Genomic DNA, 144,179 nt, shown 5'->3' with positions numbered 1-144,179 from the left:
GAGGGATGAACAATGGAACACAGGATTTTTAGGGCAAACTACTCTGTGATGCCATAATGGCCACAATGGGGAAACACACGTCATGATACATTTGTGCAAACCCACACCATGTCCAACACCAAGAATGTCCAACCCGAATGTGAACTACAGACTCCGGGTGATGACGACGTGTCAGAGTGGGGTCACCGTTGTAACAAATGTCCCCCCGGGGTGGGGGGGACATTGACGGTGCTGAGCCTGTGCACCTGTGAGTCTCCGGGGACCACGGGAAATCTCCGTAGCTTCTTCCCATCATTGCCGCAAACCTAAAACTGCTCTGAAGAAATAAAGTCTTAATAAACTATCAGTTGGCTACATAGAATTGTTAAAGAAGGATACTGTACATTTTACAGTTATTTACAAGTTACGTGCTATACGGTCTTTATGTCAGTATAGTTTATAGTAAACTCTGGAGAGTCTGTTGTTGAATTGTTTATAGTTCACAACAAGTGAAGGTGTTATTTTGGGCATTTATAATCCAAATACCCGTATTCAGGTTTATTTTAAAAATCTTGGTAGACCGGTGCCTGGGTGGCTCAGTGGGTTAAGCCTCTTTCTGCCTTCGGCTCAGGTCATGGTCTCAGGGTCCTGGGATCGAGCCCCATATCGGGCTCCCTGCTTAGCAGGGAGCCTGCTTCCCGCTCTCTTTCTGCCTGCCTCTCTGCCTACTTGTGACCTCTGTCTGTCAAATAAATAAATAAAATCTTTAAAAAAAATAAATTAAAAAACCAAAAATCTTGGTAGAGCAAAAGCACTAGCCCTCAATTCGTATGTGTTCCCAACAAATATTTGAGGAATGAATTTATAAGTAAAGGAAAAGCTAAGTCATGGTGCGTTTGATCAGCCTGGGCACCCGGGCCCTCTCAGCCACACGGCTCCCAGCTACGCGTCCTCGCCGTCCGCAAGGCAAAGCCACAGTTTCAGCCTGACGAGCCAGGCGGACAAAGAAATCAGTAGAGACTCGTAGACTAAAGCTCCTCTTCTGCGATAGAATTCTCTGGAATGCTTTGACGCATCCCTGGTCCTTTCATGACTTAAGCCCAGATGGCTTTTATGTAAATGGTCCCCGTTCTTCTGAAAGGAAATACTCCCCAGTGCCTCACACAAAAAGGTGCGGCTTCGTCCCCACGGGTCTGCGGTCCGTCCTAGCCCAGGGCGTCCGGCGTCGGAAGGGACTGGGTATCACTGAGTCCAGCCCGACCCAGGGGATGGAGGCAGATGCAGGTCACACTCGGATGTGACGTGAGCCCCGTGATGGAGGCTGTCGCCTTTATAGTTATTCTAATCTTCTGGACCACACTCGGGGTGGCTCGCAGCCTGGAATGGTCACGTCCTGACTGTCTTGCTCCACCTCCCGGGAGCCTCCCTGCTCACGGAGGGCAGCTTCCAGCTTTGAGCCTTTCCCAAGAGAGGGGTTGAGGTATGTCCGGGAGGTCACCTCGACCGGCCCTGGCTCGTGGCAGAGGTGATGGCTCCCCTCCACGTGGCTCGTCTCACACCACCCTCTTCTTCAAAGCCCAGGGACTCTCCTGCTCTTGACCCTGGGAGCCCCCAGCCAGCCTCAGCCATGTCGTTACCTCCCAGTTCCTGAGCTGTTCCTGGGTCTTGCTGCCCCACGGTGCTGGCATCTGTACCTTTGGAAACGTGCTTCCTTCTGATTCCCCTGACTGGAGAATTCTGGTAGACACCCACGCTATGGCCGCTGGGTATCACTTTAGGCTTGCTTTCCCCTTCCTTTGACCCTGTTAACAAACCTGGTATTTGTTCCCAAAGTTATTGGAGGAGACTTTCCTTATTTCAAGGAGAAATGCTTAGTTGACTCACTGCAGTAACTTTTGCTCTGAAAATTGAATTATGGGGACTGCTCACCACGTACGCTGTTTGGGAACTATAGTCCAGTTACCCTGTAATTGTTGCTTTGTCTGCCAAATGATGCCATGAAGCAGCATTATTATACAATTTTATACAATTATATATATTGTATAATATTGTATAATATTATACAATTATATAATATAAAATGATGGGGAAAGACTGATATGTATACCATTATAGGAATTATAATAACTCCTCTCTCTATATTCATAGCAATATATATTGTACAGTGATATATAATAAATTATATATAAGACTAATCTATAAGATAGTTGTGGTATCTCTGTAATATTTATATTATATTTCATACTAATATAAAGGATGGTAGCGATATCATACGTGTGATATTTGTAAACGCACGTATGCATTAGCAAGCTCGCCCTACCAGGTGCAACCTTAGCATTGAATGTCCATGCTAGAGAAAGCCACATCCAGCCCAGGGACCGTGGAGGGAAAGCCTGCCCCGCAAGGGTACACCGGCTGCCAACTGTTCCAGGCTGGATATGGAAGGCAGGTGACGGTCAGGGCAGCCTGAAGGAGACCCAGGCAGTGGCAGCCCAGCATCCTGGAGGTGGGGAGTCTGCCACCACGGCTCGCTGCTCAGCATGTCCTCCCCCTGCACGTGTTCTGTGCTGGTTAAAGGTCCCATGAAGGACAGAGGGAATGCTTGTGAAGGTGGCGGGGGACAGGCTTTTCATGAAGCAATGTTCTTTCGATTTCTAAGGGCCAAGATTTTTGCACCATGTTTTGGGGGAGGGGTCTAAGGGCTGTGAATTTTCCCCATTGGGGGCATGACTTCTAGCCAGCTGACTTCGGGACAGTTCGAGTTCTCCAGGTGATGCCCCTGTCCCTGGAACTCTCCTGGGGTCCTGGCTGTCTGTAGCTCATTCTCCAGGTGACAGCAGAGATGTTGGGACGGAAGGGACTGGAGGGTCCCAGGGAGAACAGAGGGCCCTGGGACGCTCACAAGACTGTGTTCAGGGGCCCCAGCCTCCTGCAACTCTGTCCCCTGCCAGGTGGAAGAAGGAAGCAGCAGGGGACCCTCCCTGTGTTAGCGACTCGCACCCTGTTCCCTCCCTCCCTGGGGCTCTTTGTCATGAAAAGCCCCTTAAACCCTGGTATAAAGGACCAGTTCTTATGGTGGGAAGGTGTGACGGGGACGAGGAATACAGCTTCTGCACACGGGTGTATCACGTGAGGAAGTGGTATCAGGAGATCGTGATCTGTTCGGAGATCCCTCCCCCTCCCCATTCTGAGCTCTTTACGACAAATTTTTTTTTTAAAGATTTTATTTATTTATTTGACAGAGAGAGATCACAAGTAGGCAGAGAGGCAGGCAGAGAGAGACAGGGGGAAGCAGGCTCCCTGCTGAGCAGAGAGCCTGATGGGGGGCTCGATCCCAGGACCCTGGGATCATGACCTGAACCAAAGACAGAGGTTTAACCCACTGAGACACCCAGGCACCCCAGATTTCTATCTATTTTGCAGAGAGACAACTGTGTTCTTAGATGAAATCATTCAAATCCAAATTTGAATTTGTTCATTTGTTTAACTTCTTGTTTTGTTTTTTAAGTCAAGTGTCAAGAGGTCTAGGTCACTGCACACTTTCACATCCTCCTCGACTGAGGGGACCACCCCAGCTCTCTATCTTGAAGCCCTTTCCCTCATTATAATTCCCAGCCCCATCACCTCCTCCCCACCTGAGGCCCCTTTCTGATGGATTTTTCAGGAATACCTTCCACTATCTACTTGGAGAGAATGCAGTGAGGTTCTTTGGGTAGTGTTCACCCCACGTCATGTTGTGATTCCATTTTCATACTCAGGACTCTGTTCTGAAGAGCCCCCCAGACTCCTATCACCATCTTGAATTCATTTCTTTTGCCTGTTTCAACTGATGAGTCCTGGCCCACCAAACATGTCCCTACCCAAACAACACAAAATGCCTGGTTTTTTGTTAATGGTTCAGGACGCTGAGTTTCTGATGCTATAAAGGTTTCCTCTGTGCAGAGGGAAGACTATGCATAGCTACTTGTTTTATTTTTGTTCTTTTTAATATTCTACTTATTAAAGTAAACACGGCAAAAACTGTATTTTGCAAAAGCCTTGAAGTTCAACTGAAAATTTTTAATATCCTATTTATAAATCTCTAGTATCTTATAACATTTTAAGAGGAAGTTTTAATAAGTTAGTAAATTAAATTCCTTTAAATATTTCAAAATATGTTCATAAATTTAAGGTAGTTGGCTTCTTTTTAAGCAATGTATATGCTTCATTAATATGGAAAGCTCTCTTAAATACTTAAACAGCCCCAGTAAATCTAATAAATAAACTTACAGAGAAAGCTCAAGTTCTCTTAGACAGTCCAATCTTGTCTGTGCTTAGGTAAATTATCTTATACTTTTCAACTTAAAATTGCAATTCTAAAATTAATTTCCAAACTCCTTGTTTTAGTTGGGATCACAAGGCTAACCTCTTATGTAATGTGACAAGTTATCTTAAATATCATAAGCACTTTGCATACAAAATAATTCTCATTAATATTTACCCTGAACACAAAAGTATTAGTAAATAGGCCCAATTTCCTTTATCATCACTATTTTAAATTATTAACCTTTATGGATTTTACCCTCTCCTGCAAATTGAGGTTACAGTCCCAAACAAATGAAGTTTTATCATCTCATAATAATTCGGATTTTCTTCCCAGTGGGCCAAAATTGCTTATTGACAAATATTTTGGCTGGCACAGTAGGTGTGGAGCCCCCAAAACACCTGGATGATTGCTCTGACCACCCAGATAACTTGTCCAGAATTTGTCTAGAATATCCATGAGAGTGAGGGTCTCCACGTCTGCCCTCCCCCAAATGGAGGTCTTCTCTTATTCCATATGAGTCTGAGCACTCCGTCCAGGTTGATTCATGATGTTGATTGAATTCAACTGATGTATTTATTCTTCCAACCTGTTCTGAATTCTTGCCTTATTCTTCCTGCCTGGCAGGGTCAATACTCTTCAATATTGAGTTGCTTTCCCCTTGGATTCTGCTGCTTCTCCCATTCCTCTTTGTTTCACTTCTCCTTAAATGTCAGAGGCAATCCCAAAGACATGTGTGCTTGAAGCTTCTTCCACCCATGCCTACCTCCCTGGGGACCAAGATGCTCTTATGCAATGTCCCCCTTTATAAACCATATTTGTTATTCCTCAACGTAGGTGCCACCTCTGGATGGGAAGGGTTTCCAAAGATTTGTGGACTCAGCTTCCACTGGCCCAGTTGTGATCATCTCCAGCACTGCAGAGGTTCAGAATGAGTGGACTCAAGATGGGCCACTTTGGCATGTAGATTATTTGGAACTGAAAACAATCAAGGCCCAAAGACTCAGAAAGAAACCTTTCCCTCTCACCACCCAAAAGAATTTAGAGAGAGAACCTGCTCCAGAAAAAGAGCTAGTACCAGTATATTTGATATAGAATATAAACCAGGGAGGAACTTAGCAGAGTCTGTTAAAATTCCTCTATCTCATTATCTCTGAGTGGCAAGCAAATGTTTATTTACCGAGCATGTAATCTTTCTCATCTTCCTGCAAATAATTTTCCTTTCTTTTCCTTTGAAAACCCAGACCTGTACTCTCTTCTCCTTAGTTTAGGATGACACATGTACCTCATTTTGCCTGACTGTTTTTGGAACCTCTCATGTATATGGGATTCCTGTAAGTATGTATTTAAATTTGATTTTTCCTCTTAACCTGTCTCCTGTCAATTTAATCCTTAGACTAGGCAAAAGAAACTTGAAGGGTAGAGGAAATTTTTTCTTCCCCGGCAGTCCCAATGGTTTCATCTGCCATAACTCTAGTACCACTTCAAACCAGGAAGTGACAGAAGTCTAACAGGTGTACCTCATTGCAGTCCATTTCTGGGTTAAATTTTCTGTCCTCAAAACATAGTCTATACTGAGAACTAACAGAGGAAGATACTCTCTGTTGCTCATTCTAATCCCCTGCTCCCTGGAATTCCCACCCACGCCAAGCCTCTCTCTCTCCCTTCACCTGAATCTGTCTGAGCACAGCTGTACCCAGCTGAAGATGGGCCCCTCCTTTGCATTTCCATGGCACCTTGAGTATATTTTATCCTGTCTTCACACACTGTGCGATCACTACGTCCCTGTGTCTCTGTAATGTCATGTATGGTGATATAATATTAGAGGAATGCGCGGGCATGGATGGCTCCTATTCACCTCTGAGCCCTTATCTTCTACCTGACATAACTATGTAGCATAGAATAAGCATCTGGCAGATCTCTATCTATTTTGCAGAGAGACAGCTGGGGTCTTAGATGAAATCATTCAAATCAAAATATCCCCCTTAATAGGCTTTGAAGGAACAGCATCCTTAACAAGATATAGAGCTTGGGAAAAAAGGCTGTGTTCTTGAATAAAATCTCCCACAAATAGCTAGCCTTTCAGCAACTGGCGTGTTTAGGTCAAAGGGACCAAGAAAAAGAATACATGATTTTACATTTGCCAAAAACCAAAAGGGGGGGCGGTGTTTCACATACCATGGCAATAAGTGTTTAGGATTCAGAACTGATTCAGAAGACTACACTAGGCTCTCTTTTCAGACATGATTAGTTATTCATCCCAAGTGATATTTATTCTCTAGCTGCCTAGACATTTAGAATGATATTTTTGACAAGTAGAAAAATATGTTCCATCTTTCCATCCAAATAGGCAAAATATCAACTTGAAAGAAATTATTTGTTTCTACGACCCAAGGGGAACAGAAAACAGGAATGAGAAGGCTGTGAAGACAGAAACTCCATCTGGCTCTGCCAAGTTACCTGCCTCTCTGTGGCTTAAACAAAGAAAAGGAGAAAGAAGAAGAGCCTGTTGGAAGGAAAGAAGGAAGGAAGCAGGGGGGGAAGGGGGAGGGGGAAAAGAGGAAGCTAAAGAAGAAAAATTCTTTGGTTGATCTATTAAGGGAATATTTTAGTGCCTTTAGCAGAGAGTAAAGATGAAAGCAACCGATGACTCTCTCCTGGGTATAGCAATTATATGGAACTCATTGTCTTTAATCGATGCCACTAAAATTAGAAATAGACCAGGAGGGGTCTAGATAAATATGTGGATAATAGCCAGGAAATTTAAATTATTTTAAATTAAATCACAGGTATTTCATGGGAGCTTCTTTAATACTTTCAAGTTCAAGGGTGTTGAAGACCCTTGAAGACACCCTACAAGAGCCTCTTGCTGGGGCCAGGGCTGTGACTCTGCATTATGTCATCGGTGTGCTGAGCGGAGCGGGGCTCCCCCAACATTCACGCCTCTGGGGATGTCAGAATGGGAGCCTGCTGGGAAACAGGGTCTTTGCTGATGCAAGGAATGAACCTGAGGTCATACTGGGTTCCGTGGGGGTCTAGATCCAGTGCTGGGGTCCTTGTAAGAAAGGGAGAGGATGCACAGGTGCAGACCTAGAGGGAGGATGGGCGTGTGATGGTGGAGGCAGAGGCTGGAGGGATGTGGCCACTAACCAGAGAATGACGGGGCCACAAGAGGCTAGAAAAGAAGGATTCTTCCCTAGATCTGTCAGAGAACGCGTGGCCTACCAGCATCTTGATTCGGGACTTTTGGCCTCCAGAACCAGGAGAGAGCACAGTTCTGCCGCTTTCAACCCCCCAGTTTGTGGTGGCCCCAGGAAGCTAACACAGGTGGATCAAGAGGTTTGTTAGAACATCTGAAGTGGGGCCATCATATTTAAATATCAATTAATATCCAACGGTCATGCCATCAGACACTAACTAGAAGGAGAGAAGTTCTTTCTCCTCCAAGAACACAGAAGGAGTTGCCCTCATTCTGTCTCAAAAAGCATCGATCCCCGAGGGCACCCGGGTTCTCAGCATCATTAGCTTCTTTGCTCTGGCTCTGCCTGCATTCGCGGAGAAGTTGGGTGGGACATGGGAGAAGCTGTTAGGGAGCCAGGTTTCCCTTCTCCTCACCCCTGACCACCTTTCCAGCCGCAGAAGCCCAGAGCCCAGAGATCCCCAGCCCCGGGGAGGAGCAGTTCCTCCTCAGCCAGCCAGGAGCCTGGTGGGAGTGAAGCCACCATAGCTCACTCCTCCCAGGTCTGTGGGCCCATATTTACAGGACGGCTCAAGATGTGCATGACCAGGTAGACATGGGGTGGTCAGGGGGACCACCAAAGCCCAGACATGAGTGAGTCTCTCATTGAAAGCCATAACAGAAAACAGAAGAGAAGAGGAAGGAGAAGGTGCTGGGTGAGGTCCTAGGGGGGCAGTGACAAAGATGGTCTGAAAAACAGACACCTATTCTCTCTCCTGTGCGAAAACCCAGAAGTAAAGCCTCAAGGCTTCCTGGAGTCGGAGGAAAGAGAAGTCCCAGACCGCCCTGCTGGCTTCTAGGAACTCACTTGCTAGTGACAGCTGAATCCCATCTTCCCACAGGCCCTCCTGGGGATGCACCTGTCCGTGCGACCCAACTCCCCTTCTTACAAGGACACCCGACATCCTGGGTAAGGCCCACCCTAACGACTCCATCTCAACTTGACCATCTAGTCACTCTCTTCCCAAATCAGGTCACTCACTTTCAGAGGCAATGGTGATGAGGACTTCAACACCTTTTCGTGGGGCGGGGGGGGGGGGGAGGGGGGAGGGGGGGGGGGGGGAGGGACACAACTCAACCCCCTAGGCATAGATCTCTTCTCTGCAAAGTTTTTTTCTCTAGGCAATCTTGAACATAGAGCGTCAGGGCATTAAGTTCAGTTACTTAAATAAGGGATTATGCTAATTAAAATTTTGGAATTTAGGAACACTCCGAAAAGTCTGAATATGCAGCATGAGAGATCTGATTGGGTTGAGTTGTTTCAGACCTTGGCTGCGCTACTTAAGATGCATGTGGCCTCGGGCACCTCAATCAACCTCAACCTCCCTTCCCTGGCTTGCAAAATGGAGATAAGGGGGGCCATTTCGGGCAGTTGCGAAGATTAAAAGGAATAATATGTTTAAGAACATCCGTGACATGGAAAACTTCCACAAGGCACCCCTACCGGTTGCAATAGATTAATAAAATATTCCTAATAGTTTTGATATTCCTCATAAGAATGGAACGAATACCAGGGAGGGCTGATCCTTCAAGCTCTGGGATGAAGGCATTGATCGCCACCTGGTGGCAGCGTACTGTACCATGGATGTTGGCTCTCTCCCAGGGAAACCAGCGTCATCATTGCTTCCATCCCCAATTATGAACTGAGGAGAGAGAGAGTCAGTGGATCGTCCTAGCACTCCACAATGAAAGTATTTATTTCATGGAAGGAAGGTTAGGATTCTCGGGCTAAGTGCCCAAGTTCAGAAGACCTCAGGAAGGGACTTTGACTTCTTCTTCCCTAAACCATCCCTCCAGATGCCCGTGGGAGGCGAAACCTGGGGCCAGGTAGCCTCAGTCGGAATAGATTGCCTTTTTTCTACCTCCTCTTCCTTACAGGGCTTGGGAATACGGTGAATGTTTAATGAACGATTGCTGAGTGAGATCGTAAAGGGTTTCCTATTAATAATAAAAAGGCCTTATATTTCCCCTATCTGTTCCAAGTGGGTTAGGTGTCTCTGTGGGTTCACGGAGCTGTCACAGGAACTGTGTGGCACATCACGAGGAGGGCTGCTGCTCAGACTATTTGTAGAAGCGTAGGAGCAACGAGTCAGGACTGAAGAGTCGGCAGTGGGGTCACCATGGGCCCTGCTGGCTTCCTTAGATGTCTAATTACCGCGTTGAGAAGGGGACTCCCCTTAAACAGGGGTAGCTGGTGAGAATGGCAAAAAATTCATAAACACAATTCGGGAGCGGAGTTTATCAAGCACACAAGACATTTACATTCTGGGTGAATTAGAGATACTGTAACTTGTGGCCTCAAAAATGAAATCCCCAGGGACACCTGGGTGGCTCAGTGGGTTAAGCCTCTGCCTTCAGCTCAGGTCATGATCCCAGGGTCCTGGGATCGAGCCCCGCATCGGGCTCTCTGCTCAGTAGGGAGCCTGCTTCCTCCTCTCTCTCTGCCTGCATCTCTGCCTACTTGTGATCTCTGTCTGTCAAATAAATAAAATCTTTAAAAACAATGAAATCTCCAGATTCTACGTCTCCAAGCTAACCACGATCTTGCCCCAACTGCCTCCTCCACCCTTCTCTTCTGCTGCTCTGACTTTCTGGTGTTGATGGCCTGGAATTTCTTCCAAACGTTGAGCTCCCCTTAGGGACACCTTGCCACTGGTCTCTTTCCCGTCTGACTCTCCCTCCATACTCTAGCCTTCACGAAGAGCCCAAGAATCCTTCAACATCGAGGGCTCCCATCAACGTCTATGAAACTGCCCGTCTCTGGACTTGTTCTCTCCTGAGCCCCAGCTAATCCCTGTTGCCTTGGCGTGCCGTCCCCTCCCCGAAAGACATGATATTGTTTCTTGCAATTTTGTTTGCAAAAATACATCTTGTCTTGCATATATATTCCTTGAGATTTGGAGATAATATAGGCCCGTCCTGAAACCCATGACTAATGACAGTTGGGAAGATACCCTGTGCAGGAACTTCAAGAAAGCCTCCCAAGTCCTGGAGGAAGAAGGGACCGGACTTGTCTCCCATCACCCAGGAAGCAGATCAGGCTTTAGACTGATCTGGGAATGTGTGAGACCTTCAGAACGTGGTTTTCTTGTGCAGAATAAAAGTGTGTGTGTGTGTGTGTGTGTGTGTGTGTGTGTGTGTGTCCCACTTTGCCTCCCAGCCCGCTTCCTTCTATTCTTGGCACTGGAAGGTTCTGGTGGGTTTGTCCCGCTTGGAGACCCCAAAAGCACCCATACATCACTGTCCTGTTGGGCTTCCTTGCTTCGATCGGCATCTAAAGCACCAGAGCATTTGGCACGTCGTGTGGCTTCTGTGGAGCCAGAGAGCTTGTCGCTAGCATGAACGAAGCCCCCTCCTCACCCCTGCCAATGAGCTTTGCTCAAAGAGACAGCACAAGGAGGGAAGATGTCTGTGAACGGAAAATGCGGCAGGGCAGAGGGAAGGAAAGAGAAGAGCAGACGAAAGGAGCTGCTATTTTTAAGTAGAACATTCTTTTCTCCTTAGAAACCACGTGTTGAATTGGGACAGAGGCAAACGCGTGCTGAAAATGGATTTTTATTGACAGTAAAGTACTTGTAAATGGGAATCTATTTTTGACTAGAGCTAAAAACAAAGTCCTGCTTTGGGGAAATAAGCCATGATTGGCACCGCGCTTTGTTTATCTGCTGCCATTGTCTCCGGCAGAACAAGAAGCATGTTGGTTTTGTTTATTTAATCAGGCAATTCTCTCCCTCCTTCCCTTTACAGGATTCGAGATGCAAACTTCAGCAGCACCCTCTGAATGATGATGGGAAGGAGACGCAGTCCCCGCTCTCAGAGCTCTGTGCTGGGTTCAGCCGGCAGGTCCGCCTTTCGGGACAGGGTCTGGAAGGTCATTGTTCACTATTACGAGTCACAGTTGAGCTCTTGGCTGTCGCAGGACACAGTGGGATGGTCCAGACCAGATGGGGTGAATCGATTTGGTTACATGGAGGGACTTAGGACTTAGGACTCCCCAAGAGGGATTAAGGTTGCTGAAGAGCTGACTTGACCGTACGGAGATCATCCTGGCTCCCCTCAGCGGTGGACATGGGTCCACCAGTACCCTCACGCGGAAAAGAGAGACAAGAGATGGTCTAGCAGGGAGGTGTGTCTGCGGGAGAAAGGCACAGAGGTGGGCAAATGCTCGCTTTGAGAGGGAGGAAGGGGCCACGAGGAATGGGAGCTACACTTGGCAGATGGAGCAGGGACCCCGGGATCGAGAGCACGTCCCCGTCCCGTGTCCCCAGCTCCACCTTCCCCGAAGCAGGTGCAGGACTTCAAGCCCCACTGGGAGGTGCATCGCTGACAATCCACTAAAGAGACATAAAGGCAGGAAATCTCTCCCTTTTAGGGAGTCAGGCAGATACGAGACATTACACATATGGTGACTGTCTTTATCCGAAGGAAATGTACAGCCACGGGGATTTTTGCAGGATTCCCCCCCGCCCCCGTGAAGTCTCCCACCGATGGGGGTGGGGGACAGAGAGGCCACAACCAACCTCCCTGACATTCACATTCCCAAGGGAGGACTCCCAGAAGGACATTACCGGGAGGAAGACCTAGCAACAGACCTGAGAAGATTTACTTCCAAATCTTTTTGAAGGGTTTATGCAAGTCTCCGAAGACGAGAAAGGGTGACAAATCCAAGCTTTCTGAAGGAAATATACAAAGGGGGTGTGTCCTTTCCCTTCCGGCATCAGGGGAAAGTTTGTTACTATTTTGTGTGTATTTACCCCGTCGGCAGCGACGGCGACGGCGTGCCAGGAGCTGCTGGCGGAAAGGGATTCGGCAAAGAGTCACGCACCGTGGGAGCCCTTAGCAAAGAGGAGCCAGCCATCATCCCTCCTCCCCGGCTCCTGTGCTGGACAAGCTCTGTGTGGTCCCAGAAGGTGGGGACTCAGGGTCCCTCCAACCACCCCCCGCCCCGACCACCACCACCACCAAACAGCCCTCCCTGACAGAGGAGTCAGCCAAGGAGAGAGGGGGCATCTGTCTAAAAACCCATGGTTCCACCAAAGGGAGGCTCATTAAAAATAATAATAATTCAGTAAACTTGGGAGGCTTCCCAGAGTCACCTATGCAGCATTTGGGGCGAGGTGTCCGGAGCTGGAGGAGACGCGCTCAGAAGCAGAAGGCTCTCCTGCGCCTGTGGGTATGCGCCGGGGACAGAGGATGGGGTCCACACCGGGGCGAGGGAACCTGGACCAAGGGAGGGTGAAGGCGGCGGCCAGGACAGGCTGGCGGGGTCCGCTGTAGCCTCCTCCTGCCTGCTCCGTGCACAGCAGCCCTGCAGGAGGTCTGGCCATGCGTCTAGTGCTCAGACTCCCTCCCTTGGCAGACCAAGGTTCCCTTCACAGCTAAGGTGGTCACGGGACCTAAGGGGACGGACTGCAAATTCTGCCAGGCGGCTTTGGGGAGCAACCCGACCACAGGAAAGTCTATGTTTTTCTTCTTCTCGCTGCTCTGTCTTGTTTGTGACACACTTGTGGGGACGTGGTGGGCGGGGACCCACATGCATCAGCCCCGAGGATGAGGAACCAGCACATGAAACATAAGAGAGTGGCCAAAAGCGAGAAGAACTGGAAGGCATAATACCCGCAGAGTTTCCTCCTCTGTTTCAACCGAATAACTCCTGCTTGTTGCCAAACCACTGAAAACCACAAAAACAAAGGGAGAATAAAACAATTCGTCACGTGCAACCTGGGGACGGGATGTTTGCTTTGCTTTGCTCTTGAACCTTCCGACTTCGCTTCTAACGTCCTTTCCTAGGGCAGAGCCCCAGAGGGCCTGAGTTTTGGGGGTCTCTCCCCCGCAACCCCTCCAGGCCTCCCAGCCCCAATTTAGAGAAATCAAACACTCGCAGTGACCTCAGATGCTTAACATCCCAAGCGACCTTCGGGGAGCTTGGCGGGTCACGTGGTGCTGTGTTCCTGGGGGTCCTGGGCGGTGAGCTCCAGCCGCTGCGGGCGTGATGAGCCCTCAGGTGCCTCGGGATGGAGCTGTGGTCAGAAGCCCCGCGTGCCCGCTTCCCTCACACTCACATAGCCGCTCGCTTGTTTACTGCCTGAGTTCCCAGCACAGCCTCTCTGGAGGGTGGGCAGGCTGCGGCGACACCGGTTTAACGCTGAGATAATCCAGCCACAGTGACAAGCAAACCCTCGGCCGGACGGAAGTGATTGTGCACGCGGAGCGTGGGTTCTGAATGCTGCTGGACGCCCCGGCAGGAGCCTTTTCAGGGACCCTCCCCGCCGCACAAAGAAAGCAGCCTCCGTGCTGATAAGGGAGACTTTCCAGTCCGTGCGGCTGGTAATTAAGTGGCCTTGTTGGAAGGTTTCCATGTTTACTGATGCAGTGGGAAGATTTGACTGAGGCAAATAAATGCGGAGAGCAAGAGAATATGAAGAATTGCCTTTCAAACTCCTTTGATGTCAACAAACTTAAAAACACAGCTAAAGTAGGGCCCCGCTCCTTCACTGAAAGCGGCATTATACAAATGTGGCTGAGCCTGACGAAAGCCTGAAGGCTACTTTTGTGAGCGTTCCAATGCTTCTGTATGTGCATTGTTGAATTTTTAGGTATGTAAATCTGGGCTTAGCCAGGAGGGAGGCTGCATATTTAGCAAACGCACAGACAGAGCTCTGATGCCCTCCGAATGCAGAGATCCTGGTCTGGCCAGGATGCTTCGAGGTCCCTAGCCAAAGCTCTCTGCCAGGAGTAGGCTGGCCACTGATGGACGAGCAGAGTGGGCGCCCACCCATCACCCTCGCCCACACAATAAAGTTAGGGGCAGTGCAGCGGCGAGGAGCTGAGATTTCAGCGCAGAACCACCTGGGTTCCGAGCCTAGCTAGCTGGGCAGCTCCTAACTTCACAAATAGGGACACCTGTATTCCCCTGCCTCTGTTCTATCTGCTCCCCAACCGGGGATGACGAGTGAGAGGCAGAACTTAAAAACAGACAACCGTGAGACCACAGATGCCGACAGAGCTCTGACCCGGCCTCCCTGCAAGGACCAGACCAGGACCCCAAACCCCGCAGGTGCAGCCATCAGCCTGGGACCATCAGGACAGGGCCATGAGGATCAGCCTCTCTTTTTTTCAATCCCTACATTCTGGGTGGCACTTTCAGGATACAGAGGACGCCCCGCTTCGCCCAGCAAACAGCGTCCCCTCCAATCTGATCACCCCAGGGTCTCCCTTTTCTCCACAACAAAGCGTCCCACTGGCCAGCCTGCCTTTGAGTCTCTAGCATATGTGAAGGGCAGCCACCGACACCCTTGGTAGAGAAAGCTCCTGGTTTATAGGCTGTGGTTGTCCCACCTGAAGGGGTCTCATGTACCCTCACATAATAATAGTACGTAATCATCAGGCTGGTGTGCGGATCTGGAGAGTCATAAAGGCAGGAGAGCTGTGCCCACATGCTCCATGGCAAGGCTCAGAGCCTCTAACAGGATCCAGCAAGAATTAGTTCCCCTGGGTTCCTCTCTGCCTCACGCTGTCCGAGGCAATGAACGGAGGACTGTCTCGGCTTGAAACGGGAGCAGGTAAAGAGAAAGCAAAGCACATGGAAACATCAGAGTACTGTTTCCATCACTCACAGCAAAGCCGCCTGAGGACGTGTCCACCCTCTGTGCACACACATCACCAAACAGCTTTTTTAGTTACGGAAACAGGAACACATTCCTGTTGGGAGTGTGTGTGGAGGGACTGGGCAGCCTGGGGCACCCTTTCACTGTGGTCCAGCGACCTTCCTCTCTGATCAGCCAGGCTCGGGAGCCAGTCTGCGTGCACAGTAAGAAATTTCCCCAAAGGGATTTTTTGGCCCAAGAGTCGATACCTTGTATTGCTCCCCTCCGTGCAAAATCAGAAGTTGAAACAGATGAAGCAATTCTTAAGAAAAGTCCCTGCAAATGAGTCCAGATGTCTTGAGGTGTGTCTAGGGGCTCTTGTGTGGCGGGGCGGGGAGGGGAGATGTGTCCTCAGTTCTTACAACAGAAGCAATGCTGGGCTTTGTATGTCTACGGGGTTGGAGCAGACATGGGGCGCTTCTTCCTAATACCCTCCTGATCACCTAATCCTGCCTTTTTAACTCATCGGCGAGCCCTTTGATTACAGTCTATCTTGCAACTGCAGTGAGACGTGATTAATCAAGCTCCTTCCACAGATGCCCTAACAGTAAGAGAAGGAAGACCTCTTCCTTAGGGAACACATCAAAAATTATTCTCAAAGGGTTGATGAGACGTTTCTGGACAATGTAGGTGCCCGATCACTTTTTGATGAGAATCCTGTCGAAATGCCAGGGTCAGACATGGAGAGAAGAGCCCCGCGAGGTAGCTCCCACTCACACCAACACTGTTCAATCTGTTCGCAGGGTCCGTAGCTGACGCGGACCAAGGTCTCCAGTGGTCGTGGTGTCCCTTCAAGATGTGGAACCAGGGGCACCTGGGTGGTTCAGTGGGTTAAGCCTCTGCCTTCGGCTCGGGTCATGATCTCAGGGTCCTGGGATCGAGTCCCGCATCGGGCTCTCTGCTCGGCGGGGAGCCTGCTTCCCTCTCTCTCTTTGCCTACTTGTGATTTCTCTCTGTCAAGTGAATACATAAAATCTTAAAAAAAAAAAAAAAGATGTGGAACCGCCTCTTTCTCTGGTTACTTGTTTCTCAGAATTGGTAGAAAGTGGGAACAAGTGATTGATGTGCTAGGTAAAAAACAAAAACAAACAAACAAACAAACAAAACCAGTCAGCGCCTGCTCTCAAGGACCTTTCAGTGCTGAGGACAAGGCTTGGTTGCCATTGTCTGTGCTTGGGGTCTTTCTAAAATCTAAGGCAGAATTTGACACTGTAGCCGACACCCCCGACTTGTATACACAACAGGTACACAGCAGTACCTATGTGTACGAAACACAATACACAGGGACCCCTATTGTTTTGAGAATTATGAGCCCAGTCACACCCCAGACCCCAGGCCACTCTGTCCACATCACTCTGGCTGCGAACAGCTCTTCCAGCCAGAAAGCAGGTGCCTCTTGCTTTTCTGGGGGAAACGGCTGATCAGCTCAGGGACAGGAGCTTCTGTCCCGTCCCTGTTGTGCACGTTGGTTCCCCAGAGCGAGGGCTGTGGATGACCATGGGGAGGTCACCCTGCTGGGCTGGACTGGGGCCCAGTTCTACCCTCCCAGGGTCGGGAGCCTCCTGCCGGCCACAGCTACATCCAGCCTCAACCCGAGGCGGAAGGACGGGCTCCTGCAGTGAGCGGTCGGCAGTCCCTCGGGGGACGGGTGTGATCAGACAGCAGCCAGGCAAACAGGAGGGCACAGAGCATGTGGCCACACGGACACGGATTGACTGAGGGACCAGGCTTCGCTGGTGACAAATGTCACTTCCGCGGTTTCTTTCTGAATTAAAGGAACTCATCTGTCCGACTGATCACCGGGCAGAGATGTGACACCAGGTTCTGGGGCTCCGTCTAGTCTGGTCCACTGGACACAACCAGGGACACTATCTAGGGAGGCATTTCCCGAGTCAGAGCTTTCTTTCCCCAGACTTGAGTCTGTAATTATTCTATTACTGAGTTTCCTTACTTTTGAATTGAGAAATTGTAATCTATTTAGAAACTCAAATGCACCTCATACGGTAAATTTCCCCACCTTGTAATTGTCAGAGGTCACGGGCACGAGGACCCCAGGCGTGAGGTGATGTTGCATGTGACGGGGAAGAAGCAGACCTGGAGCTCCTGGGGGCCAAGACCGTCCCGGGGGGCATCTCAGGCTGGCGGGGGCCCTGCAGGAGAGTGGTCCGAGGGGTCTGGGCCCCTGTCTTGAGGGACAGGGCTGTACTATTGGGGTTTCCTCCCTGCATCCCTCCTGTCTGCCCAACAAGGTGCTGGGCTTCGGGGGCCGCCAACAAGGCTGCCTGCGCTGACACTGGGGCTCAGCGGGGTGCACAGTCATGGTGGCCCACCAGGGCTATCCCCAGCCCTTCTCCTCACCTCCAAACCCTTCTCCCTCCTTGCACAGAGGCTGAACACGCCAGATGCACAACAGCTTCTTTTGGAGCCGGGACTCGGAAGCACCTCCACTTCTGGTGGGTGGGAGGGGGAGGAAGCCTCTGGGGAGCTCCTGGGAGTTACTGTCGTCCCCAGGAGAGAGAGACAGAAATGTGTGGCAGAGGTCCTCTCGCTTAGTTCTGCTCTGCATGATGCTGCTTGAAGACTAGATGGCTGGAGCTGTGGCAGCCCTCTTGGCACCATGAAAAAAGCCCTAGACCATCCCAGTGAGGCCCATCCAGAGCTCTGAGATCACGAGTCACCAAACCGACCCTGGAACCAAGTGCTTCCAGCTGGGTAAGAACAGTTGCCTCCTTTAGCCGGCCATTCTGTGGTCTGAAAACAAATGCTGGGTTTTGAGCCATTCCGCAGACTCTTCCGTGTGCTGCTGTCTGACCTTCTAATCAGTTTGGGAGACTCCTCTGAGCTACCACTTCTGCAGGCTTGAAGCCATCCCTCCTCCCCAGTGTCTGGGGCACCACAGGAAACCATCAACCTTTGCTCAGAGTCCCAGAAAGACTCACATTCTCTGACGTTCTGAACGCACGGCTTGGAATCTCTGGGGTCATGGCCTGGGTCTCCTTCTCCAGTGTCGACATCCTCAAGATCCTTCCAGAAGCCAGTGTGCAGAGAGCCATCCCTGGGGGAGGGGGAGGGCCAGATGAGCACGGGTGGAGGGTCTGCCTTCCTGCTCGTGGCGATGCGGGGGGGGGGGGGGGGACGCGCACGGTGACTCAGGCCGAAGCCAGCTTCTCAGACTAATTACCGTGTGTCCATAAATGTCAAGGTTCTTTAAAATCTCAGTCCAAGGGCGTATGTCAAAGACGGATTACTTGACATTCTGAACATGCTTGTCCACGCGGGAGGCTGTGGGAACGTCTCTCAGAGGCTCTTAATCAGGGCAGGCATTTAGGCAGTGAAAGTGAGGGCCGGCGGGGATGCAGGCCTCGGCCGTTGGACGGGGTGGCATCCGAGCGCACCGACCCCCTGAGTAAAACACCGCAGGGCACCTGGCCGGCCTCCCTGAGTGGGATTATTCTGTGCGGTTCCCTGCAGGACCCCTCAGCTCAGCGTCTAGTCTCCTCTTTCTTCTGGGCCCCAAGGGCTCTCAGAGACGCACCAGGTCCCCAGCCTGCTCAGCAGCTGAAGCGCGGGGGGGGGGGGGGCCTGCATGGGGGGCTGGGGACGCTCCCCGTTCGGCCAGGAGGCTGCCCCGCAAACCCTTCCTGGGTGGCGCCCTCAGCCTCACCTGGGCCTGGACACGGAGACCAGAGCCCCCGGTTCTCGGTCCCCAAGGAGTCAGCTCCAGTCCTGCACCAGGAGCCAGCGGGGACGCGGCCTGGCCCGGGGGCAGCAGGAGCAAGGGCCTCGGCGTCCAAGCCCTCAGGGGACACCCGTTTCAGGGCATTGTGCTCTGTGTTTTAGGGGCCCCGGGCCAGGCCGCGTGTCGGCTTGCTGGGGTGGGCCGCTGCTGCTCGCCCACTTCCCAGTTCCCCACATCCTAATGCTCGCATCTCCCGCCCCGTTGGCTCTGTCCTTGGGATTGGGGTCCCCGTCCCCACCCCCCTCTAGTCATCCCTGTAGGGTCCTCATTTGGGGGACGAGAGGAAGGAGTAAGGTAGTCACGTGTGCACACCTGACTTAACCTCACTTCTGGGTTACGTTGAGGGAGCTCACGGTAACAGGGGCTTTTCTCCCCAAATCTGGGCTCGACAGCCGCTCAAAGGGCAGCACCGGGAGCAGTTGGGGCCTCATCTCCAGAAACAGGACGTCTAGGTCAGAGCCTCCCTCCCCCCGCCCTGGCTGTGGGACGCTGGGTGCGTTTCTGACCCTCTCTGTGCCTGCGTGTCTCAGCTCTAAGAGGCAGGATGACGGAACCACTTCCCCACGGATCTCTCTGAGAATTAGAGCGTGAAGGCGGGACCCGGACACACGAGCCTCCTACTGTCCTTGCCCGCGGTTCGAAAGGTGCCTCTCCCTTGTCCATGAGCAGCAGCAAGCAGGTGGCAGACGTCTCGGAAGACCCAGCTGCTTTCTAGTTTCCTCCTTTTTCCTGCTTTTCTCAGCCACGGAGCCCTGCCCTCCAGCCACAGGAGGTAGGGGTGCGGCATCCTTATGTTTGTGGGCTGGTCTCCCTGCGGCGCTGTCCGGCTCTGACATCCAATGTGCATCCTGGCCTGGGGAACTCCACCCCGCGGACCTGGAACACCCCTGTGGATGGATGAGCAGACGGACCAGGTGAGCAGCCCCTTCCCAGCTGCTCCTGAGGAAGAAGACAGGAGCCCCTGACATCAGACTAAAGGGCCACGAGCATCTCCTTTCTTTTAGAGATAGGTCAGCTGCTCTGCTCCCCATGTGGGCATTTCGGGAGTGACATCACTTCCTGTCCTGCTGGCTTGTCTGAAACCCCACCGGGGAGTGACCAGGGAGGGCCCCTCAGCGGCTCCAAGGAAGAAGCCTTCCCGGGACTTTTGAGAGGCTCTGGGATTCTCCCCGAGGCGAGTCTGCTGCTGGGACCTGGGGTCGGAAGCTCGGATGTTTGCTGAAATTCGAGCCAACTGGTTACAGTTCAGAAAGTGTTCTGGGGAGACAGGACGGATCGCTCTCTCACACCCTCGGTGCAGCCTCCCCGAGTCCTCTCTCCCTCCACCGCTTCTGTCCCTGTTACTCGAGTCCGGACGGTCGCCTCCTCTTTCTGGGACGCGCCCTCTGACTGTGTGTGTTCAGCTGCGGCTGCGGCCGTGAACCAGGCATGGTCCCGCCTGCAGGAGCTCGGTGCGTGCAGGGCTGGGAGCGCAGAGGACGGCCCTCCTGCAGGGAAGCCGGGTGGAGATGGGTGTAACGGGTGCAAACGGGCAGCCGGAGGTGTGAACCCCAAGAGGAAGCCAGGACGTCCATTCAGGGGGGTCAGGGACCCCACTCTACGGCGTGAAGCAGGAGGAGAGGGGGTGCCCGCCCAGGAGGAGCAGGGAACTCGGGGGAAGGTGAGGTGATGGGGAAACGCAGCTGTGGTGCCCACGGGTGGGTCCCAGGATGACGGGACGGGGATGGAGGGAAGCCCTGCTGGAGGGGTGGGTCCCAACGACAGGCAGCCCCGGGGCAGCTCAGAGCCTCGCGGGCAGCAGGGCTACGCCTGTGCGGGATGACACTAGCGACCGAGGCTCACGGCTGTCTATCCGTCCCGTGTGAAGCTGGACACCGAGGTGGCAAAGCAGACACGTCCAGTGGGCCACTAGCTCATGGCTGCTTGGCACGTTCCCCTAGAGACCCAGCGGAGCCGGAGGAAACAAGACCCGGGGCCTCCCACATTCATGCTCTTGGGCTCCTTCTGTGTCCGGGACCAACACTGCGGCCCTGAAATGTGCGTCTGAACTTGACGTCCTACTAAACAATCACTGGGAGTCTCCACAGGCCTGATCTCTTCTGCAGTCGGGGTCCAGCAGCACCCTCCTGTCCCCTCCTGTCTCCTCCGGTCCCTGGACACTGTGTCATTGTTGGGAAAATAACCCAGTCCCCCTTCACTGTCGGGCGCAGGGTCGTCAGAATAAGGCCGTCGGCCCAGGATGCCCAAGTCCTAACCCCAGGAGCAGCCAGTGTGCTCTTAAGAGGCCGGAGGGGGTCTGCAGGTGTGAGTAATCGAGGGAGCGGCCATGGAGTGTTCTGGATGACGCAGGTGCAGCCACTGTAATCACTAGCGTCCTCAGAAGAGGGAGGGGGGCCGCTCGGGTCTAGGAGGAGCTGAGGGCCGGTGCTGGGAAGCCGGGAAGCTGGGAGTCTGGGTGCCTCTAGCAGCCGGAGGAGGTCGGGAAACAGCCTCTCCCGGGAAGCCAGAGGGACGCGGGCGTTGATTTTAACCTCCAAGACTTTCAACTTCCTGAATTTCAGAGCCTTAAGGTAAAAACTTGGGTTATTTGAAGCCGGGAAGTCCGGGGAGCTCCCAGCAGCCCCAGTGCCCTTGCCCGGGGACCGGGGTGGGCAGCGTCACCCCCGGGAGCTAAGGGCCCGCTCCTCCCGGAGAAGGAGCCGTTTGTCCCGCATCAGGACGCCGCTCCCCCAGTGCTGCAGAGATGACAGTTCCGCTTCAGAGCTTCTAGAAAACGTGACTCTGGAAGGGGAGCCTGATGCTGCCCTGACCCCTACATGGTGCCCACGCCGCTGTCCTGGCTGGTGGCCGCAGGGGACGGACACGGGCTGGGAGGATTCCGGCTGTGACGAGGGGACCTGCGTCTGGGGTCCAGAGGCGGGAGAGGGAGGAGGCCCCGCGGGCCGGGTGAGGGGCCGGCTGGAGGGGAGGCCCTGCCCGAAGGGACCCGCGACATGTCCCGGGGGTTGTTCCTGCTGCTTCGTCTGCACGTCTCTGCTGCGTGGCCTGGAGCCCCCAACGCCCACGGAGCTCCGTGTTTTGGAGAAGCTGCGGTTCTGGGGAGAACTGCGGATTTCCACTGGCCTGGCAGCCGGGGCAGAGAGGCCGGGGTGGGTCCTGAACGGGCTCTGGGGGTGGAATGCCTCATGTCCGCCACGAGGGTGACCCGGGCGTGTCCCCTAAACTGGGGCACAGACCCTTCTCCCCCAAGGGGAGTGGTCCGACCTGCCTGTCAGCATCTCCGGGCTCGCGGGGGGCTCCCGTGACGGGGAAAGTGCTGGGCGGGTGCGGGGTCGAGTGAGGGCTGAGCAGGTTGGCTCACGCCTGCCTGGGGCACCCGCTGGCCTCTGTGGGACTTGGGGCTCGATTCCCGAGGGTGCCTCTGGGTTCCCACCTGTGACGTTGGGCCAACAACCGTGTGCAGCAGCTGGGGGCGTGGGTGCTGACTGAGCGCGGGCAGAGCGGCGAGAGGGCGCGGGGCAGGGCCTGGGGGACGCTGCAGGAGGTCCCCGTCGTGTTAGCAGCACCGTCTGCAGACTTGGGGTTGGGGGAGCTGCTGTCGGGTTCCCTGAATGCTGACAGCTCTTACGTGTCCCAGAGACACTCCTGAGGGAGAGGGAGACGCGAACTGGGTAGTGGGTGACGCTGGATCCCAGCTGGACCCGTGTGGTGCCCTCGACTCCTCCTGTGGGACTCGGGGCAAGTTACTCGAATTCTCTGTGCCTCCACGTTCTGGGAAATGGGGACCCTAGGAGTCTCCGCAGCGACCCCAGGGGCTCTCAGAAAGCCCTCACATATGAAGGGAATAACGTGGTCTTCCTTGCTGTGGGCGAAGCCCCGAGACGCCGTGTGTGGGCTCCAAAGCCAGACAGTCTGGCTTCCCATCCCTGCCCTAAACCAGGCTTGCTGTGTGGACCCAGGCATCTGCAGAAGGAAGGACGGCCGTCCTGTCTCCCTGTAGTCCTCCTTCCTCCTTCGTGACCTGCCCCACGCTTGGGGGCCCAGACAGCCCTGTTGTCGCCAGTTCTGGGGGTGGGAGTCTTGGTGAGTGCGTGGCAGCAGGTCTGTGCAGCAGGTCCCAGGGGGGCAGGGATCACGGTGGCGGCTGCTGGATGTCCCCCTACTGGGGACGGAGGATGAACTGGCCTCAGAGGACGCGGCTCTCATCCTGCACTTGCAGACCTGAGCCCTGTCCCCGCACTAGTGTCAGCCTGGGGCTCCCTCTGCTTCCAGAGGCCCCTGAAATTAGCTGGCTGGCGGCTGCCTTGGACGCGGGCCCTGGGAAGGGCGGTCCCTCTGATGTCTAATCTGTGGGTCTCCTGGTAACTACGAATTCTTCAGAAGTTATCCCCCGAACCCCACACTCAGGGTCTCCTAGGACATAGCTGTGCAGCCATGCCCAGCTTAGTGCTGGAACATTCTTTCTATAATGACCCCGGAGCCCCCTGACGGGATTCCAGGGCTCGCCTGTGTCACCTTGTGGCTTATGTTCCTTACTGAGGAACGACTTCATGGGCAAGTCCCTTCCCAGTGGTCTAGGAGTCCTGGAATAATCAGGTGATGGGAGGGGGTCCGTATTGGGCCTCACCTGCCCCATAGGCACTGGGACCCCAACCGAGCTGGCGCACGGAGGACACGCAGAACCGGTGCCGTGCAGAATGCCCTGGTGCTGGCGAGCAACGTGCTGGGGAGAGGAGCCCCGGAGCCCTACACGGCGCTGAGCAGTGGACACCCCCTCATCTCTAACAGTCCAACCAGGTGGGGCTCCTACAGCTCATCCTACATCCTACAGAGCTCATCCACCCCGAGACCCACATGTCCACGAGGCAAACTTCACCTGCTTTGTCTTTGGCCTAATGCCCTCTAATTAGGACCCATCACGGGAGCCTGTTTGCAGAGTGCAAGCCCTCCCTGTCCTCAGCGGCTTGCACCTGCTGTGTGACTTCCTACAGCCCTTATGGGCGGGTAGCACGCGGGGGTTAGGTTACCTGTGTCTGTGGCTCTCCCTCCAGAACAAGGGCTGGCAAACGGGCAGCCACACTCCACAGACCATTATTTTTCAAGCTTCCTAAAGAACGTCCCTGTACTTTTAAACAGGATTGAGACACAGCTACAGGTGTGACTTGCTCAAAGCCTCAAGTATTTACGGTCCGACCCCCGAGAGCGAGAACTCGCTCTGTGGAAGAACACGGGCTGCGTGAGAGCCGACCAGTGTCCTCTCTCCTCCCAGAACTCTGAGTATACGGTCCCTGAGTGTGGAGGGATGCTGGGCACGGGCAGGCCTGGGTCTTGGGCCCAGAAAACACCGGGGTAAGGAAAGAGCATCATGCATTCATTTCACTGTGCCCGTGGTCTTCAAATGTGCGTGGGGACATGTGGAGAGCTGCAGAGCACAGGACCAACGTTCCTCCAACAGGAGCCGGGTCCTGTCCCCCATCTCGGGACTCATGACAAGCTACGCCTGCCCCATTCTGACCCCCTGGGCTCCGCAGGCCTGGGCAGTTCCTGTGATTGGCAGAATAATGGGAGGGCCTCGCCCTAATCCTTTGAACCTGGGACCTTGGCAATCAGGGTTTAAGGTCAAGATGAGGTGGCCCTTCAAACAGGGAGAGGATCCTGGGTCTCCAGGTGAGCCCTTGAAAGCAGACAGCACACACTGGTTGTAGGAGAAGCAGGCCAGAGCTGGAAAGACAGATCAGGAGGGGCACTTGGAGACCTGAAGCAGGATGGGGACCCAGTCCCCTGGGGCTGGGGGGGCACCGGGGGCTCCACGCACAACTGGAACTGCAACATGGGGTTGCAAAGGAGGCCCCTGGCAGGCAGCAGCTTTCACTCCTGGGACCATAAACAGCTGAACTCGGTCAACACCCTCCACCAGCGTGGACCTGGTGGACCCCCAGAGCCTGCAGGAAGGAACATAGCCCAGCGGAGGGGGCCTTCCTGAGACCGGGGACCCCGCCGAACCCCTAGACTTCTGGTTAAGGAATAGAGGTAGGACGTGGGTACTCCCCTGAGCATTGAGGTGTCATAGAGATAGAAATCCTACAGCCTAGAGAACCTAGAGATAAGGGGGAGAGATCGCTGCTGCACTGCCTCTCCTGGAACGGATGGGGCTGGGTGAGGCTGTGGGGGCCGCAGGGCTGGACAGGGGTGGAGGGAATGTTGGGCAGAGTGGTCACCGTGGAGCTTGGCCAGGGGTGGTGCTGGGGACGCAGCAGCCGGTGAGGCCATGCTGGGGGCTGATGGTGATGGTGGGGATGGTGGGGCTGGGGCCTCTTTCCCTCCTCTGTACTGAATGGTGCTCAGGCAGGGAATTCCTTCCATGGCCGGAGAACAGCAGGTGCGCTCGTCTCCGAGGGCACCTCGTCCTCCTTAGGTCTCAAGGTCAGGGCTTCTGGGGTGAGGGAGGAAGGGGCGTGAGCAAGCTGACCTGGGGGACTTTTTGAGGAGGAGCCTTCTCTGAATCAGAGCCCCCTGTTTCCTTTCCGTAAATGGGCGCAGTGGGGCCCAGCAGGGTGTAGTAGTTGTGTGACTAGGATTATATGGGGGGTAGTACAGCATCGGCATGGAAGCCATCAAAAACTGGGTCATGGGGGCTGGTTGGGAGCTTGTGGCTTCTGGCATCAGCCTTAGTTTCCGGTGGCCAGTAGCACCTGGAAGCAGACTTGGAAAACAGGGCTCCGGCGGACCCGGTCCCAGTGCAGTTCGGGGCAGAGACGCCCGGGCACCAAAGCAGCAGAACCAATGGGGGTGCGTGGACAGGTGCATCTTGGAGGCTGATGACAAGGAGCCGGCTCATGTGATTGTGGAGGCTGAGGGGTCCCAGGCTCTACATCCTGCCCGGGGAGACCCCGGGGAGCTAGAGCAGCTCCAAGCCTGGAGAGCTGGGGAGCAAGGGTGTCGGTTCCACTCTGTGTTCAAAGGTCTGACCCTGCGGGCAGGATGAGATCGGTGTCCCGGCTCAGCCAGGCAGGGGCTCTTTCCATCCCGTACCTTCTTGTTCTGTCCAGCCTCTGGCCCTACGAAAGGATGCCCACCCACCGCAGGGAGGGCATCTGCTTACTGGGCTCTCCAGTGCAAGTCTGAATTTCTTCCACAGACACACCCGGAGTTAAAGTCTAACTGTTAGTGGCCGCCCAGCGGTCCAGCCAAGTTGGCACAGAACACTGGCCATCCCGGGCTGTGTGTCAGGGACACCTGCCATGCCTTCCTCTCTGGTCCCCCGGGAGCCCTCCTGAGCAGACTGTGTTCCTTCCCCAGGACGCCTCCCCTCTGTATGAACGATGCCCAGAGTCTGTCCACACTGGTCTCCTGGGTGTCACAGAGCCGTCCTGATTGAGTTCTCAGCGCCATGCCTGGCAGGGAGCAGTGGAGGGACTTAGTCTCTGGAGGGGCTCGTGATCTCAGAGCAGAGGAGGAAGACAGGCTGCTGCTGGCTTAAACCCCCGCCCCCCCAGCCCAGGTTCCCAGGAGGAGTTCCAGACTTGGCCTGACCTTCACGATGCTGCTGATGGTTGGGCCCCTCCCCCCATGTTAATGCACCTGTTCCCCCAGGGTAGAGCTGGCATTTGCTAGGTGTGTGATGCCCTCCCGCCGTTCCTCTCCCGGGGTGATGGCACAGATGTACCCGGTTCTGAGTCTACAGAGGTGAGCTGCTTACAAGCCAATTTCCCTGGGCTTTGTTGAAGGTACAAACCAATCAGCCTTCTCTTCCGTGAGTGTTAACCTTCTGAAAGACCAGTTCCCCCTCACCTGACCCATGACAGAGACTAGACCCCTCCGGCTGCTCCTCACCTGTCCCCATGTGGGGCTGCACAAGAGGTTCGGGGAGACCAGAGAAGCAGGTCCGAATGCAGGGGTTCCTCGGTCTCTCCCACGGTGGGACAGAGCTGACGGTCCCTCACGTGGCAGGAACTGACTTCTAGAACACGAGGTCCTCCGCGGAGCTGAGCTCTGGTGTCTGCCCTCTCCTCCGTCGGAGGCACTGAAGGTGAAATCAGAAGAGCCCCGCCCCCGCCCCGCCAGGCTCTAGGTTTGGGGTCCTGGGAGACCACGTAGACCAATGTCTGTCTTAGGGGAATTCTGCGGCTTCCTGAACCCTCCCCTCCCCCACACCTATGCCTGAAATGACTGCAGGTTCAATGGTGTGACAGCTGGGCCTCCCTCCCTGCCCTTGGTGGGGATGGGGGCATTCTGCAGACTTGGACGCTCTAATCAACCAGCTTCATTTTTCCCTGGGCAAGAAGCCACGAACAACCCCGTCAGGTTGGGAATAAGCATGGAAAATGCCCTTTTCACCCTCCCCTGGCTCAGACTGGGGGTAAGAAGCCGCTGTGAGGGGAGCCCCAGCCGCGGCACTCACTGGGCAGGAATGTCCAGTTCCCCGTTTCTGGCCCTTCAGCGCTGCCCCGGGAGAAAGCCAGGAGCAGGGCAGTGTGCTGAGGCTCCCCCAGGACGCCTGCTGTTTCTGTGCAGGAATGAGGCTGATCTCCACGGGAGGCTAGATTCTTGGGGGTGTGGTTGACACAATGTTACCTTAGGGGGGCTGCATGGTTGTATACACTGTGCATGTTCGTCAGAAGCAGTGTGGGCTCCCGGTTCCACACCTTCCTGGGATCGCCTGTGTTCTGGGACTTAGAGCTGGAGGTTTGGACCTCTTGATGCTGGTCCAATTCTTGGTTTCTGCTCAGGTCCAGGGATTGAGCCCCGTGTTGGGCTCTGGGCATGGAGTCGACTTGGGATTCTCTCTCTCTCCTTTTCCCCTTCTCCTGCACCTGTGCTTTTTCTTAAAAAAAAAAAAAAAAAAAAGGAAAAAAAAAAAAGACAAAAAATTCTGTGGTACACATTATTTCTGATTGTTTTAACTTTTTTTTTTTTATCTAGTTAGGTATTAATCAATTTTGTTGACCTTTTCAAAGAACTAATTCCTGGTTTCATTGACCTATTTGTTTTCTATTTTATTTCTGCTCTAACATTTTTTCCTTCTACTGGTTTGGAGTCTTGTTCTTTTTTTCTAGCTCCTTCTGGTGTAATGTTATGGATTTACTTGAAATTTTTCTTGAGGTAGCCATGCATTGTTATAAACTTCCATCTTCGGATAGCATTTTCCTGAATTCCAGTAGTGTCGAGTTTTCATTTTCATTTGTCTCCATGTATTTTTTTAATTAAATTTAATTTAATTTAATTTAAAAAAAAAAAAAAGAAAGAACTAAGGGCCATACCCTAGAGAGAGGTCTACTGTAGACCTGTACTAACACAGACTAAAATTGAGCCTTATGTCTCCATGTATTTTTAAATTTCCTCTGATTTCTCGGTTGGCCCATTCATTCTTTAATAACATGTTACTTAACCTCCATGGATCTGGTCTTTCCAGATTTTTTTTCTTGTGGTTGATTTCCTTTTTCCCCGTGTTGTGGTCAGAAAAGATGTATATGGAATGACTCAGATCTTTGAATTTGTTGACTTGTTTTGTGGCTTCTGTGATTTTTTTTATGGAGAAAGTTCTGTGTACACGTGAAAAGAGTGTGTATTCTGTTTGAGGATGGAATGTGGTGACTATGTCTGAGTCCATCTGGTTCAGTGTCATTCAAGGTCCCTGTGCCCTTGTTGAGTTTGATTTTAAGGGGTCGGTCCATTGCTGTAAGTGGGATGTTAAAGTCCCCAACTGTTGTATTCTGTAGTAGTTTTTGTTATTAAAGGCTTTAAGTCTCAGTGCTCCCGTGTTGGTACATAAATATTTACCATTGTTAGGCTGTCCTCTTGATCGTCCCCTTAGTGATCATATAGTTCCTCCTTTCTCGTACTGCAGTCTGTTTTAAAACCTATTCTGTCCAATATTACTACCCCAGCTTTTCAGATCGATTTGCATGATAAATATTTCTCCATCCCGTCATCCCTGAATCTTCAGGTAGCTTTAGGTCTGAAATGAGTCTCCTGCAGGCAGCATAGAGATGGGTCTTTGGTGGTGGTGGTGGTGTTTTTTTTTTGTTTTATTTTTTAAATCTTTTTTTTTTTAAGATTTCACTTATCTATCAGAGAGAGGGGGGGGGGAGAGAGTGAGCACAGGCAGACAGAATGGTAGGCAGAGGCAGAGGGAGAAGCAGGCTCCCTGCTGAGCAAGGAGCCCGACGTGGGACTCGATCCCAGGACGCCTGGATCATGACCTGAGCGGAAGGCAGCTGCTTAACCAACTGAGCCATGCAGGCGTCCCGGTGGTGTTTTAATCTGCCACCCTTTGTCTTTAGATTGGAGCATTTAGTCCATTTACATTCAAAGTAATTATTAACACATGTATTGCCATTTTGGTTTATGGTTTTTTTTCTGTTCCTTTCTTGTTCTTTTGATTAGTTGGCTTTCTTTAATGATCTACTTGCATTTCCCTTATTTTGTGCATATATTTTAGTATGATTTGGTTTGTGATTACCCTGTGGTTTGTACATAACCTTTCCTGAATACAGCCATCAATATTTAGTTGACGGTCCTTAATTTGAACCCCTCTCCTGTCTGTTTTAGGTATAGGATGTTCTACTTTAAACCCTTTCATTTTGTGTGTCCCTCAACTATTTCTATTTGTTTACAGATCTTATATTTGTTGCTTTTGTGTCTCCTACTTTGAATGGAAAAGAAGGAATGTGAGAATAACAAAGACTCTCCCTTAACATGTTTTTGTAGGGCTTGTGTAGTAGTCCTAGAATTTCTTTGTCTGCGATGCTCTATCTTTCCTTACCTTGTGAATGATCAGCTTTTTGAGAAAAGTAATCTTGCTGCAGATTTTTTCCAGCACTTGGACTATATCCTGCCATTGCTTTTTGGCCTGTGCAGTTTCTGTTAAGAAATCAGCTTATGGGGTTCTCCTGTATGTAACTAGTTTCTTTTCTCTTGGTGCTTTTAAAATTCCCTGTCACTTCCTTTTTGCCGTCGTAATTACTGTGTGTTGTGCTGTCAGCCTTCTTAGGTTGAGTTGTGTGGGGAGCTCTTTGCCTTCTGGATCTGATCAGTTTCCTTCCCTGGACTAGGAAAGTTTACAGGTATTATGTAATTATTATGTGGGTAACATGTATGTATTCACATAACGTTTCTGTCCCCCTTTCTCTCCATATGTGACTGTTATTACACTTGGTGTTGCTGAGTTTCCTAAGTCTACTCTCATGTTGTAGGATACTTCTCACCTGCTTGACGTAGCTTCTATTACTCTGTCCTCTAGATCGGATTTCTTCCTCTGCTTCATCCATTCTAGCTAGTGTATTTTGAATTTCATTTGTGTGTGTGTGTATGTGTGTGTGTGTTTTCATCGCTGGTTTTTCTCTTCTAGGGTCTCACTGGGGTCCTCCACCCTTCTATAAAGTCTCGTGAGTGTCTTCATGACCATGACTTCTCATCCTTCAGCAGACGTATTCTATCCATTTCACTGATGTCTCTTGCTGAAATATTCATCTGTTCTTTCATTGGGGAAAGTTCTCCATCTCATTAACCCTCAGTTTCTCTGTGTTAGGAAATTAAGCTACTTCTCCTGCTCCTGCAGGTGGTGGCCTTATGAAGAAAAGGTCCTGCTATGCAGTGTCCCCTGTTCCCGGTGACTGGTGGTTCAAGGAGTATCTGTGTGTCATGTAAGTCTGGCTATCCTGTCCTGGCCACTTCTGTCTTCTATCCTTGGCAATGGCTCTCCTGGGCTATTGTGGGCAGGCTTTAGTCCCTGTGGTGTTAGTGGGCCAGTCTGGGGACACCTTGGGTTTCCCCTTGGGTTTCCCGCTGAATCCGTCCAGGCATTTGCGAGAGCTGCAGTAACACCAGACTACAGGGTGCATTCCCCGGGGTGTCTCCTGAGAAGCTTGGGGGTTAGGGTAGCAGTCAAGCAGTTGTCTGCCTCCAGCCCACTTCTGGGGCCTCTGTGTGTGTCTGTAGGGAGGGGGGTTATTCCTTCTTGGGCAAGAGTCCCTTTGGGGTGTGGCCAGTAAGCCTTGTGCATCCCCCCTATCTGGCCACTGCAGGAGGGGTCCTGCAGTGCCCAGAGTGGGGTGGGAGTCTGGAGGGGTAGATGGGTGGAAGTGTATCACGGGGGTTAGGGGAGGGCAGTGCTAGCAAGTTAGGGACCTAGTCCTGCAGATGGCCATGTATTGATGCTGGGGGCAAGTGAAGGAAAGGGATCCTGCCAGTTCCTTTGTTCCTGGAGGAGTTTCCCAGCAACTGCTGTCCCTCTAGGACCTGCTCTAAGGCTAGTAAAAACCCTCCCTCCCCTGTGCCTGAGGCTTCTCCCAAACTGCTGCTTCCAGCTCTATCTCCGGGGCTGGTGTGTGGTCCCTGCAAGGGCAGGGACCCAGTATCCTGGCCCAGCTGCTCTCCCAGAGTTAGGCCTGCTGATTTTTTTTTTTTTTTTAATTCCAGGTTTTAAAAAAAATTCTGCTGTTTGTAAGCACTCATGAAATTCTGCCTCTCTGCCTTTCAAAGTCAAATGTCAGTGGATCCGTCGTCCCCAGGCAGGTTCCCCAGTGTGAGGGTCTGCTTCTGTTCCCTCTCTGTGCCCACAGCCTCTCTCCCGCGGACACTGCCACAAGTCCTACTAGTTCCCAACCATGTCTCCCCTCTTCCTGGCCTCTTCCCCGTGGCCTCTTGTCTACGCTGAGGGATGGAGTTCATTCTGTCACTCTCTGGGTCATTTTCTAGGTCTTTACACTGATGTGGGTGTTACCGAGGTGTCGTCCTGGGATGAGGGGAGCCTAGGGTTCTCCTCCACCGTCTCCCCTGGAAGTCCTTGTTGTTATTCCTTAGACTGTATGTCAGTGACATTGTCCTTCCACTATTTCCCTCAGTAAGTTCACCCTCTAGGTCCACCCATGTTGTCCCAGACGGCAACCTTCCCTTCATGGCGGAGCAACACTCCATTGTGTACAGACCCCATTTTATCTGCTCGTCTGCCACGGACACTTGAGTTGCTCCCACATCCTGGCTATCGTAGATGCTGCAGTAAACCTCCGGCTGCGTATCTCATGTTTGGATTCGCGTTTCTGTTTTTCTTGGGCAAATACCCAGTAGTGGAATTACTGGGTCAATTGGCGTTTCTATTTTTAATTTCTGTTGAACTTCCTTGCTTTTCTCCACAGAGGCTACACCAGCTTAGATTCCCACCAACAGGGCTCCTGTTTCTCTGCATCCTCACCCAGACTTACCCTCCTTCTGATTGTAGCCATTGCCTGGTGTAAGGCGAATCAGCTCATTATGGTTTTAATTTGCATTTTCCTGATCAGTGAGTTGAGCACCTTTTCACCGGTCTGGCCATCTGTGTGTCCTCTTCGGAGAAATGTTCATTTCCCTGCCCAACTTTCTAATCAGACTTTTTGATGTTGTGGAAGTTCTCCATATATTTTGGATCTTAGTCGCTTATCGAATATGTCCTTTGTGAAGGTCTTCTCCCGTTCAGTGGGTGGTCTCTGTTGGTTTCCTTCATGAAAAATGCTTTTGTTCTGATGTAGTCTCAGCAAACTATTTTGCTTTGGGGTCTCTTGCGTAAGGAGAAACCTCTAGAAAAATGCTGCTAAGTCTGCTGTAAGAGCTTATTGCCTGCTGCCTAGGAGTTCTGTGGATTTAGGTATTCACTCCCTTTTGAGTTCAGTGTCGTGTAAGAGAGTGGTCTGCTTTCCTCCGTTCACACGTGGCTGTCTAATTCTCCCAACACCTTTCACTGAAGAGACAGCCTTTTCCCTGCTGGATATTCTTGCCTCCTCTGTGGGCTATTTCCCAGACACTCTATTCTCTTAGTTGGCATCTATTTTGGTCTCAGCACCACAGTGCCTTGATTACTACGGCTTCGTGTATCTTAATCTGGGATCGTGGTCACTCCAGCTTTGTCTTAAGATGACTTTGACTCTTTGGAAATTCTGTGGTTGCATAAAAATTTTGGTGTTCTAATTTGTGCATAATGCTATTTGGAAACGGATGCTGTGGATATTATGGACTTTTATACCGTGTTCTTCTACCCATATGCTTGGGCCGTCTTTCCATTTGCATCATTTTTAATGTCGTCAGTGTTCTGTTACAGGTCTTTTACCTCCATGGTGTGCATCCTCTGAGGTATTTTCGGTAAACTGCAAATGGATTTAATTATATTCATTACTAGTGTAAGGAAAAACAATGACTTCTGTGTGCTTTGTAGGCTGTAATTGTACTGCGTTCCTCTAGTCCGGTAGGTTTTGGTGGAGTTACCGTTTTTCCAAGTATAGTATCATATCACTTGTACATAAAATTTTAAGTTCTCCATTTGGATGTCTTTTATTCTGATTACTATGGCGCAGACTTCCAGTGTGATTTAAATAACAGTGGTGACGTGGACATCCTTGTCCTACTCCTGATCTCTGAAGAGAGAGCTCTGTTTCCACCGTGGAGTATGAGGTTAGCTGTGGGTTTTGTCACTTGGGGCATTTAGTATATTGAGTATATTCCCCTTAACCCATTTTGGTGCCAGTTTTCATCACGAACAGCTGCTGAATTTGGTCAAATCGTGCTTCTGCATCCAGGGATCCTAATTTTTAATCCTTCATTTTGTTAACGCATATTATGTTGATTTGCGAAGTCTGACCCATCCTCTCATCACTGGCATAAATCCCACTTGGTCGTGATGAATGATCATTTTAATGTGTTGTTGACTACAGTTTGCTAACATTTTCTTGAGTATTTTTGTATCTGGGTTCATCCGAGTATTGACCTTGGGTGGGTTGGTTTGTAATGCCTCTGATTTCGGTATCAGGATAATGCTGGCCTCACAGAATGCGACTGAAACACTCTTCCCTCTTCCATTACTTGGAATAGGTGATAACTCTTCTTTAAATGTTCGGTAGAATTCATTTGTGAATCCGTGTGTTCCTGGACTTTGGTTGGAGAGTTTTTTTTAAAACAGCAGTTTAGGGGTGCCTGGGTGGCTCAGTGGGTTAAAGCCTCTGCCTTCAGCTCAGGTCATGATCTCAGGGTGCTGGGATCGAGCCCCACATTGGGCTCTCTGTTCAGTGGGGCCTGCCTCACCACCTCTCTCTCTGCCTGCTTCTGTGCCTACTTGTGATCTCTCTCTCTCCCTCTCTGTCAAATAAATAAATAAAATCTTGAAAAAAATACTTTAAAATTTAAAAAATAAATAAATAAATAAAACACCAGTTTAACTTTGATACCTGTGGTTGGTCTGTTCTGACGTTGTTTCTTCCTGATTCCATCTTGGAAGACACGTTACTAGGAATTGACCCATTTCTTCTCGGCTGTTCAGTTTGCATAAACTGTTACCATCTCATAATCTTCGGTATCTCTCTGGTGTCTGCTCTTTTGATTTTGTTTGGGTTCTTTTTAATGACGGGTTAAAGGTTTATCAATTGTATCTTTCCAACGAACCAGCTGTGGGTTTCATCCCCCCCACTCCCCATTTTTAGTCTCTCTCATTTCTGTTCTGATCTTTATTTCCTTTTAGCTTTGTGTTTCGTTCATTTTTTTCTAGTTCCTATAGATGTAACATTGGATTCTTAGAGATTTTTGAGATTCGCCTGCTTTGCTGCTGACGCCCCTCTTGGGCCAGCTTTCTCTGTGTCCAGAGGATGGTCTGTAGACCATTGTTTTCCTTTTCCTTGGTGTCTTTCATATTTCATTCCCATGTATTTTCTCTCTGATTTCTCCAACCCATTGATTTAACAGTATGCTCCGCCTCTGTGTGTGGGGGGTTGTTTTTTGTTTTTGTTTTGTTTTGTTTACAATTTTCTTCCAGTTTCATACCGTGTATGGTGTCAAAAGACACTTGAAGTGGTTTTGGGCTTCCGGTGTTGACACTTGTTTTGTGGCCTGACATGATCCGTCCTAGAAAATGTCCCACGTGTCCTTGATACAATGACTTCTGGTTGGGGGTGGAATGTTCTGTGTTTATCTCTTCAATTCATTTGGTATCATGTCGAAGATCTTGACTTGTTGATCTTCTGCCAAAATGAACTCTCCGTTCATGTAAGTGGGTGCTGTGGTGTCCCTCCTTTCGTTACATCAGTGTCTCCCTTCAGAGGGGTCACTGTTCACTTTCTGCATCATGATGCTCTATCTTTTGGGTGCATAGATGTTTACAATTGTTATAAGGACGCTAACTTTTGTGGTATCTGAATGAAAATACAGAGGTGGTACGTTTTCTGTAGGATAGTTATTGAACTTCAGGTTACATGTCCATATTTCATAACGTTTCGTGTCTATTTTTATTTTTGCTCTTATTTCCTGGCTTCAGAAGACGTATCTAGAAGAACCCTGCTGCGGCCAACATCGGAGACATTGCTGCTTGTGCAGTCTTGGGGGATTTTTATGGTTCCAGGTCTCATTTAGAACTTCGTCCATTTTGAGATTATTTTTGTGTGCGGTGTAAGAAAGTGCTCCTGTTCCATTCTTTTGCATGTAGTTGTCCAGTTTTCCCAACACCATATGTTTGACCTGCTTCCTTTGGATATTCTTTCCTCCCTTCAAGGTGGCCATACAGTTGGTGGGTGGGCTTACTTCTGTTCTATTGGCTCTCTTCTGTTCCATTTGAGATGGTCTCCCAGTCGCAGAACATGGAATATCTTTCCATTTATATTGTCTTCAATTTTTTTTGTTGGTGTGTTGCAGTTTTTCAGAGTACAGGTCTTTAAAGTCTGTGGTTTACTTATTCCTACATATGTCTTTGGTTTAGGTACAATTGTAAGTAGGACTGATTTCTTAATGTCTTTCTGCTGCATTGTTAGTGTATAGATAAGCAATGGATTTCTGTATGGTGATCTGGAGTCCTGTGTGCTTACAGAATTCATCTGTCAGTTCTAGCAGTTTTTAGGTGGAGTCTTTAGGGTTTTCTATGTAGTATCCCATTAGCTGCATAAGCATTGTGCTTACCAATTTGGATGCCTTTGTTTTCCTGTCTGATTGCAGTGGGTCGGACTTCCAGGATTACGTTGAACAACGGTGGTTAGAACCGACATCGTTGTCTTGTGTCTGACCTTAAAGGAAAAGCTGTTTTCACCATTGTGTAGGATACGAGCTGTGGGTTTTTCATATATGGACTTCACTATATTCCCTATTCCCAACTATGTTGAGAGATTTTTATTGTGAATGGATGTTATACTCTTTCAAATGATTTTTCTTCCTCTATAGAAATGTTCATATGGCTTTTAGCCTTTCTCTTACTAATGCGATGTATCACATGGATTTTGTAGATATTAAACCACCCTTGCATCTGGGAATAAATCCCATGTGATTGTGGGGAACAGTTTTTTTTTTTTTTAATGTACTATTGGATTCAGTTTGGTAATATTTTGTTGAGGATTTTTGCTCTATGTTCATCAGAGATATTGGCTTGTAATTTTTTCTTTGCAGTGTCTTTCTCTGGTTTTGATGTCCAGGTAATGCTGGTCTCATAAAACGAATTTTCAAGTTTGCTGTACTCTATTTTTTTTAAATAGTTTGAGAATAGATATTCACTCTTCAAATGTTTGGTAGAATTCACCTGTGAAGTCATCTGTCCTGGGCTTTTGTTTGTTGGGAGTTTTTCCAATTACTGTTTCAATTTCATTGCTGGAGATTGGTCTGTTCAAACTTTACTTCTTCCTGATGCAATTTTGGGTAGTTATGCTTCTAGGAATTTATTCTCTTCTAGGTTGCTCAATTCCTTGACATGTTTCATAATCTTACAATCCTTTGTATTTGTGTTATTTCTTTCATTTCTGATTTTGCGTCCTTTTTTGAGTCTGGCCTAGAGGTTTATCAATTTGTTGAACTTCTTAGACAGCTGGATTCTGGTGTCATTGACCTATTTTTTAGTTTTTATTTATTTCTGCTCTAATCTTTATTTCCTAACACTGACCTTGGGGTTCTTTCTCTAGCTCCTTTAAATGTAAAATATTGTTCATTTGAGATTTTTCTTGCTTCTTGAGGTTGGCTGGTCTTGTTATAAACTTTCCTTTTAGAATAGTTTTTGGCTACAACCCAAAGATTTTGGACCATTGTGTTTTCATTTAAATTTGACTCCATGGATGTTATGTTACTCTTATTTTATTTGACTCCATGTATTTTATTTTATATTTTATTTTATTTTACTTATTTGACTCCATGTCTTTCATTTCCTCCATGTCTTTCATTTCCTCTTTCATTTCTCCTTTGACCCACTCGTGGCTTTGCAGCATGTTACTTAATATCTATGTATTTGTGGTCCTTCCAGATTTTTTTTTTTTTCCCCAGAAAAGATTCACGGTGTGACTGATCTTTTAGAATTTGTTGAGGCTTATTTTGTGACCTAATATGTGATCTACCCTGGAGAATGTTCTGCATTCACTTGAAAAGAATGTTTTTTAGGATGGAAAGTTCTGAATATGTTAAATCCATCTGATCCAATGGATCATAGTCCCTGTTGGCTTGTTTTTCTGTTTGGGTGATCTGTCATTGATGGGAGTGGCTGTTCAAGGCCCCTATTACTGTATTATATATTATGTATTACTGTATTATGTCTCTGTGTCTGTGTGTGTCTCTGTATGTGTCTATGTGTGTTTGTCTGCATGTGTGTTTATGTGTGTATCTGTGTGTTGTTGTGTCTGTGTGTCTGTGTCTGGAATGTCTTCTACCACCTGCTCTTGAAAGCATGGCCTTAGGAAAAAAAGGTCCCATAATGCCACATCCCAGTTCACCATAACCTGGTGCCCCAGGGCTATCTCCCATGTGTGTCTTGTGTGCCCTGGTCACTTTTTTCTTCAGTCCAGTTGTCTGTTATGGCTGTTGCTGGTTCAGGGCAATGGTTGGTCCGCATGGTGTTAGTAGGCCATTGCAGGGACCCCTCGGGGCTCAGTTGAGTCCAAGCAGGCATTTGACACAGAGGCAGAAACACCAACCTGGAGGGGACTTTGCCTGTGTGGTCTCCTGAGAAGCTTCGATTGGTGCACGGAAGCAGCAGTCAGACCCAGTTGTCTGCCCCCAGCCCACCGCTCTGGCCTCCCTCTGAGGGGGCATGGTTATCGTTCCCTCATTCCCGAGCAGGTGTCCTTGGGAAGTGGTGCTGGCCGCTGTAGAGATGGCGTGCAGACTGCCAGGTCTGAGGCACTGCTCTAGAAAGGCTCTGATCCAGAGGTTATTGGAGAGGGTGGATCCCCCAAAGCAGAGTGCATGAGGGAGAGCAGGGGGGCATTGACTCTAGCCAGCTCTGCACCCTCAGGGCCCTAGCAGGAGGGGGCTCTGCAGTGCCTGGGGGCACTGCACCCTGTGGGGGCAGGTGCATTTGTGGAAGCACAGTATGGGGGGGGGAGGTTAGGTAGGGGACCTGCAGGTGACCTTGTGTTAATGCTGGGGGCCAGTGAACAAAGGTCTCCTTCCAATTCCTTTGTTCCTGGAGGCGTTCTCAGCAACTGGTGTCCCTCTAGGACCCGCTCTGGGATCAGTAAAGACCCTCCCTCCCCTGTGCCTGAGGCTTCTTCCAAACTGCTGCTTTAGCTCTATCTCCAGGGGCTGGTGTGTGGTTCCTGCAAGGCAGGGACCTCGTGCTCTCCCAGAGCTGAACCCCGGATTTTTTTAAATGCAGGTTTGAAGTCTTGCTGGTTGTAAGCACTCAGGGGATTCTACCGCTCTGCCTCTGAAAGCCCCATGTTGAGAATTTGTCTTCCCCGTGCAGGCTCCCCAGGGCATGGGAGTCTGTTTCTCTCCCTCCCTGTGCCCGCAGCATCCCTCCCTCCCGACAGGGCCGTGAGTCCTTTCAGTTCCCAACCGTGTCTCCACCCTCCCTGCCCTCTTCCACGTGGCCGCTTGTCTACATTTAGTTGTGGAGTTCATTTCCCATTTTCCAGGTCATTTTCTGGGGTATTTACACTGATGTGGGTGTTACCTCGGTGTATGCCTGGGAATGAGCTGAGCCCAGGATCTACTCCCTCCATCTTCCCTACAAGTCCTTGTTTCTGTTCCTTAGATGCCGTGTCAATGAATGTCCCCTGGTTTTCACTGACCGCTTCCACTCAGCATATTTACCATCTAGGTCCGTCCATGCTGTGGCACACGTCAAGATCTCGTTCTTCTTTATGGCTGGAGAAGATTCCATTATTTATATATCCCTGTTGACCCATTCGTCTACCCGTGGACGCAGAGTTGCTCCCATGTCTTGGCAGTCAAATGCTGCGTAAACACACAGGTGCACACATCTTTCTGAACTGGTGTTTCTATTTTTGAGGGTGTATACACAATAGTGAAACTACTGGATCATACACTGTTTGTTTTTAATTTTTTTAATTTATGTTTTATTTATTTTCAGCATAACAGTATTCATTATTTTTTCACCACACTCAGTGCTCCATGCAATCTGTGCCCTCTATAATACCCACCACCTGGTACCCCAACCTCTCACCCCCCACCCCTTCAAAACTCTGATTGTTTTTCAGAGTCCATAGTCTCTCATGGTTCACCTCCCCTTCCAATTTCCCCCAAGTCCCTTCTCCTCTCTAACTCCCCATGTCCTCCATGCTATTTGTTATGCTCCACAAATAAGTGAAACCATATGATAATTGACTCTCTCTGCTTGACTTATTTCACTCAGCATCATCTCTTCCAGTCCCGTCCATGTTGCTACAAAAGTTGGGTATTCATCCTTTCTGATGGAGGCATCATACTCCATAGTGTATATGGACCACATCTTCCTTATCCAGTCGTCCGTTGAAGGGCATCTTGGCTCTTTCCACAGTTTGGCGACTGTGGCTATTGCTGCTATGAACATTGGGGTACAGATGGCCCTTCTTTTCACTCCATCTGTATCTTTGGGGTAAATACCCAGGAGTGCAATGGCAGGGCCATAGGGAAGTTCTATTTTTAATTTCTTGAGGAATCTCCACACTGTTCTCCAAAGTGGCTGCACCAACTGGCATTCCCACCAACAGTGTAAGAGGGTTCCCCTTTCTCCACATCCCCTCCAGCACATGTTGTTTCCTGTCTTGCTAATTTTGACCATTCTAACTGGTATAGGGTGATATCTCAATGTGGTTTTAATTTGAATCTCCCTGAGGGCAAGTGATGATGAACACTTTTTCATGTGTCTGATAGCCATTTGTATGTCTTCATTGGAGAAATGTCTGTTCATATCTTCTGCCCATTTTTTGATATGATTGTCTGTTTTGTGTGTGTTGAGTTTCAGGAGTTCTTTATAGATCCTGGATATCAACCTTTTGTCTGTACTGTCATTTGCAAATATCTTCTCCCATTCCGTGGGTTGCCTCTTTGTTTTCTTGACTGTTTCCTTTGCTGTGCAAAGGAAAATGATTTTGATGAAGTCCCAAAAGTTTATTTTCACTTTTATTTCCTTTGCCTTTGTAGACATATCTTGAAAGAAGTTGCTGTGTCTGATATCGAAGAGATTACTGCGTATGTTCTCCTCTAGGATTCTGATGGATTCCTGTCTCACGTTGAGGTCTTTTATCCATTTTGAGTTTATCTTTGTGTACGGTGTAAGAGAATGGTCAAGTTTCATTCTTCTACATAGAGCTGCCCAATTTTCCCAGCACCATTTATTAAAGAGACTATCTTTTTTCCACTGTATATTTTTTGCTGTTTTGTCAAAGATTATTTGTCGAAGAAGTCAAACTCTCTTTCTTCACAGATGATATGATTCTTTATATGGAAAACCCAAAAGACTTCACCCCCAAACTACTAGAACTCATACAGCAATTCAGCAACGTGGCAGGATACAAAGTCAATGTGCAGAAATCATAGGCTTTCTTATACACTAACAATGAAAATTAACAACGAAAATACAGAAAGGGAAATTAGAGAATCGATTCCATTTACTATAGCACCAAGAACCATAAGATACCTGGGAATAAACCTAACCAAAGAGGTAAAGGATCTGTACTCAAGGAACTACAGAACACTCATGAAAGAAATTGAAGAAGACACAAAAAGATGGAAGACCATTCCATGCTCTTGGATCGGAAGAATAAACATTGTTAAAATCTACACTGCCTAGAGCAATCTATACTTTTAATGCCATTCTGATCAAAATTCCACCAGTATTCTTCAAAGAGCTGGAGCAAATAATCCAAAAATTTTTATGGAACCAGAAGAGACCTCGAATCGCTAAGGAAATGTTGAAAAACAAAAATAAAACTGGGGACATCAGGCTACCTGATTTCCAGCTTTACTACAAAGCTGTGATCACCAAGACTGCATGGTACTGGCATAAAAACAGACACATAGACCAGTGGAACAGAGTAGAGAGCCCAGATATGGACCCTCAACTCTATGGGCAAATGTTTTTAATTTTTAAAGGAATCTGCACACTGTTTGCCACAGTGGCTACACCAGGTTATATTTCCACCAACTGCATGCAAGCATTCCTTTCTCTGCACATGCTCCCAGAGACGTGTGTTTCTGAACTTAGCTGTTCTCCCTGGTGTAAACTGATTACTCTGGTTTTAATCTGCATTTCTCTGATCAGTGAGGTTGAGTACCTTTTCACATGTTCATCAATATGCCTGTCATCTTTAGAAAAAATGTATATTCATGATCTCTGCCCATTTTCTAATCACATTTTTTTTTTCATTCTTGCTTTTGGTTCTCTTGTCTGAGGAGACCCATCTAGAAAAATGGTACGGCTGGTGTTAGAGAGCTTATTGCCTATTTCCTAGCAGTCTTATGGATTTAGCTGTTGAATCTATTTCCAGTTAAATTTTGCGTACGGTGTAGGAACGTCCTCCAGTCTCATTCTGTCACACGTAGCCGTCCGGTGTTCCCGGCACCATTTGTCAAACAGGCTGTCTTTTTCCCACTGCATATTCTTTCCTCCTCTGTGGGATCTTTTCTGGATTCTCTGTACCATTGGTCTGTGTCTGTTTCTGGAGCTCCACACTACTGTTTGATTCGAGCTTTGTGCAGTGTACCTTAAACTGGGATCGCTAGAACTCAGCTCTGCAGTTCTCACCATTATTCTGGTTAGTTAGGATCTTTTGTTGTTCCCTACAAATTTTAATATTGCAGATCATAAAAACAAAAACTATTATTTTGATGAGGATGCCTTGGGAATGGACTTTCAAACCATATTCTTGCAGCCCACGTGCATGGAATATCCTTTCCATGTGCTGTTTTCAATTTCTTCGGTGTTTCCTAGTGTTCAGTGTACAGGTCTTTCACCTTCTTGTTGGTCACCCTTGTTCCTAGGTCTTTTATTTTATTTTATTTTATTTTGGTTCATCGTAAATGGACTTAAGTTTTCTTATATTTCATTAGTGTATAGAAACAACTGGGGGCGCCTGGGTGGCTCAGTGGGTTAAAGCCTCTAATTTCGACTCAGGTCATGATCCCAGGGTCCTGGGATAGAGCCCCACATTGGGCTCTCTGCTCAGTGGGGAGCCTGCTTCCCCCTCTCTCTCTGCCTGCCTCTCTGCCTGCTTGTGATCTCACTCTGTCAAATAAATAAATAAAATCTTTAAAAGAAACAACTAATTTTTGTCTAAATTTTATAGCTTGTAACTGTATTGAATTCATCTATTTCCAATACTTTTTTTTTTTGGTAAGTACTTACTGTTTTCTATGTATAGAATCATGTCATCTGCAAATAGAAAGTTTTACTTTTCAATTTGGATGCCTTCTATTTCTTGTCTGATGACTGTAGCTAGGACTTCACTATGTTGAATAAAAGTGAGGAGAGTGGACTTCATTGTCCTATTCCTGATTTCTGAGAACACCGTGTGTGTGTGTGTGTGTGTGTGGTGTGTGTGTGTCACCATTGAGTATGATATTATCTGTGGGTTTGTCACACAGCCTTCATTATGTTAAGTATGTTCCTATTAAACTCATCTTGCTGAAGTTTGTATGAATGTCTGCCTTCGACAGATGCTTTTCCTGTGTATACTGATAATTTTTACCCTTCATTTTGTTACTGGGTATTATGTTGACTTGCAAATACTGATCCATCCTCTCATCCCTGGACTAGATCTCACTTGGTCATGAATGATTCTTTTAATATGGCGCTAAATGATGTTTGTTAGCATTGGCTTGTGGTTTTCTGCATCTATGCTCATCAAGGACGTTGACCTGTGTTTACTTGTTGGTTGGTTTCTTTTGTCGTGTCTTTGGTTTTGGAATCTGGGTGATGCTGGCCTCATAGAATGTATTTGAAAACATTCTTTCCTCTTCAGTTACTTGGAATATGTAAAACCTCTCCTTAAATGTTTGGTGTAATTCTTTTGTAAATATATCTGGTCTCTGGTTTTGGACTTCTGTTGAACAGTTTTTAAAATACTAAATCAAATTTGTTACTTGTATGAGATTGGCCTGTTCAGATTTTCTATTTCTGCCTGATTCCGTTTTGGAACATACTTTCTTGGGAATTGATTCATTTCCTCTAGGTTGTCCAGTTTCTTGTATAAATTATCATAATGTCTCATAATCTTTTTACTTCTGTGGTGTCAGTTCTAATTTTGGGGGCGTTCTCTTGAACGACTGGTTAAAGGTTTATCAATTGTATCTTTCCAAAGAACCAGCTCTTGGTTTCATTGATTTTTTTAAAAAAGTTTTTATTTATTTATTTGACAGAAATGACAGGCAGAGAAGCAGGCAGAGAGAGAGGGGGAAGCAGGCTCCCTGCTGAGCAGAGAGCCCGATGTGGGGCTCGATCCCAGGACCCTGGGATCATGACCTGAGCCGAAGGCAGAGGCTTTAACTCACTGAGCCACCAAGGCACCCCGGTTTCATTAGTCTTGTCTATTTTTAGTCTCTATCATTTCTGCTTCGGTCTTTGTTTCCTTTTAGCTTTGTGCTTTGGTTTTTCTAATTCCTGTAGGTACAACATTAGATTCCTTGAGATTTTTATTTCTTGAGATAGGCCTGCACTGCACTTGATTCCCTTCTCAGAACAGCTTTCACCAGGTCAGATTTTGGATCATTATTTTCATTTTCCTTTGTATCTTTCATATTACGTTTCTATGTATTTCCTTTTTGATTTCTCGAGTCCATTAGTTTAGCAGCATGGTTCGCCTCCATGTGTTTGATTTTTACAATCGTAATTTCTAGTTTCATACCATTGTGGTGGGAAAAGTGCTCGATACGGCTTCTGTCTTCAATTTATTGAGCCTTGAATTGTGGCCCAATGCGATCTCTCCTGGAAAATGTTCCCCATGCACTTGAAATGTGTCCTCTGGTTTTGGATGGAGTGTTCTGTATACATCTGTTAAGTCCATTTGGTCTAATGGGTTATTCAAAGGCACTGTTTCATTATTGCTTTCTTGCATAAATGGACTATCCATCGACGTTTGTGAGGTGCTCAGTTCCCCTACTATTATGGTCCATTTCTCCCTTTATGTCCCTTAATATTTGCTTTATACTGAAGGGTCTGTATTGGGTGCACGGATCTTTACAGCTGCTACAAGGACACTGAATTCTGTGGTATCTGAAGGAACATACAGTGGTATATTTTCTCAGAGGATCGTTACTGGCCTTAAGGTGACATGTCAACAGTTCCTAGTATTTCCTGCTTCGGGGATGTGAACATGCTTCCTGCGTCCAAAGACATTTACTCCTTTCAAGTTGAGTGGGCCTGCACGGATCTGTATTTGTCCTGTTGTATTCCTTGCATCTGGGGCTAGTAAAGTCGCTCAGAGAAGCGTGTGATGAAATGGAGAAGCCCCTGTCCCCGCCCGTGCCTCTACCCACACTTCTGAAGCATCGTCGTAAGTGTGGAGGACGTGGACCCGGCGGCTGCGTTCCCCCAGGACGCTCTGACCGCATCACACGTGTATTTCTGCACCTGTCAGCCGAAGCTCACGGTGCTCCTCTGTGAAGGAGAATCTCCCCACTCCCTGCTCCCCTCCAGCTCCGCCAGGTCCACCGGAAGACGGTCTCCGGAATGCTCCCTCTGTTCTCTGTACGTGTTCTGTCAAGTCCCGTCAGTGACTGGAGTTCCAGAAAGTCCGGCGTCCCAGCGGCTTCCTCCTTTCCATCGGCACGGGACCTCCTCCCGCCTCCTACCTGCCACGCTACCATCAAGACGACGAACGCCTCTGTTCCTTCCATACATAGAACCACAGCCTCGGCACCTTGTCCGTCCATGGACTCCCAGGGCAGGAAAACTTCCCAGTGTCCACGGAAGGAGCTTTGCTGTGCACCTTGCAGGGTCTCGAGGGCTAAGGGACACTGTGGGTCCGGAGTGCGGAGACCGCGTTCTCCCCGTACATCGTGCACACGCCTCAGGAGCCGCGTCCAGCCACACTGTCAGGCTGCAGACTGTGCCTGAGTAAGCTGGGGCTGAAGCAAACACACAACAGAAACGGCCTTTGTCTGCCAGAAGAAGGATGCAGGGACGCTTAGGGCTCTGGGGCCACAGACTGGACTGGACTTGCTGTACCCTCTCGGCTGCCCGAGTCAGGCCTTAGTTGGAGGCTGTGTAAGGAGATGGGGAAGACCGTATCTTCAGGCAGGTCCTAGAATCCCTCTGTAGGGGGAGTGAAACAGCACGTCGACCAACGGTGGGGGAAAGTAGAACCTTTATTTTCAAATAACTCAATGATGATTTTACGCAGCTAGTGTGCACAACGGTATGAATTTGGTAGTGAATGTAGACTTCCTATGTTCTCTACGTCAGCTTGTGTCTGTTTGTCCATCTTCCCCCGCGGACCGGTCACTGCCGAGGAGGAAACGTGCCCCAGGGGCCTTAAACGGGAGGACCTCACCCCCAGCTGCAGCATCTCTGCCAGTCCTGCTGCACAGGCCAGAGGCCACGTGGTCCCTACCTACCCGGCCACAGGGGACACAGGGATATGCCGTGGAGGAGCAGATCTGGGAACCACGGGGACCAGCTCTAGGGGCCCGTGGGCCATGCAGCTTCTCAGCCTTACCTGAAAGGCGGTGCAGGGTGACTGAGAGAGGCTGGCAGGTGAAGAGCAAGCAAATGACCGGGGCAGCGTCGTACAGTGACGGGAGCTGGCGCCGTGATCCACATTTGCAACACAGTCTCCCAAAAAAGACTCCGCATGATGTCAGATTAATTTTCTCGTGGCAGCCCGCAGCCAGGCTGAATTCGGCACCTGGATGACGTGGTCCCCGGCAACGGCAGCCCGCGGGGACACTGCTGCCGGCCTGGGCTCTCCTGCCGCTTCCCCGAAACTGCCTTTGCCTCTCTCAGAGCCACGATCATCGCACAGGTGGAGACGTGCTCCTGGGAGCTGCGGGAGGGGGTGGTCCTCGGCATCTTCCCATCCGTTCCAGCAGCTTCCTGCGCAGCCCGAGCAGACCCCACAGGTTCCCCAGACAAACCCAGCAGGGGCTCCTTCCTCAGACTCTTCTGGGGGGGGGGGTCCTCCACGGGGGCCCTACAGCTGCACGGACGTGTCTAACCGCACGGCGTCGGGAATCTGTCCCCAACCAACTCTTCCCGGCATCTGTGGTCGGTTTTCACCCATTGAAAGACACATGTGTTTTAGCTCAGGGACCCTTGGGATGGTGCACGGATGGGTCCCCACCAGAGGTTCTGGTCCTCTTGTTGGGGGAAGGGTGCTCCTTACCCCAGCGTGTGATCCCCTCCTGAGATGCTAAAGGGAAATGGTATTTGAGAAAAGACCGTTCCGTAGAGGCAAACCTCCAGGCCCAGGGAGAGGTTCATGGCATCAACACTGGGCCTGGAATAGATGGAAGCCAACCAGACCAACGTGTACTGGTCAGACTCTCAGAAGGAAAGGGTTGACCCGTGGAGAGACACTGTCAGTCGTCCTTGAACGGAAACCTTGGTGGAGAAGGCTCGAGGGGCTCGGGGAGAGCATGAAGCACCCGGGGCTTGCGCTGTGGACAGTCCTTCCCTCCCCTAGGCCAGGAGTAGCAGGTGGGGAGCAGGTGGGCCCCGGTGCCCTGGTGGGGGGAGGTACAGGTCTGGGAAGGGCAGCCTGGCAGCTCCGTGACCTTGTCTGGGACCCAGAACATGCCGAAGTATGGCATCTGAGGTGGACATTGGGCAGGAAGACGCTGACTTAGCTCTACCCTCTCTAATGTGCCCCTGCTGAGGTCAGAGACTCTTGGAGCCACGAGCTGAGAGGACAAGGGAGCCTTTGTGATCAGTGAAGCCACTTGGGGCATGGAGCATGTCACTGGCCTTGATGAAACTGGAGCACGAGCCCAGGCCTGAAGCATGAGGGAGTCGTATGGTAACATTGGAGGACCACTGTGTATGCCCCGGGTCCCGGGGCCTGCGGATGGTGGGCCCGGCCTGGGTTTCGGCTGGGTTTCTCTGCACAGACTTTATTCAGGAGCAAACCACTCTCCGGGGCTGCACGTTTTCCTTTAAGACCAACCGAACCTTCCTGGTCCTCTCTTGTCTTCTCCTGATGGAGATGGAGCTTAACCTTCACACCACGTACAGGATCTGTGGTCACCAACTCCTCTAGGCTCCCACACTGAAAACGAGCCAGTGTGTCTTGGTGGACCACACACCCAACTGGCCATGGAACATGGTTCTCGCTTCCACCATCTCCTCCTCCCTCACCCTTAGTATCTCCGGGATACGACAGTTCTCTAAAAGACCGTTTCATCTCTGCTCCCTGTGGCAATGTTGGCCCAGTGTGAGGTTCAATGGTGAGATCTGCTCCTGGGGCTGCTGGTCAAGCATTAGGACTCATTTACCCACAAACCAGCCCATATGGTCCACCACGTACCCTATGCCCCCCCCCCAATCTGCCCTGTGCCCCCTTTTGCAGAACCTCCCAGGACTGTGATTTTCTTAATGGTCTGGAGACTCACAAGCCTGTTTCTGGGCCGATAGTTCCACGCTATCCCAGCACTCTGGGATCCAGTGCCCAGTGTGGAATCCAAGCTCACCATGCTGGCCAGGTAATCAGAGTTCCTGAATCCTTCCCAGGCTGAGCTACTCCTCGGAAGAAGGGGCATCATGGGGCACAGTCACAGTGCTGCTGTGCGGATGAGTTGATGCAGTGTTGAGAGGGGGTTCAGGAAGCACTCGGTACGTGGGAGGTATTTAGGTGGGCATCACGTCTGCATTCTTAGAAATGCCCTTGGTGTTGGCTTCTGTGCAAATCCCTCCCCAATGCTGGAGTCCTGTCTCTGCTCCTGTGCTCCTGCCTCATCTCCCACTGACGCTGTCCTGACGGGTGGCTGGTAGACGAGGGCATCGGGTCTGTCCCTTTGGGAGACATCTGCTGGCTCTCTGAAGGCAGGTACTGAGTCATTCTCCTTTTGTCCCTGGGCGCCTGGGGAAGGACACGCCCACTGTAAATGTTAACATGTGGTGGCTCTGGACAGAGGTGGGTTGTGCTGAATCTCGTGACTGAAGGGTTTTGAGGGGTGGAAATAGCATGTGCTCGTTCAGCATCTTGGAACTCAGGAGATGGGCAGGAGCTTGGCCAGATGCTGACTTTGTAGGTAAATATACTGATCTTCAAGTCCCAGAGATGGAACATGGTGGTAGAGATGGGTGATCTAGCCTCAGGGTAGGATATCTTGGAGGCATTGAGGAAATCGGGATTTGGAATTCAGTCAGGCCTGGGTTGCCACCGGCACAACCCCCTGGTTTGCTTGGGACGCTGGGCAAGTGACTTGACCTCCAAGCTTCCTGCCTGCTTCAGGGGATAGTTGTGTTATGAGGTAAGGGTTCAGTCACGTGCTTGGCAAATGGAAAGTACTCAGTAGACATTGACTTTGTGAGCTGGAAGGAGGACCTCTTCTCTGGGAGGGAAAGGGAGTCAGGACCAGACAAGGCATGGAGAACCCTGTTCTGCAGCACCAGATGAGCAGTTTGGACCTCCGTCTTGGGGGGCTCACCCCAAGTGACCTGTACCAAAGCCTTGCCAGGTGCCTGTTCTGGATTCCTACACTGAACCTTGCAAACAGGAGCTTCTTGATGGGGCCACAGGACCTGGCAAACCTGATGCGCTTTCCTGGCCATTTTGGGGGGGGGGGTGTTGTAACTGAAGAGCCGTTGCTGAAAGCCTTGAACCTCACTGACCGTAGAAATGGAGGAAAGCACTAATGGGAATGGGCTGGGAACCCAGCCACGTGCTCTAGGTCTCAGAATGAACTTGGCCCTCAGGATGGACCAAACTCCTGATGGTGAAGCTGAAACCCGACTTCCAAGACTCTAGGGGAAGTGGGGCTGCTTCACATACCAGAGTGGCTGGGTCTCTTCCTGTCACCTTGGGTCCCACCTGCTCAGAGAGGTGTGTCCCGCACCTGACTCTTAATGAACAGCACCCTGCCTCCCCCCGCCCAGAGGTGCGACTAATCTGCAGAGAAGCCACCTCCGTCCAGCCACACTCCCTACACTCATGATCAGCCTCTGTCCCACTTTGTCTCTGCTTATCGTTCTCCATCCTTCATGATGACGGACTTGTGCCTCGTGTATTTGTCTGTAAGAGCGCTGGCTGGCTGGCCCGGAGCTCCTGGGATTTAAGAACTCCACGAGTATGTTCCTTCCTGCCTCCCTAGCACTCCAAGGTGAGAGCTACTGGAGGCCACTCCTGTAGCTCTAGGCTGAACTTCGCACATCACAGCGAGCTAGAAATTTGGGGACATGTGACTTCAAGGGAGCACTTTCTATAGAAAGCAAAGTCTCTCTGCTCTGTGAAACGTGTACATAAGTTAACTGTGTTGTGGTCCAAAATAAAGTTGGAATGATGAATTTCTGAGAATCTGAAACATCAGTAAATGACTGTCCAGAGCTTACATGATCTACCTTGACCATGCAATCGCCTTCGGTAAATCTAGTTCTTTCTTCTGATGTTGAAAGTTTGAGTAATTTTAGTCAATATAACAGTAAGATTGCTCTTGATTTACTTCAAAAAACCCTTTAAGGAGATATAAAGTGAGAAAACTCGAAGGCAGACAGGGCGTCCTGGAGCTTCTAACCAGGATGGGAAGCCACATATGTCAAAGACACGTGGGGAGGTCTGTGGTCGTGCAGCGGGCTAGAGGGGTGTCCAAATGAGTCTGAAACCCCAGGCAGGAGCAAGCAGCACTCGCGGTCTGACTCTGAAGGGGCTCCCGTCTTCAAATGCGGGGAAGTCTCCCTGCCCCAGGCGGGGTAGGCATGTGAGAACGGTGACCTATCCCGTAGGATCTGTACCTTGTGAATTCCAGCATGTTCTGTGTCCGCTGCGTCTCCCCGCTGCCTCCATGTCCCCCGAGTGGAGAGTCTCCTGTGACGATAGGGTTCCTATTTGGTGGGCGGGGACCTGCGTGTTTCTCCCTGAAGTTGGAGGGTCGGCATCCCCAGTGTAGGAACCCCAGGCTCAGAAGTCACCAGAAGGTGACGTATGAAGAACATGTACTTGTGGTGAAATTGTATTTTGATATATTGAGACATTTTTCTCTCTTACTCCCCACACCCACAAGCCACCGCATGGTCCTTTATTTATTTTTTTTTTTTAGAGAATTATTTTTCTGTGCTCTTTAATGTTTTTGAATTCTGGTTAAGCTACAGTGGTAGGTTAGTTCCAGGTGTATAATATAGTGACCGACACTGCCGGACATGCCCGGTGATTCTCATGACAAACATGCACCTTTTCCCTCCGTCTCCCGGCCCCCGTCCTCTGCTGACCATCAGCGCTGAACCATTGAGCGTCTGCTCCTTGCTCTCCCTCGTCCCCTACCCCCCGCCCCATTTGCTCCTTGTTTTATTAAATTCCACATGAGTGAAATCATAGGGTATTTGCCTTTTTTTTCTTCTTTTTGGCTTAGCATTCTCTTCTCTACGTGCACCCGTTTTGACAATGGCAGGATTCCCTTTCTTTCTATGGCTGATATTGTGTGTGCGTCTGTGTGACGCCCGTCTTCACCAATCAGCGGACACTTGGCCTGTTTTCCTAATTCGGCTCTTGTCTGTAGTGTTGCCATAAACAGGAGGGTACAGTCACGTCTTTGGTTTAGTATTTCTGCATTCATGAGGTTGTCGGACTGTAGGGTAGCTCTGTTTTTAACTGTCTGGAGAAACTCCAACCTGTTTCCCACGGTGGCTTTCCCGCCTATGGTGCAAGCGGGTCCCCTTCTCCGCATCCTCACCCACACCTGTTGTTTCTCGTGGTGTCGGTGTTAGCCGCTCTGACAGGTGGGAGGTGGTCTCTCGTGGCTCTGATTTGTGTTTCCCTCTTGATGAGTGACGTTGAGCATCCTCTCGCGTGTCTGTGGGACATCTGAAGTCATCTTTAGGAAAGTGTCGTTCATGACGTCTGCCAACGGAGTTATTCATCTGGTGATGCTTTATAAGGTCTTTATATAGTTTGGATATAAATCCGTGTCTGATAAATCATTTGAAAATATTTTCTCACATGCCCAGGTTGCCTTTTAGTTCGTTGATTATTTTCTTCACTGTGAGATTTTCAATTTTGATGTAGTCCCGAGAGTTTATTTCGTGTTTGCTTTGCCTCAGGAAAGGTCTAGGAAAATGCGGCTGTGGCTGATGTCAGAGAAATTCCCACCTGTGCTGTGTTCTGGGATTTTTATGGTTTTGGGTCCCAAGTTTGGGTCTTTCATCCATTCTGAGATTGTCTTTGTGGATGGTGTGAGAAAGTCGTCCCGTTTCATTCTTTTGCATGATCCTGTCCAGTTCTCCCAACACTGTTACATGAAGAGACCTGTTCCTCCATTGGATAGTCTTTCATCCCTTGTCTGAGATTAACTGAGCACCTATTACTGGGTTTTCTGTTCTGTCACCCGTGGGCCTGTTTTTGTGCCGGGACCACACCGTTGTGATGACGGCAGCTCTGTAACGTAGTCAAAAGTCCAGACCGAGTCCTCCAGCTTGGATTCTCTTCGTCATGGCCATTTGGATATCCGGGTCTTCTGTGGTTACAGACGCATGTTAGGACTGTTTGTTCCAGCTCTGAAAAATGCCGCTGGTATTTCGGCAGCGACTGCATTAAATCTGTAGATTGCTTCGGGAATGGCAGACAATTTCAGAACGTGCTTCCCACCCACGAGCATGGAAAGTCTTTCCTTTTCTGTGTGCCCTTTCAGCTTCCTTCATCACCGTCCTGTCGTTTCTGGAGGACAGAATTTTCACCTCCTCGGCTACGTTTATTCCTAGAAATTTTATTGCTTTTGGTGCAATTGCAACTGAGATTGATTCCTTCATATTTCCTTCTGCTGGGTTGTTTTTGGGGCATAGAAATGCAACAGATTTCTGTACACTGATTTTGTACCCTCTGATGTCACTGAATTCGTTTCCGTTCCCCCAGTTTTTTTTGGTCCATCTTTCGGGTTTTCTACATAGAGAACTGTATCATCCGCAGATAGTGCAAGTTTTACTTTGTCCTCACTGATTCGGATTCCTTTCATTTTTGTTGTCTTATTGCTGTGGCCAGGACTTCCAGTACTAGGTGAATAAAGGTGGTGACAGTGTGATCCCAGGCTCCTGGGATGGAGCCCCGTGTTGGGCTCCCACAGTGAGCCTGCTTCTCCCTCTCCCTGTGCCCCACCCCCGACTGGTGCACAGTAGCTCCCTCTCTCACTCTAATAAATCTGAAAAAAAAAAAGTGACAGGGACATCCCTCTTGTTTTTATGACTGTAGAGTAAAAAGTCTGGTTGTTGCCTCCTTTAGAGGAAAATTATTATGGTTTTTCATATACGGACTTTATTATGTAGAGGTGAGTTCCCTCTAAACCTACTTTCTTGAGGGTTTTATCATGAATGGAGGTTGGACTTCGTCCATGGGTTTTTCTCCATCCAGTGAGATGATCATGTGTGTCTTCCTTTCTCCTACGGATGTGACGTATCGTGTCGATTGCTTAGCAACTGTCCAACCACCCTTGCACCCCAGGAATAAATCCCACTCGACCATCGCGAATGAATACATTGGGAATGTACTATTGAGTTGGTTTGCTAATACGTTGGGAATTTTGCATCTGTGTTCATCAGGGATCTAGGCCTGTAGTTCCTTCTTAGTTCTGTCTTTATCTACTTTGGGTTTTAGGGTAGTTTTGGCCTCCTAGGATGAATTTGTAAATTTTCCCTTTTCTATTTTTTAGATGAGTTTGAGGAAAATACGTATTAACTCTTTTTAAATGTTTGGTAGAAGTCACCTGTGTTGGCATATGGTTCTGGACTTCTGTTTGTTGACCTTTTTAATTACTGGTTCAATTTCATTACTGGTAATTGGGCTGTTCAAATTTTCTATTTCTTCCTGGTTTAATTTTGGGAGATCCTATGTTTCTAGGAATTTATCCATTTCTCTTAGGTTGTCCAGTCTGTTGGCATATGGTTTTTCATGATGTTATAAACTTTTGTATTTCTTGGTGTTAGTAGTTGTAGATCTGATTTTTAGACCCCTCCTGCCCTTTTTAAAAAATCTGGCTAGATGGTTATTGATTTTCATCTTTTCTAAGAATGAGCACTGGGTTTCATTGACCTGCTCTATTGTTTTTTTTAAGTTACTGTATCATTTATTTCTGTGCTAATTTTTATTATTTCCTTCATTATCCTGGCTTTAGAGTCATTTTCTTTTCTTTTCTTTCTTTCTTTCTTTTTTTTTTTTTTTTTGCTTTTACATTTTTTTTTTGTTGTTGTTGTTTGTTTGTTTTTAGTTCAATTAGGTATAAGGTTAGGTTATTCCTTTGGGACTTTTCTCCCTGATGTTGGCCTGTATTACTACATATACTTCCTCTTAGGACTATTTTTTGCTGCATCCCCGAAATTTTGGACCATTTTGTTTTCATTTTCCCCTGTATTTTATTTTATTTTGTTAATTATTTACTTGAAAAAGAGCATGAGCAGGGTGAAAGGGAGAAGAAGACTCCCCAGCTGAGCAGGGATCCTGATGTGGGGCTTAATCCCAGACCCCTGGGATCATGGCTCGAGCCACTTAGGCACCCCTTCCACATGTCTTTAACTTTCTTCTTGGATTTCCTTGGTTGACCATTTTGTGTAGTAGCATGTTGTTTAACTTTCATGGACTTGTGATCTTTCCCGACTTTTTCCTGTGGTTAATTTCTACTTTCCTAGCCTTGTGGTCAGAAAAGGTACATGGTAGGACTTCAGGCTTTTGTATTTGCTGAGGCTTGTTTTGTGATCTCGTGTGTGGCCTATTCTGGAGAATGTCCCCTGTGCACTCGAATGTGTATCCTGCTGTTTTAGGGTGCAATGTTGTGAATATGTCAAGGCCGTCTGGTCCAGGGTGTCATTCAGTGTCACTGTTTCCTTGTTTATTTTCTGTTTGGTCCTTCCACTGATGTAAGTGGGGTGTTAGAAGCACCTAATATTCTTGCTTTCTCATCAGTTAGTTCCTTTACGTTTGTTACCATTGTTTTGTATGTTTGGGTGCTCCAAGGTTGGGTGCAAAGATATGTATAGTTGTTCTATCCTCTTGTTGGATTGTTTCTTGTCTCTTGCTATAGGCTTTGTTTCAAAGTCTAGTTTTTCAATACAAGTTTTAGTATTCTGGCTTTCTTTTGACCTCCGTTTGCATGATAAATTTTCCTCCATTGCCTGATATCACTGGGCAGGTGTCTTTAGGTCAAGAATGAGTGTCTTGTAGGCAGCATATGGATGTGTCTTGCTTCTTTAATTCATTCTGACTTCCTATGTCTCTTGATCAGAGTGTGTTTAGTCCATTAGCATTCAAAGTAATTATTGATATATATGCATTTATAGCCATTTTATTAAATGTTCTGTGGTGTTTTCTGTAGATTTTCTCTGGTTCATTCTGACTTTCATGTTTTACGGATTTTCTTTAGTGATACATTTGGATTTCTTTTAATTTTTTTTGCAGGTTTATTGGTGGTTTTGATATGTTTGCTTTTAGGTTTGTATATAACCTTTTCTAGAAATAGCCGTCTATATTTTATTGATGGCTATTCAAGTTTGAACCCATCTTTTCTTCTTCCCACATTTCAGGTACATGTTATTATATTTGTCCTTTTTGTGTTGGTGATTTCCTTGGCTGATTTTTACAGAAATATTCATTTTTACTGCATTTGTGTTCCCTGCCTTTATACTGTCACTTTTGATGTCCTCCATGTCCTCAGAGACCACTTTAATATTTCCTGCAGGGCTGGTTTAGTGGCCATGAGCTCCTTTAGTTTTTGTTTGGGGAGCTCTTTGTCTCTCCCTCGTATTCTGAATGACAGCTTGTTGGATAGAGCATTTTGGCTGCAGATTTTCCCCATTTAGCACTTTGAGTAGATCATGTCACTTGCTACTGGCCCACCAAGTTTCTGCTGAAGAATCTGCAGCTAACCATGTGGGGTTTCCCTTGTAAGTTAATGACTTCTTGCCTTGCTTCCCTTAAATTTTTCCTTTATCACTATACTCTGCAAATGTAATTATAATATGTTTTGGTGTTGGCCTCCTTTTGTTGATTTTGATGGGAATTCTCTGTTCCTCCTGGATCTGGATGTCTGTTTCCTTCCCCAGTTTCAGCTATTATTTCCTCAAAGAAATTTTCTGCTCCCTTTGATCTCTTCTCCTTCCAGAACTCCTAAAATAAAATAACAAAAAAATAATAATATATATAATAATAATATAATAACAAATGTTATTAGTTTTGAGGGAGTCACTGAGTTCCCTAAATCTAGTCTTACGGTACACGGTTCTTTATCTTGTTGAGCTTTTTCTTTCCCATACTTTGTCATTGATTCATTCCTCTGCTGCTTCCAGCCTAATGTTCATTTCATCAAGCCTGTTTCTAATCTCGTTTTTTGCATTCTTCACCTCTGATTCTTTTTTTTTTAAACTTTGCTTTCAATGGTTTTATATATTTGGGTGCTCTTATGTTGGGTGCATGAATATTTATAATTGTTCTATCTTGTTGGATTGTCCCCTTTATTACAGTGTTGTTACTTTTCTCTTGATACAGGCTTTGTTTTAAAGTGTATTTTTCCAAATTCAGTACTGCTACTCTGGCTTTCTTTTGGCCATCATTTTCATGACAAATATTTCTCCACCCCTGAGTATCACTGTGCAGGTGATTTTAGGTCTAAAATGAGTCTCTTGTAGGCAGCAGACAAACAGGTCTTCTTCATCTTCCTCCCCCCCCTTGGGCAACCTATGTCATTTGATGGCAATGTTTTGTCTATGTACAAAGGAATTATATTTATAGCCATTTTATTGTTTTGTGGTTGTTTCTGGAGCTTTTCTCTGGTCCTTTTTCTCTGTTTTGCTTATACTTTTTAGTGATATATTTTGATTTATTTATTCTTTGCATATCTATTAGAGGTTTTAGATAGACGGTTGCCATTAGGTTCATATGTAACCTCTTCTATAAATAACTGTCTATATTAAGTTGATGGTCATTCAGGTTTGAATCCATTCAAATGTGGGTAGAAAACGCCTCACCATGTTTAGGTGCACGTTATATTTTATATCCTTGTGTGAGTGTGTCTGTGTGTGTGTGTGTGTGCGTCCCTTGACTGTTTTTAACAGAAATAGTCACTCTTACTGCTTGTGTTTCCTGCCTTTGCACTGTCCCTTTTGGTGTCTCTATTCTCCTCAAAGAGACCCGTTTGATATTTTGTGCTGGGCTGCTTTAGTGATCACAAATTTCTTAAGTTTTTGTTGTTTGGGAGAAACTCAACATCCTTCCATTCTGAATAACAGCCTTGCTGTAGAGAGCATTCTTGGCTGCCGATCCTTCCCTTTCAGCACTTTGACTTGATCTAACCACTCCCTTCTGGCTTGTAAAGTTTCTGCTGACAAATCCCCAGCTAGCCTTCCCTTGTAAGTTAAGGACTTTTGTTTTGCTGCTTTAATTTTTTTCTTTTTTGCTAGCTATACTTTGATAATTTACACTATGTCCTGGGGTTGGCCTGCTTTTCTTGACTTGGGTGGGGGTTCTTTGGGCCTCCTGGATCTGAATGTTTCCTTCTCCAGATCAGGGAAGTTTTCAGCTATGAGTCCCTCAAGTTTTCCTGTCCCGTTTTCTAATATGATTCCTAATATGAATGGTATTACATTACATTATTACATTTGATGCAATAACTGGGAACACTTAGTCTATTCTTGAGTTGCATAATTCTTTCTCTTTCATTCAGCTGTATTTCTTTCCATTATTTGGTCTCCCAGGTCATTACTTCATTGCTCTGCTTCCTCCAGACCGATGTTCATTGCATCAGGCCTGGTTCTGATCTCATTAATTGTATTCTTTATCTCTGATTCTTTCATTCTTAAGTTTGTGGTAAGAGTCGCTCTGAGGAGGTCTTTTCTTGAGCACAGTGGGGTAGCTTTATGATGGTTGCTTTAAAATTCTCCCATAGCCTATGACATCTGTCTGTCTGTCTTAGATCTCTGGCTGTGGTCTTAGAGTAATTTATGGGATAAATAGACTCTATCTGCACATTTTCCCCCAAGTCTCTGCTTTTTGTGTTAGAAAAGAATGTCCTGTCTCCTGCTCCTGAAAGTAATGACTTAAAGAGGTCAGGTCGTGCCCAGGGCCTAATTCTTCAGGGAGTGTCTCCAGTGTGCACTGAGTGTGCTGTGCTGGTCTGTTCTGGCTGCCTGTGCCCTTCAGGCCATTGTCTGCAGAGGCTCTCCTGGCCTGCTGTGAGCAGTGTTTGGTCTCCAGCCCAAATGTGGAGTTTCAGCTAACTGCTATGGTCTGCTTGTGAAACGAGACCTGCCACCACCTACACTGAACTGAGGCCCTGCAGAAGTCTCTGGCTGGTGATAGAGATGTAGGGAAGGTTTTGTGGTGGTCTTCTGGAGGAGAGGGTCCTGCTCTGGGACTGAGGCAAGCATGACTGCAAAGGGCAGTTTTAACAGGGGCAGGTGGGAGGGGGTGTGTGTGAGCAAGCTCAGACCTTTCATGTGGGGACTGTGCCCTTTCCTCCAGGGGGCTCCTTGTTTATGCTCAGGGAGGGAAATGGTGCTGGCAGTTCCTTGGTTCCCAGAGAACGGTCTCTGAACACTCCCTCTCAGGACACATTTTCCAAGAACAAATATTACCTCCTCTCTCCCACCCCTGTGTGTCCCAGGCACTCTTTTGAACACTGTTTCCGTGCTCTCTTGCCCCAGGTTGTTTGTCTGCCTTCTCTCCATGAGCAGGGCAGTGCCCTCCCAGCTCTTTCCAAGCCAAGTCTCCTGACCTTTAAACCCCCAGCTTTAAGCCCTGCTGGTTGCAAGAGCTCATTAAATTTGGCTCATCTGATTTTCCAAATCCATTGGAGAAAAGGTCTCCTCGTACATTCTCCTGTGTGTTCCCCTCTCCCTTGCCCACCCCCACTCCTGTATCGGAGACCACAGCTCCTTCGCACCCAGAGTGGCTGCCATCCTTTCCTCCCCCAAACCACGTCTACACACTTCTTTCTTTTTTGTGGCTTTTTTTCTCCCTCTACCTTTGGGGTTGGCTTCGTCCATCTTCAGGTCAATTTCTGGGTTATATTTAGGATGATTTGATAGTTACCTAGTTGTGTTCATGGGAGAGCCTGGGGTCTGCCTTCTCCACCATCATCTTCCTGCTCCTCATCATCCTTAATTTTATCATTTTGTCACTCAGGAGCGAGGAGTCAGGAGAAAGTGGAAAGCCAACCACGGTGTGCTGGGGCTGGCTTGTGTGGTCTTCCTAGACCCAGGTTTCCATTTTCAGGGAATCTGCAAGCCAGTGAGATTTTTGGTAGCTTTGAAATCAGCCATTGGGGAGTACTTCTACCTCGATGGTGGGCAAATGCTGAGCTCAGGGGATGACACAGAAAGAGGATGGTCTGCCTAACTGCAGATTTCAGAAGTTTAGGTCTCAGTACAATGGGAAGGACTCTTGCACAGAAAAGGCAGTAGAATATTGCCTAGAGAAGGAAAGGAAACCAGGACCTTTGGAGCTGGTGGGTCCCTGAGGAAGGACACTCATCTTTCCTACACTGAAGGCAGAAATCCAAGTGTCAGGGCTTATGAATCAAAAGACCTATCTGTCTTTTCCTGCATATAAAGCATTGCAGGTGCAGCATCTCCAGACAACATGGCTGTGTGGAGTTAGGCAGGTGGGTCAGGCAGTTCTCTAAGCCCTGGTGTGGTTGGGAGCAGTGGGAGCTGTTAACCAGACTCATGGCCTTGTACAAATAGGAGTTCTATCAGGGTGACCTCTGAAGAAGTCCTATTGATCCAGGAGCTAATGTTACACCTGGTGTGGCATGTCAGGAAATCACCGGGATGGAGCAGGAACCTGGTCAGGTCACTGTGGAGCTGCCCTTTCCCCCTGCCCCCAGCCAGAGGGTCAAGGACAGGGAGAGACCATCAGAAGCTGAGGGGAGAAAGGCCCCCTTGAGAGGAGCAGTGAACTCTGGGAGACATGGCCAACCCATGGGAACCTTGTAGAGATAGCCAGAGGAAGATCTATCCAGAATTTCTTCTCCTTCCTTCCCTCCTCCAGTCAAGGCTTTTCAGTGACCAAATCCAACAAATTATGAGATCTGTTTAGGAAATCCTATTGTTTAGTCTAGGGAAAGGTTTTCTGGAGGGATAAACTCTTTTCTTTAATACAAATGATTTTAATGATTTTAAAAAATCAAGGTCCCTGCAAACGTTAAAAATACGTGTTTTGCTTTTCCCATGTTCTTACCTTCTCCCTCTACTATTCAATCCACAAATGTAAGCATTTTAAGATTTCACAAACAACAGTAATCTCAGTAATGTGTACTATACGCAAAGCAATGATTTCTAAGCAAAATAGTTACCTTGATATGTAGTGGTTTTAGGAACATTAAACTGTTTCAGTTAATCTTCCTTGTAATGGTTATGGGATACATATTCTAGGCCTAAAATGTAGCAACTTGACCAGTGAACAGAGTACATGATAAATACGTTCTACACTGAATTTTACATTTTTCATATAAAAAGACCCTGGATTGCTTTTCTCAAATAGTTTACATTTTACCTTAGCCAACTTTCTTCTTCTACTTTTCCCTTTGATCTTAGAGTAGAAGAGTTTTCCATAGACCACAGTGGTATGTGGGTATCAGCATGAATTCCTGTGTTTTCGGGAACAGATGGAACCATTATTGGGCAGGTAGGGGGCCTTTCAGAGCCCTACATAGAGCTACATAGACTAACTAGGGCTGTAAAGAGAACCTCCTGGGACAGAGGAGATCGTCTCTGGCCAGGTCATCCATTGTGGCAGCCACATGCCTCATGTGGCTCTGGAGAGGAGGCATTGAACTTGAAAGGTCCTTAATTTTAGGAGCCACAGGTGGTTGGTGGCTAGAGGATTTGCAGACACAGAGCAGCCTGCATGCTTTCACTTACTTGGGGACCACAACACAAGCCAATCTCAGCACAGCCTGGTTGGCCGGGGGGGGGGGGGTGACAACTCCGTGTCCAGGGTCCTAACCTACTATCTCAACCTCGGGCCCATCTAAGAGCAGAGAAGACCCCAAAGGAACAAAGACCCAACAAAAAACATATTGTGCAGTCTTGCAAATCCTTGCCCATATGGGTTTCTACAATCCTGCTGACCAAGGCCTCTAAGCCTGCAGAGACACAGCGGGGCTCAGAACAGAGACGGGAATTCTCTAAGAGCAGTTCTATGCTGTGATCGTATGAGCAGGTGCCTGTGGTCTGTTCTGACTGGAGGAGACCCTGGTTTCTCCACTCCTGCCTTCCCTGCAGGGATGCTCAGACCCCAAAGTTACCATGGGGTCCAGCTCCCCTCTGTGGGGGGCCGTCAGTCTTGCTGGTGTGACAGATGCCCCCCCTCTGAGGTGGTCTTAGGCTGGAAGCAAAGTGGCCTCCCTCTGACAGACAGATGGACCATCAGGTGAGAACTGAAATGCTGGTAGCTGCCCCAGTGCTCTGCCCCCTGGTGGTGTGTTGAGGAAATACTGGCCATTCCTCCACCTCTGGGGGAGGTTTCTAGGGGAGAAGAAGTTTGTATACTCTGACCTGGGGTCCTGGCTTCAGAGCGCTGTAGAGCAGCTTTGCAGTCTGGAACATGTAAGCATCTCTGAACCTCTTGTTTCCCCCTTGAGATGGGGGGCTAGCGGTTCTTCCCAGGGCCATCAAGAGGCAGAGAGCTCTTCGGGGGGAATATGTAATAGGTAGTAGTTAAGGAAACGAGGCCACGTACCTTGTCTGGAAGCTGGTTACAGTCTTAGGTGGTGGCTGCATCCCTCACGCTGTTCCTTGATCCTCATGTGGTCGCATGCTCCCTCTTAGTTTCTGTGATCCTAGGGGGCAGGAGGTGGGGCGACGCCATGGCCCCTGCCTGGGCTTTGGGATCCAGATATTCCAGGTTGGGATCTGGGCCCCAGTCATCCACTTGGGTCCCTGTGCTCCTGTGTCCTCGGGCACGGGGCGTGAATCCCGCAGGAACCAGTAGATGACCTCGCAGACACGGGAGAGCTGGTTGGGACCTCCCTGTTTCCCGCCTCCCTGAAACAAATTGAAGATTCACGATGCAATCCGGCTGGTTTCGGGTCCCACAGGGGTGAACCGCTGCCTCGTCCGTCCGCATGGACATAAATGCCACAGCGAGCAGGGAGGAGGGGGCTCCTTTCTCCCCCCAGATGGAAAGGCTTGAGCGTCTTGGGGGAACTCGACTGTGGGCTGAGACGTCCTCTCTGATCCTTGCTCTCCGGGGTGTGGCAGTGACTGTGCGGTGGTGTGGGGTGAAGGCCCACTGTGGGAGTCTCTGGAGGCTCCTCCAGAGTCCTCTCTCAGCCGGATGGCGTTTCTGTTACAGCTCTGGTATGGCCCTCTGAATGAGGCAGAAGCGGGATGTATCCTTTTCCAGGTGGGGGCTTGTAACCGAGCAGTCCTGATTCTGAAGGGGCTGGGGACAGGGAATCCAGTGGCCGCAGTAGGTTTGACTCTGTATGAACCCAGTGTCCTTCCCACAGCAAGGACGTCTTCCAGCTAAGCAGCGTGATCGAAAGACGTGTGATCACAGACATCGGCGAGGTCTTCCACGTCTCTGCTTCCTGTTGAAGGGCAGGCAAAGAGAATACTGATTTTCCTTTTTTGTGGCTGAATTAGGACTGCTGCCTTGAGACTGAAGACTTCATTCAAATAAGGATTTGAATCCTTTTTACTCGATTCAGCGTTGGGGTTAGGCTGGGAAATACGCGAGCGGTCGTAGGATGGTATCTGCACCTTCTGTTCCTTTCAGGAGGTACGCACACATGTCGCTTAGTGCGTGTGCATGAAACGAGTTTCCTGGACATTGAATGGAGGCTTTCAAGTGCACTGTTGGCTCTGACTTGTCCCCCAGAGGCTACGCTCAGAACCCCTCTCAGGAATCAGGATGCCTGTGCTTCAAGGAGAATTGTAGCCCAGGGATGCCGAATCCCATGTTGAAACATTCTGTGAACTTTCTAATCTAGAGAAGTTCTAGCAAAAATGTTGAGATGAGAAATATTTTACTTACAATTTTAGGAGTGTTTGAGACTTAGTGTCACAGTCAAGCAGAAGTAAAAATCCAGCCTCGGAATCCTGTGTGACATGCTCGGATCTGCCCTGAATGACCGCCTGCCTCCCCTCCCCAGGCGCGGACAGCAGTGTGGACAGATGTGGGTTTCCGTCCTCTGTGGACATGAATGCTCAGTGCTTCCTCTAACGCGCCCAGTGCTCTGTGTGGATGGTCCGTCTTGGGTCTTGGCTGGAAGGTCCTGTCCACACCCCCATATTTCTTGTCTGTTGGCTGGTATCCCAGTGAGTGTTGGGTGAAGCTTCTGGGTGCTTCTGTCCGCTTCTCCATGGGAGTCTGTCCAGTCAAAAGAGACAAAACAGGTTCTACTGGGTCTCCAGTGCACCCACCCCCTCTCACGTGCTGTAACCATTTCCAGGGCCGCAGGAAGAATGGTTTCATGGAGGTCAGAAGAGACCATGACTTTTGTGTTTGGAAGAAGTAGGTTCACGACCAGGTAGAAACTTCCTAGCTGTGCAGCCCTGCAACGTTGCATGAACTGTGCTCTGTTGTTTTCATTAGTGAAGTGGGGAAAATCTAGCACCAGAGAGCTCAGTTCAGGACTGAAGGACCGCATCCCTGCCAGGCCTGAGTCCAGGGCTGGAGTCTGATGTTCCGGGGAAGAGCTCTGCGGCCACAGGAGCGAGACCCCAACACACCGTGACATGAGGCCAGTGTGACAGCAACAGTTCCTCCCTCCTGACGGTCCAGGGGCAGGCGTGTGGTCTTGTGTGGATACGTGTGTCTTCCCTGATGTCCTCCCACAGGGAGCCAGACTACTGTCTGGTGCTTCATGTCCCGAGTGGGTTGTCCTCACTCTGTAGACGGAAGTGACACACTTGTCAGGGCGAGACCCGGACGTTGTTGCCACCCAAGGCCAAGACCAAAGGAGCTGGTGATCTCGGCTGCACGTCTAGCTGCAGAGGAGGCTGGAGGACGGCTTCTTACTCTGGAGACCCACGGGTCTAGAGCAGGAAGGAGCCATGCGGGGAGCCTGAGTAATGTGGGCTGCGTGGGATTCTTGCCGGACTCCCCTCACGCTGAGGCCTCTCTCTCCTGCATCATCGGCAAGAAGTGCCTGGGGATCTGGTGATGTCCTCACGCAGGCTCCTGCACATCCTGTTACTGTATGGGGGTGTGGACTCGCTTTTGCCCTCTCTATAGTCCTAACCACAGATTCTGCTCCCCCAAACACTTGAAATTTCTTTGCAGATTCATTCCTGGGCAGATTTCGTAAATATGGGACTGAAATTGAGAAAGTGAAGACGGACGGTGAATGATTGGTAAAACCTGTCTTGGCACAGTGAGCACAGGTTGGGGACACAGTGCTGACCGCGGTCTGGGGCACGGGTACTGGGCACCGGTGGCACAAACACTCTAGGCCACTCCTAGTACGTGTGGAGAGCATTTAACACCACTTTGGAGTGGCTCTTACCAAAGAATGCCGTCAGCTACATGCTGGTGAGTCGGGCAAGTTTCTGCCACTCTCAGGGTCGTTCTGGTCACGCTGCGTCTTTGAGACCCGAGGCAGTCCCAAGATGCACGTTCCCTGCCTGACCTTAACTCTGTTCGGAAACCCGCCCTGGGCATGAGCACGTGCTGGGAAAGCCCTAGAGGTCCGGGAGAACCTTTGACCAAAACCAGCCAGCACGCAGGTGACCGCTGGGGACAGACCTCCGCGGTCAGACCCCAGACCCTGCACTGAGCCGATGGGTCTTTGCAGGAGGAACTGAGGACACGCACCATCTTCAGAACCCAGTGCAATCATTTGGCTCTTGCTGGGAATAAACACCTGACTTCCAGTGACCTGAGACCTGGATCCCCACCCCCACGATCCACATGAACCATGAACACGTGAGTTCTGGAGACGCCTGAGAATGGGGTGGACCGAGACCCTAACCACAGCACAATCTGACTTTGGTCGATGTTTCTCAAAACCGTCGCTGAAGGTGAGGTGCAGCCTAGCAAAGTCTGATCCAAGGGACGATGAACACGTGGGTCCCACCGCAGCTCTGACACTGCCTGGGAACGGAAGCTTCCGACAAACCTGCTGGCGAAACATGTGAGTCACAAAAGAATGCGCTGCTTTTTCGGTTTATCCCTTGCTATAGACAAGGTGAGGGAGCCGTTTCTTGCTGGAACAGAACTGATTCTGACTGGGGTTCTCAGTCATGTTTTTTAGGCACCACCTTAGGGAAATTGCAAATGTATTTCTTTTCCTGCAGCCTTAGGGAAACGAGCAGAATACAGGTTAGGGTTTTTTGTTGTTTTTTTTTTTTTTTTTTTTTTTTTTTTTTTTTTTTGCTGTATGTGACACAAGGACTAAGGTGTTTCACAAAAGTGACGTTTTTCACACGACAGACTCTGCAGACGGAGGTAGAGTTGTTTTGGCTACTTGACGACAGAACCCTGGGTAAGTATCTCCACATTCTCTAGGACTTTCCTCACGGTCACAAGATGGCTGCAATGGCTCCACGAATCTCATGCTCACACGACAGTGTCCGAAGAGAAGATGGCTGCCTTTTCCCCTAATGCCTTTTGTCGGGGGGGAGGGGGGGAAGTAAACTGTGAGCAACCAGAGACTGTCAAGCACACTTTCCCTTCCAGGTCCCTGGTGTGGGTCGAGTCCTGTCCTCCCCCCACTGCCCGGGAGGGTGGAGAAATGAGCGTCTGGGAAGGGGAAGGGTATTGCTGTGGGTTTGAGAGCAACTGTCTCTGTCCCCTGAGGCCCTGGCACATTTGAATCCAAACCAGGTCCTGCAAGCCTGGGAGGAGGGAGAAGGCTATGGAAGGTAAGTTCTGCCACAAAAATAATTCTGGGTTAGAATCGAGTCCAAGGGAAAGGAGATTCTGAATCGGATCCTGATCAGCCTTTCCCTTCATCCTTCAGAGTGAGGGACTTTGTAGACACTCAGGTTTGCTGTGGGAAGTGCACTGAGCGAGCACAGCCCGTAACCCAGACGACACAGTGAACGTTGTGCGTCCCCTTGATCCGTGTGTGTCCCCACATTCACTGGACAGCTCAGCCGCACCAGTAAGTGGTTCATGAGCCTCTGAAAACCCGAGGCTGCTCAAGTCATCTGCATTACCGACGGGTCTCCGCTAACACAGCCTCCATCTTCATACAACGTTCCGTCTGAGATTACGTCCAGAGCTGTTCACAACGGACCAAGACCCCAGCAGAGACCCCTTGCCTTCGACCTTCTCCTCGGTCCGTACGTTCCCGCCCTCCACCCCCGACACCGTCCGCTCCCCCCCCCCGCCCCCGCGGCTGGCTCTGGTTCTGCCAAGCTCAGACCCAACTCATCTTCAATGCTTCTTGTCTGGAAAGCTCTGCGCTCCCCACTGTCAAAGCACAAACCCCGTCTCCCACCCGCCTTCAGGGATTCGGTTTAGCCTGATGGTGCTGCCCCCGGCCTGGGGTTCGAACATGGGCTCCAGGAAGTCTGGACGCTGGCCCCTGGTGTTCCTCTCCTCTTGCCGGTGTAGCCCCATCTGATCTCTCCCCTGCCTTCAGGTCCATGTGTCCATCCAGTGCAGAGCTGGCCGTCCCTCTGGAGCGGACCCCACAGGAAGCCGGGCTTGGTACCATACAGTCTGACCTGGGGGCCGTGTGGGTGAATGATCAGGTGGGGTCACCAATCCCGGGGCGTCTCCCGGAGGCAGGAGGGAGGAAGCAGGTGGGCTGAGGCCAGCAGGAACAGCCAAGGGAAGGGTGTCTGTTCAGGGGAAATGCTCTGCACAGTGGGGGCAGGACTCTGGGACCATGGAGGCCCTGAGAGCCCATCAGAAGGCTGGAGGCCAGGGCTTCCACGGGGCTCCCATCTGTGGTTCGTGGAGCTGCTCCTGGGGGTTCAGGCTGCTCTCTGCCCTGGCCGACCCTGTAGAGGTGGCTCCGCAGGGATGCTCACCTGGGGCTGGGCACCAGGGAAGCCTGAGCTCACAGGCAGGAGGACCTCTTGGTGGCCCTTGGCCTCGGGAGTGTGGCGGGGAGACGTCTGTGCTGCTCTCCACCTGTCAGGAGGAGCCTGTCTCCCCCAGGTGAGCACTTCCTGCAACTGTGAACCACTCCCCTGTGGTGCGCATCCCGATCCGGATGGTCGAGGTGGGGGGGTTCCTCGTGGGTTCAGGGTGATCACTAGATGCCCCTGCAGAAAATAGACCTTCATCGACCTGAGCCAGGTGTGGGGCGGCTGCTCCTGGGACTGTCCCCAGGGTCCCCTGGCTGCAGACCTGCCTGGAGGAGGCGGCTCCACGCCCATAGGTCTTCCCGGGTCGCCAGCCACTGGGTGGGTCCTGTGGGCTGCCCTTCCTGAGAGGAGACTCCTCCGGCCCAAGTCCAGGGAAAATCGGATCAGATTCCCACAGCAGCTGCAGCAGCAGGAGGGGACCGCGGGCCTCCGAGGGGTTGTGAGGTCCTGGGTGTGTCCCTACGAAGCCGGGATTGTGCCCTGACTAGCCCGGCCCCGGGGGTGGCTACTAGTGGAGGGAAAGGGACCCTGTTCCAGGGCAGGGTGAAGGTGCAGGGGACCGGGCCTGTGAACCTCTGGGGGGTGTGAGTGTGAGGGGGTGTCTGAACATGGAGGGGTGGTGGCGAATGTGTGCTACAGGAAGACCACGTACAGAATTGTCACAATGCTTACAGAGCTCCAAACCCGTTCCACAGTACTGCTCATTTCAGAATCGCCCGGGGCCCTTGGCAGACACAGCCCTCGTGCCTCTGACTCAGTAAGTCTAGGGCTGGGACCAAGGATCTGGGGTTTTGAACAATTTTCCAGAGGATGCTGGTGCCACACAGACCACACTTGGAGGGTCGGTGGTCACCCTCTCACCCGTGGCATGGGTTTGCCCCTTGGGTCTGTCAGAACCAAACCCCAACTTGATAAAATGAAGCAGAAATAAGAGATCATGCAGCTCTGAACCTGTGAGTCATGAAACTGGCAGCTTCTAGAAAGGATGAGTTGTGCGTTCCTCCCAGACTGTGGGAGATTTATGGGGAAATATGGAGGTAATTTGGGTTTTCGGATGATGGGTTGTCTTCTGGTCATCTTTCTTACCTGGGTGGGGGCTAGGGTGTGGGTGGGAACCAGGAAAACGGCAAGTCCAGCGATGGCCTGGGCAGACTTGGTGTTGAGGGACTGGCTGGGGTCCTCTGACCTGCAGGAAGAGCTGTGCATTCCTGTAGGGTAAGGCTGTTTCCTTTATGTACTTGCTTTGACTCTCTGCACGTGTCCTTAACAGAAGTGACACCGTATCAGTTCTGTTCTACGGGGGCTACACTGTGGTTTGGTTTAGGGAGAGCAAATACCCGGTCCTAGAGGTTGATTGTTCTCATGCAGCCCCTGAGGATGTAAAACCCACTCCCTCACCAACAGAGATGGGAAGCAGACCGGTGGGGCCAGTGGCTGGAGGGGGCGATGGAAGGGAAGAGACAACGTAAGAGGCACGACAGACCCCATTCTGGACCATGATCTTGGCCATGACCTTGGGCATGCTCTTTGCCCCACTAAGTCCAGTTTTAGCAAGAATCCCACTGGGGCAGCTCAGAGTTTGTCCACGCGTGGTACCTGTTCCCCCACGGTATTGTCCCGCCGGCCTGCCACAGTAAGAGTCCTGTGAAGTCCACTGGGCCCAACTCCATCCCCTGAGCCCTGCTCCTTGGCTGTGACCCCAGTTGAGCCCCTCCTTGGCTGAACCAACCTCTCTCCCATGCTGGAAACCTCTTTGTTAATGAAAAGGTCTTCCCATCATTAACAGGTGTCGCGAACCACTTTCTCACAGGTAAGAACTTGCTTTTGGAGTGTAGACCATGTTTTGAAACTAGAGGGTCATTGCCTATGATCATGAATGCATGAATGTCACTGAAATGTTCTCCTTAAACCAGCTGTGATGTGAATTTCACCTGAATTAGGAAATAGACACTTTAAAATGCTCAATGATTTCCTCTTCCTCCTGATCTGTAGGTTGACTCTTCTCGGGGACTGTTCTGCTCCACACCACACTGCTGGGTTCAAGCAAGAGCTTGCCTGGGGCCGGCCACCCAGTCGCTGCCTCCCCTTCCTGCCTCAGACCTGCAACCAAGGTAGCCCGTGGGGACCCGCCAACAGTCAGGGTTAGGTCACCACATGCCCATGGGAGACAAAGTCGGCACAAGAGCCTGTTGGACGGTGCAGACGGAGAGTGCTGTGAGATTGGGTTTCTGCTCCCAGCAGAGGCTCCCACCTCTCCACCCACCGATGAGGGCCTGGCCTGCCCGGGGTCCCCTACATCATCAGCACAGGAGTTCTGCGAGGATGGGTTCCCTCCCAGGCTGCCCTCACTTAGCCAACACACAGGTTCCAGGTCCCAGGAGCTGCAGGTGTGGGTCCTGAGCTCAGGAGAGGGCCCAGGTGCACAGTGCAACCCCGCCAGGACTGGCTGGGCCTGGGGTACGGACGGTGTGCCCGGTAGGCCGGCAGACACCACAGCCAGACCTGCAGCCTGTTCCCAGCATTGATCACGTGTCACCTCCAAACACCCACGGTCGATGATGTGTGTGCGAATGCTTGGGCCCGTGCTGGTGGCTTGTTTCTCGAGCATCAGAGGTTTGAGACATCTGTGGAGAGAACTGTGCTGCCTTGAAAGTTCTGTTCTCAGAAGTCATTCACCTGGTTTGTCCCTGGGAATGGGCTCCTGGGTCTGGGTTCCAGGGGGTCCCGGGCTGGAGTTTTGGGACCTGCTCCGTTGTACAAGAAGATGAAAGCTTTAGTTCCCTGGTTCATCTTACACAGGGCGAATATCTTTGGACTCTTGTCTGTGTCTGAAGCCACATCAGGGACCTGTCACCTGCGGAAAAACAGGGTTGGCACAGCGCCTGGGGGAGCCTCCTGGAAGTGAGGGAGAAGGGCAGGCCTTAAACCCCTCCCTTCAAGATTGCTTGCGTCCCTGCAAGTGTCACCGGGCAGAGGGACCAGGTGATGGAGAAGATAAACGTGGGGATGGTGATTGCAGCGCGTGTCTTCAGAGTAGTGGAGGGAGGGGTTCCCACCGGGGGTGTCCCTGCGGAAAGGACAGGTGTGTAATGGTACCCGAGTGAGGGCCAACACCTATCTATTTGGAGTGTGCTGCCCCAGCGCGGGCTGTCCTCCTCCCTTGAGATTGGCAAAGACACACAGTGGGAGGCTCAGGTCAGCTCGGGCGGCAGGTGGTCCAGGAGGGGAAGCTGGAGGACGATGAACAAGAAGAGGATGTCCTGACTGACGGCTGGGGGGTACAGGATGGGCTTCTCTGGGCCTGAGTGAGAGGGGAGAACAGTAGCCAGGGTAGCTGGTCCCTGTGGAGTCCGGTCCTGCCGGCTCGTGGCTGCAGAGGCTAGAGGTCACTCCTGCAGTCTTCTCTGGCCAGGACACATAGTATTGTTGCCTACCCAGTTTGGCAGAAAACCCAAATAATAGCTTCAGTCCCTAGGTGTGGAGGGGAGCAGAGCTCGGGGTCTGAAGCTCTGTGCGTCGTGACCGAGGTTCCCCGTGTTCCTGGCTCCCCGGGGCTTCCTCTCTGGGTGTGCACGGTCACAGAGCCCACAGCCTCCTGAGCAGGTACGGGAGGGTCAGGCGGAAAGAAAGCTGCTTCCCCCAACCCCTAGAAAGCCCCAGCAAGTGCCCTATTCACCCGCTCCACGACCGAGGAGGGGCAGAGAGAAAGTGGGTTCCCGCGACCGCTTTAGAACAATCCTGCATTTAGCACCTGCAGGAGGGACCCGCCTTGGATACTGTCCATGGGGTCAAACTGGCATTCACGGCACACAGGACGTGAGGAGTGTGACTCCCGGCTGTACAGACACAGGAGAGATCTGAGACCCTTTCCTCTGTCTGGACAGCTCTTTACCCCAGAGCATGTTGTGAGTCCCTGTCCCTCCCCGTGAAAGCTGGGAGGGCTGGCTACCTTCGCAGACGCCCTTGAAGCTGCCCCAGGAGCCTGTGACCTCTGCTCCGTCCTCACGGGCACCCCTGCGGGTGGGGGGCCTCCTACCGAGTGGCTACGTGAGGCCCTGGATCTGCAGGTCCGGACGAGGGCACGGGGCACCTCTATTTCCCAGAGCGGTGGAGGAACAACTTGGGGAGCCACGTCCTGTGTCCAGACTCCATGGCTTCCGGGGCTCAAGATGGAGGCTGGCCGAGCCGCGCGGCCCCTGGAGTGTCTGCCGGGCCAGGTCTTGAGCAAGACGGGGGTTTTGTTTCCTGCTTTCCCTTCGTCTGCTGGTTTACCAAGTTGGAGCGTAGATGGTGTACGATATTAGCTGCAAGTCCACGGTGTGGGGTCCACATTTGGTGGGTGTGGACACATGTGTCTACACTAGGAAGCGATGGCAATAAGCCAGTCGCCATCTGTCCCTGCAGGAAAGGACGATATGAACCCGGTGCTGTGCCCGTCTTCCTAGTGTCTGTCGGTCCCTTCACCTACACTTGCCCTCCCCCCACTGCCCTCACCGCCCTGCCCCTGGACGGTTCTCGGGATCTGTGTGTTCCTGTCCTGGTCGGTTGGGTTTTAGATTCCACACGTAAATGAAATCGTAGGGTTCATCTTTCTCTTCTTCCACAGAACAGAACAGCTTTAGGTCCATCCATGTTGTCACCATGCTAAGATGTTGTCCCTTCCCATGGCTGAGGAATAGCGTGTGTGGCTGGGAATGGACAGATGTCCTCACCCACCCAGCTGCTGAAGGACATGTGGGCGGCCCAGGTCGAGGCTGGTGTCTGCGATGCTCTAGCAAACGCACGTGTGCTTGTGTCTCTTTGATTGAGAGTTTTCCTTGGATAAATACCCAGAAGAAATGGCGGCACCATACGGTAGTTCTCTTTTCAGATTTGTTAGGCATCTGTCCTGTTTCCCACAGTGGCTGCCCCGTTTTGCGTCCCCAACAGTGCACGCATCCTTCAGTGACACTTTGTTTTTCTTTCTAGTAACAGCAGTTGGCAGGTGTGAGGTCATCTCGTTGTCGTATTGATTATTCCTCATGATTGGGGACATTCAACCTCTTTTCCCGTGTCAGCCATCTGTACGTCGTCTTTGGAGAAAAATTCTGTTCAGGACCTCTGCTTGTTTTGTTTTCTTTCCTATTTATTTTATTTTTTTTTAAAGATTTTATTTATTTATTTGTCAGAGACAGAGGGAGAGAGAACGAGCGAGCACAGGCAGACAGAGAGGCAGGCAGAGGCAGAGGGAGAAGCAGGCTCCCTGCCGAGCAAGGAACCCTATGTGGGACTCGATCCCAGGACCCTGGGATCATGACCTGAGCCGAAGGCAGCTGCTCAACCAACTGAGCCACCCAGGCGTCCCTTCTTTGCTATTTTAAATTGGACTTTTTAAATAAGTGAATTGTGAGAATTCTTTATATATCTGGGGTACTAATCCCTCATGGGATGTACCCTTTGAAAATACCTTCTCCCTCTCTATAAGTTGCCTTTTTGCTTTGCGATGGTTTCATTCAATGTGACAAAACCTTTTCACTTTGGAGGAATCCTGTTTATTTTTGCTTTTGTTGCTCTTGGATGAGGAGATTCAAAAAAATATCACTAAGTCCAGCACCGACATGCTTACTGCCTGTGTTTTCTTCCAGAATTTTACAGTTCCCAGTCCTACGTGGAAGTCTCTAATCCATGTTGAGTTCTGAGTCTGGGAGGAGTATGGTCTGCTTTCATGCATGAGGTTGTCCAGGTCTCCGAACATTTGGTGAATAGATTTTCACCCACTGTGTATTATTGCCTCTTGGTCAATGACCAACTCACCATGTCAACATGGCTTATGTCTACACTCTCTTGTTCCTTTGATCTCTGTGTATTTCTGTGTCCGTTTCACACTGTTGTGATTGTGATAGGTTCGTAGTGTGGATTGGAATCAGGGGTGAGATACCTCTAGCTTCATTCTTTGTAAAATTGTCTTTGCTATATGGGGCCATTTGTTTGAAGATTTTAGGGTTCCTTGCTGTACCTCTATGAAGACACACCATGATGTTTTGATGGGGATTGCATTGATTCTAGATGGCTTTGAATAGTGGGATATTTTAACAATAGTCTTCCAACCCATGGGCATGTGTTACCTTTTCATTTATCTGTGTGCTGTTCAGTTTCTTTCATCCATGTCTTATGGTCTTCAGTGGATAGGCCTTTCACCGCAGTTGAATTTATTTCTAGGTATTTTTCTGTAAGAATTTATTTATTTATTTGACAGAGTACAAGCAGAGGGAGCACAAGAGAGAGGGAGAAGCTGGTTCCTGCAGAGAACCCAACATGGGCCTCGATCCCAGGACCCTGGGATCATGACCTGATTGAAGTCACAAGCTTAACCAACTGAGCCACCCAGGTATACCACTAGGTATTATTTTTAATGCAATTATGGATTGGGGGTATTTTCTTAATTTCTCTTCTCAATATTTCATTATTAGGGCATAAAAATGCTGTAGTCTCCTCTATATTTTGGATCCTGCAACTTTACTGAATTCCTTCCTTTCTAGAATGGGCCTTTGGTGGATTCCTAGGGTTTTCTATATAGTATCCCATGTCTACCAATAGGGACAGTTTGTCCTTTCCAATTTAGATGCCCCTTACCTCTTGTGGGATTGGCTGGGACAGCCAGCACCATGCGCAATGAAGGTGGCCGAATGGGCATCCTTGCTCTTGAACTTAGAGGATGAACTCTCAGCTCTTTGCTGTGGAGTACAATGTGAGCTGTGGGTTTGCCATATATGGACCGTGATCTGAAGTATGTTTCCTCTATACTGACTTTGATGGTTGTTCCAAATGGATGTTAAATCTTGTCAAGTGCTTTCTCTGTCCCTATCACGTGCTTTTATTCCTCTGTTCATGTGTTGTATCACGTCTATTTACAGACATTGAACCATCCTTGCCTCCCTGGAATAATCCCACTTGATCTTGGTGTGTGGTCTCTTTCATGTCGAATTCGGTTTGCTCCTATTTTGTTGAAGGTGATTACATCCATTTCATCCGGGATCCTGGCCTGTGATTTCTGAGGCGGTGTCTGGTTTTGGTATCAGGGTAATGCTGGCTCAGTAGAATGAGCCCCTTTCTCTTCGTTTTTCTTATACTTTTTTTTCTTAATAGTTTGAGAAAATATGTGTTAATTCTTCTTCAAATGTTTAGTAGGTTTCCCCTATGAATCCATCAGGTTCTAGATATGGGGAAGTTTTTTAAATAAATTCTATTAATCAAGGTATGGCATACCATTAGTTTCAGATATAGTGTTCCGTGTTCAGTGCTTAGTTGAGCATAACACCCAGTGCTCATCATATCACGTGACTTCCTTATTGTCCATCACCCCGTTACCCCCACCTCCTTTTTCACAACCTTTCGTGTGTTTTCTGGATTTAAGAGTCTCCTATGGTTTGTCTCCCCCTCTGATTGCTTCCCATTCCGTTTCCCTCCTTTCCCCTGTGGTCCACTGTGCTATTTCTGACGTTCCTCATATGAGTGAAACCATATGATAATCGTTTCTCTGCTTGACTTATTTCACTTAGCGTAATACCCTTCAGTTCCAACCATGTTGATGTAAATGGTAGATAGTCCTCCTTTCTGGTGGCTGAGTAATATTCCATTGTATATATGAACCACATATGGGGGGGAGTTTTTTGATCATTGATGTAATTGCATTACTAGAAATCTGCCTATTAAGACTTTGTTTCTCCTTCAGTCATGGAATATTGTATATTTTCAAGAATTTGTCCACTTCCAAGTTGTCACATTTCTTGGCACCTGACTGTCCATAGTAGTCCATTATCCTCAGTGCTGCTATGGCATGGGTAGTAAGTGCTCTTTCGTGTTTGAAATCATTTGGGCCGTATTTTTTTCTTGGTGAGTGTAGCTAAAGGTTAATCCAGTTTCTTTAGAAAGAAGGAGCTATTTAGTTTCATTGATTTTTTTTTTTTTTTCTCTCCCCTTAGTTTGGATTTTCTCCCAACCTTGATTTTTATTTCCTTCTTTTTCTAACTAACTTTGGCTTTGGTTTTGTTCCTCTGAACAGAATTTTAAGTTATTTACTATTTGGTTATAAACTGCCCACTTAGAACTGCTTTTGATCCATCCCATAGATTTTGGACTGGTGTTTCTTTTTTTTCTTGCCCCCTTCCTTTTTTTTTTGGACGCAAGGTATATTTTGAGCAGGTGTAGCCTGTGCGTTTGTGTTTTCCAGTGTTTTGTAAATGATTTGTAGTTTCATACCATTGGGGTTAAAAGATGTTGAATATAATTTCAGTCTTCTAAATTCTGAGACTTATTTTGTGACCTAACATGCAATCTGTCCTGGAGAATATCCCAGTGCATTTTTAGAAGAATGGTATGAAGTGGTTGAATGATGGAAAGTTCTGTATATAAAGTCCATCTGGTCTGATCTATCATTCGAGGCCAATGTTCTTTTGTTGATGCTGTCTGGATTATCTAGACCCTGATGTCAATGGGATGTTAAATTCCCTACTACTGCATTCCGTTCATTTCTCTCAATTACTAATTATTTTATATGTTCTTAGGTGATCCTATGTTGGGTGCATAAATATTAACAATTGTTACATCCTCCTTTGGGTAGCTCTCCTTACCATGTAATGGCTTTCTTCTTGCTTTTTTTGTTAGGTTTTTATTTTATTTTAAATTAAAATTTAAATTCAATTAACCAACAGGTAGTACATCATTTTTTGATGTACTGTTCAATGATTCATCAGTTGCATGTAACATCCTTATAACCCATGCCTTCCTTAATGCCCATGATCTAGTTACCCCATCCCCCCACCCACCTCCCTTTCGACAACTCTGTTTCCCAGAGTCCAGAGTCTCTCATCTTTTGTCTCCCTCTCTGATTTCTTCCCAGTTTTCCCTCCCTTCCCCTATGATCTGTGGCATTATTTCTTATATTCCACAAATGAATATAACCATTCTTCTGATTGACTTATTTCACTTAGCCTGATATCCTCCAGTTCCATCCATATCTATGCAAATGGTGGGTATTCATCTTTCGATGGATGAGTACTCTCCCATTGTATATCTGAACCATATCCTTATCCATTCGTCTGTTGACGGACAGCTCAGCTCCTTCCACAGTTTGGCCATTGTGGACACTGTAGCTATGAACGTTGGGTGCAGGTGCCCCTTTTCATTCCATCTGTATTTTGGGGTCCATTACAAAAATCCATTTTGTCTGATTCAGGATGGCTCCCTCAACTTTTGGGGGGCCCCATTTCTATGGACTGTCTTCTTCCATCCCTTCACTCTCAGTCTTCAGATGAAGCGAATCTCTAGTAGGAATCAGCCTGATGAGTCTGGTGCTTTATTCACTTAACCACCCTGTGTCTTGTAGAGCATTGAGTCCACTTATGTTTAAAGTTATTACTGATACGTAGTTACTGTCTTTTACAAACTTTCTTCTGATTCAGTGACTTCAGTGTTATGTGGGGATTCCTGAATTGTTTGTGTCTACCGCAGGGATGGATTTCGTGGTTAACATGAAGTCCCTCTGGAACATCCTAGCAATACAGCATCTATGTACAGTTGCTCCCTTGAGTTCAAGTGTGTTGTAAATCACTGCATTTTTATTCCACCCCATCCTGTTGGTTTTTGGCATATTTTACATCTTATGTTGCGTATCCGTTGACTAATGATTGAAGATCTAGAAGACTCTACAGTATTGGTCTTCCAGCCCTCATGCTAGCTGTGTGGGGGTTGACCCAGTACCTTCCCTAGGTTTACTTTTTTCTTGATCTCTAGTTACAAACTCCTACTTTTCCACTTATAGTCCCTTCAGCATTTCTGCAAGGCTGGTATAGTGGGGCTGAACTCCTTCTTTTTATTAATCACAAAAAGTGTTCTCTTCAATCCCACCACCTCTATGATCCATCTCCCCACCATTTCCCCATCCAGTAACCATCAGTTTATTCTCTGCACGTTTTTTTTTTCCTTTTTTAACCTATCATTATACTTTCTCCAACCATCCATGTGGTTGCAAATGGCAAGATTTCACTTTTTCTTACAGCTGAAAAATATTCCATTATATATGTATGGAGATGTGTGTATATATAATGGAATATGGATTTTTCCATGATATCTGTTTTTAACTTTTTGAGGAACATCCGTTCTGTTTTCCACAGTGGCTGCACCCATTTACCATTCCCACCAACAGTGCCCGAAGGCTCCTTTTCCTCCACATCCTCATGGATACCTGTTGTTTCTTGTGTTGTTAATTTTAACCATTCTGATGGGTGTGAGATGATTTCTCATTATAGTTGTGATTTGCATTTCCCTGATGAGTGATGTGGAGCATCTTTCTGTGTCTGTTGGCCATCTGGATGTCTTTGGAGAAATGTCTGTTCATGTCTTCTCACTTTTAAGATGATCTCTTTGGGTGTTGGGTTTTCTAAGTTCTTCACATATTTTGTGATACTCGTTATTGGATATGTCATTTGCAAGTATCTTCTGCCATGCAGTAGGTTGCCTTATTTAGCTTACCTGATTGTTCCCTCTATGTGCAGAAGCTTTTGATTCTGATGTAGTTCCAGTAGCTTACTCGTGTTCTCCTTTCCCTTGCCTCAGGAGACCTATCTAGAAATCTGTTGCTATGGCTGAGTCAGAGCGATTACTGCCTGAGTTCTCTTTAGGAATTTTGTGGTTTCAAGTCTCACAATTAGGTCTTTGATTCATTTTGAGGGTTTGTGTGTGTGTGTGTGTGTGTGTGTAAGAAATTGGTCTAGTTTCATTGTTCATGTTTCTGTCCAGTTTTCTCAGCACCATTATTTGGAGAGACAGTCTTTTATCCGTCAGATAGTTTTATCCCTTGCTGAAGACTAATTGATGATCTAATTGGGGGCTATTTCTAGGTTTTCTAGTTTTGTGGGCTTTTGTGCCAGTACCATACTGTTTTGGTGACTACAACTTTGTAATATAATTTGAAGTCCAGAACTGTGATGCCTCCAGCTTTGTTTCCTTTCAAAATTGCTTTGGCTATTTGGGGTCCTTTGGGTTTCCATACAAACTTTTAAAATTGGCCTAGTTCTACAAAAAATGCTGTTGGTATTTTGATAGGAGTTTCATTAAATCTATCGATTGTGTTGGGTTATATGAACATTTTAACAATCTTGCCATCTTGAGAATGGAATGTCTTTCTGTTTCTTTGTGTCATCTTCTATTTCTTTCATCAGTGTCATAGTTTGTGCAGTGTGGGTCTTGGTCTCTTTGGTTATGGTTATACTTGGATATTTCATTGTTTTTGGTGCAATTGTAAGTATGATTGTTTTCTTAATTTCACTTCTGCTGCTTCATTATTAGTGGATGAGAATGAAGCAGATTTTTGTACATGACTTTGTATTGTATGACTTTGTGGAATTCATCTCTCAGTCGTAGTAGTGTTTTGGTGAACCTTGGGGTTTTCTATGTATAATATCATGCCCTCTGCAAATAGTGAAACTACACTTTTTCCTTACTAATTTGGATGGCTTTTATTTCTTTCTGTTGTCTGATTGCTGAGCCTAGGACTTCTAGCACTATGTTGAACAACAGTGGTGAGAGTGGATATCCCTGTCTTGCTCCACACCATAGAGGAAAAGTTCTAAAGTTCTCCCCATTAAGGGTGATGTTAGCTGTGGGGTTTACATTTAAGGTCTTTATTAAGTTGAGATATGTTTCCTTTACTCCTGTTCTGAGTGTTTTTAAAATCATGAAAGGGTATTGTACTTTGTCTAAGTCCTTTTCTGCATCCAACTAAATGATCATATGCCTTTTATCCTCTTCCTTACTGTAGTAATAGATGATATTCATTTATTTATAAATATCAGACCACACTTGCATCCCAGAAATAAAGCTACTTCATCACTGGGAATGATTTTTTTAATGGATTGTCAGTTTCAGGTCGCTAGTATTTTATCAGGATTTTTACATCAATGGTCATCAGAGATATTGGCTTGCAGTTCATTCTTAGTGGTGTCTTTATCTGGTTTTGGCATCAAGGTAATACCTCATAGAGTGAATTTCAAAGTTTATCTTCCTTTTTTTTTTTCCTTTTTTTTGAATAGTGTGGGAAGGATTAAGTATTAACTCTTGAGTGTTTGGTGGAAAAACCCCTGTGCAGGCATCTGGTCCTGAACTTCAGTTTGTTGGGAAGTTGTTGATTTGAATCAGTTTCATGGTTGATATTTGGTTTGTTCGAATTTTCTACTTCTTCCTGCTTCAGTTTTGATAGTTTATATACTTCTAGGAATTTCTCCATTTCTTCTAAGTTGCCCAATTTGTTGGCATATAGCTTTCCATGCCATTCTCCTACAAGCCTTTGTACTTCTGTGATGTTGGTTATTTCACCTCTTTCATTGGTGATTTGGGGTCCTTTTATCAATTTCGTGGATCTTTTCAAAGAACCAGCTCCTGGTTTTATTGATCTGTTCTCCTTTTCAGTTTCCATATCATTGATTTCTGCTCTAATCTTTATTTTTCCCTTCCTTCCTTCTGCTGTTTTTGGGTTTTGCTGCTTCTAGCTCCTTTAGGTGAAAGGTTGTGTTGTAGGGATTCTTCTTCCTTCTTGAGCTAGGCCTGTATTGCGATTTTTGTTCCATCCCAAAGATTTTGCACCAGGGTTTTCTCATTTTCATTTGTTCGCATGTAATTTATTTCTTTGATTCCCTGGTCCACCTCCTTTAGTGGCATGTCATCTCACCTCCCCATATTTCGTGCTCTTTCTAGTCTGTTCCTTGTGATCAATTTCTAGTTTTATAGTGTTGTGGTCAGAAAAGATGTATGGAATGACTCCAATCCTGGAATTTATTGAAATTTGTGGCCTCACATGTGATCTACTTTGGAGAACGTTCCATGTGCTTATGGGAAGAATGTGTATTCTGCTGTGTTAATATTGAATGTTCTGAATGTATCTACTAAATCTAAATCTTAGTGTGTCCTTCAAAGCCACTGATACCTTGTTTTTCTGTTTGGATGGTCTGTTCATTGCTATAAGTGAGGTGTTCACATCCCTTACCATTGTTTTATTACTATTGATTACAGGTTTTGTTTGCTATTAACTGTTTTTATGAACTTGGGTGTTCCCATAATGGGTGCATAAATATTGACAACATTCAGGTACCTGGGTGGCTCAGGAGGTTAGTCTCTGTCTTTGGCTCAGGTCATGATCCCGGGGTCCTGGGATCGAGCCCCACATTGGGCTCTCTGCTCCGCAGGGAGCCTGCTTCCCCTACCCCCCGCCTGCCTCTCTACTTGTGATCTGTTAAATAAATAAAATCTTTAAAAAGATATTGACAATATTCATATCCTCTTGTTGGATTGTCACCTTTATTATGATGTAGTGTCCTTATTTATTTCATTATAGGTTTTGTTTTAAATCTCTTTTGTCCAATATAAGTATTGTTACCCTGGTGGTGTTGGGATACCCGTTTGTAGAATTGTTTCCTCATCCCCTCACTGTCAGTCTGCAGGTGTCTTTTTGTCTGAAATGAGTCTCCTCTAAGCCATGTATTGATGGGTCTTGTTTTTTTTTATCCATTCTTTTGATTGGAGCATTTAGTCATGTACATTCAAAATAATGGTCAGTACATACTTATTGCCGTTTTGTTACCTGGTAGTTGTTCTCTGATCCTTGTTTTCTTTCATGGGTTGTCAGCTTTTAGTGATAATCTTTGATTTTGTTTCATCTTTCCATATGCATAGCTGGTTTTCGACCCGTGGTTACCGTTAGGTTTGTACAGAACATCTGCATGTGGCCGTCTTTATAAAGTTGATGGTGACTTCATTTTAAATCCATTCTTTACACCTCTGCCCACCACACATTACAGGTGTCTGGTATCCCATTTCATATCCTTTTATGATTCCCTTGACTACTTTTTACAGAAATCTTTATTTTTGGTGTTCTTGTGTTTCTATCTTCATACTGTCCTTTGTCTTTTCATTCTCAAAGAGTCCCCTTTAGTATTTCCTGTTGGGCTCATTTAGTGGTCATGAATTCCTTTGGTATGGGTTTGAGAAACTCTTCACCTCCCCTTTTATTCTGAGTGACAACCTCACTGGATAGAGCATTCTTGGCTGCAGGTTTTCCTTTAAGTACTCTGAATACATCATGCCCCTCCCTTCTGGCCTGCCAAGTTCCCCCTGAGAAGTCAGCTGATGGCCTTATGGGGTTTCCCTCATATGGCACGGTCTTCTTTTCTCTTGCTGCTTTTGATGTTTTTGGTCTTTATTGATTTTCCATTTTAATTATTATGTGTCTTGGTGTGTACCTCCTTGATTAATTTTGTTGAGGTATCTTCATGCCTCCTGGATTACATACCTGTGTTCTTCCCCAGATTCGGGAAATTTTCAACTATTATTTCTTCTCATAAATTTGAAGGGGGGAGTCCCCCTTTCTCTTGTCTTTCTGGAATCCCCCTATTGCAAATGTCACTATGACTGATGGAGTCACTGTGTTCCTTGTATCTATTCTCACTTTGCATAATGCTTTTTTTCCTCTCATTTGCTCCTCTCAATTTCCTTTCCTCTGCTTGCTCTAGTCCACTGTTTGCTCCATTAAGTGTATTTTTAATTTCGTGTATTGTGTTCATCGTCTCTGCTTGGTGTTTTACTCTTTCTTAAGGGTCTCACTGAGGTCCTCCAGTCTTTTCTCAAGTTCAATATCTTTATGATCATCACTTTAAATTCTCCATAGAGCCTATTAGTTCTGTGTCACTGAGGTCTCTTGCTGTGGATTTAACCTGCTCTTTCTTTTGGGACCTATTTCTCTGTCTCCTCATTGGAAGTCTCTGTGTCTGTTTCTGTGTATTAAGAAAGTCTACTACATTTCCTACTCTTGAAGGTAATGCTGTTATGAAGTCCTGTACTTCCCTGCACCGTCCCCTGTCCCCCAGGGCCTGGCACCACACGCTTGTCTCTTATGTGTGCTACCTGTGCTCTGCTATTGAGTCTTGGCCTTTTTCTTTCAGTTTTCTTCAGAGGCTTGCTGTGCCTTTTGATGGCAGCGTTTGGGGTGGTCTGCTTGCAAAATGAGACCTGCCCCTGTCACCATAATGGAGGTAGGACAAGGTGCTCTTTTCAGGGGACATGGTATTGGCAGGGTTTGTGCCCATGCTCTGTGGGAGGGTTCCACAGGACCAGGGCTATGGCCGGTGTGAATGGGAAGGATGGACTGTGGAAGCATAAGGATATGGGGGCTGGGGTAAACAAGTTAGGGAACCAATGCTGATGTCCACACTGGTTCCTGCTGGTGGCTTTTGGTTATGCAGGAGGGTGGTCAGGAAATGGCACCTGCCAGTTCATTTAGCCCTTATGGTACCTCCCTGCCATCCCTGCCGCTCTGGTCACACTCTGAGATGAGCAAATCACGCTCTCTCCTGTTGGCCACTGCTGTTTCCCAAACTGGGGCTCAGCTTCATATCCATGGACTGCGGGTCATTCTGTCTCTTTAAGGTAGGACCCTGCTTCCCAACATCAGAGCTAAGCCCATCAACTGTTAGATTTCCATGCTTTAAGCCTGACTCGTCATAAAAACTCATGAAATTCAGTCTCTTTCATGTTGAGAGGCAAATATACAGAGATCCATTCTCGTATTTGTTGGTTCCTCTATGTGAATATTTGTTTCCCATATCTGTGCCCACGAGCTCCCTCTGCACTCTGGAGGGCTGTGGTCCACTTTGCCCTTCCTACGTCCTTTGATGAAGCCCCTTCTCTATGTTGAGCTATAGAGCTTTTTTTGTCAGCCTTCAGATCATTTTCTGTGTTATTTAGGCTGATGTGGTATTTACTTGTATCCCTGGGAGGGGTTGAACTTAAGGTCCTCCTACTCCACAGGATTCTCAACTTCTTGTTGGTGAAAACTTCTTTAGCTTTTGCTGGTCTCCTTATCTCCAATTTTGAGTGATGACCTTTTTGGGAAGAATATTCTTGAGTACAGGATTTCCTTTCAGCACTTTGAATATATCCTGCCCCTCTTTCTGGACTGCAAAATGTCTATCTAAATTCCGCTGATAGTCTCATGGGTGGTGAGTTTTCTCTCACTGCTTTTAAGATTTCCTTTGTTGATACTTTGTAGTGTCTCCATGTGGATGTCTTTGGGTTCATCTATTTGCAACTCTTTGCCAGGGCATGTGGAGGACTTTCCCTCACAGGTAAAGGTTTTCAGCCCCATTTCTTCAAAGAGGTTTTATTTCCCTTTCTCTCTTCTCCTTCTGGGACCCCTGTAATGTGAGTGTAAGTATACTTGATGTTGTCCCACATCCCTTCAACTATTACATTTGAAAATGTTTTGCCATTCTACGTGGTGATTTCCATGAGCTGGTCTTCCAGATCACTGATCTGTTCTTCTGCATCATCTAACCTGTTGATTCTTTATATTTTGTTGAAGTTCTCACAGTGTTTATTGAGTTCAGTGAGCAGCTTTGTGACCTTTAGTTTGAATTTTATTGGGAGATGGAGCTCCATTTCATTTAGTTCTTTATCAGACGTGTTGACTTTTAAACATATTCCTTTTCTCCTCATTTTGCCTGTTTCTATTTAGTATGTAGATCAGTTACATCTCCAGGTCTTGAAAAAGTGGGTTTATGCAGAAGGTGTCCTGGGAGGTCCAGGAGTACAGCCCTCCACAGCCCTGTCTCCCAAGCCTGGGGCTCCAGGGATGTCCTTTGAATGGCCTTCATGCACCCCCTGTTGTGGATGGGCCATGATTGCTGTGGACTCAGGGACATGGGGCTCTATACCGTGGCATGGCTGCAACAGGTGCAGGGAAGCTGGGGATGGGGCAGGCCTCCAGTGCAGCTGGCTGGGAGGTCCAGCTGGGATTGTTGCAGGGACTCTAGTATGTAGGGCTGGCTCTCTGGCAGAGGGTGCTGATGCCAAATGAGGCTGCCTCCCAGAGTAGGCGGGGGACCACTAGGAACCATCTAGCATTCCATGCATCCATGATGGATGTTCTGTGAGGTCCCCAGTGACACTTGAATTTGTTCTTGGCCTCAGTCAGGGCTCAACTGGAGAAAGAGATCTATGTTTGGATAATTTGGGCAAGTAAGGAGCTCGCCCGATGGTGGAGGCTGTGGCAGGTCCCTGTGACATCTTGAGGTAGGATTGCAGGCAGGGTGTGTAGTGTGGCTGCTTACGACAAGAAGAAGTTCTTGTTCTTCAGGGAGGTCAGCTGTTTGCTTAGGCACCATTTTAGCTGCAAACCTGGACTGCTACCCATGACATCTACCAGAGCTCTGGATCTCTCCTGGGCAGGGAAAGGCCACCCTGAAGCCATGCAGACTGAGAAATGCAAGAGCCATCCTCATGGGGGCATAGTCCCATTTAGCTTGCATCTCCCGTTCTCCTAGATGCCACACTCTGTCCAGTCTCAGGAAATGCAGTGCAGGGACAGTGATCACAATGGAACAACAGTTCTTCTCCTGCCTTGAATTTCACTTCTGCCAAAAACGATGGGAAGGGATCTTCTCCAAATTCCAATTCCTAGATCTGTAGATGGTGGGTGTTCATACCTGTATCCAAGGTTGCTCCTTTATCACATCTGCCTCTTGTCCCCTACTGTAAACTGTGTTCTCTACACTCTGTAGGACATACTGCCACTATCTACTGTCCCATGAATGCAGGGACATCCTTCTCAGCTCTGTAATTTTGCATATTCCTGCCACTTTTGCCTGGACCATCAGGCCTCACTCCCTTTCCTTGGCCAGTTCTTTCTTGGCTTATACACAGTCTGGACCTATTTCCCTAGTTCGTTGTTGAGTGATGACCCCCCTACACACACGTTCTGCAGCATTCTGCCCAAGCCCAAACACCAGTCAGTGTTATAGACCATGCACAACATAGGTGCCAGGACCATGCCGGGTGCTGGGGAAACAGTGATCAAACGTAGGGAATGGATTCATTCTCTAAGGGGCTCATTGTCTAGCTCCCTCTCTAGGCTTTGCCTCTTTCCCCATCAATCCTTCCAGCTGCAGTGTGAAGGACTGCCAGAAGCTTGCTCTGTCCCAGGTCATCAGCCCTTAGACTGTCTATGTAGGACAGTATGAGCTCTACTCAGATGTGTAGTTTGAGGCTTTCCCCCCACAGTGGGACTGGGTGGGAAGCTCGCATCAGATTGTTTTCTGTCCTGGTCTTAGGAAAGAGATCCATTTCCAGGAGCTAGAGAATCCTGTGTGGGTTCTTCAATAAGATAAACATGAGATGACACATGAAGCTGCCAGTCCACTCTGGGGTCTACGTCACTGAGAACTGGAGGCAAGTGTGGGTACTTGCGTGTGAGTGTTCAGAGCAGCACCAGTTCCAGCAGCCATAGGGAGCAGGAGCTCCAGCACCATCAGGAGAGGGTTAGATAAACAGCACATGGTCCAATCATTCCAGGCAAGAAGATTCAGCCATAAACCGTGAACTATTGGCTCATGGTGTTTGGGGAAAGATGCAAGAAGTGACAGGACACAGATTACAGGATTCTGTTTACCCGAAATGTCCAGAAGAGGCCAATCCATAGAAAGAGAAAAGGTTTCCAGGGCCTGGGAGGAGTAGAAATGTGGAGTCACTGCTTGCTGCTACAGGGGTCTTGTTAGGGTGAAGAGAATATTCTGGAGCTGGTTGGGGAGGATGATGGTTGTACAATGTTGTGTACACACTGACATCACTGAATCCTGTGTTGGGTGTGCTGTGCCCCCGGTGATGGGGCCATCATCCTGCCCTCGGGCACCAGGCTTTCAGGTCCTGAGTGTCATGGAAGCACTGGCTGGAGGTGTGGAAAGTCCCTGTGCTTGCCTGCCCTGTGTGATTGGATGGTTTCTGAAAGGTTATGTAGGACTACCTGATATTCTAGCTAGAGAATCTGAAAATCCTACTCTCCTGTTTCCCAGGGTTTTAGTTCATAAATACAAATCTCAGCCCTTCTAGTTTGCTCCACGATTGTACCCCAACACCCTCTACTCCTTTGTCTCACGGTTCTGGGGCTGCAGGTCTGGAGCATGGGGTCAGAGAACTTAGTTCATGGGAAGGCTTTCTGCCTGATTCTTAGGCAGCCACCTTCTCACTATGACTTTGCAGGGAGAGTGGTTCTCCTGCACCCTGGGGGCACTTCTTCTTCCTTCTCCTGATCTATTTATCTCCCCAAGTCCCCACCTCCTCATACCTCTGCCTTGGGGCTCAAGTTTATATGGACTTGGGGCAGGGGTCAGGGGCACTGTCCAGGCCCCTGGGCTCGGAAATCCCACCACTTACAGGTTTCTCCCTGTGTTTCTTGTTCAAGCACAGACTTCTGGCAGGAGTCATGAATTTACTCTCACAAAGGTGTGAGTGACTCCCCAGAGTGATCCCCAGGATCCTTATTTCCTCACTGGGATGATGTGGGGAGCCTGGCGTGTGTTCTGAATTCCCCCAGAAATAGAGCACAAATGGGGTGAGGCAGCTCCATGCTTGAATTTGAGAGTCTGTGTTTCCATTTTAGATGTGGCATTGTTTTCAGGATGGTCTTGTTGTTGGTCTTTACCTTTTTAAATTTTATTACTAGGTTATGTTAGTCACTGTATAGTACATTAGTTTTTGATGAAGCATTCCATGATTCATTGTTTCCATGTAACACCTGATGCTCCATCAATCCAGGCCCTCCTTAATAACCACCACCAGGCTCTCCTATCCCCACCTTTTCCCCCTCTGAAACCCTCAGTTTGTTTCCCAGAGTCCATAGTCTCTCATGCTTTGTCTTCCCCTCTGATTTCCTCACCTTCGTTTTTCCCTTCCTTCTCTTAATGTCCCTGTGTTATTACTTATTCTCCACAAAGAAGTGAAGCCGTATGATAATGGTCTTTCTCTGCCGGACTAATTTCACTCAGCATAATCTCCTCCAGTCCCATATGCTTCTATGAAAAAGTTGGGTATTCATCCTTTCTGATGGAGGCATCATACTCCATTGTATATATGGACCACATCTTCCTTATCCACCCGTTCGTTGATGGGCATCTCAGCTCCTTCCATAGTTTGGCAACTGTGGCTATTGCTGCTATGAACATTGGGGTACAAATGTTCCTTTTCACTACATCTGTATCTTTGGGGTAAATGCCCAGTAGGGCAATTGCAGTGTCATAAGATGGTTCTATTTTTAATTTTTTTGAGGAATCTCTGCACTGTTCTCCAAAGTGGCTGCACCAACTTGCACTCCCACCAATAGTGTTAGAGGATTCCCCTTTCTCTACATCCTCTCCAACACATGTTGTTTCCTGTCTTGTTAATTTTTGCCATTCCAACTGGTGTGAGCTGGTATGTTAATGTGGTTTTGATTTGAATTTCCCTGATGGCTAATGATGTTGAACATTTTTTCATGTTTGTTGGCCATTTGTATGTCTTCTTTGGAAAAGTGTCTGTTCATGTTTTCTGCCCATTTTTTGATGTGATTATTTGCTTTTTGGGTGTTGAGTTTGAGAAGTTCTTTATAGATCTTGGATATCATCCCTTTGTAGTGTCATTTGCAAATATCTTCTCCCATTCTGTGGGTTGCCTCTTTATTTTGACTCTTCCCTTTGCTATGAAGAAGTTTTGATCTTGATGAAGTCCCAGAATTTTCACTTTTGTTTCCCTTGCCTTTGGAGACATGTCTTAAAAAGAAGTTGTTGTAGCCGATGTCAAAGGTTACTGCCTATGTTCTCCTTTAGGATTTTGATGGATTCCTGTTTCACATCCAGGTCTTTCATCCATTTAGAGTTTATCTTTGTGTGTGGTGTGAGAGAATGTTCAAGTTTCATTCTTCTGTATATAGCTGTCCAGTTTTCTGAGCACCTTTTATTGAAGACACTTTTTTCCATGGGATACATTTCCTGCTTTGTCAAAAATTAGTTGACCATAGAGTTGCAGGCCCATATCTGGGCTCTCTACTTTGTTCCATTCATCTATGTGTCTGTTTTTTGTGCCAGGACCTTGTTGTCTTGGTGATCACAACTTTGTAGTACAGCTTGAAATCGGGCAATGTGTTGCCCCCCGGCTCTGTTTTTCTTTTTCAACATTTCTTTGAGGATTCAGGTTTCTTTAAGTTTCCATACAAATTTTCAGGATAGTTTGTTCGATCACTTTGAAAAATGCTGTTGGTATTTTATTCAGAATGGCATTGAGAGTATAGATTGGTTTGGTTGGCATAGACATTTTAACAATGTTTATTTTCCTGATCCATGAATATGGAATGGTCTTCCATCTTTTTGTGTCTTATTCAATTTCTTTCATGAGTGTTCTGTAGTTCCTTGAGTACAGATCCTTTACCTCTTTGGTTAGGTTTATTCCCAGGTATCTTGTGGTTCTTGGTGCTATAGTAAATGGAATCGATTCTCTAATTTCCCTTTCTATATTTTCATTGTTAGTGTATAAGAAAGCAACTGATATCTGTACATTGATTTTTATATCCTGCCACATTACTGAATTCCAGTGTGAGTTCTATGAGTAGTTTGGATGTGGAGTCTTGGGTTTTCTATCTGAACTACTAGGGGACTATGAGGGACTTTATCCCACTTGGAGTGAGTGTGCCCACGTTTTCCTGTAGAATGATTCAAGGTGGAGTTCGGAGGTGCTGCCCCAGACCTCGCAGTCATCTGCAAAGAGAGTTTGACTTCTTCTTTGCCATTTTGATACCTTTTATTTCTCTTTGTTGTCTGATTGTTGTTGCTAGGACTTCTAATACCATGTTGAACAAGAGTGGTAAGAGTGGGCATCCTTGTTGTGTTCCTCATCTCGAAGGGAAGGCTGTCAGTTTTTCCCATTGTGGATGATATTCGCTGTGGGTTTTTCATAGATAGATTTTATGAAGTAGAGGAATGTTCCCTCTGTCCCTATATTCTGAAGCATTTTAATCAGGAACGGATGCTGTATCTTGTCAAATGCTTTTTCTGCATCAATTGAGAGGACCATGTGGTTCTTCTCTCTTCTCTTATTGATTTGTTCTGTCACATTGATTGATTTTTGAATATTGAACCATCCTTCTAACCCAGGGATGAATCCCAACTGGTCATGGTGGATAATCATTTTAATGTACTGTTGGATCCTATTAGCTAGGATCTTGTTGAGAATCTTGGCATCCATGTTCATCAGGGATATTGGTCTGAAATTCTCCTTTTTGATGGGGTCTTCGGCTGGTTTGGGAATCAAGGTAATGCTGGTTTCATAGAAAGAGTCTGGGAGTTTTCCTTTGGTTTCTATTTTTTGAAACAGCTTCAGGAGAAAAGGTATTATTTCTTCTTTGAATGTTTGGTAGAATTCTCCAGAGAATCTCTCAGGTCTTGGACTCTTGGGTTTTGTGAGGTTTTTAATTACTGGTTCAATCTCATTACTAGATATTGATCAATTCAGGTTGTCAATGTCTTCCCATTTCAGTCTTGGTGTTTTTTAGGTGTCCAGGAACACATCCATTTCTTCTAGGTCCTACAATTATCCTCTCTCACACAACAAAGTAACTGCCTATGATGGGAACCCAAGCCATCACATTACTGAACCCTATAACATGCCACATGTTGAGAAAAGGCGGCTCTTATCCAGAAAAGACCCCCCCGCCCTTAGCCTGGTCCCCACAGCACTGTGAGGATGGCAGGAACTCTGCCACCTTCTGTATGCCCACTGATGGGAGGCAGGTCATGAAATCAGCTTGTGCACTGGCTTGTCACTGCAGTGCCTCACCCAGCACCTTAGAATTCCAAGGTCTTTTGAAAACCAGAGGGAATGTTTATGCTTTGTTGTCCGAACGAGAGCAGACCCCTATCTGAACTACTAGGGGACTATGAGGGACTTTATCCCACTTGGAGTGAGTGTGCCCACGTTTTCCTGTAGAATGATTCAAGGTGGAGTTCGGAGGTGCTGCCCCAGACCTCGCAATAGCCATGAAGGAATGCAGAGCCTACACCCCTTTCTAAGTTCCAAGCCATTCTTGGATTTTGAATGGTCTGACCCAAAAGCTTTGGAAGGAGGACTGCAGGTCTCTACTATACAGCACTGCTGATATTGAGGTGTGGAGGTTACAAACTTCACACACGCTGCTGCTAGCAGTCTGGGGCCGCACATCTCTGTGCCAAAGAGTCCTTAGGAATGAAGCATGATCTTTAGTACATGCTTGATACTCTGACCTCCCACCTGGGCTGGGCATCCAAGGAGAACTTCCTCAGGGAGCTAACATGTGTGCCTTGCATATAGTGCTTTAATCCTCAGGTTTTCCCAGTCTCTCCCTCCTACCCTATTTTACTCTCAGAATGCCTGCCTCGATCCCACATCCATTTATGGACTGCTGAAGTCCCTGCAGGAACAGCGGGAGCCCCAGGAAGGACTGGTCCTTCGTATAGTTGCCAGAATGAGCCCTTCCCAGCCTCTGGAAGCCTTTTCAGTAACTGCCTATTAAGGCAAGAGCTCAGAGGACCTAGAGAGTGGAAAGCTGTGTGACACTCAAAAGCTGTTACGCCCATGCATAGTGTATTTACAAGGGAGGTGATTTTGTTGTCGATCAAAATCTACTTCCCCTTGAAGTCACTGTGTGCTCAGATGTGTGCTGGTAAGCCAGTAAGCCCAGGGGAGCTGCCTGGTTGTCCCTTACCTTGCAGGTGTCCCCTCTCAAGATTGTCTTGGCAGAAGTACAGTTGGTACTGGGGCACCTGGATCCAAGAGGAAGAAACCTACATGAATACCAGATCCACGAACAGGAAATCTACAAGTCCGTTCCTAAGCCCCAAGGGTTGGGTCTGGGGAGCCCCTGGAGAGCCCCACCTGCTTCTCCAGTCACCAGACACCTGTTCAAGACCAGGTTTGGGGTTTTTCTAAAGATTTATTATTTTAGAGCACATGGGAGGGGCAGTCGGGGTAGCAATAGACTCTCAAGCTGGTTCCCTCCTAAGCACAGAGCTGGACACGGAGCTTCCCATGCCACTGGGGGTATGACCTGAGGGCAGATGCGGACACCCAAGAGACTGAGCCATGCAGGTGCCCTGAAACTTGGTTCTAGATGGTCACACTGAACTTGAGAGATAAGACAGTGACTAAGGTCCCTGCCCCCAAGGAGCAGTGTGCAAGGCTCATAAACCCCCTTTTCCAAAGGAGTAAGCAAGCCTCCCTCAGTCATCAGCCTGTGGCTACAACATGTCGTTGGACCAAGAAAATCCTCCAAGGCCTTTTTCCAAGGTGGACATTCTCTTGGTGCTCCTAAAAATAGAAATTCTCATGCAAGCAAACCTTAAATTGGTTTTTTACTAATTTTGCAAACAACCCTCTCTCCCTGATAGCTGTTCTCTCGCCTTTGTCCCCCAGCCCCCCCACCCTCGGGAGGGGTTTTGGGGGAAGCGTTTGGCCTGAGGCTTAGGGAAACTTTCAACCCTTGCCTCAGACCAGGGAGTTTCCTTTTGTTTTTCTAGATGGTCTTATTTCCCACCCCCAAAGCTGGATTTTTATCCTCATTATCCTCATTATTCTTAAGGATGAAGGTCAGTAGTGTCTTCTGTACCTGCTTCCTGCTCTCAAGGGCATTTGTCCCCATCTGTTTTTGCTTGGAGGTGTAAAAACAAAAAACAAAAACCCAAACAAAACTAACAATTCTAATGACTTACAGGGACTTGGATTCTTGTGCGGGGGTGTAGGATGGAAAGGTTCTGCCATCAGGAGCTTCACTCAGAATTGCTGCAGCCGGGAAGACCTTAACTTCCCCAGGAGATGAAAACGACTGAGCCCTAAAGTGACAGTCACATTGTAGTCAGTAAGCATCTAGGGAAAGGCAAGAACCAAGTAGTGATGGGGAGGGGGTGTTCCCTTTAAGGGAGTCCCCGATGGTTTGCGTTGTGGGGTTAAAATTAAGTAGCCCATTAGATGATGTGAGTCCTCAGAGATGAGGTTTTCATATCTGTTTGAGAGGGGAGGGGGGGCGACAAAGTCTGCCTAGAATGCACATATGCTTGCAAGCAACACCATTTAAGGTTTTTCTGAGATTGCTTAAAGGACAGATTTGTATCTACACACTGTAGGAGGAGACCAGGGTGTGTGTGTTATTGATGAGCAGATGCTTACAGTGTCTTCTCCTTCATTTACTAAACCCCCAAATATATAGGAATGTGTAGGGAGTCAAGGTCTTCTACAAGCTGTACCAGGACATCCTGGCCAATCTGTACCCTGCCGCACCAGTAAATTCCAGAATCTTATCCCCACTTTTTAAAAAATGACCTAATGCTTGTAACATCCTACTCGTATTAGGGATACTAATTTCAGGTGTCTTCTCTACCTAGCACAGGTTTGGGGCTCAGAGGTGGGGATACATAATTTGTGAGACCCCAGACCCTTTGCGGTGTTGCAGTTTTCAAAACCAGAGATTCTAAACCCAGAAGAATCCTCGAGCTCCCAGGTTGCTTTGGGATGCTCACGCGTATGCTTTCATTTGCTGACCTGCTGAAGAGGTCCCTGCTTCGGGCCTGCTGGAGACTTCTGCCCCCAGGCATGCAGGTGAGACATCCTCCCCCCCCCCCCCGCCACTGGTGCCCCTGCTGCTCTAATTTCCAACCTTTTAATGGTCTCCTATGGCTCCTTTTTCTTCCAGAAGTCCTCGCACGTACCCCAAGGGTTAACCTGTTCCCGCCACAAATGCCACGGGTGGACTGTGTGGGACGGAAGGTCTGGAAACGGTGCAGGAGGAAAAGGCAAGACTTCTCTCAGGTAAGGACGAGGAAGCGGTCTTCCTTTTACAACTTCTGAGGGTGCGGCCGGTCATAAAGGACCTATAAACGGAATAGAGGCTGAATTATGCACCTGGCCTCCAGTCCATTCCATCAACACGGCACCCTGACAGACTGAGGGGCCCTTGGGGAGGCACGGGACGAGGTGAGGATGATTTTATGTTCAGGGACAGAAAAGACTTTGATGACAAAGAGGTCATGACCCCTAGTTCACAAATACTAGAGCTGATTGAAGACGGCTCCGTGTGGCTTCTTCCAAAACCCCCCCATCACTATTGAGCTCCTTTTATGTGGGGGGAAAAAAAAGCCTATTTTTCATGGCAGCTGTAATCCTGAGGACAAGAACCTTGTGTCCTGCTCTGGAGGGGGTCCTTCCAAAGGGACTGATTTTATTTTACCTCTTAGGATGGAAAATAGCCTCATGGAGGGACTCTGAAGGTCATGGTTCCTCTCCAGAATCCAGGAGCAAGCACTGGGCGGGGCACTCTGTCCAAGCCTGCTACTGGGCAGGTGTTTTACTCAGAGGCCACAAGCTAGGGGCAAATCCATGATGTTTAATCAATCTCTGCACAGGGCCTCTCACCATGCATTTAAGACTCCCCGTTTTATTCTTCAGGACCTTTGTGACTGTTGTATTTCTCCCATTACACTTGACTGCGAAAGGAAGAGAAATCTTGGCTAAGAAGAAGCAAGGTTTTTAGTTGCCGATGATGAACCCCAGAGAATTTACTAAAATGTTAGCATTAAAAACTTTAAATTAAAAATTACCAGCTTCCTATAAAATATTCTCCTTTAGCAGTAATTTGTGTATACTTCCAGAAAAGCCTACTGTAAATCACATTTTATTTAGGAAACATAGCCCTTGCAGAGCTCAGGCATCATTTGAACCTATACATTTTCATTCTTATTAAACAGTCTTATTTTTTAAATCTTTTTAAAAATTTATTTAATTTCTTTTCAGTGTAACAGAATTCATTGTTTATGCACCACACCCAGTGCTCCATGCAATACGTTCCCTCCATAATACCCACCACCTGGATCCCCCAACCTCCCACCCCCCTGCCCCTTCAAAACCCTCAGATTGTCTTACAGAGTCCATAGTCACTCATGGTTCACCTCCCCTTCCAATTTCCCTCAACTCCCTTCTGTTATTTTAATTTTTTAATAATTTTTTAAAGATTTTATTTATTTATTTTACAGAGATCACAAGTAGGCAAAGCAGCAGGCGGAGAGAGAGGAGGAAGCAGGCTTCCTGCTGAGCAGAGAGCCCGATGCCTGGCTTGATCCCAGGATGCTGGGATCATGACCTGAGCTGAAGGCAGAGGCTTTGACCCACTGAGCCACCCAGTCGCCCCAACCCTTCTCTTATTTTAAACCCCACCTTCCCGTCTGAGACTGGCAGCCTGAAGCCCACTCCCCAAGCAGGCCTCTCCCCGCATGGCCCTTGTGTCACCAGCCCAGTTCTGTGACATCTGTGCACAAGTTGGAGCTTGTAATTATTAGCAGCTAACCTACATGTGGACATTTCAATAAAGCACACCGGGAGTTAGCGAGGTCTTCCAATCTCTGGTTTTGGAAATGGCAACATTGCAATTTTTTTTTTTTTTTAAATCCTGTTTCTTGGACAGTGGTATATCTCCATATTCCATTTGGGGACAGATTTCCCACTTACCGCTTCTAGCTCATCTCCACTTTGCAAGGTGTTGGAGGATAATAAAACTGAGCTAACATTACAGTGAATAACTTTCAATTATCTGGAGTGGAGAAGGGTGTCTGGAGTCCTGCCCCTCCTCCATTCCATCCTCACATAGTCTCACTGCCCCAGAGCCACAGGGATGGTGCCATTACAGAGGGACTCTGGCTTAATAACTGTTTCATGCTCTGTTATTGCTAGCTTGAAATTATTTTGGAACCTGGGGCCTTGCAAATTACATAGCTGGTCCCTGGACTTAACCAGCAAGCGTATCTAGGCTCTGATAACATCTCAGCCTTGCATCTACTGCCTCCCAGTTCCTGCCCCCAACCACCCTCTGGCCTGTGGATCCTTTAGGAGCTCTCTGGTTTAATCTCAACAAGCAGCCTGCTGGTGTCCCACAAGTCAGATGTATTCCTGCTCTGCTCACACCCTCTCCTGGCCCCCAGCTTACCAGAGTCCAGCAGGTCTTCAGAGATCCCTAACCCTTGTTGACCCACAGGTGTCCCTCTGACTTTATATCAAGCTGTCTTCAGTAACTGGTCTCTTTGTTCTTCCTCAAATACACTACATAGGAATCTGCATTATTCATGAATGTTCCTCTCTCCCCTGGACACCCCCATGACTCCTTCATTTGCCTCAACATTCTCAGTGAGGCCTCAACCAGCCTAAATTTGAAGAAATAAGAGGAAATTAATGAAAATGGAAACAACTTTCCAAAATCAGTGGGACACCATGAAGTTCAGTGGTAAAGGTCTACCTTGAGAATATTTAAAACCCCAAAGATACCTTCATATCTAAAGACTAGAAAAAGGAAATAATAAAGATCAATAGAACTAAAAGCTGATTCTTTGTAAAGATAAACCTCTATTCAGGCTCCAAGGGCCCCAAAAATGCAATTAGAAATGAAACAGCACATATAGCTAATACTCAAGAAACACCAAGAAAGGATCATGAGATCACACTATGAATAATTATATACCAACAAATAGGAAGACCTAAAAGAAATGGATAAATTCCTAGAAACACACTGTAAATAGCAGTTTTTACAAAGTCCAGAACCAAAGAGCTTCACAGTGAAGCGTACCAAACATGAGTTAATATCAATCCATCCTCGACTTTTAAAAAAATTGAGAAGGAATGCTTCCAAACTCATTTTATGAGGCCAGCATTAGCTTGATCCCAGAACCACACACACACCAGAGTCAATATCTCTGAAAATGTTAGCATACCATAGTCAATATATTTAAAGGGTTTATACCATGATTATTTCAGGGATGCAAGGATGGTTCAATATCCATAAATCAGTATGATCTGCCTCAAACAAAAGGATAAAAATACTCTGATCAGCTCAGTGGATGCATTTAACAAAAACCAATATCCATTTATAAAATATCTCTATAGTCAGTACAGAGGGAATATACCTCAACATAAAAAAGGTCATAAATGACAAACCCACAGCTAGTCTCATACTCCACAGTTTATGAGTAAGATTAGAAGGAAGGCAGTATTTGAAGTCCTAGCCCTAGCAAAGAGGCAAGAAATAAAAGGCAAGGAAATGAAGAAGGAATAAAGAAAGGAAATAAAAGGCCCTAGCAAAGAGGCGAGAAATAAAAGTTGGAAAGGAAGAACTAAAACTCACTATTTGAAGATGACCTGCTTTATATAGGAAACCCTAAAGACCCCCAAAACTACAATAAAGGCATCAAAGTCATAAAAGATGTCAAATTAACACAAAAATTGGTTGCACTAATGAAGTATCAGAAATTAACAATCCCATTTACAATTACCTCCAAAAGAATAAAATAGGATTAAATTTTCATCAAGGTGAAAGACCTATAGTCTGAAATCCCAAGACACAGAAATAAAGATGACACAAATAAGCAATAAAGCATCCTGTGTTCATGGATTGGGAGAATATCAAAATGTCTACTACCCAGAGCAACCTAAAGCTTCTATGTCACCTCCATCAAAATCCCACTGGCATTATTCAGACAACTAAGAATCCTAAAAATTTTTATGAAACCACAAAAGACCCCAAATAGCCAAAACAATAAATCTACACTAGAAGTTGCAATCAAAATAGTATGGTACTTGCACAAAAATACACAGAACAAAGGAGTGCTCAGTAATAAACCAATGTATGTGTGGCCAGTCATTCAATGACAAAAGGAGTCAAGAATATACAATAAAGAAAAGGCCTTCTCGTCAGTAAGTGGTTTTCGAAAACCTGGACCACTTTCTTACTACCATTTGCAGAAGTCAGTTCAAAATGGATTAAATACTTAAAGGAGTAAGCTCTTTGACCTCAGTTTTGGCAACAACTTTTTTGGCCCAGTTTCCTCAGGCAAGGGCAACAAAAGCTAAAATAAGTAAATGGGATTATCTAAAAAGCTTTTGCACAATGAAGGTAACCATTGACAAAACTAAAAGGCAACCTCAATAGAGTTTTTGCAAACTCAATAGATTTTTGCAAATCTTTCACCTTATAAGGGGTTAATATCCAAAACAACTTACACAACTTGAGGGAAGTTGGGGAGGTGGTGAGCAGGAGGACCTTGAGCTTTCCTCTTCCCACAGATAAAACCAGGCAACACATCAGCTTAAGTAATCCAAACACTGGCAGAACTCCACAAGTAAAAGTGGAGAAGAGGCCACATCAGAGGATACAGGGAGAGACAGATCCCATACCAGGGAGTCCTTGAGAAGAGGACAACCCCCCATCACATTTGGCTTTGAAAGAGAGAGTGGCTGACTTTCCTGAGTTCTTATAACCAATAGACTTAAAACCTGGAATTTTAAAAATCAATTTTAAAAATCACCCCCCTCCCTGGTAGAGCCAGCTCTACTCTGGTAGAACCCAGAAGATATTAGGAAGCAGAGTCCCCCCACTAAAGAGATACTACAAACAGTCAGCTAAGCTCAACATGAATGTCAGGGACATTAGAATGTAGAGTAATTGACTCACCTCAGATTATGGCCCAGAGATGCAGGGATTATGGGGAAATACCTCCAGGAACAGAGGAGCTGGCGGGCACCATTTCCCCTCCTCCATCCCCCACATAAACACAGCCACCCTGGGAATTAGCATGTGCTGACACTTATTCCAACACCTGCCCTTCAATGTGCACTTGGGGGAGTCCCCCTTCCCAGTCACCCTTCTCTCAGTCCCAGTGCAGTAGGCCCCCTCACCCAAGGGACTGGCATGAACTGGACCAACACCTTGTGTCCTGACCCATGTGTTTTGTGGGAACTTGGTTCTAGGCAGCAGATCACCTTGCACAAGCAGACCAGCATATACCTTCTGAAAACATGCCCCACACAGTTCGGGATCAAAAACTGTCCCCAGCAGGCAAGGAGGGCCTCTGTGGACAATTGAAGGGAAAAGAGGCCAGGATTCAATGACAGGACACATTCGACACACACCGAAGATAGTCCCTGAAAGCACCAGGTCCCAGGGAACAGGGGATACTGCCCTGCAGGGCATTACGGGACTACATGACCTCTTCTCTACAAAGCCACTATTTTCAAGAGCAGGAGACACAGCTGACCTTCTTAACATGCAAAACAGGGACTTAGACAAAAGGAGGAGACAGAGGAATCTCTCTCAAATGAAACAAGACCAAACCATATAAGAGACCTAAGCAAAATGGATAGAATATGCTAGATGGAGAATTTAAAGATCATAAAGATACTCACTGGGGGAGATGAACCATGAGAGACTGTGGACACTGAGGAACTAATCGAGGGTTTTGGAGGGGAGGGGGTGGAAGTTGTTGAGCCTGGTGGTGGGTATTAAGGAGGGCACATATTGCATGGAGCATTGGGTGTGGTACATACACAATGAATTCTGGAACACTGAAAAAAAAATTTTTTTAAATACACCTGATGGAATAAATAGCAGGGTAAAGGAAGCACGGGAATGAATTAATGATCTGGAGGACAGAGTAATGGAAATTAAGCTAAACAAGTGAGACAAAAAGAAATTATGCAAAATGAGAATAAGGAACTCAGTGACTCCATCAAGTATAGTCACATTATAGGGATCCCCAAAGAAGACATGAAAGAAAAGGGGGCAGAAAATTTGAAGAAATACCTGAAAATTTCCCTAATCTGAGGAAGGAAGCATGGATGTGTTTAGATCCAGGAGGCACAGAGACCCTCCCCAAAAGAAAATCATCTCAAGGAAGTTCACACCAAGACCCATAGCAATTAAGATGGCAAAAAGTGGTTAAGAAAATTTCAAACTAGTAAGAGGAAAGAGGGCTGTTACATACAAGGGAAACCCCATAAGTAGATCAGATATTTCAGCAGAAACTTAGCAAGCCAGAAGAGAGTGGCATAATGTACTCAAAGTGCTGAAAGGGAAAAATCTGCAGCCAAGAATCCTCTATTCAGCAAGCTATCATTCAGAATAGAAGGAGATAGTTTCTCAAACACTAAAGGTGTTCATGACTACTAACCCAGCACTACAGAAAATATTAAACATGACTCTTTGGAAAAGAAAGCCCATAATCAGGAGCATGAAAAGTAGAAAGTATATAAGTGGTAAAAATTAGTATATCCATAAAAATCAGTGATGGGATTCATAAAATGAAAGTATGTAAAATAGGACATATTATACCTAAAATGTGTGGTGGGGAAGGTTTACAGAATGGGTTCAAAATGAAGCAACCATCAACTTCACATAGACGGTTGTATGCAGAAGATGTTCTCTATGAGCTGGATGATAACAATGACTCAAAACCCTGATATGCAAAAAAAAAAAAAAAAAAAAAAAAGGAATCAAAGTATATCACTACAGAAAGCCAACAAACCATGAAAGAACAAGGTAAGGGTCAGAGAAAAACTACAATAACACCACAAAAAAAGTAACAAAATGGCAACAAAGGCATATCAATAGTTACTCTGAATGTAAAGGGACTAAATATTCTAATCAAAAGAGAAAGGGTGATGTAAAGGATAAATACAACCCAGGTAAATGCTCCTTTCCCACGCAGGGACACCTACAGAGGGAACTGAGCAGATGGAGAAATAATCAAACAGATGTGAACAGAAAGTCACTGGTAGCAATATATTGGACAAGATGGACTTCAGAGCAAAGCCGTAACAAGAGACAAAGAAGGACAAGATATAATAATAAAGGTGACAATCCAACAAGTGGATGTAACAGTTGTAAATATTTATGCACCCGATGTAGGAACCCCCAACTACCAACAACAGTTAATAACAAATAATTGACAGTTAATGCAATAATGGTAGGGGACTGTCACACCCCACCTACAACAACAAATCATCTGAACAGGAAACCAGCAGCTTCAAATGACAGACTGGACCAGGTGGATGTGACAGATACATTCAGAGCATTACATCCTTAAAGAACAGAATATGCATTCTTTTCAAGTGCACAAGGAACTCTCTCCAGAACACATCACATATGTGGCCATAAAACAGGTCTCAAGAAATTCAAAGAGCTTGAAGTCATACCACTGTGTTCTCTCAACACAGTGCTATGAAACTAGAAATCAACTACAAGAAAAAACCTGGAAAGATCACCAACACATGGAGATTAAGTAACATGCTGCTGAAAACTATGAACAGGTCAGCCAAGACATCAAAGAATAAAAATTTACATATCCTTCTGGGGTCATGTCTGCCAGTACAGAGGGCCTGGGCGTCCTAAGAGACATGGCTGGTACAGTGTTCCTGACGGCCCACCACTGACACAGCCACACTCTAGGCAGATACTGGATTGGGAAGCACCTGTGTCATGAACTGTGTCTTTCAGTGTGCAGCAAAACACGATCCATAGCCTGGGGACAGAGGCAGATGACCATTACTGGCTGGGTACACCCTCCCTCATGGCAGAACAAGAATATGGCCTCACCACCAACCATGTGGTGTGGTGATGCCTTCAAGGCCATTGATGGGGCCAACGTATCCAAGTTCTCCACCCCTGCCACTCCGGATTTGTGGGAAGACAAGCTCAACCGTCTCAATGCCACCAAGAAGTGGCCCTAATCTGGAGCCACCCCCTTCCAATTTTATGGATCATGGGGCTGCCATCTCTTGACCAGATTCGGGAATTGAAAAACTATAACTTCCAGTGGGGAAAGGAGCCTTTGGACCGAAGTCCCCACAAAACAGCAAACATGAGCACAGTGGTCTGCACATTGAACATCAGGGGCTCCACACACTTTCAAAGCCTAATCACCATCATATTGTTTCATTTTCTTTTACCCTAAACATAAATGAAAAAAAATGAGCTTTTTTTTTCAGTTAAACATGTTGCTAAAAACAGCCTCTTCTTTTGGGATTGCTACTAAAAGTAGACATGTAAGTGAAGTAAAAGATATTCATCAGAATGGTGGCAGGATGTTGTATTTTAAAAACCTCTTTGTGGGATGTAGTTAAGGCACCTTGCAGTCCACAAGTTGAAGATGTTTGTTTTTTCAAATTACCTTTTTTCCAAATAGAATAAAAATAGTCAAGCTCTGTGCATGTACTACCAAATATAGCAATCCCATCACTTGGGACTATTTTACATGTGAGGAAACATATACGAAACTTGCCCAAAATCACACTCTCAGTAATGAGTGTGACTTGGATCTCAATGTCTGTATAATCTAGAAATCGTAAGTGCTATGTATATATTTAATAGAACATCTTCAAAATGCATAAAAATTCAATTCCCATCACCCACAGATGAGATCATTCTTTCATATATATTTTTCATTTAGTCTTTTTATATGTAGATGCTTTTTAACATATTAAGGCTATATGGATAAAGAGAATTTAGAGCTAAAACCTGGAACATTTAAAGATCGTGATGCATATTACCAATGGCCTACCAAAAAGATAATAGAACAGCAAGGAACAGCAAGGCTAATGGAGGAGCATGCCAATCTCATCTGCCAGCATGGAATGCTCTCTTTATTAATAAAGGACTCATGATTCACGTTGATATATCTGCCATTAGTATATATAGTCTGAGGTACTGACATTATTTTTTGATTCACTGAACCTAAAGGCCCTGTCACAGGACAGCTGAATGTTTAACCAAGCTGAACTCTGTTATTAATATGGCCTTCTTAGGTGTTGTATATATTTACTTTTATAGCTCACAGCAATGTCTCTGGGACATATAAGCAATTTAGTATCTCTGACCTTCTGTTCTCATGCCTCCTGCTGCTGTATAGGGGACAGGTGAAGGAAGGGGGCTCAGGGCACCTGCCGAAAACCATCACTACTTATGTTGTGCTGATCACCATGTCATCCAAACTTGGACTCTCGGGTTTGAAAAGGTAATGGTTAACTTGATAAAGTCATGGGTCTGAGGATATGGAAAGCAGTTCATGAGAAGAGGGGCCTTTTCATGTATAGCTATTTAATTTCTATAACACTCTTGTGAACTAGCTATTCCCACTCCCCAGGATAGAAACAGAAGCTCAGAAACGTCAATAGCCATCCCATGTTCACACAGTTAACAAATGGTAAAGGGAGAGCTCAAGACTAGACTTATCTAAAGACCATGTTTTCATTTTAATATAGTTACTAGCTGCTATAAATAAAAGATGGTAGCTTTAATCTCTTGCCCAAAGCAATGTTGTTAAAACATTCAACTTTTCTCCTTGCAACTATCGGCAGAGCTCATTGTCACTCAGCTATCTATAATTCCATCTGTGATAAAAATATATCTCTGCCAAAAACAATCACAACAAAATTACACAGAAAACACTGAAAATGGAAACAACAGTCTAAAATCTTTGAGATGCATCAAAAGCTGTGCTAAGAGGGACATTTATAGCAATACAGGCTTATCTCAAGAAGAAAAATCTCAAACAACCTATACTTACACTTAAAGGAGTTAGGAAAAGAACCACCAAACTCCAAACCCAGTAAGAGGAAAGAAATAAGAAATAAATGATAAACTGAAAAACAATAGATCAGATCAATGAAACCAGGAGTTGATTCTTTGAAAAAAATCAACAAGATTGATATACTTCTAATCAGACTCATAAAAAAGACTGAAATGTAATCAGAAATCAAAGAGGAGAATTAACAGCCAATATGCAGAAACAGAAATAATTGAAAATTTGTGAAAAATTATATGCCAACAAATTGGACCATTGAAATGAAATGTATAATTTCCTAGAGACATATAACCTACCAAAATTGAAGCAGGAAGAAACATACAATCTGATCAACCCAATTATCAGCCATGAAATCGAATCACTAAAATCCCTAACCAACTGAAGACTGGGAGCAAATAACTTCACAGGTGAATTCTCCCAAACATCTAAAGAATTAAGAGCTATTATTCTCACACTATTTAATAGAAAGATTTTGTTGCCAAAACTAGGACACCACACATAAAACAATCACACAACCACACAAAAAGAACTACAGGGCACAATCTTGGATGAACAGAGATGCAAAAATCCTCCACCAAATGCTAGCAAACTGAATCCAAGAATAAATTAAAAAAAAAATTCACCATGATCACATGGGATTTATTCCTGGGATACAAGGGTGGTTCAAAATTCACAAAATCAACATGATACATCACATCAACAAGAGGATAAAAATCACATGATCATTTCAGTAGATTCAGAAAAAGCATCTGACAATGTACAACATCCATTCATGATATAAGTTTAAAAAGGCCCTCCACAAAGTAGGTCGAGAGGGAACATATTTCAGTGTAATAAAAGCCATATAAGAATAACCCTCAGTTAACATCATACTCAACAGAGGATTCCCCTAAGGCCAGGAACAAGACAAGCATGTCTACTCTCACCATTTTTATTCAACATAGTAGTAGAAGTCCTAGCCACAGTAATCAGACAGCAAAAAGAAAAGGCATCCAAATTGGTAAGAAAGAAGTTGAACTTCCACTATTTGCAGATGACATAGTATTATATATGGAAAACCCTAAAGATTCCACCAAAAAAAGTACTAGAACTAATTGGCAAATTTAGTAAAGTCACAGGATACAAGATCAAGGTAGTGAAATCTGTTGCACTTCCATGCACTAAGTACAGAAGAATAAGGAAAAAACTGTATTTATAATTACAACAAATAAAAATACCTAGGAATAAATAAAAAAGGTGAAAAAACCTATACTCTGAAAACACTCAAACTTCGATGGAAGAAACTGAGTATGACAAAAAAAAAGGAAAATATTCCATGCTCATGGGTTGGAAGAAGAAATATTGTTAATGTCTATACTATCCAAAACAATCTACAGATTTAATGCACTCTCTATCAAAATACCAACAGTGCTGATACAAAAGTTAGGTATTCATCCTTTTTGATGGAGGCATAATACTCCATTGTATATATGGCCCATACCTTCTTTATCCATTCGTCTGTTGAACGGCATTTCATCTCTTTCCACAGTTTGGCAACTGTGGCCAGTGTGGTGTGGTGCACAAACATTGAATCTTGGAACACAGAAAAAATAAAATAAAATTTTAAAAAATACCAATAGTGTTTTTCACAGAAGTGGAACAAACACATCTAAATATGTATGGAACCACAAAAGACCTTGAGTAACAACACAGTCTTGAAAAAGAAAAGAAAAACTGGAGGGATCACAATTCCAGACTTCAACTTGTGTTCCAAAGCTGTAGTGACTAGAACAGTATGGTACTGGCACAAAAACAGACACATAGATTAATAGAACATAAAACCCAGAAATAAACCCTAAATTATAAGCTCAATTAATCTTGAACAATGGAGGAAAGAATATCCAATGGGGGATGAGAGTCTATTCAACAAAGTGTTGCAAACACTGGACAGCTATATGGAAAAGAACAAAATCACTTTCCAACATCATATACAAGAATTTTAAAAAATGGGTTCAAGACCTAAATGTGAGACCTGAAACCACAAAAATCTTGGAAGAAAGCACAGGCAGTAATTTCTTCAACATTAGCTATAGAAATATTTTTCTAGATGCCTTCTGAGGCAAGGAAAATGAAAGCAAAAACTATTAGGACTACATCAAAATAAAAAGTTTCTGCACAGTGAAGGAAACAATCAAAAGAAGGCAAAGTACTGGATGGGAGAAGATATTTGCAAATGGCATATCTGATAAAGGGTTAGTATCCAAAATAAATAAAGAATGGCTACAACTCAGCACCTACAAAATCAACAATAAAAACGGGCAAAAGACAGATTTCTCTGTCCAGATGGCCAAGAGACACATGAAAAGATGCTCAATATCCAACATCACTCATCAGGGAAATACCACAATCAATACTACAAATCCAAACCACAATGAGCTATCACTTCACACTGGTCAGGATGGTTAGTATCAACAAGATAAACATGTTGGTGAGGATGTGAAGAAAAGGAAGCTCTTGTGCACCATTGGTGGAAATGTAAACTATTGCATCTACCATGGAAAACAATATAGAAGTCTATCAAAAATGTAAAAATAGAGTTATCATACAATCCAGCAATTCCACTTCTGGGTATTCATCTAAAGAAAATGAGATCAGTTTGAAGAGATCTATGCCATCCTATGTTCATGGCAGTGTTCTTAACAATAGAAAAGATATGGAAGCAACCTCGATGCCCATCCAAAGAAGCTGATGTAGTATCTGTAGATGTACACACACACACACACAGAGAGAGAGAGAGAGAGAGAGAGAGAGGGAGGGAGGGAGAGAGAGAGAGAGAGAGAGAGAGAGAAAGAAATATTCAACCATAAAGAAAAAACAACCATCCAACTTTTTCTGGTGACAGATGGTGACTAAACTTATTGCCGGAATCATTTTGTAATGTATAAAAATATCATGAGGGGAGCCAGGGAAAATGGTAGAGTAGGAGGACCCTAAACTCACATTGTCCCATGGACACACCTAGATAGCAGCCTCACCTCAGTGCAACTAACCTAGAAAGTGACCTCACCCTGGCAGAACAGGCACAGTTAACCAAAGAGAGGAGCCACATTAAAAAGTGTAGGAGGGGTAAAGATGCCATCAGAAACCATACTCCTGGGAGCGCCTGGGTGGCTCAGTGGATTAAGCCTCTGCCTTCAGCTCAGGTCATGATCTCAGGGTCCTGGGATTGAGCCCCACATTGGGCTCTTTGCTCAGCAGGGAGCCTGCTTCCCCCTTTCTCTCTGCCTGACTCTCTGCCTGTTTGTGATCTCTCTGTCAAATAAATAAATAAAATCTTAAAAAAAGAAAAGAAAAGAAATAAAACCATACTCCTGGGGAGACTAACCAGAAAAGGGAGAGATATCGTGAACACGGAGAAGCAGACTACATGCCGGGAGGTACCAGACTTTGAAACCTGTACTAGGAAAATAAGTCCTCATCACATTTGGCTTCAAATACCAGAGGGGCTTAAATTCACCCCTATTTACAGCCAGTGAGTGGGACTTAACTCTAAGGTATTTTAAAGATTAGAAGGCTCAGTATTGGGAGAACCAGAGAGTGATAGGAGAGAGTCCTCGCTGTTAGAGAGCATAACAAAATCCCACTGTGAAGAAGCATAGGAGAAGCAGTTTTAGAAGTGCCTGACAGAGAAGGGAAAACTTTATTTACTGATCTCAGAACATGTGCCGGGGGTGGGGGAGCTTTGAGAGACATGTCCAAAACAAAGGAGCTGGCAGGCACCACTTCCCTCCCCCAGCTCCAGCCTAGATGCCTGGATGGCTACAGGAACCAGCAGAAACCCTGGCCACCTAACTTGTTAATGCCTCCTTCCCCCATGTTCTGTGGCAAATCCACCCCATCCAACATGCACCCCCCATCCGCAGGAGTCCCTCCAAAGTGGCACCTGACATGTCTCATTCTGCAAATAGCCTTGATAGTGGAAGGACAGTGACCCCTGACAGCGGCCAGCATTCCAAAGTGATTCTTGTGCCCCTGGGGAGAGGGTAAGGTAGCCATGTACACCAGTTCCATGACAGCACCCGCATTGGGCTGGGGGCATATGTCTGGTATGACTGCTCCCCTCCCCACCACACACACCAATGAAAACCTCATGGGATATAGCACAAAGAGGGCTCTGTAGTTTGGGGTAGTTGCAACCCCAACATCCAGACTGAGGCAGGCATGTCCTCTGATGGCAGGTCCTGCTCACCAATAAGGGCCTCTCAGGGACAAATGCATCCCTTGAAAATGGGCTGAGGGCAAACATCAGGCCTCACCCAACTGCAAGTCCAACTTGACCTCAGTCTGGCCCTTTGACAATACAGGGACCAAAGCCTGCTGACAGCAAAAGGGGCCATTGCAGCAAACTGGTTGAAGGCAAACATGGCTCAACCACAACTGTAGGGCACATGCAACACACATAGGAGATACCCCAGAAATACCTGGTCCTGGGGCGCTTGGGTTACTCAGTGGGCTAAGCCTCTGCCTTTGGCCCAGGTCATGATCTCAGGGTCCTGGGATCAAGCCCCCGCATCAGGCTCTCTGCTCAGCAGGTAGCCTGCTCCCCCCCACACCTGCCTGCCTCTCTACCTGCTTGTGATCTCTCTCTCTGTCAAATAAATAAATAAAATCTTAAAAACAAAAACAAAAACAACAAATACCTGGTCCTGCTGAGCAGGGAATACTGCACTGTAGGACCTCTTCTTAAGGCCACTACTTTCAAAACCAGAAGATGTAGCTGACTTTCCTAACATCTGGAAACAAACACAGAGTGACCAGGAATATGACCAAATTGAAAGACAGGACAAAACCGCAGCACCAGAGCCAAACAAATCAGAAATAACCACTATGCCCGAGAAAGAAGTGGAGGATCTCAGTGACACCTTCAACAGAGACAGAAAATATTTTTTTAAGATTTTATTTATTTATTTGGAGAGAGAGAGATCACAAGTAGAGAGGCAGGCGGGGCAGGGGGTGGTAAGCAGGCTTCCTGCTGAGCAGAGAACCCAAAGCGGGGCTCCATCACAGGACCCTGGGATCATGACCTGAGCCAAAGGCAGAGGCTTAACCCACTGAGCCACCTAGGTGCCCCCAGAAAATATGTAGAACTCAATAACTAGAATTAAAAATACATTAGAGGGAATGAATAATAGACCAGAGGAGGCATAAGAAGAGATCGGTGAGCTGAAGACAGTAATGGGAAGCAACCAAGCTGAATAGCAAAAGGAAAAATAGGAATTTAAGAGAGCTCTATGAGGTCAAGCATACAGGGATCCTAGGAGGAGGAGAGAAAAGGGAGCAGGAAATTTATTTGAAGAAGTAATAACTGAAAGCTTCCCTGACCTGGGGAAGGAAATAGACATTGTGATTCCAGAGGCACAGAGAGCCTCCAAAAAAATCAACCAAATGAGGTCCACAATAAGACATATAGTAATTAAAGTGGCAAAAAAAAAAAAGCAGTGATAAAGAGAATTTAAAAAGCACCAAGAATAAAGAGGACACATACAATGGAAACCGCATAAGTCTATCAGTGGAGTTTGCAGCAGAAACTTGGCAGGCCATAGGACAGTGGCATAATGTATTCAAAATAATGAAAGGGGAAAACCTGTAGTCAAGGATATCCTATCTACTCATTCAGATAGGAGACAGAGTTTCCCATTCAAAAGCTGAAGGTGTTCACCATCACTAAAACAGCCCTACCATAAACTAAAGGGAATTCGTTGAGAAGAAAGGCCATAATCAGGAGTAAGAAAATTAAGAAAGGAAAAAAAAAGTTATAGGTTAATACAAACAATGAAACTAGTAGACGAACCATTTATAAAACCAATACCAATGGTAAAGCACAAAAACAGTAAAATCAATTGTATCTATAAAAATTATTCACAAAGGGATGCCTGGGTGGCTCAGTGAGTTAAGCATCTGTCTTTGGTTCAGGTCATGATCTCAGGATCCTGGGATCGAGCTCCACATTGGGGCCCCTGCTCAGTGGAGGGTTGGCTTCTCCCTCTCCTTGTGCCTCTCCCCCTTCACATGCTCACTCACTCACTCTCAAAATCTTTAAAAAGTTATTTACAAAATAAAGGGATATAAAATAGGATATCATACACATAAAATAGGGAATACAAACAGTGCTTTTAGAATGGGCTCCAGCTTAAGTGATCATCAACTTCATATAGACTGCTATATTCATAGGATGTTATACATCAACTTAATGGGAACCACAAGTCAAAAACTTGTGATATGCAAAAAGAAAGAAAGGAAGGAAGGAAGGAAGGAAGGGAGGGAGGGAAGGAATCCAGTCATTAAAGAAAGCCATCAAACCACAAGGGAAGAGAGCAAGAGAAGGAAGAAAACTACCAAAACCATAAAACAGGTAACAAAATGGTAATTATTACATACCTATCAGTGATTACTTTGAATGTAGGGGAGCCAAACATACCAATCAAAAGACCTAGGGGGACAGAAGAGATAAAAAAGCAAGGCCCATCTATATGCTGCCGACAAGAGACCCGCTAGACCTAACGACTCCTGCAGATTGAAAGTGAAGGGAAACACACTTTCTGCAAATGGAAGGGAGGAGAAAAAGCTGGGGTAGCAATACTTACATCAGACAAAATAGGCTTCAAGACCATAGCAAGAGACAAAGAAGAACACTACATAATGATAGACAATCCATCAAGACAATCCAACAATTGTAAATATTTATGCATGATATGGGAGCATCCAAATACTTAAGGTAATTATTAACAGACATAAAGGAAGAACTGAGAGTAATGTAAAAATAGTATGGAAATTTAATACTCCACTTATATCGATGGACAGATCATCTAGACAGAAAATCGACCAATGGTCACCCATTGAAAAAGATGGGTTTAACACATATATTCAGAATATTCCATCCAAAAACAACAGAATGCATTCAAGTGCACATGAAATGTTCTCTAGAAGAGACCACACGTTAGGCCACAAAATCAGTCCCACCAAACTCTAAAAGATTGAAATTCTATCATATACCTTCTCCAGTCACAACTGTATGAAACTAGGAATCACAAGAAAAAATCTGGAAAGACCAAAAATACATGGAGGCTAAATAACATTCTACTAAACAATAAATCAACCAAGAAATCAAAGAGAAAATCCAAAAAAGGATACATGGAAACAGACAAAATTGAAAACACAATCATCTAAAATCCTTGAGATGCAGCAAAAGCTGTTGAAAGAGGGAAATCTGTAGCCATACAAATCTCAAGGAGAAAAGTTTCAAACAACCTAACTTTACAGCTAAAGGAGTTAGAAAAAGTCCAGAGCTGGAATAAATATTAGGGCAGAAATACAAGAGACTTAAAAAGCATTTGATTAGATCAGTGAAACTAAGATCTGCTTCTCTGACAAGATCAACAAAACTTTTAAAAGTGCCTGGCAGAGAAGGGAAACTAAGTGAGAAGTGGAGAAATTCCAAAACCACAAAAGTATGAAGGATTTAAGAGAATACTGTAAAAAATTATATACAAACAAGTTGGACAACCTAGAAGAAACGGATAAACTGGTAACTGAATCAGGGGTATAAAAATTGAACAGAATGATGACTAGCAATGAAATTCAACCCCAAAACTCCCAAAAACAAAAGTCCAGGACCATGCAGCTTCACAGATCAATGCTACCAAACATTAAAAGAGTTAATACCTATTTTACTCAAGCTTTTCCAAAGAACAGAAGAGGGAGGAAATATTCTAAATTCATTTATGACGTCAGTGTTACCAGATAGAGACACCAGGAAAAAAAAAAAGAAGACCTCAGGCCAGTAAATCTAATGAACAAAGATGTAAAAATCCTCAACAAAATATTAGCAAACTAAAATACTAGCAAATCCGACATACATTTAAAAAATCGTTCACCACAATCAAGTGGGATTTATCCCAGGGGTGCGAATGCAAATGTCACTCAATATTCAAGAAACATTCAACGTGATACATGACATTAGTAGGAGAAATGATGAAAAAATCATTTTAATAGATGTAAAAAAAAGAATTTGACAAAGGACACCATCCATTCATGATAAAAACACTCAACAGTATAAGTTTAAAGAGAACATAGTTCAACAAAATTACAGTCATATGCGGGGGGGGGGATAAAAAAGCCCACAGGTAATAAATATCAGACTCAGAGGGAAAAAACTGAGAGCTTTCCCCCTAAGATCAGCACCAAGACAAGGATGGTCACCCTCACCACTTTTCTTCAACACAGTACTGTGGAAGTCCTAGCCACAGCAGTCAGATAAGAAAAGGCATCCAAATTGGTAAGGAAGAAGCAAAACTTCCACTATTTGCAGGTGACGTGATTCTATGTATAGAAAACCTGGAAGACTCCACCAAAAATCTACTAGAAGTAATAAATCAGTAACTTTGCAGGACACAGAATATGTTGCGCTTCTATATTCTGGCAATAATACCAAAAAAACCAGCCCCATTTGCAAGTGCACCAAACATAATAAAATATCTTGGGGAAAAAACACTTAACCAAGGAAGTGAAACAGCTGTTCTCTGTAAAGATTGATGAAGTGGTGTGAGGACAGAAATTCAAGGTGACACAAATGGAAACATACTCCTTGCCCATGGATTTGGAAAACCAATATTGTTGAAGAGTCCATACTGCCCAAAGTAATCTACAGATTAAGGACAATCCCATAAAAATACCAATGACACATTTCACAGAATTAGAATAACTCTGAAATTTCTACGGAACCCCAAAAGACCCCAAATAGCCATAGCAATGTTGACAGGTAACAAAATTGGAGGTATCACAACTCCAGACTTTAAGACAGACTGAACAAAGCTGTAATAATCAAAAAAGTATGGTACAGAACAGAGAGTCCAGAAATAAACTCATGTTTGTTTGTTTGTTTTTTTTAAACTCATGCTTTTATGGTCAATTAGCCTATGACAAAGGAGGCAAGAACATACAACGGGAAAAGTTCCTTTAACAAAAAAAAAAAAAACGACTCAAAGTGGATTAAAGAATTAAGTGTGAGACCTGAAACCATAAGAAACCTAGAAGAGAGCACAAGGAGTAATTTCTTTAAGATCAGTTATAGAAACATTTTTCTAGGTATGTCTCTTGAGGCAGAGAAAACAAAGGCAAAATTAAACTACTGGGACAATGCTGAAATAAAAAGTTATTTCAGAGTGAGGGAGACCATCAGCAAAGGCAACTTACTGAAGGGGAGAAGATATTTGCAAATAATATATCCATTAAATGGTTGATATCTAAAATGTATAAAGAAATTATGTAACTCCAAAAAATATAATCTGATTAAAAATAAGCAGAGGACCCGAGTAGACATTTTTCCAAAGATGACCTACAAATGGTAGACATATAAAAAAGATGGTCAACATCCTTCCTCTCCAGGGGAATGCAAATAAAAACCACAATGAGCCATCACCTCACAACTGTCAGAATGCCCAAAATCAAACCTCAAGAAACAAGCATTAGTGAGGATGTGGAGAAAAAGGAGCCCCCGTGCATTGTTGGTGGAAGACAGTACGGAGGGGCCTCAAAAAATTTAAAATAAAACTACCCAATGATCCAGTAGTTACTAGGTATGTACCCAAAGAAAATGCTAACTGGAAGACTCCTACACCCCTATGTTTACTGGAGCAGTATTGACAGTAGCCAAGATTAGGAAGCAGCCTGGTGTCCATCAACAGATGAACAAAGAAAACGTGAGGTGGGTGGGTGTGTATACACATGATGGAACATTTCCTAGCCATGAAAACCAAATCGTCATTTGCAACATGGATGGATCTAGAGGATATAATACAAAGTGCCATCAGAGGAAAACAGATACCATATGATTTCATTTATATGTGGAATTTAAGAAAATGGACCCCCCCCCCCAAAGAAAAGATTCCCATAGAGAACTGGTGGGTCCTGGTGGAGAAGAGATGGGAGAACAAGGTGAAGGAGATTAAGAGTACACTTACTGTTAGTCATTAGGCATCTGCCTTCGGCTCAGGTCATGATCCCGGGGTCCTGGGATCGAGCCCCACATCGGGCTCCCTGCTTGATGGGAAGCCTGCTTCTCCCTCTCCCACTCCCTTGACTGTGTTCCCTCTCTTGCTGTTTCTCTGTCAAATAAATAAATACAATTTTTTTTTTAAAGAGTACACTTACCATAATGAGCACTGAGTAATGCATTATATTGTAATATACTGTATTGTATATACATATATTGTACACCTGAAACTAACAGAACACTGTATGTTAATTTTACTTGAATGAAAAATTGAATTACTATGATGTACCCTTGAAACTAATAATATAGCCCATGGAGTTTTTCTACTGCAATTTTTTTTTTTAATTAAAAAGTTTTTCCAAAGTCAACAAGTAAAAAAACACAAGACCCCAGTTAATTTTGAATTTTAGTTGAACAATGACTTCTTCTCCAGTGTAACTTGAGCCCCATTATCGTATGGAACTTAAAGAATATTGTCTTTCCAGTTATAAAATTCAGCACCACACCACCATCCATCTCCAGGGGTCCTGTTCTCCTATGTTGCCCCAGTTGGGACTTGGGGTCACCTGACATGCCACACATTTTAGTTATATTTTCACTATGTGCCTATGCCCCCTGCAATCCCATGGCCATAGGTGGGTAAGTGACCTTGACTCCAGCAGGGTTGAAAGTCGGGGATCAGGGAGAGCCAGCTGGGGGCTGCTGAGGATGGTAACCGAGGAACGACTGACCACCACTCTTTGAGCAGCCATTCCCTACCTTGTGCAGAGAGAGCAGAGAGAGGAGGTAGGGTGAGCCAGCCCCTTAATCTGATTCCAGTTCTTTCCTGGAGCAGGCTGTGTGCCTGTCTTAGGTGTCTCCTAAACATAGCCTTTTGGTTAAAACCCTCTTTATTCACTTAAGCCATTCTAGCTGGTTAATATGACTTGCAACCAAAAGCATCTTTTTTAGCAATACAAGAGCCCCTGGAAAAAAAAGTGCTACAGAATCCCATTTAAATTTGGAACATATTTTTGATCGAATCTAACCCAAACTATGTAAAGTCAGCTCCTTCCTTATGCCTATGGGTCACATCAGCTGTTTAGCCCGAAACTCCATGGGACCCCTATTCTCCAGAAATGCTCAAGAGTCACCTGGGGGACAGCAGCATAATTTGAGAGGTGGAAAGCAGGACATCAGAACTCTAAAGGTCTGCTTCTGATTGCCACCAGGATGGACAGTGTCATGCAGATGGTGGCGGAGCTGGCCTGGGACTCCATTCTCCATTCTCCATTCTCCCCACTGCTGTCTGCAGGCTTTTTCCCCACGTGGCATCCTCAAGGCTCCCTGTCTCTACCGTTGGTGACATCAGAGGTCATTGTTCAAGTGCCGAGAGGGAAGCTTCTTCTTAGGGACGAGGTTCTCCCATGGAGAGAATTCAAGTCGTCTTGCTTCCAAGGATAGACTGCTAAATTCCAGAGTCATTAACTTACCTTCCTACTTTTGGAAACTGCCCATCTGCTCTCTCCCTAGGGGCAAGCCATTGTCTTCTCTTGCCTGGACTACTCCAAAGAGCTCCTAACGGGTCTCTCTGCTGTCACGTCGGGGACCCGTCTGCTCCATCTGTTATTCTGATTTAAGCCAGCATTGCCTTTAAAAATGGATGTGACCAGCCCTGTGGTGCATCAGGACAATGGATTATTCAGCAATAAAAATGAGCTGTCAGATCACCGATGGGGGAAAACTTAAATGTGTATCATAGGGGCTTCTGGGCAGATTCATCCATTAAATGCCCAACCTGATATCAGCTCAGGTCTTGATGTCAGGGTTGTGAGTTCAAGCCCCGTATTGGAGTCCGGGCTGGGTGGGGAACCCACTTGGAAAAAAGATAGATATGTCTTGTTAGGGGACCAAAGCCAGCTGAAGGAGGCTACATTCCCATAGGAATCCAACTACAGGACATTCTGGAAAGAGTAAAACTAAAAACCATGAAAGCAGCTGCCAGGGTCTGGGAGGCAAGCGAGAGGAGATGCATGGCAGGGGGGCTCCAGGGCCTGGAAACTGTTCCAGATGATCTGTTCGGCAGAAGCCACAGAACACGCAGCACCCAGGTGAGCCCTGACATAATCCTTGGACCCCAGGCAGCACCGTATCAACACTGGCTCACCGGCTGTCGCAGACATCTACACCGAAGCAGGAGGTTAACAAGAGCAGCGAGGGAGGGGATACGGGGATTGTCTACCATCCGCTCAGTTTCTCTGTAACCCTAACACCGCTCTCAGAAATTAAGGTTTTCTGTCATTTACAGACGTTGAAAGAGGATTCAGCCTTCAACAGGAGGGAAATGGAGGGGGGACAAGATGGCGGGGAAGTAGGAGGAGGCGCGTTTTCAACCTGTACCCTAAAGTGAGCTGATTACCTACCGAAGAACTCCGATCACCCATGAAATCAGCCTGAGATCAGACTTATACACGTCTGGAACTCTACAGGGGCAGAAGACGCCAGTGGGCAGGTAAAGCAGAGTGGGAACTACGGACTGATATCGGAAGATCAACAAAAAGGGGAGGGAGCCACCAGAGGTGACTGTTTGGAAAGTAATACCCCTAATATGAGCGAGAGTGCCCTGCCTCTGGGGACCAGCATTAACTTGGAGACTGGTTGAAAGCACTCCAAAAGAGCAAAGGATCGTGGCGGGGGTGGAGGGGAGGGGATTGTGGGAATCAGGGCAGCTAGGGACAGGGGCTTAAGTCCCTGGTCCCAGGACAGCCTCCCCTGGTGCTGAGCCAGAGAGAGTGTGGCGGAGAAACCAGGTCTTGGTCCCTAAGCTGCCAGCGCACCCGAGAACGCATGGAGTCCAGCTCCTGTGAGGGGCTGGGAGCCACGCCAGATGGCAGAATGCACGAGCCCTGCTATACAGCCTGAGATGCGCGCGCCCCTCATTCTCCCCTGAAAGAGGTACACAAAGGCCCAGCCGGCGCTCTTTGACCCACGCCATTGTTTCAGAGCCTGAGACGCATGCCCCAAACTTTCCCCTGAAAGAGGTGCAGGAAGGCCCAGCCTGGTGCTTTCCACCTGCGCCCGGTTCTCAGAGCCTGAAACGCGTGCGTGACCCACAGCCTCCCCTGAAAGAGATGCGCGCAAGCCGGGCGCTCTTAGACCCAGAAAGACCAGGCGCTCCCAGCCTGGGCCAGCAGGAAAATCTCAGTGTGCTTGGAACCTCTCTGGTGGTCTGGAGCTGCCCAGACAGCCGCTGCTGTTGTGGTTTTGGGTACAAGCAAAAGATCCTGCGTCCCCAGGGACCGCGACTTGGAACCTGCTGTGCCAGCGGCCAAGGGGGAACTTATTTGGGCTCTGCAGCCAGACTGAGGCTTCTCTCTGAGAGGGAGGTCAGGGTGCAGTTTGTTTTCCTCTAAAACTACAAAAACCATCAAAAGCAGTCAAGGTGAGAGAGAGAGAAAAAAAAAAAGTGAACAAACAAAAACCACCAGAGAACAAAAGCCTGAAAAAAACCAGTTTCCTCAGAGCCCACCCCCTTGAGGGGGGCGGGGGGACTTAACTCAGGGAACATCGACTGAAAACCCACGTGGCAGGCCCCTCCCCCAGAAAACCAACCAAGAAAGGGAAAAAAAAAAAAAAAGACTACAAGAGAACCACCGCCACTACTTCATAGGACAACTTTTATTTTAACTTGTTCCCACTATTCTGGTTCATTTTTTTTATATAGATAATTTTTAACCTATTTACCATCACAGTGAGATGTCCAGTACATCAAATTCCATAATAACCTTCTAACCTGAACTTTTTGATACATACACCTGTGTTTTTCTTTTGGATTTCGATTTTTTGAATTTTTTTAAAATTTTACTTTAGTCTAGTTTATTCCTTTTTATTTTTATTTTCTAATATTCATATAGAGTTAAACTTCAAAGTAATCCCCTTCCCCCAATCAATACTACCCCTATAGGTAAACCAAATTTTTTTTTTAAAGATTTTATTTATTTATTTGACAGAGAGAGATCACAAGTAGTCGGAGAGGCAGGCAGAGAGAGAGAGAGAGAGGGGGAAGCAGGCTCCCTGCTGAGCAGAGAGCCCGATGTGGGTCTCGATCCCTGAGATCATGACCTGAGCTGAAGGCAGCGGCTTAACCCACTGAGCCACCCAGGCGCCCCGGTAAGCCAATTTTTAATCCCCCTTTATCTTAGGAAAGTTGAGTCATTTAACAAAGATATCAAGATACATCCAGGAAGAATCAAAACAACCTTCATCGCACACACTGAGAATTTATAACCACTCTCCCATCTTTTTCTTCCACCATTGTTTCTGTGTTTTTGTGTTTGTCCTGATAGTATATAAATCTTACACTTGGGGTTCTTTTTGATGAGGTTCTTCTTTTATTTGCATATATATATATTTTTTTCTCTTGTCATATACTTTTATCAGTCTTTGTGTTTGTCTGTTTTTGTTTGTTTACCTCATAAATCTTACCTTGGGGCCCATTTGGGCTGAACCTTCTCTTTCATCTTCCCTTTCTATCCTGTCTCTCTCTCTCTCTTTTTTTTTTTTTTCCTTTTTTTCTTTTTTCTTTTCTTTTGTCTCTCGTATGGGTGGGGAATCCTGATTACTCAGAAGTGTTCCAGGGTGCACCTTGACTGCACCAAGGTGAATACATCCAGTTACATCTGTTCAGTCATCTCTCACCAAAATTACTAGGAGGAGAAATGCACAACAGAAGAAAAATACAGAGGATGGACCTTCTGCAACAGAGCTAACGGCTATCAACATAGACAATATGTCGGAAAGAAAATTCAGGCTAACAATTATCCAGGCAATAGCTAGGTTGGAGAAAGCAATGGATGACCAAACAGAATTGATTAGGGCCGAGCTGAAAGCGACCAGAGATGATGTTCACAATGTTAGGGCGGAGCTAAAAGCTACCAGGGCTGAGGTTCACAATGCTCTCAATGAGTTCCAATCTAATCTAAATTCTCTCAAAGCTAGGGTAACTGAGACAGAAGATAGAATTAGTGATCTGGAGGACAAACAGAGAGAAAGATCAGGAGGAAGCCTGGAACAAACAGCTTAGAAACCACGAAAACAGAATCAGGTAAATAAATGATGCCATGAAATGTTCCAACATCAGAATTATTGGAATCCCTGAAGGGGAGGAGAAAGAAAGAAGTCTAGAAGATATAGTGGAACAAGTTCTTCATGAAAATTTTCCCAATCTCGTGAATGGAACCAGCGTTCATGTACTAGAGGCTGAAAGGTCTCCACCCAAGATTATACATTCCAAAAAAACACCAAGACACCTGATAGTCAAATTGAGGAATCATAATTGTAGGTATAATCTCTTGAAAGCCCCTAGGACAAAGAGGCTCCTTACTTACAGAGGAAAGCCCATCAGAATAACGTCAGACCTGTCCACAGAGACCTGGCAAGCCAGAAAGGGCTGGCAAGATGTATTCAGGGCATTAAATGAGAAGAACATGCAGCCAAGAATACTTTATCCAGCAAGACTGACATTCAAAATGGATGGAGAGATAAAGAGTTTCCAAGACCGGCAAGGCTTAAAAGACTATGCAACCACCAAGCCAACACTACAGGGGGGGGGCTTCTATAAAAGAGGAAAAATCCTAAGAATAACATTGAACAGAAATAAAGAGACAATCTACAGAAAGAAATACTTCAAAGATAACATGATGTCAATAAAAATGTATCTATCAAGAATCACTCTCAATGTGAATGGCCTAAATGCGCCCATAAAATGGCACAGGGTTGCAGATTGGATAAAACGACAAGACCCATCCATATGTTGTCTACAAGAGACCCATTTTGAACCTAAAGATACACCCAGACTGAAAGTGAAGGGATGGAGAAGCATCTTTCATACCAATGGGCCTCAAAAGAAGGCTGGGGTAGTGATTCTCATATCAGATAAATTAGATTTTAAACTAAAGACTGTAGTCAGAGATACAGAAGGACACTACATCATTCTTAAAGGGACTATCCACCAAGATGATCTAACAATTGTAAATATCTATGCCCCCAATATGGGAGCAGCCAATTACTGTTAATCAAGATAAAGAGTCATATTGATATGAATACATTAATAGTAGGAGATCTTAACAGGCCTCTCTCAGAAATAGATCGTTGAAGCAGAAAATCAATAAAGAAACAAGAGCATTGAATGACACATTGGACCAGATGGAACTCATAGATATATACAGAACATTCCACCCTAAAACAACAGAATACTCATTCTTCTCAAGTGCACATGGAACCTTCTCCAGGATAGAACACATACTGGGTCACAAATCAGGACTCAACTGATACCAAAAGACTGAGATTGTTCCCTGAATATTCTCAGATCACAGTGCTTTGAAACTGGAGCTCAATCACAAGGAAAAGTTCCGAAGGAACTCAAATACCTGGAATCTAAAGCCCACCTTGTTTAAGAATGCTTGGATCAACCAGGAGATCAAAGAAGAACTGAAACAATTTATGGAAACCAATGAGAATGAAGACACTTCGGTCCAAAACCTATGGGATACAGCCAATGTGGTCCTAAGGGGGAAATACATAGCCATCCAAGCCTCTCTCAAAAATATTGAAAAATCTACACCTTAAAAAACTGGAGAAGCAACAACAAGTCAAACCAACTCCACATACAAGAAGGGAAATAATCAAGATTAGAGCTGAGATCAATGAGGTAGAAATCAGAGATACAGTAGAACATATCAATGAAACTAGAAGCTGTTTTTTTTGAAAGAATCAATAAGATCCATAAAACATTGGCCACACTAATCCAAAAGAAAAGAGAGAAAGTCCAAATTTATAAAATTATGAATGAGAAGGGAGAGATCACAACAAACACCAAGGAAGTAGAAACAATCATCAGAAGTTATTATCAACAGTTATATGCCAATAAGCTAAGCAACCCAGATGAAATGGATGCATTCCTGGAAAACTATAAACTCCCAAAATTGAACCAGGAAGAAATTGACAACCTGAATAGACGGATATCTAGTAACGAGATTGAAGTGGTGATCAAAAACCTCCCAAAAAACAAGAGCCGAGGACCTGATGGATTCCCTGGGGAATTCCACCAAACTTTCAAAGAAGAAATAACACCTGTTCTCCTGAAGCTGTTTCAAAAAATTGAAGCAGAAGGAAAACTTCCAGACTCTTTCTATGAAGCCAGCATTACCCTGATCCCCAAACCAGGCAAAGACCCTACCAAAAAGGAGAATTTCAGACCAATATCCCTGATGAATATGGATGCTAAGATTCTCAACAAGATCCTAGCAAACAGGATCCAATAGCACATTAAAAAGATTATCCACCATGACCACGTGGGATTCATTCCTGGGCTACAAGGATGGTTCAACATTCACAAATAAATCAGTGTGATAGAACAAATTAATATGAGAAGAGAGAAGAACCACATGGTCCTCTCAATCGATGCAGAAAAAGCATTTGACAAAATCCAGCATCCATTCCTGATTAAAATGCTTCAAAGTATAGGGATAGAGGGAACATTCCTGAACCTCATAAAAATCTATCTATGAAAGACCCCACAGCAAATATCATCCTCAATGGGAAAAACTTGCAGCCTTCCCGTTGAGATCAGGAACATGACAAGGATGCCCACTTTCACCACTCTTTTTCAACATAGTATTAGAAGTCCTAGCAACAGCAATCAGACAACAAAGAGAAATAAAAGGTATCCAAATTGGCAATGAAGAAGTCAAACTCTCTCTCTTCGCAGATGACATGATTCTTTATATGGAAAACCCAAAAGACTCCACCCCCAAACTACTAGAACTCATACAGCAATTCAGCAACGTGGCAGGATACAAAGTCAATGTGCAGAAATCAGTGGCTTTCTTATACACTAACAATGAAAATACAGAAAGGGAAATTAGAGAATTGATTCCATTTACTATAGCACCAAGAGCCATAAGATACCTGGAAATAAACCTAACCAAAGAGGTAAAGGATCTGTATTCGAGGAACTACAGAACACTCATGAAAAAAATTGAAGAAGACACAAGAAGAAGGAAGACCATTCCATGCTCTTGGATCAGAAGAATAAACATTGTTAAAATGTCTATACTGCCTAGAGCAATCTATACTTTTAATGCCATCCCAATCAAAATTCCACTGGTTTTCTTCAAAGAGCTGGAGCAAATCCAAAAATTTCTGTGGAACCAGAAGAGACCCCAAATCGCTAAGGAAATGTTGAAAAACAAAAATAAAACTGGGGACATCACGTTACCTGATTTCAAGATTTACTACAAAGCTGTGATCACCAAGACAGCATGGTACTGACATAAAAACAGATACCTAGACCAGTGGAACAGAGTAGAGAGCCCAGATATGGACCCTCAACTCTATGGGCAAATAATCGACAATACAGGAAAAAATATACAGTGGAAAAAAGACAGTCTCTTTAATAAATGGTGCTGGGAAAACTGGACAGCTATATGTAGAAGAATGAAACTCGACCATTCTCTTACACCGTACACAAAGATAAACTCAAAATGGATAAAAGACCTCAATGTGAGACAGGAATCCATCAGAATCCTAGAGGAGAACATAGGCAGTAATCTCTTTGATATCAGCCACAGCAACTTCTTTCAAGATATGTCTCCAAAGGCAAAGGAAACAAAAGCGAAAATAAACTTTTGGGACTTCATCAAAATCATTTTCCTTTGCACAGCAAAGGAAACAGTCAAGAAAACAAAGAGGCAACCCACGGAATGGGAGAAGATATTTGCAAATGACAGTACAGACAAAAGGTTGATATCCAGGATCTATGGATCTATAAAGAACTCCTCAAACTCAACACACACAAAACAGATAATCACATCAAAAAATGGGCAGAAGATATGAACAGACACTTCTCCAATAAAGACATACAAATGAAAAGACATACAAATTAGACACATGAAAAAATGTTCATCATCACTAGCCCTCAGATTCAAATCAAAACCACATTGAGATATCACCTTACACCAGTTAGAATGGCCAAAATTAGCAAGACAGGAAACAGCATGTGTTGGAGGGGATGTGGAGAAAGGGGAACCCTCTTCCACTGTTGGTGGGAATGCAAGTTGGTGCAGCCACTTTGGAGAACAGTGTGGAGATTCCTCAAGAAATTAAAAATAGAACTTCCCTATGACCCTGCAATTGCACTATTGGGTATTTACCCCAAAGATACAGATGTAGTGAAAAGAAGGGCCATCTGTACCCCAATGTTCATAGCAGCAATGGCCACGGTCGCCAAACTGTGGAAAGAACCAAGATGCCCTTCAACAGACGAATGGATAAAGAAGATGTGGTTCATATACACCATGGAGTATTATGTCTCCATCAGAAAGGACGGATACCCACCTTTTGTAGCAACATGGACAGCACTGGAAGAGATTATGCTGAGTGAAATCAGTCAAGCAGAGAGAGTCAATTATCATATGGTTTCACTTATTTGTGGAGCATAACAAATAGCATGGAGGACATGGGGAGATGGAGAGGAGAAGGGAGTTGGGGGAAGTTGGAAGGGGAGGTGAACCATGAAAGACTATGGACTCTGAAAAACAATCTGAGGGTTTTGAAGGGGTGGTGGGTATTATAGAGGGAACACAGACTGGGAAGAAGAGGGACCCAGTTCTCCAGGGAAAGTGGAGCAGCCACCAGCAGAATGTGGGGGAATTTACTGAGTGAACCAAAAAGCAGACATTCCTAAGTGCATCCAGTTTCCCACTTTAAGATTTTCTTTCTCATGTGTTGGTCCACAGGAGTGCAGAGCTCTAATTTGGAGCTCTAATTTGGGCTGTTCATACAGGTTTGAGGTCCATGAACCAATTCCACTCTGCCTCATACGGGCTGGGGGCCCAGGTGGGGGGTGGTTCTCCAAAATGTAAAATATAAAAGGAACATTGTAGAGCCAGGTATAAAGAACAAAGTGGTTGCTATTGGCCCCAAAAGTTGCCTAAGGCACAGCCCTCTTGTTCCTGGTCACTAGCTGATAACTAAAAACTTCTTGCACGAGACCCTATGTCCATAGTCACCTTGTTTCCACCATTGGCTCATTTCCAGGAGCCGCAGCCACTGGGAGCAGGAAAGGATGGATGTTAGCTGGTCACCGCTTTGTCCAGCGCTGGTGTCCCCTCCACTGTAGCCAAGCTCTGTGGCCAGCTAGCCATGGCGTCCGAGGCTGCATGAAGCACAGGGCTCACTAATTTAAAAAAATAAAAAAATTAAAGAAAATGTTTTAGGTTCACAGCAAAAACCAAGGGGAAGGTCCAGAGATGGCCCATATACTTTCCAATCCCACACACTCACAGCCGTCCCCACAGTCAACATGCCCATCGGCTGGAACGTCTGTTGGAACTGACAGACCTACATTGACACGTCATCACCCAGACTCCAAGGTTTACATCAGGGATTGCTCTTGGGGGTGGCCCTCCTGGGGGTCTGGATGAACCTACAATGACAGGTACCCACCATTACAGACCTCGTACAGAGTGGTTGCACGGTGTTCGGAGTCCCGTGCTCACCTCTCTGTCCCCCCCACCCCTGACACACACACACTGACACACACACACCCCGGCAACTGCTGGCCTTTTCACCGTGTCCATAGTCGTGTCTTTCCTAGAACGTCCTATCACCACAATCACGCACTCTGCAGCCTCTTGGAATGGGCTGCTTTCATGGAATAACAGGCGTTTAAAGTTGCTCTGGCTTCTTGTGGCTTGATTAGCTCGTTCCTGTTCAGCCCAGAACGAAATCCACCTATCTGGGGGTTCCGCCATTTATGTGCCTCCCAGAGGACATCTGGGTTGCTTCCAGATGTCCTGAGCTAGGAGTCGTGCGCAGGTTTTGTGAACACCGGAGCTGGACCCTTTGAGACCATGGCTGGATCCTCTACCATCTTCTTAAGGCTCCAGGTGACTATTTCTCTTAACAAAGGCATTCCCAGCTTTTAACACTGTGTGTTTCCATACATGCATTTAACGGATGGACACACAACCACACTCCTACAATGTACAGTGATGGAGGGGATAGATTCCTACGGTGGGGTTCGGTCACCTGTCCACATGGCTAGGACTGGGGAGGAGCCCCGAGGTGCAGGGGTCGGGAACGTCTGTCCAGCATCTCCCCATCTGTCCCCTTGCCGAGCTGCAGACACTCATCCAAAGTCTTGCAAGTAGGAAATTCAGGCCAAATAGCCTTGGTCACCTGTCCCTTATGACCCCTCCTCCAAGGTTCTAATGCTGTCTGCCCCGGCTTGGCACCTCCCCGAGGCTCCTCCCGACGTCAGGAAGGTGGTTCCCTACCATCGAGATGAACGACGCCTCCTTGGTTCCCCACATAAGTGCACCGGGAGTGAGCTGCCTGCGAGGCCCCGGGGCTACAGAGTGGTGTCTTAGGGTCAAGAGCGGAGGCCTCAGAACATCACCTGCATGTCACCCTGAGGCCCCCAGGGACTAAGGCCATCATGTGGCTGGGGATGCAGAGAAGATTCCTTGTTGTGCGGCTTCCTAGCTGGGGGTTTGGGCCGGATACCAGGCAACCCTAAGCCCCGATTCACTCACCCCCGGGATAGGGATGCGGGAAGGGAACACGCCCTGGCTCAGTGTTCCACGTCGATCTCATGCGAAGAACATTTTGAACCCCTAGGCCCCTACATACCTCTTAGTGCACAGAGTAGGCTCCCTTGCCTTCGCTTACCTGGAGGAGAGCACGTTTCCATTTTGAGAATGTGCATGAGGGGAAACCCACGTGGTTGCTTGTGCAAGTGTGTGACACGCACCTGGGAGCTATGAGTGGTGTCAGCGCGTGCATGTGTTAATTTGCAGGTGTCTAACATGGGCAGAGCATGCGTGTTTGTGAGGGTGTGGGCTGTGTACATGTATGCATTTGGATGTGGGGTACGCACAGGTATGTATTATGTGTGGTGTGTTGTATACACGTGTACATGCATGTGTATATGGACACGGTGTATATTTCTAAGGGTGTGGCATATGTGTGTTTGTGTGTGTGTCTGTTTGCCTTGTCTACAAGGCCTCGGGACACCCCAGTCGGGAGCCTGTTTGGGGTCTGGAGTCCCACAGACCTGGGGAGTCCGGCTGTGCCCTTGGCCAGCCTGCCTGCAGGTCGCAGCCCTGAACACTCCATTCACCCACCCCCACCCACTGTCCATGAAGGGATGGACGGCACCCACCTGCCGGATTCCTGTGAACACAGAAGACACAGTGGGGCCCGGGGCACAGTCTCCTCCCCCAGAACTTCACATCCCTGACATCCACAAATGCCTTCCGCTTCCAAGATCCTCGGTCTGTATCAAGGAGTGACATTCCAGCCTCCCCTGCGGCTCTCGTATGTTAAGGATGGCTGGGGCATTTCCACGGAACTCCTCAGAGGGCTGAGGTCTTGGATTCCATCCCACAGAAAATGACAGGCAAGGATGCCCTCCATGAACTCAGGGTCTGATCTGAAACCATAACCCCCAGGTCAAGATGGGAACCTAGCTCCATCCCAAAAGCATTGTGTGGGGGCTCATTTCTGGGCCCTGGGTGGGCTACGGGCTTGAATAATGAAGACCACGTATAGGGAAGAGCTGCGGGTCTCCGAGGTGGGGACAACCACCAACCAGACCTGCACAAGCATCCCTGTTCGTGCCTCAGTAGGGCACCCAAGACACAAAGCGCCTAACTCCCATGGTCACGGATGGCTAAGAGGCAGAGCTAGGATTCAAACAGACCCTGCCCTTGCCCCTGCAACACCCACAGGCTCCCCACAGTTGGAGAAATCAGCTCCTGAGGCAGACTCCTGGTTTCCTGCGTTTTCTACCCAAATTAAAGCCCGAGGTCGCAACCAAGCAATGGCGTCTGGGGCAACGTCTTTCAGCTCTGTGGACGGAGTTCCTCAAATGAGAAAGTGGGGATTGATGGGCCACGTACCTGATGCAGTGCTTGACAGGCGTGCACAAGGAGGCCACGCTCATCGCCTTGACCTTGGAAGGGGAGGCAGCCAACGGGCAGAACCCTCCCCCGTGCCCTGAGGCTGAGATGAGTCAAAGCAGGGACCCAACACCCATTCCTCCTGAGCCCCCAGAAGACAGAGCGTCCCATGCCGGGGGTGCCCCCACTCCCACTGCTCGGGCTCCAGGCACCTGCTGTCAGCCTCAGTGCTCCCTGCTCTGAGCTTCCTCCCCTTCAATGCTTGGTGTCCAGAGGGGCCAGGCTGGAAGAGAGCCCAACGGGGTCCCCACCACCGCTGCTGCTCCTCTCACCTACTTTGCTGTTCAGAACACCCATTCTCACAGCTTTCCCTGGGGTTGTGTGATCTGTGTACAAGTTAGCTGCATTTCTCGGAAACAGAGCAGAAAAGGCAACCACCGGCCATTCCTCCCCTAATTTCACCACATGGCACGATCTTCAATGAGTCTAAGGTTTTGCATTCACGACAGAGACACAAGGTGCTCAGGGACCTTTAGGTCACATGGAGGGGTTTTTTTTTCCCTCCCAGTGCAATAAAAGTGCAAGTCCTCCAAAAACACTTTCTCCAGGCCGTTATAACTAGAGCAAAATAACATAAAAGTACAGCATCTGAGCTGGAGGCCACAGTCCTCACCTCAGGGCAGTTACACACACAGTTCGGAGTAAATGCACCCCTTTCTGCATGCAGCAGAGAGCGGACGCCACCGCGGCCATTCTGAGTGAGCAGCTCCTGGAGAAGAAAGGCATGGTGTGCTAAACAAGCTGGTGGGACGAGATCGGCGAACTGAATGTTAATTTTGAGGAGGGGAGACCAAATTGTGGGGAGAGGTCAGGACTGGGGGTGGTGGATTCTCATCCACAGTGAAATCCTGAGATTCCAGGACACGACCCACCCAGCTTATGCAGCCCTGGACCTTCTGCATCTAGCATCTTTGTGGGTCAAGGGAATCGGAGCATTGGAACTGGGATTGGTCCAAAGCGATTTCACGATGGCTGACATGAGACACATAGGCGAATGCCTTGGTCTCCATGAGCTGGCCTGCCTTGGTCTTCTGGGTCAGCCGCCCACCACGAGAGCCTCAGACCCACAGATCACAGCAGACCCGATAGGCTTATTCTAGAAAGAGCCAGAAGGTCGTACTCCCGGCTTTGCATGCCAGACTGAGCTGCCCCAGGTCACCCCGCCACCATCCCTTCGGCAGCCAGACAGCACCGTGGATGGGGCACAGCCATCTGAAGGGCCCTTCACCTACTGAACGGCCACACGACGGGCTTCGACCTGAGGACTGTCCTCCGCTGACCTTGAAGTTAGAACACAGTCACCCGTCTAGTCCGCATTTTTAAAAACCATGAGCAGAGACTGGAGAAAACAATTTTGCTTGGGAATTCAGTAAACTCTTGCACTAATTAATTTCCACACCTGGATCCTGACGGCCAAGGTTCAGGCCAAGGCGTTGTGATGAATTTCACAACAGCAGAGGAGAAAGGAACGGCCATCTCTGCAGAGGGAACAGGTGAGTTTTGCTGGAGGGTAGGGTTGGCTTGGGGTTCAGGATGGGGTCAGTAAGTGGGAAAAGTGTGCAGAGGGCACAGCAAGCCAAACGTGCTGCACAGAGGGGGCTAAGGGGCCTTTCAAGATCGGGCTACCAAATATCCCATTTTGTGGTGGTGGAGGGTAGAGAAGGGCCAGTTCTCCAAAGTCCAAAATGTTCAACAAAGTCGAACCATTTCAAAGGCTCTGGGAGAGTCGGAATCCAAGCGCTGCTTAAGAGTTGGATTTCCACCCCAGGAGAGTCCAGGGACAGCGGCAGCCCTGCGGAGAAGACGATGGGGCTAAACCTTCAGGAGGCGGCGGCCGAGGCCAACAGGGCCGAGTGGGGGAGACCCTGAGGCGCCCACTCCCCACGGGACTGGGCTGGAGACCGTCCAGCATAGGTGCATCCCACACACCACCTCTGTGTTCTATGATAGCTGTTGGTCTTGTTATTGGCTTGTCTGCCTGTTATGAAGGGCAGTGGCTTGATTGTGGACTATTTGTACCAAACGATTCTGCAGAGAAGGGAGAAGATGAGAGCCGTAAGTTCCATTAGTCCTATCTCCAGCAGCCAAAGCATAATGCCACAGAACACACCAGGGCAGCCACCCTGCAGTAGACAGACATTGGCCTCCTTCTCCCTCCTCCTCAGTGGGACTGTCCTACCTGGCCAGGACCCAGGCGAGGTCACGTGTTAAGTAGGTTGAAATTGTACCCAACTCTACACAAAACCCTGTAACTTCAAGACAAAGGACCCTGGAATCAGAGCCTACCTCTTCCTGATTAACTCCTGAGCTTCAGGTCTCCCACGCGAGGTAAACAGCTCTGCGCGCTGAGCAAGGACTCCACATCAGACTCTGAGCTTCCTATTTTTAACTCATTTATCCATCAGTGCAATATGTTTGCTGCAGCTAAGCTTTTCCAGTCTCTGTTCTCTCTTTGATGAAATGAATCCTAACCAGGCATGAGAAGGGTCCCAAAGCCTCAGATTAGTGGTGACCATTCTGCAGGTTGGGTGAGGAAAGATCTATCATAGGAGGAATTGTGGTTCACAGGGACGCAGGAATTGTCATTGACAAAGCGCCAGCCTTGCTGCACGTGAGGTCATCAATCCTCACCCAAGCACTCAGTGATCCATGTTTATCCCTGATTTCTAAGGAATGAAAAGCACAAAGGGATGGGACATCATCCAAGTCACACATCGTGTGAACAGTGGGGTGGGTGGGGCTCATCCATTTCTTTCTTTCTTGGGCACCATCGGTCTGCCGGCCCTGGGACAGCGCCCCGAGGTGAGCAAACAGCACACACTCTGTGCTCAGATCAGGGGACCAGCCACACCAGGAGACCTGGAAGTCCACAGCGAGTTTCCCCCAACACCATCTCCAAACCCTGGGTCTGTCCACTTACCGACAGCTCCGGGCTTGGTGGACGGAGAGCCCATGAACACTGACATGTGATAGAACATGCACGGACAGATCTCAGTGCGAACACACTGGTGGGTTCTCAGGGCCAACCGTTACCCTGAGGTTAAACACCGTGAAGTAAGCCTGGCTTTAGAAGCCCATCACTCTACGTGAGCCGGGCTGGCAAAACCGTGCCTTGCGTGCAGGGAAAGACATGCTCACCCGACCTGTGCAGACCAGAGACATAAGGGGTGAGATAGCAAGACAGAAGCAGAAAGCTGGAAATAGTTGGATCACCTGAGAACACAATACCAAAATGCCTCTTCTTAGAAGATGGGCTTTTTATTTTTTTAATGTTACTGATGAATGTCTCTAAATATTGGAACAAACGGTGAGCCAAAGTAACACTATTTTTAAACATCCATCCACCCATCCAAATGCACCAAACTGGGAGCCTTTCCTCCAAGATCCTGGAGCATTAGATAAGAAGAGTTGCCAGAGTTATGAAAGTAGGACATTGTTGGAATGTTTATATTTAACCAATAAAAAAAAAAAAAAAAGATGCTCTCCAATAGTGAAATTCCCCAAACAATTAAAACGTTGGAAGAAGTTAGAGTACACCCCAATCCGTGGTTAGATATGGGTGTAAGTATTTGTGTGGGATGGTTTCTGTCAGTCCTGCTACTGCGTCCCCGAGCTGAGTGTATAATTATGTGTCAATCACACCTCGTCTCAATCTTCAGACAATTGTGAATGGGAGGTCCCCCTCAAAACACAGCCTTCCACCCTCTTCATTTGATGACAGGTTTTGCAAAGAGACAGTGCATCCCTTAAAAATATTTTAAAAATTTCAGATATATTTAAAGTTCTTTTTTTTTTTTATACTAAGTAATGTAGGGATACTCTCCAAAAACAATTCTGCAAATTTTAGGTTGCCTTATTCCTTGAGTTTTTTTTTTTCCAAAGATTTATTTATTTGACAGAGAGAGTGATCACAAGTTGGCAGAGAGGTGGGCGGCAGGAGTGGGGGGGCGAGCAGGTTCCCTGCTGAGCAGAGAGCCCGATGTGGGACTCGATCCCAGGACCCTGAGATCATGACGTGAGCCAAAGGCAGAAGCTTTAACTCACTGAGCCACCCAGGCGCCCCTGATTCTTTGGATTCTGAAAAGGGACTGTAGCACTGGACAGATGTTAAGTGTTACTCACCAGAATGAACGCAGTCAATTTCGAGCAAGAGGGAACATGGGCTGGACATCATCTAGTTAGGAGACGGAAGATGGTTTTCTGCCAGGCAACAGCGTGGGGATGCACATGGATCTGTCACTTACCTGCCCTCTGGCCTTCCTTGGTGCCCCAATCCAGAATAACCACCTTTACCAAACTCTGGGAAGAATGGGATACAGATAGGCCCCTGGGGGGCTCCATTGGTGAAGGGTCTGCCTTTGTCTGAGGTCATGATGCCCGGGTCCTGGGATCGAGTCCTGCACTGGGATCCCTGCTTGGCGGGGAGCCTGCTTCTTCCTCTCCCCCTGCTCATGCGCTGTCAAATAATCTTTAAAAAGAAATGGAATACAAGTGATGTGTTCTCAACACAAGATTTCTTTTAGGACCTTAATGTTTTAGGTCTGTCTAGTTTCCTCACCAAACATAAAATCTAAACCTAAAACCTTTTGACCCTAGTATGGGGGTGATTTCATAGAGAAGATATGATTCATTAACAAGATTTGCTAAATTTCATCGTAATAAAAACCCGAGTCTTAGCAATTATGAGCAGACAGGACTCAGACTGGAGAAAACAGTAGCAAAATTGTGTTTGAAGAAGGGCTTGTATCTAGCACATGAAAGCTGCTCAAAACTCAAGAGGAAAACCAACATCCTAATAAGAAGGGCAAACTCTTTGCACTCTAGTAAGGAAGCTGCAAACAGTGCAGGAAAAATATTAATCTCAGTGATTAGGAGCACAAGTTAAAGCCATGAGACAATACCTCACACCTAGAAGTTTCATTATTAAGGAAAAAAATGTGCTGGGGGATAGTGCACACAGGGCAGCTGCCCCCGCCATGGCTGGTGTGTGTGCACAATGGTACCCCACTTTGGAAAACAATTTGGCAATTTCCTATGAAGCTATACAAGCACCTGCCCTCTAATCCAGCCCTTCTACTTTTGGTGTTTAACCAAGAGAAATGGAAGCTTGCAGGTACCCAGAAACCACGAGGTGAAAGTTTGTAATGGCTTTCTTCGGAATCACGCAGGACTGGAAACCACCCGGACGGTGCTGTGTCCAGAAAATGGACTGTCCCTCGTTCACAAAGAGGGACACACACAAAATCAGACCAAATGCTCTGAATGCAAGTGAGACTCAAGGCTCCATAGTCTAGAACTGGCGTCTCACTCATCTCTGGCTGGGGTTCAGCTAGGAAGACCCCAAGAAGCCGCTGGGTGCCAGAGTTAGAAGTCCAGGAGAGTGCGGCAGGGAACTGGCAGAGAGGATGGGGCTTTTCTAGTTCCTGACTGTGGCGGTCGTTACACAACGATGTACGTAGGTCAAAACAGAGCCAAACACTAAACTGGTGGATGCCCTGTGGAGTAGAGATTCAGTTACAAAAAATAAATTTAGTACCACCTCCAAATGGAGAGAAAGAGAGTGACGTCAGGCAGGGGCAGAGGAAGAAGAGAAGGGGATGAACATAGTGGATTTACTGGAGGGAGGGCAGAGCCCCTGAGAGTTAACAGAGGAAGAGCAAGGCTGAGCCTCCCATCGCCAGCCAACGTCTTCGATCTCAAGGCTAAAGTTGGATTTTCAGACCTAACTCTTCCGTCCGATCGTAACACCAATGTCCTCCCCTTACTCAGACCTTGGCTTAGGTGAGCCCCTTTGCTCATAATGAACCCGCAGGATCATGGTGGGTCAGAAGGGGCTGTAGGCTTTGTCCACACCCCTCTGCTCAGCCTCGAGTGAAGGTCTTAGCTCTCTGCAAACCCTGCGGGTCGGACCCTGCGACCTCCCTAGACAGATTTCTCAGATCCTCCTCAAGTGATTAGGGCAGGCTGCATCTGGGTCAGATTGGGGTATCTGAGTCCCCTCTGTCCATTTTCCCAGCATCTCCTAAATCCCTGCATGGTGAAGGAAGTCCAGGATGGTAGGAAATGTTCCTTCTACTCAAATCAGTCATCCGATTTAAGCCACGCGGAGCAAGCAAGTGACCAACCTCATTATTAAATGTAATTCAGACTGAAAGTGTCCGGGGCTTTGGAGAAAAGGGGCGAGCCAGGCCCCACCAGAGTGGGCTTTGTGAGAAGTCTCAGTGGACTCGAGAGGAGATGCTGAGCATGTAGTTACAGGAGAATACGGAGGGACCTTCTAAGAATTTGATCCAAATGGATTCTTACTCTATTGAATTTCTTCACTTAAGAAGACAGACCAACGCTTCCTTCCCCCCAAACACACGCAGTCTGCCTCACCACACCCTTCCCTCACAGCCAAAAATGAAGATCCAGAATGGGTTTTTGTAAGGAGTGAAGCTACGTGGGAAGGCATGGGTTTGGGGGCGGGAAGGGGGGAGATTGTTTAATGCAACTTGTTGCCCCAACCGCGGCACAGACACCATGGCCTGTATCACACAAGTAATCAGTAGGTCACTGGATGGACAAGCAAAGGTTGGGATTAACTTTGAGGCTCAATCCCAGAGCACGGCTTATCCCTGCCATTACAAATGCCTAGGTGGACAGGATTCCTTAAGAGAGACTTTGCTGCTAGAACAACCCGTCCACGGCCAGGTTTGCAGGTCTGGGACGTGACCATCTCTTGGCAGGGATCTGCCTCCCTCTTAGTTTTTCCAAATCTGCCCTCTGAAATTCACCAGCCCCCTTGTCTGTCTCTACCATCTTCTTACATTGTTTTGAACACCATTCATTGGGAAGACAATCCCAATCCTTAGGGAAAATAAAGAAGTCATGGCATGACCTTTGAAGGATTAAACCGAGGATGATAAAAGCCTCCCGAATATTGGGATGTTTTTCACTCCAGTATCCCCAGCAAAACCAAAGGCTTAGAATTCACATTTAAGTAAGCCTTGTATGAAACTAGTTTATTACGGTAGGTCCTGACGGTCCGTTGTAGACATAACAAACACACCACCTTTTCCTGCAATGCCAGTAGGTCACGATATAGTACCTAAGTCATGGCCACAAAATAGATTACTCTCATTTAGACATCATGGGACAAAAATCACTGAGTTTTCTAAATTAGTTCACTAATGCCGGTCTTCATGAATATTGCATGGAGATCCCGGGGAGGGGGGGAAAGAGAAATTTGTATGTATGGAGGGTGAGTTTTGCATTCTTTGACATTTAAAATGGTCACAGTATTTATGTCCATAGTACACTCCACATCAGAGTGCTCTTTGAGGAGAACTCAGATGTGACATTTACTCATTTGTACTTTTAGCTTTCATCGCTTACGTGGATGATGCATAATTCATGCCAGAAGTCCCCAGGCTCAACAAACACTAATTCAGTTTACCCCCTTCCAACGCAACTTCAAGCACACATGACAAGATGTGTGTGCACTTGGGGCTAGAGGGTGGATGTGTGCAGCAGCACAGGGAAGCTAGACTCCATATTTCGCTTTGGTCCTTTCCGGAGTCTTTACGTAGAATTTCTCATGATGGGGAAGTCTCAATCGATTTTCTTTGAAACAAATCATTATTTATTAGTAAGCAAAGACAGACATGGGCATTGACAGAAAAAGAGGAAATGAACGAAAGACAGCTTTCTTGTGCATTGAAATGTCCACGCTAACCGCAGCCTAAAAACATAATTAGCGTTCTTTTACGGGGATAAAGACTCAAAACTGCACGCGAGGTGTGCCTAAACAGGCTTAACATGCAAATGTTCTGCCATTGTGTTGACATCACTTGTCCAACAAGATTTTCTGGTTCCCCTCGAGTCTGCAGCCCCCGCCTTCAGAGCAGCCCCATCCACACAGCCAAGACATGGAAACCACCTAAGGATCCGTCGACAGGTGCACGGATAAAGAAGCTGTGGCATATAGGGGTAATGGAATATTTTTCCATCATGAAAACGGAAGGAAATCCTGACAGACACAACAATGTGGGTGAACCCAGAGGACAGGAAGCAGACTGAAGTTAGCCAGACAGGGGGCGACAGGAACCAGGACCTCACTTACAGGTGGAATCCAAGACAGCAACACCAACAACAAGCCAGAAAAACAAAAAACTAAAGTGAGCTCCTAGACACAGAACCGTGGTCCTCAGGGCCTGGGGGAAATAAAGAGCTATTAACCAAAGGGAACACACTTCCAGTTACAAGGACGATCTGGAGATCGAGTGTACAGGGTGGTGACAAGAGCCAATTTCAAGCAGAGAACACAGAATCAGGTCAGTTCAAACCCCACGGAGAGAAGCTAGTGCTGACAGGAGGTGAGGGGTGTGAGCAGGGCACAGCAGGTGTCTGCCAAGCCACACTGTATGCCCGACCTACACAGCTCATCCGCTAGACCTCAGGGAAGTGAACAGAAGAGAAGATGTCTCCCAAGACCCTGACCCCCCAAGATTAGCATCAGTGAGTCAGGAAGCTGACTCTGCCCTACCCCACTGGTTTCAGCAACTGAATTTAGGATACATGGACAGATACACAGGTGCTGTGTTCAAGGTCTTTTCTCTTGGTGTGGGGGGGAGGACTTGGCATTGGTGAGGGGGGTGGTGAGACACTGTTGTTGAGTTCTCCTCCATCCTGCAATAGAAAAGTTCCGTCCCGGAACGAGGAAAGGGGATTCGATACAATGAGGGCAAGAAACACCTGCTGCGGCATTGGGGCGGGGTGCTTTCTGCCAGGCCAGGAACCCGCCCGCTCAGCACACGCTGGGAGGGGGAGCTCTAGGGAACCTGGGATGAAGGGCACTCAGAGTTCTCTACCTTAAAAAAAAAAAAAAAAAAAAAAAAAAGGCAAATCATACAGGTTAGGAAATTCACGTCCACTGTGTGTGGGGAGAGCAGAACACGGGAAAGCCAGCAGACACGGCCTCCTGAGCTCTTACCTTCCGAGACCGCCACACTCTCGAGCCTTGGCCCACTTCCCACTCGTTGGCTTGCATAGAGGACACTATGAATAGAATCCCGTCTGCTCCTTTCCTGCTGAATTCGCATCATAAGCATCTGCATGCGATGAAAATATTGAAATCGAGGGTTTTTGTTTTTTAAGGTAAACATTCTATAATTATTTGGGAAAAGGAGGCCAGGCAATGAAGAAGTACCAGTGTCCACGGGGGGGTCCCGTCACCCACATCCAGCATCTTCCACCCATCCAAGTGTCTTCTAGGCATCCTTTCCGCAAGGTCGTGTTTCTGGGAGAAGTTAAGGGACACAGGTGTGGAGCAGAGCTGTACCCTGGTGCAGAGCTTGACCAGGCAGCCTCTAGCAGAGATCCTATCATCATTTGTGACCTCCCCAATATTCCCCGACTCTGAACGAAAACTGCTACCTGGTTGGATGGCCATATTCCCTCCCACTGCCCCCCAACCCAGTGACACACATCCAGTGACACACATCACCCTGCACACATCCAGAATCCTGGCTCAACCCATGACATTGGACTAGACTTTCACTCTCAAAACAAAGATAAGTTTTCGCAGGTTTCAGTAACAAAGCCGATTCTGAGAACCATAGGCCGGTCTTTGGTTACTCTAGCAAATCTAGTTTTAAAGTTCCCGCCCTGCTATAGGCATTGTTCTAAGCCCTCACCAAGGCTAAATGGTTTTGCTGTTCATGGGAATGAAGATGTGATCGTGAAACCCATGTTACAGATGGAGAAACGGAGGCTCCAAAGCCACATGACCTCAGACCACACAGTCTGAGTGCAGGAGCCAGGACGGAGGAGCCTTTGGGAGGAGGGGTGCTGCCACTCCCGGGGCACAGCTCCCTCACCCCATTACCACCAGTGCCAGTAATAGCAAAGCGCAGCTCCCACACTCCCATACGGTTAGGACCACCAGGCTGCTCTTCTGTGCAAACCACCACTAGCAGCAGTATCTCATCTATTAGGATGTTTCCCCGAGTATCTCCAGGTCTCAGACCATGATCTCGTTGGAACCCAGACCCAAATATCAGACAGAAGTCTGCAAAGCCCCTCCTTAAGCACCTGTAGAATGCCCACCTTAAGTAGCAAGGCCACATGCTGCTGGACAGTGGTCCTCAAGCCCCAAGAACCACCAGGCGAAGCTTGAACTTCTTCAGAAGCCCCAGGCGCCACCTGCTGAGTTCCTCCTCCCCCTCCAGGTGCACATGGACAGAAGGCATTGTACAGCTCCCCTCTGCTTGTGATGGCCTCTGGGGTTGAAAACTGCTTTGGAGAGAGACATCCAGGCTCATCCGCATGGCAGGAAAGGATGGGGTGGGCTGTCTGAGCAGCCCCCGTGGCCCAGGGATGGAGCACCAGGGATCACCTCGACTGCAGGGAACACGAAATGTCGAGTGTGCCCGAGAATCCCACGGGAGGAAGGACGCGCTTCCAGCTACCCAGGCCGTCCTGCCAACCACCATAGCAGAAGCAGAGTGATGAATACATTTAGAAAGAGGTATGGTGAGGTGCCCTTGAGTGCAGATCAGAATTGGGTTTGACGTAATATCAGACGCTTTGTAGAGAGTGACAGGCAGAATTACCACCCTCCCCCGCCCCCACCGGGGAACCAAAAAGGGTCTGGTATCTAATCCCCAGAATTCACGAAAAGCTACATTACATGGGGGTGGGGGGGGTGCTTTACAGATAGGATTAGTGGTCCAGACCTGGAGAAGATGGGAGTACCTGATTATCCACAGGAGATCAGTCGAAACCCATGAGCCCTTGGAAGCAGAGAACTTTCTTCGGCTGAAGCAGAACAGAGGCAGAAGTCAGATTCAAAGCAGGTCCTCGCCCTGGGTTTGAATGTGAATGGACAAGAAATGTATCTGGCAGGCAGCCCATGGAGAAAGGGGAGCCCTAGCCCTACAGAACGGCTGTCTGCCCCGACCGGAGCTAGAGCCAGGAAGGAATTCCCTCCCAGAGCCTCCAGGTATGCAGAGCAGGCAAGAGGCCTCCGCTGGACTGACTTGAGGCACACAGAGCCGACAGCACAAATCCACGCCACTGTCATTACATGCAGGCTGAAACCAGACACCAGGGCAGGGGAAACCACCACGCTTTACTGTGACAAACCACGAGGAGAGGGAACAGGCTGAACCCTCCTACCAAGGCATGTGATAAACCAGGAGACAGTCTTTGGACAACGTTTCAGCCCTAAGAGATGCAGATGCTGGAATGACAGAGCTTTCCAGAAGCATCGAGTCATCTTGAACAAGGAGAGGGCAGTGGCCCCCCAATGCTCCTGTTGGCTGAGGAGACGCTCAGAGAGGGAAGCAATCCATGAGTCGCGCAGGAAAAACCATCATGCACGGGGTTCCCTTCATTTGTCTAGACTTTAGTAAACGGAGGTTCTCGTGAGTTCACATGCCTCGTGCAGCTCTTTCTCTGAGAAAAGAGTTCCATTTTCATTGTTTAAAAGGGAAGTAAAAAAAAAAAAATCGACATGACAAGGACATTTTTAAAGTCTAATTTAGTGAGTTATATGAAAGTGTAGAAAAATCACTTTTCCCTAGTAATGTGGATCTGAATTCTTTTCTATTTATATGCAAATGCCAGGTGCCTGAGCCTATTTTATGTTTTACAATTTTGAAATATCACCTATTTCATAAACCTTACATTAATGAAGTCCTGATAAGATAGTGAGGTCTTTCCGAAAGCAGTTTCAGAAAATGCAGTCCTAAAAGGAAAGTTTTCAAACATATTTCTTTGTTCTACATAAAACCACAAAGAGCAATTCTCAGATGCAATCTTTTTCCTCCCCACATTACACAGAACACATGCTGATCCTTTCTTAATTAAATGTTCGACTTAAAAATACACACCAGCCTCACAGAAGCAAATCCAACGGGCTGAATCTTCCAACATCCCCTGGAATGACCCGCAAAATTCCACCTACATGAAGGGCTTCTGTTCACAAATTCTCCACTCCCTCAGCATCTCTTGGGTTTTACTTGATTGCCTGTTTTAACTGTACTTAAGGGTCCCCCTGGAAGGCAAGCATAGAACACAGACTAGCCAAATTGTTGAAGTCCACAGAAAAGGAATGATATAACACTTCGGTCCATGCAGAACCATGGTCTGCCAGAGAATGGCTATCTGAAGAAAGTTTGCCTTATTTTTAACCATGTTTCTGGGGGAAAAGCAGCCATATCCAGTAGGGCTAGATTTCTGTGGTTTAGGAATGTGGTTGGGATATAAACCAAAGGGAAAATAAGGTTCCAAGGCGCTGCCTGGTGTTCCTCTTGGATTCTTGGATTCCGAAGGGGGGGTGGTGATGGAGCAGAGAAGGGAGGGTGCGGGACCCCGACTTGGCCCCTGCACTGCGCCAGCGGCCATCCTGCAGGGGTTAGCAATGGGCTTGTAGATTTCTTGTACAGCAGGTGGTTTGGCGGCTTCCATCCTCTGGGTGTCCGCCCATGCACGTGCCAACACTTGCTAGCTAGCCGCCTCCCTTTCTACAAGAGGATCTTCACAGTGACTCCTTGGGCTGGGCAACAGGCAGCTCACACGGGCTCAGCGGAAAGCAGAACGCCCTCATCAGAGACGGGTTTCCATTTATTTTGACCAGCACGAGAAAATTGCCTCCTTGTTCATACGCTATGCATTGCTTTAACAGTTTTTGTGGAGTGACACACAGCATTCCGTTCTGCTACTCAGTCCTTTGAGCTCTTGGCTTAAAAAGATACAGTGTTGCTGAAAAGGCTTCCCCAGGCTGGGAAGGGCTCCTCCTGGCAACTGTGAAGAGGACGACAGTCCTTCCTGGGGCTCCCGCATTTCCTGCAGGGATTTCAGCAGTCCATAAATGGGCCTGGGATAGAGACAGGCATCCTGAGAGTAAAACAGGGGAGGGAGAGACTGGGGAAACCTGAGGATTAAAGCTCCACCTCATGAGATGTGTTACTGCGGGTGGGCTCTGTGGGTACCAGGCTGAGGTATGAGGAGTCCGGGCCTTGGGGAGAGAACTGGATCAGGACGGGGAAGGAGAAGTGCCCCCAGGGTGAGGGAGAGCCTCTCCCCCTGCAAGGTCACAGCAAGAATGTGGCCGCCTCAGAACCAGGCAGAAAACCCTCAAATGACCGAGCTCTCACACACTGTGCTTCAGACCTGCAGGCCCAGAACTGTGAGACATAAAAGCTCTATTTTTAATTTCTTAAGGAATCTCCATAATTTTCTCCCTCCAGAGGGTTTGGGTACAACACTGGAGCAAACTAGGAGAAGGGTTGAGATTTGTATTTATGAACTAAAACCTGGGAAACAGGAAAGTAGGATTTTCAGATTCTCTAGCTAGAGTATCAGGTAGTCGTACATATCCTTTCAGAAACTGTCCAATCACGTGGGGCAGGTGAGCACAGGGACGTTCCGCACCTCCAGCCCATGCTTCCGTGATACTCAGGACCCGAAAGCATGGTGCCCTAGGGCAGGGCAATGGCCCCATCACCAGGGGCACAGCACACCCAACACAGGATTCACAGTAATGTCAGTGTGTTCACAACACTGTACAACCATCATCCTCCCCAACCAGCTCCAGAATATTCTCTTCACCCTAACAAGACCCCTGTAGCAGCAAGCACTGACTCCACATTTCTGCTCCTCCCAGGCCCTGAAAACCTTTTCTCTTTCTATGGATTGACCTCTTCTGGACATTTCGGGTAAACAGAATTCTGTAATCTGTGCCCTGTCACTTCTTGCATCTTTCCCCAAACACCGTGAGTCAATAGTTCACGGTTTGTGGCTGAATCCTCTTCCCCGGAATGGATGGACCATGTGCTGTTTCTTTATCCCTCTCCTGATGGCGCTGGAGCTCCTGCTCCCCATGGCTGCAGGGACGAGTACTGCTCTGAACACTCATGCGCAAGTACCCACACTTGCCTCCACTTCTCAGTGACGTAGACCCCAGAGTGGACTGGCAGCCTCGTGCATCATCTCATGTTTACCTTACTGAAGAACCTACACAGGATTCTCTCGCTCCTAGAAACGGATCTCCTTCCTAAGACCAGGACTCAGGAAACAATCTGATGGAGGGCGAGCTGTGAGCTGCCCACCCAGTCCTCACTGCAGGGGGAAAGCCTCAAACCACACATCTGAGTAGAGCTCTTACTGTCCTACTTAGTTACTGTCCTACATAGACAGTTCAAGGGCTGATGACCTGCAATAAAGCAAGCTTCTGGCAGTCCTTCACACTGCAGCTGAAAGGATTGGTGGGGAAAAAGGCAACGCCTGGAGAGGGAGCAGGACAATGAGCCCCTCAGAGTAATAATCCATTGCTGTCCTTTGAGCACTAGGTCCCCAACACACGATGTGGTCCCAGCACCCGTGGTGTGCATGATCTGTAACACCAATTGGGAGTTTGGGCAGGATCCTGCAGAACATGGGAGGTGCTCATCACTGAACAAGGAGCTAAGGAAATAGGTCCAGACTGTGTATAAACCAAGAAGGAATTGGCCAAGGAAAGGGAGGGGGACCGGATGGTCCAGGCAAAAGTGGCAGCAATATGCAAAATTACAGAGCTGAGAAGAATGTCCCCACATTCAGGGGACAGTAGATAGTGGCAGTATGTCCTTCAGAGTATAGAGAACACAGTTTATAATAGGGGACAAGAGGCAGATGTGATAAAGGAGCAACCTTGGATACAGGTATGAATACCCACCATCTACAGATCTAGGAATTGGGGTTCAGAAAAGCTCCCTTCCCATCCTTTTTGGCAGAAGTGAAATCCAAGGCAGGAGAAGAGTTGTTGCCCCATTGTTCCTGCCACTTCTTGTGATCACTGTCCCTGCACTGCATTTCCTGAGACTGGGCAGAGCGTGGCGTCCAGGAGCACGTGAGATGCAAGCTAAATGGGGACCATGCCCCCATGAGGATGTGGCCCTTGTATTTCTCAGTCTGCATGGCTTCAGGGTGGCCTTTCCCTGCCCAGGAGAGATCCAGAGCCCTGGTAGAGGTCATGGGTAGCAGTCTGGGTTCGGAGCTAAAACGGTGCCTAAGCAGACAGCTGACCTCCCTGAAGAACAAGAACTTCTTCCTGTGATGAGCAGCCACAGTGCACGTCCTTCCTGCCATCCTGCCCCAGGATGTCACAGGGGCCTGCCACACCCTCCACCATCGGGTGAGCTCCTTACTTGCCCAAAGTATCCGAACATAGATCTCTTTCTCCAGTTGAGCCCTGACTGATAGGCCAAGAACAAATTCAGGTGTCGCTGGGGACCTCACAGAACATCCATCATGGATGCATGGAATGCTAGATGGTTCCTAATGGTCCCCCGCCTACTCTGGGAGGCAGCCTCATTTGGCATCAGCACCCTCTGCCCAGGGAGCCAGCCCCACATACTAGAGTCCCTGCAACAATCCCAGCAGGACCTCCCAGCCAGCTGCGCTGGAGGCCTGCCCCACCCCCAACTACCCTGCACCTGTTGCAGCCATGCCATGGGATAGAGCCCCATGTCTATGAGTCTGTAGGAATCATGGCTCATCCAAAATAGGGGAGTGCATGAAGGCCATTCAGGGGACATCCTTGGAGCCCCAGGCTTGGGAGATGGGCACTGGGAGGGCTGTACTCCTGGGCCTCCCAGGACACCTTCTACATAAACCCACTTTTTCAAGACCTGGAGATGTAACTGATCTACATACTAAATAGAAACAGGCAAAATGAGGAGAAAAGGAATATATTTAAAAGTCAATACCTCTGATAAAGAACTAAATGAAATAGAGCTCTGTCTCCCCAAAAAATTCAAGCTAATGGTCACAAAGTTGCTCACTGAACTCAATAAACACTGTGAGAACTTCAATGAAATTTAAAGAAACAACAGGTTAGATGATACAGAAGAACAGATCAGTGATCTGGAAGACCAGCTCATGGAAATCACCACGTAGAATGGCAAAACATTTTCAAACGTAATAGGTGAAGGGATGTGGGACAACATCGAGTATACTTACACTCACATTACAGGGGTCCCAGAAGGAGAAGAGAGAAAGGGAAATAAAACCTCTTGAAAAAATGTGGCTGAAAACCTTTACCTGGTGAGGGAAAGTCATCCACATGCCTTGGCAAAGAGTTGCAAATAAATGAACCCAAAGACATCCACATGGAGACACTACCAAGTGTCAACAAAGGAAATCTTAAAAGCAGTGAGAGAAAACTCACCACCCATGAGACTATCAGCGGAATTTTTTAGATAGACATTTTGCAGTCCAGAAAGAGGGGCAGGATATGTTCAAAGTGCTGAAAAGAAAACCTGAGAATATTCTATCCAGAAAGGTCATCACTCAAAATTGGAGATAAGGGGACCAGCAAAAGCTAAAGGAGTTTTCATCACCAGGAGGTTGGGAAACCTGTGGAGTAGGAGGACCTTAAGTTCACCTCCCCCCCTCTCCAGGGGACACAAGTAATACCATGTCAGCCTAAATAAGCCAGAAAAAATCTGAAGGCTGACAGAACAAACTCTACAGCTCAACATAGAGAGGAGACCCCATAAAAGGAGGTAGGAAGGGCAAAATGGACCCCAGCCCTCCATGGTGCAGAGGGAGCTGATGGGCACAGAGAAGGGAAACAGACATTCCCACAGAGGAGCCCACAAATAGGAGGATGGATCACTCATCCTCCAATCCAAATAGGAGGATTTTCCTCTCACATGAGAGACTGAATTTCATGAGTTTTTATGACCAGTCAGGCTCAAAGTACGGAAATCAAAGAGTTGATGGGCTTAGCTCTGATGTTGGAAACAGCGTCCTACCTTAAAGAGACAGAATGACCCACAGTCCATGGACATGCAGCTGAGACCCAGTTTGGGAAACACCAGTGGCCGACAGGAGGGAGCATGATTTGCTCATCTCAGAGTGTGAACAGAGCGGCAGGGATGGCAGGGAGGCACCATCAGGGCTAAATGAACTGGCAGGTGCCATTTCCTGACCACCCTCCTGCATAACCAAAGGCCACCAGCAGGAACCAGTGGGGACATCGGCATTGGTTCCCTAACTTGTTTACCCCAGCCCCCATATCCCTATGCTTCCACAGTCCATCCTTCCCATTCACACTGGCCTTAGGCCTGGTCCTGTGGAACCCTCCCACAGAGCATGGACACAAACCCTGCCAATACCATGTCCCCTGAAAAGAGCATCTTGTCCTACCTCCATTATGGTGACAGGGGCAGGTCTCATTTTGCAAGCAGACCACCCCAAATGCTGCCATCAAAAGGCACAGCAAGCTTCTGAAGAAAACTGAAAGAAAAAGCCAAGACTCAATAGCAGAGCACAGGTAGCACACATAAGAGACAAGCGTGTGGTGCCAGGCGCTGGGGGACAGGGGACGGTGCAGGGAAGTACAGGACTTCATAACAGCATTACCTTCAAGAGCAGGAAATGTAGTAGACTTTGCTAGTAAACAGACACAGAGACTTCCAATGAGGAGACAGAGAAATAGGTCCCAAAAGAAAGAGCAGGTTAAATCCACAGCAAGAGACCTCAGTGACACAGAACTAATGGGCTCTATGGAGAATTTAAAGTGATGATCATAAAGATACTGACCTTGAGAAAAGACTGGAGGACCTCAGTGAGACCCTTAAGAAAGAGTTAAACACCAAGCAGAGACGATGAACACAATACACGAAATTAAAAATACACTTAATGGAGCAAACAGTGGACTAGAGCAAGCAGAGGAAAGGAAATTGAGAGGAGCGAATGAGAGGAAAAAAGCATTATGCAAAGTGAGAATAGATACAAGGAACACAGTGACTCCATCAGTCATAGTGACATTTGCAATAGGGGGATTCCAGAAGGACAAGAGAAAGGGGGACTCCCCCCTTCAAATTTATGAGAAGAAATAATAGTTGAAAATTTCCCGAATCTGGGGGACACAGGTATGTAATCCAGGAGGCATGAAGATACCTCAACAAAATTAATCAAGGAGGTACACACCAAGACACATAATAATTAAAATGGAAAATCAATAAAGACCAAAAACATCAAAAGCAGCAAGAGAAAAGAAGACCGTGCCATATGAGGGAAACCCCATAAGGCCATCAGCTGACTTCTCAGGGGGAACTTGGCAGGCCAGAAGGGAGGGGCATGATGTATTCAGAGTACTTAAAGGAAAACCTGCAGCCAAGAATGCTCTATCCAGTGAGGTTGTCACTCAGAATAAAAGGGGAGGTGAAGAGTTTCTCAAACCCATACCAAAGGAATTCATGACCACTAAATGAGCCCAACAGGAAATATAAAGGGGACACTTTGAGAATGAAAAGACAAAGGACAGTATGAAGATAGAAACACAAGAACACCAAAAATAAAGATTTCTGTAAAAAGTAGTCAAGGGAATCATAAAAGGATATGAAATGGGATACCAGACACCTGTAATGTGTGGTGGGCAGAGGTGTAAAGAATGGATTTAAAATGAACTCACCATCAACTTTATAAAGACGGCCACATGCAGATGTTCTGTACAGTCCTAACGGTAACCACGGGTTGAAAACCAGCTATGCATATGGAAAGATAAAACAAAATCAAAGATTATCACTAAAAGCTGACAACCCATGAAAGAAAACAAGGATCAGAGAAAAACTACCAGGTAACAAAACGGCAATAAGTATGTACTGACCATTATTTTGAATGTACATGACTAAATGCTCCAATCAAAAGAGTGGATTAAAAAAAAACAAGACCCATCAATACATGGCTTAGAGGAGACTCATTTCAGACATAAAGACACCTGCAGATTGACAGTGAGGGGATGAGGAAACAATTGTACAAACGGGTATCCCAACACCACCAGGGTAACAATACTTATATTGGACAAAATAGATTTAAAACAAAACCTATAATGAAACAAATAAGGACACTACATCATAATAAAGGTGACAATCCAACAAGAGGATATGAATGTTGTCAATATTTTTTTAAAGATTTTATTTATTTAACAGATCACAAGTAGAGAGGCAGGCGGGGGGTAGGGGAAGCAGGCTCCCTGCGGAGCAGAGAGCCCAATGTGGGGCTCGATCCAAGGACCCCGGGATCATGACCTGAGCCAAAGGCAGAGGCTAACCTCCTGAGCCACCCAGGTACCTGAATGTTGTCAATATTTATGCACCCATTATGGGAACACCCAAATTCATAAAAACAGTTAATAGCAAACAAAACCCGTAATCAATAGTAATAAAACAATGGTAGGGTATGTGAACACCTCACTTATAGTGATGGACAGATCATCCAAACAGAAAAACAAGGTATCAGTGGCTTTGAAGGACACACTAAACCAGATGGACTTAGTAGATACATTCAGAACATTCAATACTAACACAGCAGAATACACATTCTTCCCCTAAGCACATGGAACGTTCTCCAAAGTAGATCACATGTGAGGCCACAAATTACAATAAATTCCAGGATTGGAGTCATTCCATACATCTTTTCTGACCACAACACTATAAAACTAGAAATTGATCACAAGGAACAGACTAGAAAGAACACGAAATATGGGGAGGTGAGATGACATGCCACTAAAGGAGGTGGACCAGGGAATCAAAGAAATAAATTACATGCGAACAAATGAAAATGAGAAAACCCTGGTGCAAAATCTTTGGGATGGAACAAAAATCGCAATACAGGCCTAGCTCAAGAAGGAAGAAGAATCCC

This window comes from Mustela putorius, unplaced genomic scaffold (genome assembly GCF_011764305.1).
Source record: "Mustela putorius furo isolate JIRA1106 unplaced genomic scaffold, ASM1176430v1.1 tig00537248_pilon_pilon_pilon, whole genome shotgun sequence".
Lineage (NCBI taxonomy): Eukaryota > Metazoa > Chordata > Mammalia > Carnivora > Mustelidae > Mustela > Mustela putorius.
Note: the sequence above shows the minus strand (reverse complement) of the source record.